The following is a 144,179-nucleotide window of genomic DNA, read 5'->3' as shown; positions in this document are numbered from 1 at the left end:
ACAGAACTGAGTCGTGCTCCACGATCCACACACAGATAAAGTTAATGGAAGGCATCAGAGTAGAAACCACTCCTACTTTACTACCAGTATTCACCATTTGCTCCTGGTGAATTAGTACCCCTTCAGTATATGAAACACAAGTGTTTGATTGTGTTTGCTATCAACATTCTTTTGCAAACTGTTCCTTGAGGCATGGTTAATGGGGCTGAATTGGCCAAAAAAGTTTGTGATTGGAGTAGAATAGACCGGTTTACTAATGATATGCATAATGACGTCAACCCCACGCGGCCCTAGTGATTGTAACTATGTCGGGCAAGCGAAATAAGCGCGGACGCGCAAGCCACATTGGTTTTGCATTCACGCGTGTATTGTCTATGATCGTTACTCGCTGCGGATAATCGATAACTTTTGTTTCCTATAATCTTGCTTTGTGATGGCGTCAGCTTCAAGTTCTAGCCAAAGTTCGAGCAAGCCATGGAAGAATTAGACAGTTAAGGAACAAGGAAAAGTAGAAATTACGCGGTGCGTAATATATGTCCCCGCCGGAAGTAGCATTTTGTAACAAAATGTGCAATATAGGTAAAAAATCAAGGTCAAAGGTCAAAGAAGTCAAAGGTCAAAATTCTGTGTAGAAGTTTTGAAGCCCTCACCTAGTGCCATCACATAAAGCAAATGGAATCGAAATTGGGTTAGAAATGGCGGAGTAGCATTTTGTAGCCAATGTACAATATAGGTCAAAAATCAAGGTCAAAGGTCAAAGAAGACAAAGGTCAAAATTCTGTGTAGAAGTTTTGAAGCCCTCACCTAGTGCTATCACATAAAGCAAACGGAATCGAAATCGGGTTAGAAATGGCAAAGGAGTAGCATTTTGTAGCAAAATGCACAATATAGGTCAAAAATCAAGGTCAAAGGTCAAAGAAGTCAAAGGTCAAAATTCTGTGTAGCAGTTATGAAGCCCTCAACTAGTGCCATCATATAAAGCAAACGGAATCGAAATCGGGTTAGAAATGGCGAAGGAGTAGCATTTTGTAGCAAAATGTACAATATAGGTCAAAGGTCAAGGTCAAAGGTCACAACTGAAATTCTGTGTAGAAGTTTTAAAGCTCCCATGTAGTGCTATCATATAAAGCAAACAGAATCAAAATTGGTTCATAAATGACAGAGAAGTAGCAAATTGAACATTTTGATCACACACGGACGCACACACGGACGGACGGACGCACGCACGCACGGATGCACGGACGGACGCACGGACACACACACGTACGGAGCCCGTTTCATAGTCCCCTGCTCGAACTCGTTCGGCGGGGACAATTAACTGAGTATTTGAGGGATAGAGGTGTGAGCACAAGCAGCTACAACAATGAGAAACTCATCAAACTTGCAACTGCCGCAGCCGATTTGGATTTGCTCATCGATCCCGGCCTCTCCCGGGGCGGACACCGGCCGGTCACTGCAGGAGAAGCTCGCTCGGGTAGGCTGCTCATTCTCCGATCCTACCAAGCTCGCTGGGTTTACATCCAACTTCAAGAGTATTCCAGATTTTGGACTCTTTGACGTGTTCAACTACCTGATCATCAATCCGGCTGACTACGACCGGAAAAAGCTAAAGGGATACAAGTCATTTGAGGACTACCGTCTTTTCGCGGATGGGAATGTTTCAAGCCTGAAGTTCAATGGCGTTTCGGACACGAGCCCTGTTTGTGTTTTTCCTGGTGAGGTTAGGCCGACGCAAAAGGACCGGACATACCTCAACAAACCAACGTACCAGACCTGGGTCGTGATGAATAAGTCAACGGGGGAAATAAATGTTACCTACTGCAAAGGTCAGGGAGGGTAGGTCTATCATTGTTTTTGTTTTTAGGTCTATCCTACGTCTAGATCTACTCTAGATCTAGTCTATCAAGGGCTAGGCCCCTAACTGTTATTGTTAATAGAAAAATGGGTCAAAATCGTCATTCTATTTCATGAAGTCTAATCAGTCTGAGTCTAACTTTAAAAAAATCCTTTGAAAATATCGATTATGAGAGATTCGTTGTCTACACCCCCCCCCAAAAAAAAAAGAACAAGTTCTGAGAGGTTTAGATTTTACAATAAATCATAATGCTTAAAATCACTGAAGTATGAAGTGAGGCGGTCATACTGTTGCATGTTCCATAGCAGCAGTGTTTTCCACCCATTTTCAGAAACTACTGAAGACAAAATTGAAATCAAAATTCACCAAAATTGAAACTATAGTCCAAATTGCGTTTGATCACAGCAGAATTATCCCTCATCTAAGGTTGGGAATTGATTTAGAGCCACACGAAATGCCAGGAGGTAAAGTCGAAGTTGATGCATCGCACACATGTACACAACATACACGTAAGTCTACATGTGGGGACATGTCGAGGACAGCTGCAGCAGCCGACGGTGCAGGCTTGTATCCTTTGTTTGCCCGAGGTTGTGGCCGTGTGCAAAATTAAAGATCTGTGCATATATTAGTAAACCAGTCTATTGACAAGATATTACTGTAGTAGGATCACCCCTGCGGGGAATATTAGCACTCCATACACCCGTTATGGAGCATTCCATACACCCCAATCCCATATAAAAGGGGTCAGTTTTTCCGACAAACTCAGTTGGTGCTGGGGTTTTTGACAGATACAGTTGATACAGATACGGTTTCCAGGGATTATTCCAGGGGTCGTTCACCAGTACCACACTGAAGTGCAGCTACCATTACGTTACAGTCATCACGGACGGTGAGTTTTCATTGTGGATGTGTGATTCCACAACATTGGCGTTACAGACAATTGTCTATTTCCGTGCTCCCCGTTGGATTTTGGGAGGTTCAGTCTGGGGATTTTTCCACCGCTCTTGCTGACTCCGCTGCCGCGAGTTTTTTGCCGACAGGCGTCGCACTCCGATTCCGCATCGATACGCGAAGGGAGGAGTAATAGCAACGGAACCCAGGTGAAAGCAGGCCTAGTGAGAGGCTAGATTGGCAGCGTTGAGGGAGCTTTGCGGTCCTAAATTCACTGTTTGTGCTGTCCGTGTAAGTTTTTGTACTTCAATCCGTTCTAATGTCCACTTCTGTTGTATTGTCTTGTTTTGTGGTGTTGTTTGTTGCCTGCGTGTGATTTTGTTAGTGAGCTTGTTCCCTGCACTAGACCTGGCCCACCTGATCTTTTCAGGGAGCCCTAAATTACGAAAAATATAAGAAGAAAAAAGAAAGGAAGTCAGAAAAATAGTCTCTGCTTTGATATTTTTTTTATTATTGTCTAGTCGCAGGACTGTTTTTCTTCCTTTGGTGTGTCTGGTATTTGGTCGACTGTGGTCTGTTGTTTGCATGATTGCGGTGTGCTTTTTGGACTAAGTTTTATTTGTACGGATTTGAGTGTGGTCTGTAGCATATGTATGATTGTTAGTGCGCTCACTGGAATACGTTTGTTGCTGTGTCTGGTTCTTATTCGTATTCTTGTGTGTGTCACTAAATTTCATTCTTGATTGGTAATTGGTCTAGTACTGTAGAAGGACTTGGTCCTGCCCGTCATGTTGTGTGCTGTATTACGTGAAGTGGTACAACGTCGCAGCTACGTTTTTGCTTGCTCTGCATGGCATCGTGATTTTTTGCGTTTCTCCTTGCAAAGTTTCGTTCCACGTGTTTTGCGCCGTTGGCTTTGGTGGATTTACTCCCCTCACCTCATTAATCCGTGTTAATCGTGTATATGTTGTGTATTGTGCTTCGCTTCACGCGATTCCGTTAGTACGCGACTGTTGCATGTGTACTCACAGATGGTCGTCTGGTCGTACCGTGCTCTGTGTGCATTAGCACTGCTCGCTATTCTACCTTTGCTTAGCGTGTGCAAGGGGATTCTCCCGCGGTGCGCTGCACGCCTGTTGGAATTGTTCGGCATTGTGTTTTTCTCTCTGCGTCTCCTCTTCGTGTTTTCTCTCCCTGTCTTTCTTCTCACGTGTTTGATTGGCCTCGCGGTTTTTGGTGTTGAACGATCGCTTTCGTTCTGTCTTACTCGCGTTTCACATTGCGGATTGCACTGGCATGCTGAGTCTTCTTTCTGCCCGTCAGTTTACTTTTTCTAATTACATTTCACTCGAGTTTCCAGTGTTTTTCCATGGAGAATTAGTGTTTCTTTGATCGAGGGAGTTTTGACCAGTGATTATTTTGTGACAGCGGAAATCTGAGCATTCTCCCAGCTTCCAGCTGGGGAATTTTTCCCTTTCCCTAAGGAGGTATGTACTAGCACATTTCCCTTTTCGCGAGGGTGCATTTCCTTCTTTTGTAAAGGAGAAGGAGGTATTGTGAGCATTTTCCTTCAGGTAAGGGGACTTTTATTGTGTATTTCGTATTGTCAGTGCCCTGTTTTTGGATGTCGGCAGCTTTTTGTGTATTGCTGCTGCCATAGTGCTGGCGTATGGGGATTCATGGGTAAGTACATTACTGTCTTATTTTTTATACTTACCGTGTTGTTGTATGCCATGGACGCAATGGCAAGGACTTTTCAAAACTTTCTTGCTCGCAAGTGGGGCGAACAAATTTGCTGACGATCACCGTAGGGCTATGCTGTTACACTGCCTTGGGCCTGAGGGGCAGCGCATCTACAATACACTCCCGCCCAGTGTTTCTCCGGGTTCGTCAGGTAGCGGAGATGCCGAAGCACGTGCATCTACTGCAAGTGCGGTCGAAACGTATGACGAGACATTGGCTCGACTTACGGCACATTTCACGCCTACCGTCAATGTAGTAGCTCAACGCTATAAATTCCGGCAGAGAGCTCAACTTCCAAATGAAACTGTGGACGAGTATGTAAGTGCTCTCAGGATACTTGCTGTACCGTGCAACTTCGGAACAATGAGGGATGAATTCATCAGAGACCAGCTGGTCGAGAAGAGCAATTCTGAGCGTGTTCGGGAGCGATTACTGACTGAACCATCACTAACTCTTTCAAATGCTTGTGTGCTTGCACGGCAAATTGAATCTGCCGTTCGCGATGCCCATGCATTGCAGTTGGACTCTACTTCTAGTGATGTTTGTGCTATGGGATTCAGGCCAAAAGCTCAACAAAAACGTCAACAAAAACACATGCAGGACAAGAAGGGCCCCTACACATACATTCTTCAGGACAATCGCATTTGGAATGCATCAAAATTAACAAAATGCCAAAACAAAGAAAATTAGTAAAGACTCGAACATTAAAGACTGAGAACTATGTTCATATATTCACCATGTGTTGCATGACAATGCGTATGGAAGTTTTGTATGTGTTGTTGCTTAAATAAACATGTTATACCTTGTGCAGAGAGTAAAGGTATTGGCACTCATTTGCAACCATTTTACAGATGACTTCTTACAATAAAAAACAAAACAAAACAAAACAAAACAAAACAAAACAAATGTGGGAAGCTCTAGGTCCAAATGTCTCTTTAATTGTTATTGGGAAACTTATGTTGTTTAAAGTCACATTTAGTTTGGTTTATGTTTGTCCATTCAGTTGACAATTTGCTTAAGTGGTTCTCTTCAGGACTCCACATGTGTGCAAATGAGGGATACCACCTTTAAAGAATATTTGAAGTATTGGCTTTAATAGATGTATGCATGTATACAGTTTCATACATTGGAAACAGAGAGAAATTAAGGATAGACATTTATGTGTAAATTATTTCCACACAGGTTTTATTGGCTTAAAAAAGAAAGTGAGATGCATACAGTCAAATTTAGCCGATAAATGTATAGATTCAAGAAATTTCATTTTAATTCAGTTCTAGGAAAGTCAAACAAAGAAATACTTATGTGATTTGTACAATATCATTATGGGAGTTAAATTAAACTTTATACGCAGGCAAGTTAAATGAGTATTAAGGTAGTGGAAAACCTATATACAAGATGATACAGGTTTGATTTTAAAGATAATACGGTATTTGGTTATAATGACAGGCATGCAAAATGTGCACCTGGTGAATTATTGTTTGGAGTTTATTATACATATTCAAACCATTATAATTACTGACAAGTTATTGGTTATAAAAGTATCAGGTACACGCTATGAAGGATATTCCTTTTAAGGAGAGGGGAAATGTTGTGGTTACTGTTTTAATACATCGTTTAAGTCTGAATCAAGACTATTTTATGTCATGAAAACGCCTGGAATAAGGCTAGGAGAGTTGCAAAATGGATCGTGATTAAACTACGTCGAACCTACGACATGCCTCCAGTTTTCCTAAATTCGTATCTCTTTCAGAAGTAGACATAACACGTGTCTTAGTAGTCCGTTCGCCTTGACGCTTTTCATTGCTCAGATACTATTTTTTTTTTTAAATTTAGTTTTTGCCTTTACCGGCTGTATACTCGTTTAGGTTATACATAGGGCTTTAATTACGTTGTTAATATTTCGGTAAGTTAAAGTGTGTGTTTGTAATACTGATAGGTTATTAGCTGTATCGTGTGGGAGGTGTTTGTGTTGTGTTCCACATACATTGTTTCAAGTAGTGCGATTTGTTTGTGTGTAGGTGCTATCAGTCTTTACAATTAAGTTAAGCGGTAATATACAGGTTTTTGTTGTTGTTGTTTTTTAAGTTAGCAGGGGCTGCCGTGGGGTTTTCCTAGGTGAGTCCTACTTTTGGCATGTGGTACTAGAGGGTATGCCTGACGTGGATGACCAGGACGTTTTCTGGATATAGCCATTCAGGGCAGCCTCCAGTCACTATTGTTTTTTATTGAGGCGTACAAACAGGGAACTATCACCCACTTGGAGCTCGTTCAATTTTTGGTAGATTTTTTATTCCAGGAATTGCAGTTTTTTTCTTCTCACCTCCCTGCGTTTCTTTTTAAGCAGTCAGGGGTGGGGTACAGTGCTGTCACTGTTAGTTTAGTAGTGTGACGGTATAGTTCTATAATAATAATAATTCTATATTGGAGTATATATTTATCGAATGTATTTAAGGGAACTACCCTCCTTAGAGAGGGAGAGTGTACAGTATGGCTACAGGTGAGGCACCGGGGAAGGTCCCCATTAACAGCTGTAGCTACACTGATTTGTTGGCAGTGGGAGCAACCCCTGCTCGGGTGCACCATCTCCTCGAATTGAGGAGGGAGTATGGGAGAGTTACTCCCGACATGGTGCAGACAGAGGGGGAGTATGGGAGTGGGGATCTGTTTGAGAGGCCAGAGTTCAGCCTACGGGTAGAGACAGGGGATAGGTCAGCGGATGCTGGATCGCCCCTTGTGATACCCGAAACACCCTCCAAATCATCTCCCATAGTCACTCACCCCTCCCGTTCAGTATTGGAAGAGGGAATTGGTCACGGTAAGCGTGATGAAACCTTTCGCACCCACTCTGAGGTGGGAGCCACAGTCATGAACCCCTCTAGCAGAGGAGATGAGGGATTTGCAAATTGAGGTTTGCCTGCATACCCGCATGACTCGTACCCTCCACCAGGGCAGGGAAGAACAGATGCAAGGGGTGGGAGAAGACAGAGAAGGAGAGATACGCCATCTAGTTATAGACCATGGAGTAATCGCAGTCGAGGTGACATGGAACCTCCTGCCTATAAGAGGCCGTGGAGTTACCACAGTGGAGGGGATGTAGACCCTTCACGGTACAATGCCCCATATAGGGGAACCAGAGCAGTGGGTGGTGCAGGAGGGATGGAACAGAGAGGGAGTACAGTAACGCTCAACAGAATGAGAGGGAAGAATACCCTCCTTTCCAACATCAGGTCGCACAGAGGCAGTATAGGGAGCATGATAGTGAATCCTACTCCTCAGGTGTGGGATGACAAAATCCTCCAAGGCACCAGAACCCACCCAAGACCATCACCTTTAATGGTATGGGTAGTTGGCGGGCATTCTACCGCAAATTTTAAGCATTTGCTGCGGATAGGAGTTGGACCCTTCTGCAGTGCTTTAACCACTTGTGCTGGTGCCTGGAAGGCAAGGCGAGCGAGTATTTCGATTCACTATTGAATAGGGAGCCTTGGCTGACCTATGTTCAGGTGATTTCGCGTCTTGCAGAACACACTGGTCAAAGTGAACCACCAGAAGCAGTGCAAGTGGAGTTCATGAGCGCAAAGCAGGATGCAGATGAATCCCTCGATGATTGGGCAGATAGGATGCGTGACCTATCTGCAAGGGCGTTTCCTGGGGTACAGGATAGGTATCTGCTTAGGCAGGTAGTACTGCGTTACTGCAAATTTCGAAAGCCAACTCTTTAAAGAGCTGTGTAAGGTGTTGACCATCCACAAAGCAAAGACCACGCCTTACCGCCCCTCTGCCAATGGCCAAGTGGAGAGATACAATCGCACCTTAATGAACGCTGTTAGGTGCTATGTAGGGAAGACCCACAATAAATGGGATGAGTTTTTATCCCAGATTACTGGGGCACTCTGAGCCACGGTGAACAGGAGTACTGGCTTTACAGCAAACAGGCTGATGCTAGGGAAGAAGGTTAATCTTCCCTCTGATTTGATGTACCCTGCACCGAGGAAGCAACCCCCTCTCGATTTAAAGGAGTATTCTACAGGTCTGGTGAATTCCATAAGCAAGGCCCAAGAAGCTGCCCATGAGACTTTGCAATCCACACAGAGGAGGATGAAGCGAGATTACGATGTGCGTTCACATCGTAGACAATTCTCTGAAGAAGACTTGGTGTACATCTTGGATAGTGCCAAGATTAAAGGGGTGTGCAAGAAATTAAGTTCTCCTTGGAAGGGACCAGCCCGCATTAGGCAACGGCTTTCCCCTGATCTCTACCGTGTGGAGTTAAGGAATATTGTCTCAACCAGACATCATGATAGGTTGAAGCCCTGTAGGGACAGGGATATCCCTGCATGGTGTAGAAAGGACAGTCACCCCAGAGAGGAGGCTCTCTATTGTATTTGTTGTGGACCAGACGATGGTGCCTTCATGACACAATGCGATTATTGTGATGAGCGGTACCATGGTTCCTGTGTGGGAGTGACTACACAGGAAGGGGTAGCCATGAACAAGTACAAGTGTCCCCCATGTCAGCAAAGAAATTAAGGTGAGTAGGATTCCATGAAGGGGGAGTATGAATTGTTCTTTCTGTTCATTAGGAACCATTGAGGTGGAAGTTGGCAATGTGGGTTATGCAATGTCTGTTTCGGGTGTACCTCCGGAGTTGGGTTTTTGGAGTAAGCCAAAAGGAGGCATTGCGGAGGGTACCACTTGCCCGTTTGCTTGTTGGAGACTGACTCTCCACACCTTCCTCCCAGTAGGGATTTACGCTACATGACCCCAGTCTACATCGGGGAGGTAGCTTCCCTGGTAGTTGAGGTATTGGGGAAGGAGATCATTGTGACTCGCCTCCTGGAGGCAACGAGGGAGAATGCCATCGAACTGTACCGAGGTTAAGCTCCATAATTAGGGTAATTCACCTCCTGGTGGTGACGAGGGGAAATGCCCTCAAATTGTATGGAGGGTAAGTCCATACGTGTTAGCGGGGTTTTATTCTATTGTTTGGGAGTGTTGTTGATCAACAAATGCCAATGCAAACCATCGCTGCAATCGGGAACTTGCTTGGGCATAACAGTCAAAATAAATATGAAGAAGCCTGTTCTATCAGCAAATGTTGGATAACTGCATGTACTATCATTGCAAGTATTATACTTGTTAAATGTGCAGACATGACCTTGGTGTGCAATTTGGTGATTGCTCATTCAGGATTGAGCTTATAGTAGTTTGCCTATTTCAGCCAGCAATTGGATGTCAATATTTGCACTACAGCTTCTGCAAAGCAGCTCTGTTCTGTATATGAGACACCAGATCTAGGTGTGTGCCAAGATGGATTTGTCATGTCCCACATCAGATTTGATCCAGGATCATGTGTTGATGTTGAAAGGGTCAACATCCAAGGAACAACAATTAATGTCAGACTCAAACCACAATCTTAACAGGGTAAGGGAGGAGTTCAGAGAAAGGTTTGATCAGGATGCCCCAATGAATAGGCAATATCAAACAATGTCTGAAGTACAGAGAGGATGACACTACCCACAACTTGAACAAGGGAAGATCAGGAAGACCAAAAATGGCTCACTCTGAAACAAACATTAATAGGTTGAGGCACAGCCTTACTAATAAACCCAGACAGAGCAGCAGACGAAATGACCTATGGCATGCCAGAGGGGAATATATTCCTTCCTTGTTTTATGTTCATCTCTGAATATACTTATCTTTTGAAATATCAGGCCAGGCCTACATCTTGAAAATTTTCAGAGCTATTTAGTATGTGACTCTCAGGCCTCGAATTAACCAACGGCCACCGATGGAGATGGCCGTCGGTGCCCCTCTCGTTGGCCGCAATGCCTTTTTTTCCTTGATCAAAGTTACGGCCAAAAAAAAATGTGCCCTTTTTCTTGTGGCTGTGGTGCCCTTTTAGAATGAAAGTTATTATTTATGACGTATAATATGCCCTTTCTCAAAGTCTACACTTTAATAAGCTTGAACAACTTTCCTGATCTCAAATATCATACCTTCAGTTCACTCGCATCCCAATATATCTGATTCAAACTCAAAGTATCTTTCCGAGATAGGAGATGACGTGTAGAAGTCTACGTACATGTACGCCCGACCGGCTTTTACCGCCCCGACTGCCTCCGCAGCGCAGCGGCCATAGAGTTACTAGCTAGGCAGCAGCGGGCCGGAGCAAGTGGTCCCAAGCCATGCTAAAAAAATGCCAGGCCTGTCAGACGGCTGCGAGCATTGCCATCTCTCTCGCTCTGCATGCATTCATGCCCGCATGCTCAAAGCAAAATGGCGCCGGAAGTGCTCCAAAGCGAGCGCGGCGTACGCGTTGAGAACGTACTGTATTACAGAACCTACATCGTATTGCGTATGGCCTACTGCCTAACATCGTCTGCTGTGGAGAGATCTTATGCGTGCGTGCGCTGCAGGAGTGTAGCAGCACGGTTGATAGCATACAGCTCTTATGGGGCATTCACATCACGTATAAACACCCAACATGCCCTTTCCAATGTGGCCTTGGTGCCCCTCTGACTGACCTAAGTGCCCTGGCCTCTTGGAAAAAGTGCCCTTTTCTAAATGGCCTTGCCCCTCCAAAATCCTATTTCGAGGCCTGGACTCTACTAGTGCTGGTACTATAGTAAATACAAATCACAAATACATCTACAAAAATTGCAAAATCTACTCCAGTAGATTATCAGCAAAGACTGGAGCCAAAAATCCTTAAACTGGGTGAAGACCTAGGTCATTGCTGGCTTTTCACCAGGTAGCAGAAATATGGATATGGGCTGGTGGATGTTGTGATTTCACAGAGAAGAAAGTCCCGTAAAACCATACACGCACATAGACTTGCTTTTATTTATCTCGTATGGAATATGTTTATCTTCTAAACTTTCATTTACATATTATATATTATCTTCCATCATATATTTCTATCTTCTAATAACATTTGTCACATAGAAATAATCTTTTTTTAATCATATACCATCTTTTAATATATTCATCATTGCACTTGTTCATCTTATCACTATTTTTGTGTTTTTGGTTTACTCTTCTGTCAAATACATTAATCTCTTCACTATATTCAAATTTTCAAAATTTTCTTCTATTAACCTACTTTAACTATCTTTGTTGTTGATTACTAATGATTTGTTCTCACATTTCTCATTTACTGCTTCCAGCTTTGACACTTCTGTAGTTGTGCATGTATGCATAGCATTTTGAGCATCGCTGTAAACTCCACAGCATACTCGGTCAAATTCTTCTTTTCATTTTCATATTTTTTAACATGACAAAGGAAACAATGGAATTTCATAATTCCTTCCATTATGCCTTCTTGTGTGTAACTTGTAATATAACATAGACACAAGAAATTTAAATACAATATTAGTTTGTTGATTATCATTTGCAAATGGGAGGATATGTTAACTTTGAATATTTAATGTAAGTTGTGTTTAACACACATGTTAAAAATTTAATGAATTATTTTTTTTTTCATATATCAAAAAGTCTCTGCAGGCATCTACATTATTTTTTATCTTAATGACTGGAAATCCCGGAAATGTAACATCAAAAATCAACAGAGATCATAAAAAAAAAAAAAATTATCATTTGCGTTTGTTACACACACTTTAAAGACTATTGGATCTACTGTATACGACTAACTGGAATTCTTTTGTTGCATTTTATGCCCCATTGCAGTTCATCTAATTCCCAAGGACCCACTGGGAGACAGCACATGATGGACAAGCGGCCTTCTTCAGGATTGCTGGGTTTCCTAGGATCTGGGGATGCATTGATTGCACCCATGTAACTCTCACAGAGCAAAGCTCAATGAGCAAGAGCATGTACTGGCATATTTGAACAGGAAGGGAAAGTATTCCATCAATACCCAGCTCATCCGTTCTGCAGACTTAAAGATCGTCAATGTGGTCGCTTGCCGGCCAGGAAGTACCCATGATGATGGGATCCTGTCAAACAGCAAAGTCTGCAGAGATTTTGGACAAGACCTCCTCCATGGAATACTCCTAGGGGATTCTGGGTACAGCTTGAAACCATGGCTCATGATACCATTTCTGACAACAAGTAATGGCACAGAGCAACGGTTCAATGAAGAAGGATCGTTGTGTATGTAATGTAAAGATTCAGGAACAACATAAGCAAGTACCAACAATGGAGATGATATAAGGAAACATTCTCTCTAATACTGTCAGCTTTGTGATTTAAGAATATCCATATAATACCTTTTCCTTAACCCCTTCTATGCAAACGAGGAAAATAGGCACAAATCTTAACTAATAAACTATATGCCTCAAGTATGCAGATCCAGCACCTAAAATAAATGAACAAGTGTTTTTCATATACTGAATCATATGCGTTTGTTACGCACACTTTGAAGACTATTGGATCTACTATACATGACCAACTGGAATTCTTTTGTTGCATTTTAAGACCCATTGCAGTTCATCAAATTCCCAAGGACCCACTGGGAGAGAGCATATGATGGACAAGCGGCCTTCTTCAGGATTGCTGGGTTTCCTAGGATCTGGGGATGCATTGATTGCACCCATGTAACTCTCACGGAGCAAAGCTCAATGAGCAAGAGCATGTATATGTGAACAGGAAGGGTAAGTATTCCATCAATACCCAGCTCATCCGCTCTGCAGACTTAAAGATCACAAATGTGGTCGCTTACTGGCCAGGAAGTACCCATGATGCTGGGATCCTGTCAAACAGCAAAGTCTGCAGAGATTTTGGACAAGACCTCCTCCATGGAATACTCCTAGGGGATTCTGGGTACAGCTTGAAACCATGGCTCATGATACCATTTACGACAACAAGTAATGACGCAGAGCAATGACGCAGAGCCAATCTGCCATTTGTGAGTAAGAGGATTGAAAGGATTAACTCTACACAGTTAATGTCTTATGTTGACAGTAATCATCTGCTTCCTACAAACCAGTCAGCATACCGCAACCTCCATTCAACAGAAACTGCCTTGCTGAAAGTGCTCAACGATCTCCTTCTTGCTGTCGACAAGGGCAATGAGGCTGCTCTTCTTCTTCTTGACTATTCGGCTGCATTTGACACGCTCGACAACACGTTGCTACTACAACGACTTAGTAATGACTACTCCATCACAGGCACTGCCATCCAATGGATCAAGACATATCTTCAAGATCGCACACAGAGGGCGATAATCAATGGGACCTGTTCACGTCCTAGTCCTATCAGCTGCGGAGTTCCGCAAGGATCCGTTGCCGGCCCCCTTCTTTTTCTCCTCTATACAGGTCCACTCACCAGAATCATCAATTGTCATCATGGAGTCAATTGTCGTCATGGAGTCAACTACGCTATGTATGCTGACGACACTCAAATTTACATAACTATGTCACCTGACGATAGGATTGCTGCTGTTAATTCACTGAGAGAATGTCTCAACGACATCAAAGCCTGGTCCACTGCCAACAGACTCCGTCTGAACGAAGACAAGTCTGAACTCATCCATTTCTCATCACAGTTTAGGAGCACAGTTCCTCTACCAGATCTAACTACTCGGGATGGGATTATTAAAGTCTCTGACTGTGTTAGAGACCTTGGCTTTACTTTGGACAAACACTTAACTCTTAAACACCATATCACTAACATTTGTAAGTCTGCATCATGGGGTATTTTCAAAATAGGGAAGATCAGGCGTCTGCTTGATCAATCATCAGCTGAGTGGCTTGTCCATGCCTTCGTCTCCTCCTATCTGGACTACTGCAACTCCCTCCTTGCCGGCCTCCCTCTTTCTCACATATCCCCTCTCCAACGTATCCAAAATTCAGCCGCTAGAGTAGTCTCCCTTAGTAGGAGACATGACCATATATCTCCTGTTCTCCGCTCACTACATTGGCTTCCAGTCCATTCCCGTATTACTTTCAAGATCCTACTTCTGACGTACAAAATTACACGTAATCTTGCACCCATATATCTTCAAAACCTAGTCTCTCTCTGCTCCTCCTCTTCTGCCAGACCCCTCCGTTCATCTTCCTCTCTCCAATTACTTCATGGCCCACGTACAAAAACCCGTTATGGTGACCGAGCCTTCTCTTCCATTGCTCCCACTCTTTGGAATAAACTCCCTCTGTATATTCAGAATGCCTCATCTGTCGAATCATTTAAAATTCTTCTTAAAACTCACCTGTTTAATCAGTTGTAATTTTTTTTTTTTTCTCCTGGAGGCGCACACAGTTATCAATTATTGTACCATTGTATCACATGTATTTTTCTTTTCTTTTCTTTTCTTTCTTCTTCTTTTGTTACTGTTAACGCTGATTTTGTTAATGTTGTGTTTTCTAATCTATTTGTATGAGTAGCAAAGTGCGCTTAGAAACGTCAGTATGAAGCGCCATATAAATGCAATTATTATTATTATTATTATTCAATGAAGAAGGATTGTTGTGTAAGTAATGTAAAGATTCAGGAACAACATAAGCAAATACCAGCAATGGAGATGATATAAGGAAACATTCTCTTTAATACTGTCAGCTATGTGATTTAAGAATATCCATATAATACCTTTTCCTTAACCCCTTCTATGCAAACGAGGCAAATAGGCTCAAATCTTAACTAATAAACTATATGCCTCAAGTATGCAGATCCAGCACCTAAATAAATGAACAAGTGTGTTTCATATACTGAATCATATGCGTTTGTTACGCACACTTTGAAGACTATTGGATCTACTATAATAGACCAACTGGAATTCTTTTGTTGCATTTTAAGTCCCATTGCAGTTCATCAAATTCCCAAGGACCCATTGGGAGACAGCACATGATGGACAAGCGGCCTTCTTCAGGATTGCTGGGTTTCCTAGGATCTGGGGATGCATTGATTGCACCCATGTAACTCTCACGGAGCAAAGCTCAATGAGCAAGAGCATGTATAGTGAACAGGAAGGGTAAATATTCCATCAATACCCAGCTCATCTGCTCTGCAGACTGAAAGATCACAAATGTGGTTGCTTACTGGCCAGGAAGTACCCATGATGCTGGGATCCTGTCAAACAGCAAAGTCTGCAGAGATTTTGGACAAGACCTCCTCCATGGAATACTCCTAGGGGATTCTGGGTACAGCTTGAAACCATGGCTCATGATACCATTTCTGACAACAAGTAATGACGCAGAGCAATGGTTCAATGAAGAAGGATCGTTGTGTAAGTAATGTACAGATTCAGGAACAACATAAGCAAGTACCAGCAATGGAGATGATATAAGGAAACATTCTCTTTAATACTGTCAGCTGTGTGATTTAAGAATATCCATATAATACCTTTTCCTTCACCCCTTCTATGCAAACGAGGACAATAGGCACAAATCTTAAATAATAAACTATATGCCTCAAGTATGTAGATCCAGCACCTAAAATAAATGAACATTAGATATTTTAGGCAATTTAAGTAGTCTAGTGAATACAACTGTTAGACAAACAGCAGGTTGTGGATTCGACCAGAACCTTGACATATGTAACACTTAGGATATCATAATGGGTTACTCACACACAGCCAATAATCAGTGTGTATTTACTGAAGATGACAAAATTTTTTTGGAGTCATTTTTTTTTTCTACATTGAACATGTGAAAGGCTTACAGTTATTGTTTGTATCCTAAATAGAGCACATTCTTGAACCCGTCTTCAAATCCTCTGACTACTTTATATGGCCCATGCAAGTGGTAGTCAATGAATTTGTACCATCCAATTTACAACATAATACTGTGTTGCTTTCCAGCCTTTAGTTTGTGCCCTGTAAGCCCGACATGAACATTTTATTGACACCATTCGTCAAGGAGGCTGAACAGTTGGAACAAGGGCTCACTTTGATTAAACCAGTTACGACCAACGTTGAAGGGTGTGCACAGTTCTGGTTGAGGTGAGGATTTAGCTTTTAACGGTTGGAATGGATGAGATATCAAAAAACAAGATGAGACAAAGAGATCCTAATAAAAGTAGTAGCCTGTCGCCTTTTATCATTATCACTCTTTTGGATATCTCAGCCATTTGAAAACCAATTTTCATCAAATAAACATTGAATCCTTCTTAAAATTACATGCTCCTTCATATTTCATAAGAGGTTTCTCATTATCTCACTTAGGAACGTTATAAACCTGAATCCCCACCTCAACCAGTACTGTACAGTCCCTTTAATACATTCAAAGGCATTCACAAGCAGCCGTTAACAACATTCTTGTTAACGGCTGCTTGTGATTCAGTAGCCAGACCTGCACTCAGAAACTGAAAATCAATTTGATGGCAAGCATGGATGTGACTGGGGCTTGCATCCAGGCAAGGTTGTAGAGAAAGGTCAATAAAGTGATCCACAGCCCAAAGATGAGGTGTACGATGAAAGTTCTGATAATCCAGTGAATGGGGTTAAAGGGCCATCATTACTTTCATTTATACCCATTCATAGTATCATCACTAGCTTGTTGCAAAACACCTGCATTGTGCTCTGTTGGGCATGACAAGGAAATTTGTATAACTTTGCTTTGATTCAAATTACCATAACAAGTTGTTGTACTCAGGGAACAAGGCTCTAGAATTTGACTAGAAGTTTAATGCTCAGTATGAAGCCACCAACAGAACTGAGTCGTGCTCCACGATCCACACACAGATTAAGTTACTGGACGGCATCAGAGTGGAAACCACTCCTACTTTACTACCAGTATTCACCATTTGTTCCTGGTGGATTACTACCCCTTCAGTATATGAAACACAAGTGTTTGATTGTGTTTGCTATCAACATTCTTTTACAAATAAATGTTTCTTGAGGTATAGTTTGTGGGGCTAAATTGGCCATAAAACAGTTTGTGATTGGGGTAGACATGCTATATGGCAAAGAACAGATCATATTAAATGATCATAGCTCCTTACTCACCATGTTGACAATGTCAGATATTAGGGACCACTATGAGCAGCCTCAGCATTTTACTTTGGAGCAAATAAAAGAAACCTCTTAAAACATTTTCATGGTACACTATGTGTTCAACAGCACATTTCAGGGTCTTTTCTCACAGCAAAGTATTCCAAAATATCTCCATGCACTCACCGATTTCCCTCCATCAGAGAGTATGTTGCCGATGTCAAGGTGCATTTTGCCCAAACATCATGAAATAATGGGGACTTTGGTGTTATTGGGAGTGTTGTTGTTGAACAAATCCCAGTGTAAACCAGTGATGCCATCAGAAACTAAGGGCATAACAGTCAAAATATGGGCCCTGTTCTACTGCAGCAAATGGTAATAAATTACTGCATGTACTATCATTACAAGTATCATACTTGTTCAATGTGCAGACTTGACTTTGGTGTGCAATTTGGTGATTGCTCATTCAGGATTGAGCCTACAGAAGTTTGCAAATTTCAGCCAGCCATTGGATGTCAATATTTGCACTAAAGCTTGACGGAGACACCAGATCTAGGTGTGTGGAAATATGGATTCGTCATGTCCCACTTCAGGCTCGATACAGTCATGTATCGATGTGGAAAGGGCCAACATACAAAGAGCAAGAAGTAATGTCAGACTCAAACCACAATCTTGACAGGGTAAGGGAAGAGTTAAGAGAAAAGTTTGATCAGGATGCCCCAATGAAACAGACAATATCAAACAATGCCTGGAAGTACAGGGAGCATGACACTACCCACAACTTGAATAAGGGAAGATCACAAAGAGCAAAACATTGATAGGGTGAGGCAGCCTCATTTATAAACCCAGACAAAGCAGCTGATGAAATGACCTATGGCATGCCAGAGGGGAATATATTCATTCCTTGTTTTATATTCATCTCTAAATAAATATCAGGCCAGGCCTACATTTTGAACAATTTCAGAGCCAGTTAGTATGTGACTCTATTAGTACTAGTACTATAGTAAATTACAAATCACAAATACATTTACAAAAATATCAAATGCTACTCCAGCAGATTATCAACATAGACTTGAGCGAAAAACATTAAACTGGGTGGAAGACCCAGGTCATTGCTGGCTTTTCACCAGGCGACAGAAAATTGGATATGGGCTGGTGGATGTTGTGCTTTCAGAGAGAAGCAAGACCCGTTCAACCATACACGCACATAGACTTGCTTATATTCATCTCTAATGAAATATGTTTATCTTCTAAACTTTCATTTACATATTATACATTACCTTCCATCATATATTTCTATCTTTTAATAATATTTGTCACTTTGAAATAATCTTTTTGCAATAATTTACCATCTTTTAATAAATTAATAATTGTGCTTGTTTATCTTATCGCTATTTTCATATTCTGGTTTGTTCATATGTCAAATATATTCATCTATCAATATCTTCAATTTTACAATATCTTCTTTTAATCAAGTCATTCATCTCTGCTGCTCATTAGTTTGCACATTTCTCATTTACTGCTTTGAGGTTTGACACTTCTGTAATTGTGCATGTATGCAAAGCATTTTGAGCATGGCTGTCATATCCATAGCACACACGGTAAAATTCCTTGTTTTCATTTTCATTTTTTTTTTAACAGCATGACAAAGGATACAATGGAATCCCATAATTCCCTCCATTATGCCATCTTGTGTGTAACTTGTAATATAACATAGACACAAGAAATTTAAATACAATATCAGTTTGTTGATTATCATTTGCAAATGGGAGGTTAAGTTAACTGTGAATAAATACAATGTAAGTTGTGTTAACACAACACGAAAAGTAAACATACACACATGTTAAAAATGTAATACATTCATTTCTTTTTAAATATTAAGAAGTCTTTACAATCATGACTGGTCATCCTGTAAATGTAACATCACAAATCAGCAGTGATCATTAAAAAACTTAAATGCATTTGATACACAGACTTTGAAGACTATTACGTCTACTGTAAAAGACTAACTGAATTCTAAATGAATTCTTTTGCTGCATTTTGTGTCCTTTTGCAGTTCATCAAATTCCCAAGGACCAATCAGGACGTAGCACATGCACAAGATGCATTCTTCAGGATTGCTGGGTTTCCTGGCATCATGGGATGAATTAACTGCACCCACGTAAACTTTCATGCATCAAAGCTCAACGAGCACAAGCATACGTAAACAGGAAAGGAAAGTATTCAATCAATACCCAGCTTATCTCTTCTACAGACTTCAAGATCACAAACGTTGTTGCACACTGGCCAGGGAGCACCCACGATGCAAGGTTGCAGTCAAACAGCACAGTCTGCAGAGATTTTGGACAAGGCCTCCTGCATGGAATTCTACTTGGGGATTCTGGCTATGGCTCAAAACCATGGCTCATGACACCATATCTGACCCCAAGTAATGATGCAAGGCAATGGTTCAATGACTAAGGATCATTGTGTACACTATTGTATGTAAAGAGTTGGGAACAATATGAACATGTAACAGCAATGGAGATGGTGTACAAACAGGAAACTTTCTCTATAATACTGTCAGCTATGAATTGCATCATGTGATCCAAGTAAATATCACTTCATCTTTACCAGTTCATAGTATCATCACTAGCTTTGTTGCCAAACACCTGCATTGGGCTTTGTTGGGCATGACGAGGAAGTTTGTTCAACTTTAGTTTGATTCAAATTATTCTAACAGGCAGTTGTACTCAGGGAATAAGGCTCTAGAATTTGACCAGAAATTACTCAGTATTAAAGGCATAATTTACCATTTGCAGATGAAACAAAAACCCAGCATTAGTGCTTCAAAATAGTTCTAAAATGTGAGTTAGGGCTAGAAACAACCAATGTAAAAATTGAAAACAATATAATCAATGGTAAGTATTGTTAAACACACAAAATGTGAACAATAGTCATAATAGAAATGTTTCCAGACTAGACCGTCTACAGTTATGGTTTAATGAGAAAAATAGTGATATCTCCTTATATTTTAGGCTTTCTTGCAACAATGTTGTATGGTAGGATGTTTTATGATGCAACTGACCTACACATATGCATCAAAAGTGATATCTTGCACATTTTCAAAATCACTGCTCCCAAAGGTAAACAGGACCTTTAAACCACCAACAGAACTGAGTCATGCCCATCGATCCACACACAGATAAAGTTACTGGAAGGCATCTGAGTGGAAATCACTCAGGACTGCTTTCTACTCACCATTTGTTCTTGGCGGATTACTACCCATTCAGAACATGAAACACAAGTGTTTGATTGTGTTTGCTATCATCATTCTTTTGCAAACTAACGTTCCTTGAGGCATCGTTGATGGGGCTCAACTGGCCATAAAAAAAGTTTGTGATTGGAGTAGAAATGCTATATGGCAACAAACATATTGTTAAATGTTCATCTCCTTAATCACCACGTTAACAATATAAAATATTGGGGACCACTATGAGCAGCCTCAGCATTTTACTTTGGAGCGAATAAAAGAAAACTCTTGAAATATTTTTGCAGTACACTATTAAGAGAAAGGTTCAATCAGGATGCCCAATGAAATAGACAATATCAAACTAGAAATGTCGCTACAGCGACTGGTTATACCCCCGCCAAACAACATTTCACAAGCTTTGGTCAAAACAACATTTCATAAGCTTTGGTCAAAAAACTGAGGAAGTAGTTAAATCCGCAAGATCTTTCCTTTATCTTCTGCCATTAATATGCCGTTACCATGGCAACGTACTTTCCGGTACTGTCGAAAAATGCGTCTTGCACATCTACAACCAAAGGCACACATCTGTACCAAGTTTCATGGAAATTGGGCAAAAACTGAGGAAGTAGTTTGCAACACAAAATTTTCCATCATTTTGGCTCATAATATGTGAGCTGTTACCATGGCAACATACTTTTTGTCACTGTCAAGAAATGTGTCATGCTGACCTATATCCTAAGACAAACATTCAATATGAATTCCATGAGAATTGGAAGAACACTGATGAAGCAGTTTTGCCATGAAGCATTTTGCCCTATATTTTACCAATAACATGCCGTTACCATGGCAACGCACTTTTTGCCACTGCGGAAATATGTGTCTTGCACATTAACATATTCAGATGAACATCTGTACCTAATTTCATAAAAATTGATCAAAAACTGTGGGAGGAGTTCGCGACGCAAGATTTGTACCCATTTTTGCCCATAATATGCCGTTACCATGGCAACGTACTTTTGGGTACTGTCAAAAAATACGTCTTGCACATCTACAACCTAAGGCACACATCTGTGCCAAGTTCTATGGGAATCAGTTGAAAACTGAGGAAGTAGTTCGCGACGCAAGATTTGCAACGGACCGACCGCCCGACCGACCGACCGCCCGCTGATTCCTATATACCCCCTTCAAACTTTGTTTGGCGGGGGTATAAAAATGTCTGGAAGTACAGAGCATGGCACTACAAACAACTTGAAAAGGGGAATATCAGGAAGACCCAAACAGCTTGCTCTGAGGCAAACATTGATAGGGTGAGGCACAGTCTCATTAATAATCCAAGACAAAGCAGCTGACAAAATGGCCTATGGCATGCCAGAGTGGAATATATTCTTTACTTGTATTTATATCTATCTCCAAATAAATAGTATATTTATAGGCCTATTTGTATGATATACCTACCCAATTCCATAAAAATCTATCTAGCTGATAAAACTTAAGGAAATTAACACAAAACCATCACTAGTCGAGTCAATCATCCTTGAAGTTGACTTCTACCCTTGTGTTTGCTTAGGAGAAGCTGTTGATGATGGCCCCTCTTACTGCAATTCCAGCTGCATCCACAAAAGACCATGACAGAGGAATTTCAGTGTTTCAACTCATACCTTCTCCTTGGTTGTAGTTGCCATGTTATTAGTTGCAGCCCATGCCATCGATCACCGTCTTGTTCACTACTAGTGAATCAGTCAAACTCTAAATATCCCAGTTCAAGATCGATCTAGTGAAACAGGTCACATGAGTTCTTCTAAGGAATGAATCAATTCTGGTGTCGAGACTGGTCTTGGGTTGGATCATGTTAGTAAAACAGGCTCCTGAACTATAAATTTGCCCAAGAGCACGTAAACATATGGTGAAGGGGTCATAATATCAAAGGGGGATACACATCCAGTAACATTTGTGCACCCAAGACATAAGATAATGTGTTTGTAGCTACTGTATAGCTTTAATAGCACCATGATATTGGTGTTGACAGGCATTGCAGTTCATTTGTATTAAGCAATCAATTATTATGCAAGCAAAAAGCATGACAGAGCGATACTTTGGGTAGGCATAATATGAGGCAGAAGAGAGAATTCCGGATGTGATATGCTAAACTCAACATTGAACCTCTAAGCAACTCAAGGGTACATCCATGGATATACCTTGGATGTAGGTATTTAAAGTTTGAAAACTTTTTAGCCTCTGAAAACTTATCTGCCTCTGAAAACACATATGCTTCTGAACACATATTTGCCTGTAACATCCTGTATCATTTTTTTGCATCTGGTATCTGACTGCCATCATTAAATGAAATCGTTCCGAGGCTGGGATGTTGCCATAATCTAGCTATTGCAGAACGGGACAGCGGCAACACACAATACTTTGATGCGAGTCCAAATGCAAATAAAGCAAATTTGGTCACAGCGTTATTACATAAGACGAGAAGCAATATAAAGTGTACATTGCAAATTAAAAGCACCACTTTAACAGTCACACACTCATCGTGCCATTCAATGGCTACATACTACAGACATGCCTGAGGCCTTGCAGTCACAGAATATTAGGATCAGCTGGTCACTTGGCGGTCATATTGGCTTGGCAGGCATCGGAAAGCTGCCCTTGCAGTGGTCAGGGAGAATCTCTTGGTAGTCTCTGTTTAGCAGCATAGACGCCCACAAAATGAACGGAGTGATGACCAGCAGGATGGCCAGACAGACAATGGACTTTGATGGACTGCTCTCACTGCCATTCCTGCGAACAAATGCACATACATGTACAAACCTTGTAGTCAGAGGTACATGTATGGTAAGCCTTACATGAGTCAGTATTGACAAGTCAAGATATCATCTCTGTCAACATGATTTAATAGTCCCACAAGGCAGAATGATGTTTATTGCCTACCATACATGTATGTGAACAAAATATGTTGCTCTGAAAATAGTGACAGACACAACAAAAAGAAATGGCTATCAATATTATGATTCAATTCTCTACAGTGTCCACTTTAATACCCATGAAGCAACATGTTGCATGTACACGTGTAGGTACACTATAATTGTGTGTGTGGTTGTGGGTGTGGGTACGTTATATATGTACAAGAGCATTGTGAATAAGAAATAAACACCCTGAAATTCACATCATTATTGTAATAATAAAATATTCATAACGCAAACATTATTTTGAACACAATTACTAACCAATATAAAGTACAGAAGAGGAATTAATGCTTTTTCATTTTATGGCATTTTTCCCTGTGCTAACACAGCAAATACTTCACATCTGTCACTCTAGTCAATGTTCACAAACCATACAAAATATGTGCATCATCTCCACTCCTGAAAAGCACATATTCTCCCACTTTTCTTTTGAAGATATTAGTGTGTATCAAGGCTTTCTGATATCAAATTTATCAGGGAATGAAAATCTGTTGTTTATAGGAAAGTGCTGCCCGACTACTTGTAGGTATGTACATGCTTGATTACTTTTTTGTGCCTCAAATGGCATGCATTTTATCTTTGGCACTGGACACTCACTTTGTCTGCATTATACACAGGGAGAGCCATGTGGTCACCAGGAACAGCCCGGCAAATTCCCTGAAAGAAAAAGAAATAAATCCATGATTTTCCACAATTTACTGCTGTGGATCATTCTACCTCATAAAACCTTGAAAGAATACAAGTCAATCTAAAAATGTAAATGTGTACCAGTATACTTGCTACAATGAAATTGCTGCAAATCCATTCACAAATCACTTACACGGGGGACTACAATGCACATTGACAACTCGAGGAAATCTTAAACATACATTAATTTTCGTGTTACAGCTAGATTAAAGGTTGGTGGTGTGTGCATTACATGTATAAACATACATCCTTTGAGCATATTCAATCATGCAAACGATCAAGCAGCTAGATGTAAGGCAACATGCAATACCAGTATTAAAACCACATAGCATGGCAGTCAAATTCAGAGATATTTGACTAATGTCTCTGCTTTCAAGTGATGTGATGCTGAATGTTGTACCTCATTTGGATGTTATACCTTTGTGGAACTTCTTTATTGCAGAAACTTTTTACACTTAAAGATAATAAAAAGTTTTGGTACCTCAAAAGTTTCCCTGAATTTCCTTGTCTTAGTTTGTGTTTCAGGTTAAAGTACCTTTCATATAACTAACACTGTGAGACTTACTCACCCCAAAGTGCTCTCTTGTCTTAGTAATCATGCAATTAACTGCGACCAGCAGCCCCATACGCATATCGTAATCGGGCTTCGCATTGTAGCATTCAGGATCATGACAGATTTAGTATCGCGGGTACATGTCAAGTTAAAATCCCAAAATTTCTTCAATTTGAAGACTACTCGGTCGAGAGGACCTTGGGAGAACTACGTACACTGAATACTACAGCCAGTGCATGAGAACACATCACATGCATGCACACAGATTTCAAATCCATGAACGGATAAGATGTTTGTGTGCGCATGCGCTGGCCGTAGTATTCAGTGTATGTAGCTCTCCCAAGGTCCTCTCGACCGAGTCACATTCAGTCATCAATTTGAACAGAAAGGGACTATTAGCAGAACCAAACGTTGTCCGAAGCCTGTTTTCAATACTTAAACTTAGTTGGTAAGTCTTCAAATTGAAGAAATTTTTGGATTTTAAATTGACTGTTACCCGCGATACTAATTCTTTCATGATCCTGAATGCTACAATGCGAAGAACCATTACGCTATGCGTATGGGGCTGCTGGTCGCTGTTAGCTATGCGTATGGGGCTGCACGGTGCTGGTCGCAGTCAGTGGTTTCGTACAATACACATACATTGTACTATAATTTTCGCCGCGGTACCACGACGGCTCTGGTACGAAACCATTATTGCATGATTACTAAGACATGAGAGCACTTTGGGGCGAGTAATTCTCACAGACAACATACTTTAACCTGAAACACAAACCAAGACAAGGAAATTCAGGGAAACTTTTGAGGTACCAAAACTTTTTGTTATCTTTAAACAATGTGTAATACCTACAATCGGAGGAATTGTGTTTTTATTAATATTTTCATGAATGTACTTTCTGCTTTTAACGAAAAATATCAAGTTTCAATAACTTTTAACTGCACACATACTGTACAGTAAATGAAGTTTTGTGTGATAAGAGCACTTGTCTCTGAATCACATGAGCTTGTATTGGTATGGGTTTATGAGTTCAAGCTAAATACAGCCTGACACAATTGCCCTTTAAGAAGGAACAGTTACTCTGTCCATACTGCTGCTCTCCACCTAGGAGTACAAATGAGTACCCGGTAGGATGAGATGTTGATGTTGGTTGATCAGCATGTGCACTCCAGTACAGCCCCGGCAAATACGGTGCAATTAACTCACTGATAAGAGGCCAAAGCTTTTGAATTCATAACGGTCATCGAGCACTGTGTGGGGGGAAGGACAAAAAAATCTTGAAAGTTCACCTCCTCGTATCTCCTGTATTTTACCACCAAATCCCTTGAAACTTCACACATATATATGTAATATGGATATATCATCCTTCAAATGATTTTTGGGCGAAGTGCTGATGTATCTTTCGAGATATGTGTGTTTTTCTGTTTGAGTCGACCGTGGGAAAGGGTTACGATTTTTTCTGGACATAAGTCTGCGCCTGCATGAATATGCATTTGATTATTTTGAAACATATTACTAGTCTGTATACACCAGACTCACTACCTGCGAAGTTTTGTGTTGGCGCAATTAGTAGCTGGGTGAAAATAAGAGCAAAAAGACAACCAAATTTAAGAGAAAATACTGGACATGCACAACTAGATCATCCTCCTGTGCATGCGTTCTCTACTGGTCAGTGCACGCTTAGCCAATCAGCGGTGTCAGGTTCGGCACAATGCGACAGGGTTCGGTTTTCGGTCCACAGGGTGCTGAGTGGGCAAGAGAGGAACCCTGCAATGTGCTTCAACTGTTTCACACAGCACAAAAACCCATACATCAGACTGCGTACTGCTTACACTATGGATTTTACGTGCGTCACAAGTGACAGTGATCTCAATTTTTTTCTGGACATATCCGTGCACCAAATGATACAGAAAAGATATTTGGAACACAGTAAGGATATACCACCATAAGCCATATACCAAAGTTTCATTTTTGGGGAATGAAGGAAAATGTGAAAAAAATAACACTTGTTTCGAGACCAAATTTTCTGTTTTGGAAGCTAAGTTTCGACATTATTTTCACAGGTTTATCCTCAATAAAACCCAAAATAACTAACATTGTGAGTTAGGGAATAGTTCCTTTTTCAATTTGCTGTATAGATTTAATCATTTGATGGCTTCTGAGGTGAGATATTGCAATTGTCCTGCAACACTTCTCCAGCGGTTTTGCATACACAAGCTGTCTACTTTATGCAAATGAGGCTTCGAGGTCATCTGCTTTTGGCGAGTTAATTGCACCGTATCGCCGTGCCCGAGTAAAGTGATGAATGGCTGGAATGCTCCCTAGGATGTAGAGAGTGAGCACTGTAAGTGCTGGTTGGAAATAATGTATCCAGTGATCAGGTAATAATAGTCTGTAAAGCCCATTCAAACTTTTAACAAGTCTGAAATGTGCTATTAAAAAACAAACAAACAAACAAACTAGCTATTATTATTACAGTCTGCGATTTTTTCTTTTCTTTTTCTTTTAATTGTGAACTAAAAAAGAACACTGCCCTATGTACACTTAGAGTTTCTATTCTAAACCATACCTCCAGTTTTCAAGATCTTCAATATACAGATAACATGGGGTCACAGATGCACTACTCCTCCCATACTGCTCATTCCAGGTTGTGTCTTTACCTGACTTCTTCACGTTCAAACCACTGCTGAGCCTGCGCTCCTGCGATGGTGCTTGTGAAGTACATGCTGAAAAGAATGTAGGCTTCTCCACATGCACAGAGTACAAGGTGAAAGGTGCTTATGTACCTCCAAATGATGTTTTCTGGAAAAGCCAATGAGAGATCAAGACCTGAATCATCATAAAACCCTGACCATCTTTTTTGTTTGTTCGCTTGTTTTAATAGTTTTTGTTTTGTTTTTTGTTGTTTTGTTGTTTTTTTTTTTTTTTTGTTCTGTTTTTTGTTTTTTGTTGAACATGTGTAGGGTAGGTATACATCTAATGATAACTCTGTGGTATTGGATGGGGTGTCTCTAAAAGATACACAAAATGCCATGGGAGAATAATTTTTTTCTTTTCTTTCTGTCAAAACTGACAAGTTTTCCGGCTCTATCACCACTTACATTACAAAGCTCATAGAGATTTGTTGTACACCAAATGACAAATACAGTGATCAAGATTAAATTTTTCCTTTTCTTTTCAGATGATTTCACTTTTTTCCTAAGCCAAGCCTAAGCCAACAGAAGCAGTACTTTGGAAAAGTTTGCAGCTGTATGTGAGCACATAGATTGGAAAGAATTATGGTAAACTACAGACCTGCAAACCTGTGTTTTGAATAATTGGTATAAGCCTCGTACTTTCAAATAAAACCTGCTTTTATAACATAGGTGTAAGCCTAGTAACTTCTTGGTAACATAAAGCCAGTTTGTAATTCCACTTTGCACATGAACAGAAAAAAAAGTCATTTGAGATAACAGGCTTGTTGCTTGTTTGTTTTTTAATTCACTGAGATAGGCATCTCTGATATAATGATTATTCAAGTAATCCATGTATAAATGGTTCAATTCCCAGCACATCCTCCTGACAACAAGCCTGGCATTTGGCAATGCTAGTGTACATTGATAGAAGAAGTTTGTTATGCATTCAATGCAAAACAATGAAATGGATGCTTGCTCCCTAAAGGCGTAAGCTGAAAGGCAATTCAATCACATGGTCTACGCAAGTTCATTCTTTGTTGACATGAATTCCGCTTATTGCTACATGGGGCAGGCTCACGCACTGTGTAGCTTTGACAAGTGCAGTGCCTACCTAACAGAGAAAAAGGAAAAGGTCATTTCATGAACTGGCTCATTATACACACAAGCATGCACCTATGATGGCACATACTGGTCTATTGTCTATGAAAAGCACTCACCTGATATACTTGGTTTGCAGCACTGCATTAAGCACAGGAATGCAGGAATTCCATATGCAAGCTGTATTGCAAAAAGAGCGGAGCATTATCAGAAATAAATTTCATTAAATAGTACAGTATCATCAAAAAGAGATTACATAAACTACCAAGAATACAGGCTGCTGATGCAGCTCATTGTAACTAATATTGGTTATTCAACATGCATTTTACAGACCTGCTCCAAAAAAGAAAGCAGTCTTGCAACATGGTCATCATTAAGGCAGCATCTACTGTAAATTAGAAAATAGACTGAATGCAATACGAACATACAATCTATATCCTAAAATTAACCTGCTTGCAGGGTGTACTATAGGCATAGTGGATGAGAGATTTCGGAGTTCAAGTGCACTACAATTCATGGCGGTGTACCAGACCGAAGTTGATCAATGCACATCGACAAAAACAAAACAAAACAAAACATGTATACATACAATTGTATTTAGAGCAGCACCCATACCTACCATCCAAATCTCCGAGTCGGGATCATTATGCTGCAATGAGAGAAAAAGCACCAGACATTAAATGTATAGATGTGTACACTGTTGATGTACACAAACGACATAGATTTCTACATGTTCACAAAGCATACTGTGACTATTAAGGAAAAACTATAAGCGTCAGCAGCAGGCATGTCTACAATATATTGCATTAATCTCCAAATACAGTAGGTCTGCAGTACATCTCGACAATGTGAGAAAACAGATCCACATGATCAGCAAGAAACTGAAATGACATGTTTGATAGTTTCATGGCACAGCCCACAAATGTGCTGAGTGGTTATGCATTCCTTCGACCCAAGTTTCATTTGAATGGCAAGTGTATCAGAGAACAATTATTTGGGTATTTAGCAAGTTTCATGAAATAACTTGTTGTGCAATGATGAGGTAAAATTATGCAGACATTTGACCTCTCATGATCATATGACTATATTCAGCAGAGAAGCCTTCACTATTTAATATAATGTTGGTGCAACTGAAAAAGCATGAGCAATTTCTCATATGGGGGAATTAGCAAAGTTGTAGCTTTCAGTCTCCACCCTTGACCTTTGATCTATGTCCAAAACATTATAGGTCTAAACTTTGATAATACATTTACAATACCAGCCCTTACATATAAGTTGCATAAGGATACTTCCTCCCATTTCAGAAAGATGGAGAAATATACATGTAGAAAAGTTGACCATTATTGACCTTTCTCCTTTGACCCCACGGCCCAAAACTTTTCCTAGAAAAAATTCTAGGGAATCAAATCTTTAAATCTGGTTTTGTGGAAATACCTTCCAGCACTGCAGAGATACAAGGGAAAAGTGAAATTTTTTCATTTTACCTTAGTAACCAAAAAATATCGATGACATTTCAATTGATTTTTTTGAGTGCATGTCTCCATGAGGCACAGCTCACAGCTTCACCTTCAGCCACTCATACTACAGAGGGGTAAACTGGCACCTCGTCTACAACCACCCTGTCCACTGTCCACCTAGTCTAATGCCATCTCGTCTAAACTCACTTCGTCTACTACCAACTCGTCTACCAACCATTTTGTCTAAATGCCAATTAGTCTAATTGTCATTTCGTCTACTAACCATTTTATCTAATGACCAATAAAACTAAGTCACATTTCGTCTAACACCCATTATGTCTATTGACCATTTCGTCTATTAATCATTAGGTCTATGAATAAAATAGTCTACAGCTCATTTGTCTAATAGCCAATTGGTCTACAACCACCTTGTCTAATACTCAATTAGTCTAATAACCAGTCAGTCTACTCCCAACTGGTCTACTGCCAACTCGTCTACTGCCAACTCGTCTACTCCCAACTCGTCTACTCCCAACTGGTCTACACCCAACTGGTCTACACCCAACTCGTCTACTCCCAACTGGTCTACACCCAACTGGTCTACACCCAACTCGTCTACTCCTAACTGGTCTACACCCAACTGGTCTACACCCAACTCGTCTACTGCCAATTCGTCTACTGCCAACTCGTCTACTGCCAACTAGTCTACTCCCAACTGGTCTACTACTAGTTATAGTTTTTTTTTTTGTTATTTAAGTATACTTCATCCAGTTTCTTTTTTCCCAGTGAAATAGGTTGAACTCTCTTGGTGCCCCATTTGGTTTTAATTTTTATGTTCTAATTATGACAATTTTTTAAGGAAAAAAGATAATGTCACAGTGTGAAAAACTTGCTGTGTTATTTTTGTGGTGGATGTGTAATTTATATCAGAAGCAATCATGCAGCATTTATATGTCCAAACTTCAACACTCCATCCATTCAACTTTGATACACAATCATAAGTATGGTGAAAATGAAAAGGAACACATTAGAAGTACATTATCAGTATTCTTTATTCTGTCTGCCACATACTGATGTATGTAAACGGTTAAATGCACAAAAAAAGGTTGAAACATATACACAAAAAATATGATTCATGTACAATATATAGCTACTACTAAGATGAATAATTTACTTGCCTGCAATGTACTCAATACACGTTTCGCGAGGAACCCTAAATAAGCTCAGAGGTGCCCCGCCACCCAGTATTCAAATCTGTTCAGCATATCTTTGAAAATTGATCAAAATTAAGTTCACAATAACATTTGTAAACACATGATTTAAATGCATTAAAACTTGATATTCAAGGAAACAGTAAAATGTGACTAGCGCCATTCCATGTGGAATCTGGATTCAATTTTTGTTTACAATGCTTTGGAGTATCCATCCTTAGTCGTGAGAGATGCATATTGAGGTCATCGTCATGTTTCAAAATCATTTTCTTCAAACACAAGGGTGTGATAATGGCTCTACATTATGTTTATCCTGTTGGTAACATTTTGTGGAATTGCGCCCTAATGTAACATCGAGAATAGTACTAACATAACGGTTTGTTTTACCTAGGCTACCTATTTTCAAATTGACCCAAAATAATGTGATTATGGAAATGGCTCAATGTATCTCGAAGGCGGGGTTGCACTGAAAACAGCTTGGGCTTTTGAAGGTAATTACATAAGCAACATTAATACATGTATCATGATTTTTCTTCTGGAACTTACCTGTCAACAACGGATATTTTATGCATGTATTGCAAAAATAAACGAACACACATTATGACATGGAAATAAATTGCACAAAAAAGTACAAGCAAATATGAAAAAAAAAATTATAATAACATGACAACTTTACACTGCTGAGTGATGACATACATACATGTAGTAACTGAGATGGATATATTTTTGTTCTGGTACATAGAATGACTCCTATATATAAAACACTTTGTTCTCTGTGTATTATCACCTTTGGCGTAGAGCGGAATTGCACAAATATAATAAGTAAAATATCCCTTTAAAGATGAATGTATGTGCTGTATTCAAATACATTTGGTAGATTGCTTTGCCATTTAAAACAAAGCTCATAATGTGACATATGCACATATGTAACATTGGCATGAAATACAAAGAAACAGTAATTATTTTAAGCCTATCAGTTTAAGCGATACATTTGCCTCCAGGTTAGAATGGCCTACATAATTTGTTAGTTCAATACCTTGTGTCGCTGAACATTCCTGAGTGAAGGTAGGATAGACAAAATAAATTCTTATGGCTAATGGTTGCTATGCTGCAGTGAATCTAATTTCCAATAGGGCTTATAACAATGCATCATTCGTACGAATCTGTCTTTTGAATTCAATACATGTACTTCATACGACATAAAACTACACATGGTAGTAAATGTTATATCGATGGCCAAAGAATGTTCAAAGTAATTCTGTTACGTATGACTGGCAATTTGTTTGTGATGGAGGATTGTAACTGAGCTAGTTTATCATTATTTAGTCATTTTACGGCCAGAATGTAGACTGGATAGTCATGTCTCACCATTGATTAGTATGTCTTTATATTCAGCATGTGCGGAATAATTAACAACTAGAATAGTCTAATACTGATTTTTGTGCTAATCAAGGGCAGGGTTTAATATGAATAGTTCATGACAGTGAGACGGACTGGACACTAGACAAAGTGGTATATTCATTATTAGCATGACCAGATGGAAATGATCAGTTTGGGTAAATTGTTGAGAGTAAAACTATATCAGTTGCGAGTACACCAATTGGGTATAGACAATAGACCAATTGGGAGTAGACGAGTTGGGAGTAGACCAATTGGGAGTAGACGAGTAGGGAGTAGACCAATTTGGAGTAGACCAGTTGGGAGTAGACCAATTGGGAGTAGACGAGTTGGGAGTAGACCAGTTGGGAGTAGACCAGTTGGGAGTAGACCAATTGGGAGAAGACGAGTTGGGAGTATAGACCAGATGGGTATAGACCATATTGGGTATAGACAAACTAAGGGTTGGATGATATGATAACTAGACAAAGTGAATGTAGACGAAATGACTTGTAGACGAGGTGGGAGTAGACTAACTAGTAGTAGACAAAATAGATATTAGACGACATAGCAAATAGACATTGTGAGTGTAGACGATTTGGCTATTAGATCAATTTTTTAGCAGACGAAATGCTCCTTAGACGAGTTGGGTATTAGACAGTACGGGTAGTGGGCAAAGTGACTATTAGACAATATGGGTACTGGACAAAACAAGTTGTAGACCAAATGGGTATTAGACGAATCGGTAATAGACGATTTGCCAGTAGACCAATTGGAAAATAGACATAGTGGCTGTAGACGAGGTCACTATACAGAGAGGGGGGGGGGGAGGGAACTTTTTAAAATAATTTACAAAAATACTCCAGCCAACCTATTAAATGCTAACCATACATAGATTTTGTTCTAGGGCTAGGGGGTCCATAGAAGGTTGCATGTGCAAACATTCATGTGTGGATTTAGACCGTCTACCATGGTTTCGTTGTCCACAAAATTGAATGCTATGTTGATCGCAGGACAGGCAGACAACCCAAAAACATACTGTTTTTTACTGATGTCTTTATCATGCCCAACGGTTAGGCCTACGCCGCCTAGGCCTAACCGCAACAGCAACCCCAACGACTGGTTACAGTACTGTACACGTGCCCCACAACAGGGTTAGCCTAATGATGTTTCATGGTGGAGGCTTTTAAGAAGAACAAAAATACCTGTAACATTAGACCGAGTCTACTGCTGTAGATCTAACATTAGATTCTACATGTTTTAAGTGGATATTTTCGCACGACTAATTTTTTGTGCTCGGCCGTGTAAGACTTTCGCATGTTTTTAATTCCGCAGAATCAAGACATCAGTAACGTTAGTAGCTGTAGCTAGTTCTACTGGAACATTTGGCATGCAAAAATATTTGTGTGCTTTTATTTTCGCGCTAGTTTCTTCTTCTTCTTCTTCTTCTTCTTCTTCTTTCAATAAAGTACAGGCCACCTTGTGGTGTATCAGCGTACTGGTGTGGTGCTAGGTGCAGTCATGCATGATGATGTACAGTGCATTTCAAAACGTTTGCTCATGTCATGAAGACACATAACCAGTGCTAGTTTGTAGTTAAAATGTGCTGCTAAGAACTGCTCCTGTCATCTAGCGGAGCTGGAGATGTTTCACCTCTTCCTTGAACATTAAAGGAGAGGTGCAATTGATGCAATGATGGCTTGGTCTGGTAGTTTCTGGTTGCGCGAAATGTGCACAAATTTCAACACCGCGACAATTTCCACTTTACAGTAGAATCTAGTCCAGTCAGTGTGTTTATGAACCTAAACTTGGCTAGAGTTCCACATTTTGTTTAAATTTGGCAAATTTGGCAAATTTAGGCCTAGAGACTAACCGCAGCAGCGACCCCATACGGACAAATACGTGTTACAGCGCCCCGCGACGGGGTTAATTTAGGCCTAGCATCTATGCCGAATTAGGGTTTGGGGTTTCCAAAAGTCGTCAACAAAGCTCATTTTCTTCCAAATAAAAAATCGACGTCGACGAAATGGGACCATTCAGACCATTGCTTGGCTTCTTGTCAGACTCACTCAAAGTTCAAGCCACAGTTGCACAGGCTTCCTTTACTGTCGCGTCTAATTGCGTCGTCTGGTCGGGTTAGTTACGTTGTTACCTGTAAAAATCTGAACTTGGTTAGGCGTTACATAGTCTAGGTGTAGATCTAGGTTCTATTTATACTGGTTATAGCTTCTAACACAATTTCTCACACGTGGGCACGTCCATACAGATGCGGTACTTCTCACTCAGTCAGCAGGTCAGCGGCTCGGTCGAACTTACCTGGACAAACGATGCTAGGCCAAAGAAAACGGCCATAAGAAGATTTCCCAGCCGCCAAAGATTAGGTACGACAAAATGAGAATTCATTGCAATTCTCTAACCGTTAAAAGTGCACACAGAAGCCCTTACGTTGACCTAAATGGGACAATGAAGTAGATCGGGATTGCCTATAAACAACACAGCCGACTGTAATCTCTGCACTGTATACTGCACATACACACGATCCAGATCACGATCCGATATCGCAAAACATGCACAACACTGCATGCACATACACTCAGCTGGTTTGACCAAAGTTTTCCAGGGGACAACTTTGTAACACTCGAGAGGGCGCTTCAGTTTTTGTTTTTGTTTTGTTTTGTTTTGTGACAGGACGCGATCGAAAACCCAGGATGATTTTAGAAGCAAACAAAGTGCATTGTTTTGCGATATGATCCGGTTTCGAAATGGCGGATGCATTCAAAACTAAAAAGATCATTACTAGCATACATTACTTGTGAATTCGACAAGAGCAAATCACATCTATAGGAGCAATAATAATTGAGCAAGGTACACACCATCCGCAGACTCGATGCCATCGACTCGACATGATTCCATAACACCTGCACCGTCCACTACCTTCCGTCGATGACCGTTCACATTCAAGAAACATTAAAAACGGAGTAAAATCTTTATGTGGGGAACACTGACACACACACAAAATACTAGTATGCTGACGCCCAAATCATCATTCATGGAGAATTTCCCTTCTCTTCTGGGAGAGATCATTTTATAGCAGTCTTGACAGCGAGGTTCATATTATACAATATTATGTTGGTAGAGTGCTAAAACCTTTTTCTTTTGAGACCTACGCTACATGTAGGGCCTACTGTTTGAACAATGTTTAGGGTACATTTGAAGAGTTTTATTGCAAAATGAGCTATGCGCCATTTTTAAACAGTTCAATGTAAGTTCATCATCAGGTAGAGCAAAATTAAACCTTTCCAGGTAATACCTCTCTTGTAACATAAGACTAGAAAGTTATATGATTAAAAATTCTTTATTTTTCTTATTATTTTCTTTGTTTTCAGCAGCTTCAATCACAGATATCTCAACTTAACAAGAATGGATTTAGCTCGTTTTGCGATAAAACTCTTCATTAGTACTATGCTATGGTGACTTTTATAATATGCTATTTTGACCTCCTTATCCAGAGGGTGAGTGTCTTGGATTTGGTTGCTGTTTCTCCGGACAATGCGGATATGATTATGTTGATTTGATTTGTCGATTTTTCTGTAACTTGTTGATAATTTATTGCCCCGTGATACTGAGCTGAATGCGAGTCTTTATAACATGCATATTGGCCTTATTCTGTTTCTAAGTGTATGTGAATAATCTCCCTGCAAAATGTATTCAGTCTGGCACTATATTTTTTTTTTTCAGATGACACAAAATTACATACATTAATGTTTGTGCTCATCAAAACGGGATAAGCCAGCCAGGAACTATACGATTTGAGAAGCTGCAAGAGACTTAGAGGCACTTGAATCTTGCATGGGCTGATTAATGCAGCTCCGTTTTCACCCTGGCGAATGTGTCATAATGAAGATTGGTCGGTCATTGTATCAGGATCGACTCCCGGCATATCATGCATGCAGAAAGAGTCTGAGTGACACAGTCGCCTGATGAAACTGCAAAGGTAGAGAGAGATTTGGGTGTTTTACCTATTTGGCGTTCATTGATCACATTTCACAAGCTGTTGCGAAGTTAATCAAACAGGAAATATCCATAGAAAGTCGTTTGTAATGGATGAGAACAGACATAATAATTAGATTAATTATGTTAGACTCTTGTTTAAAGGCATTGTGAGACCTATCTTGGAATACTGTCAGTCTGTATACTATGGTCATCCCCATATTAGGTGAGCAAAAGAGACTTGAAAGTGTTCTAAGAAGGACCACTGAAATGACTCCACATGAATTATTATTTTGTCCTCTCCTCTAATAGACGCCTATATGTCACATATCCTTGTACCACCTCTCAATTACAGGCGAAAAAGAGGGGACATGATTGACTTGTGCAAGCACTTGCATGGTCAATATTAAACTGAGTTTGACGTGTATCGTAACAGTCATGGGAGAATTAACTTATAGTGTAACAGTTCATTCCATGAATGTGGAAACGGTATAGGCTGGATTGGTCGTGAGGAATAGGCCCTACTGTTTTTGTTGCAGAGTGGTATACAATGTGAAATTCTCTTCCAGAAGATGTGGTGTCAGCATGATTCTGTAATCCCCTTTAAGAATACGCTTTATGAGCACTGGGAGGATGTTGCATTGCACTGTGCACTTCCGTTATAAAGAACACGGTCATAACGAAATTCCAGTTACAACGAAATTGAATTTAGGCCGCAATATTATCGGCTCTATGCAGGGGCGGCGCAGCCGTGGGGGCCCAGGCCCCCACACTTTTTGTGCACCATACAAAGGAATACATAAGGTGCCATCACTTTGCCCCCACACTTTTTTCAACCCGGAAGTACGTAAGAGGCACTACAATGGGAGGGGAGAGAATGAGCTGAGGACCTTTTTTTTTTTTTTTTTTTTTTTTTTTTTGCTTGTTAGCTCATGAAACCCGGAAGTGGCCCCCCACACTTTTGAAAACAGTGCGCCGGCCCTGCTATGTCTTTTATTGTTTATTTGTTCGGTTACAACGAAATTCCAATATTATAACAAAAGAAAACTGATGCCCGTCCCGAGGACTCGTTTTAACGGGCGTCCACGGTAATTACGTCTCCAACAGATTACGCCCACCCCCCCCCCCCCTGCCTCGTCATGCATGCTTCGTAATTTCAGGATAATTATCACTCTGACATATCAGTCACTTTATTGGAATGAGAGCAGCAGATGATTGTTCTTGATTGAAGAACATGCCCTGTCCTATAACACCATCGTTCCGGGAAGAAAAAAGCAGTCTATATCCTTTTCTGTTTCATATACCGAACAAAATTAAATGGAATCTAACTTGGTCGATCGTGATCACACACCAAGTAGTTCACACTCCGGTTCACACATCCATGTATAATCGTGCATGCGCTGGCACCATGGACGTTTCCATAGCGATAGCATGCATACTTTAGCACTTCACCTGGCGCCAATGGAAGCCACGCAAGCGTTTACTGACTTTATTATTAGTCCATATAATTAATATCCTTTCTCATACATCCAAAAGAAGAAAAAAAAATGATAAGATTATACTTATCCGATTCTATGATGTCATGTTGCAAATTAATGATTTTAATGCTTGCTATATACGCGTTACGTATACAGCGACGGGAGAATTCACAAGCTACAAAGATTGAGAACAAAATTGTTGTTTGCAACGGCCGGGCCGTTTGCATGATCGCGATCGGATCGCAACAAGGGTCACCTCTCACGCTATGAAAGCCAAGCGTTAGCCATGCAATTGCAATATACGTCCCCGTCCACATCACGTTATAGGCCTACGTACCAAAAAGAGTGCAGTTATGTAAATTAATTGTATCATAATAGAGACCGTGTGGCACTATAAAAGGGGCAGTTTGGGTACTTTAAGGGTGCGGCGCAGGCAGTTGTTGAAGTTTGCCCGCGATTTCAACCAATACGAATCGATAATTAATCATAAGATGTTGATATCAATAAGGATATGACATGATGTGGACCACTGTCGAATGAGGTGTATCAGCCAGTCAAGAACAGTGAAGTGTTGACGGGTATGTTATTATATTTTCAAGTGTATTCGGTGATAAAGGGTGAGGAACAATGATTTCATATCCTGTTACAGTTTGGAACTTAGTGAAGAAAAAAAAAATGATCACTTTATATACACATAACAAACAAAATGTCTGTGTACATAGCATGGGATTTCAGACTCAATTCATCAATCTGTTTTAGATCCTTGTTCGTCTAAAGACGCGCCATAAGCTGTCACCCTCCCTCACCCCTCATCCGCTCACTCGATCTATCTTTCTCCGGACCTGGTCTATCCTTTTCAGAATCTCCTTTCTTATTACATCATATCTAACTCTAAGTCTGACAAGTTAAGTCTCCTGGTCTTGGCGTATTTTCCCTAGCTCCGCTTTGTTTTCTGTCGTATACACTCTGCTCCCTTCATCCTACGCTGAGCTGTATTGCACCTGAGGGCTAGTTTGTATGTTTTTGTCATTAGTTCCAACATTTCACTCATTTGAGGGGTTTCGCGGAGAAAGCATCCCGTGTTATCCGGCCATTGTCTGTGCCAAAGAAAACCCGCGCAATCATATACTTTGCCAGTAAATGGACGACGGGGGTATTTATCCTACTCCACATCCAGAACGCGTATCACTGTGATGCACTGATGCTTGTCCGCAAACTGAAGAACAGGTTTAATCATAATGAATTATGATCGAAATGCCACTAAAGCGACACTCAACATTGTCTATTAAGGTAAAATAATTGACAAAGTACTCCTGTATTATAGTTTTGAGTCAAGATCGAGATTTTCCAAACTGCTAATTGAACGCTCTTGTTTTTGTGGGTTGTTGTTGTTTTTTACCAGAACACGAAACTTAAATTATAGATCCACTCTTCAGGGTGAAGTGGTTTACACGACAAATCAATGATGTCTTCCAAAACTTGGTCAAACTCTCTCACCGTATACATAGTCATAATATATCATCATGACACAAACACATACACACATTCACTCGGGCTCTCTCTTCTCGCCGATCTCGCCCCCCCCCCCCCCCCATCACCACCTCCCCTTTTCTCTTGCTCTCGTCTCGCCATTGGCTATATATTGAAAATCTAGTTTACGTTGAGCACACACGATGCTCTCCCCCGACAAGGAGAAATCCCACACTAAGCTGAGACGACTCAAGCCGAAAAGGGACTGCACCATTTCATTTACCCCTGTCACTCTTCAAAGGGTATCATGTCTGTGTGAGATTACGCCACTTTGCAAGGAACTGAGAGAAGGATAGAAGAAAAAAGATTGCCTTTGTTGCTTGCCAAGATGTCATAATATGGAGCGACGATTCTCCAGTTTTCTGACTTGACCTGATTTTCAGCTGTCACATCTGTTTAATCAGATACATGATGGAACAAACCTTTCTCCCTGACCAAGTTTGAAGGAACGGTTGGAGGCACCTTGACAGTCGTAAGTAACATATTAATTTTATCAGTTGTTGTTATTCGTATTGCAGAAACATCGTCGTGCCAGTTTGATTGTGTATCACAAATGAACACTGCAAAAGGTCGTTAAAACGTGCAGCAATATAGATATGCATACGGGAAACACATTAAACAGTATTTTGCACTTAACACTTCTCGAGGAAGAAGTGTTACCGTCGTATGGTATGTCTTCATCATGTGCATTGCCATAAATGACTCGACAAGAAATATCGTATTCAAGAAGACAAACACAAACAGATGAACATTTACAGTCATAGATCACCAAGGAAAGCAAGAAGGACATCATGCTCTGACGATGTTGTCATGATATCTGGAATATTGCAACTTACTCGGAAGAGAGATTAACCATGTCATAAATCACATTAGAAATTGAGAGAGAAGAGAGTTCAAGGATCAACTCGTTTACAAATACGATCTACCACTTTGCCCAGTCGAAGTTATAGCACCAAATCTTATCTAGAAGAGGGAGGTGTTAGAGAAAGAGAAAAAACAGAATCTCTCCTTTGTACTCAATCTCCGTGCAAGATGAGATGCTTATGCGCTCTACAATCGCAGATGCTAATCAATTGCTTTGACAAAAGAGAGTACTTCTTTAACTATGCATCACTTCTAAATCACAACAATCTATACTTAGGAGAGCAGCTGGTAGAGCAGTTCGCTGTCCCTTTCAATAATTTCGGCATCAATTATTTAGTGCACAAAAATAGTACACGCCATCAAAAATAAATGAAAATATAGTGGGTTTTTTTTTTTTTAAGGGATGGTATAGTTTTGGTTGAGATGGGGCTTCAAGTTTCCAAATTTTTTGTGACATAATAAGAAACTACTACACTCTTAAAAAGAAAAGGGTAAATCATCGTTTTAAAATGGGCGAGGAATGACAGCGTTTTAAAAATGTTGTATTCACCCCTTTTGCTGTAGACTGAAAATTGTAATCTTATGTGGATTTGCCCCTCCTCATGCTCTTATCTCTTATTAGATTACTTTTTAATCCAACGAATTTAGAGTGTAGCTGTTGGACTGAGCTGGATAAAAGGGTGAATACAACATTTTAAAAACGCTGTCACTCCTCGCCCCTTTTGAAAGTTGATTTACCCTTTTCTTTTTAAGAGTGTACTGAAATATAAAAGAACATGCATTTCTAGAAGGAATTCAAAGCTTATTTGATGAATATTGGTTTTGAATATATCCAACAAAAAAAAAACCAAAGTTTTGAGATATCGCAGCCATTTCAAAACCATGCAATTTCCCGTTTTTCCCGTTTTATTTACTTATTTTTTTTTCAATTCTGAAGCATGAAGGAAAATTACCACCAAGTTTCATACTGGATTTCAACATTATGAACCTTTCCTCTGAAATACAATTTATGCAGATTACTGAAATTGCCAACAATCTCTTTAGTCTCCATATCCAAACTCTACGAAAGAGCGACTTGGAGCATGGATGGAACATCAAAATCAGTGGTTAAGCATGGAATTGTCATGCTGTAGAACCCTGGTATAAATCTGCACAAATTGCAAAGAGATTCCACTCCTTCTGTAACAAAATATGATGGTAAGTAGAAGTAGTAAGTAGAAGTGAATAACTGATCCGATGTTCAAGTTCAAATCATTTGAAATACATTTAGTGGTAAAAACAAACAAACAAAACATCTTGGTACAGAAACCCCCATAACGCTGTACACGCTCTTGTTGAAGCTTTGTCAATCATGCGTCAATTGCATGGTGGGGAAAAAATATATGTCACTGTCATGCGTGAATATAACAAAAAAAAAAATTAAATGATGATACTGTATTATAGATTTGTTATATGACAGCCGTACCAACAAATCCAGTGCTGCTCCCAGTGCCTTCGAGAAAGTTATAGGCAATGTGCGGAGTCTATGGAGATATCTGAATCTCGTATGAGAAAAGGGTTAATAATCACAATAAAAATATCGTTCTCGGCGGGTGAGAAAGAAAGAATGTTTAAGAATATTTTATACTCGACAGCTTTGGTTTTAAATCCATGTATCAATGATCTGTATATTGAAATGAACCAAGCACACAAATAATTATAAATTAAGAATTCGATGTTGTATGATTGCTTTGCCGTAAATGAAATAACTAAAGAAAGAATAACCTGCTAACTGCAATCACACGAGCCAGTTCGTACATACACCGTCATTATTTTTTTTTTTTTGAGGGGGGGGGGGGGGGGGGCTCCCCTATACTGAGTAGCAATGCAAGCCGTACTTGTTTGACGATGACGATGATGTGATGATGATTTGGTGATAAAGATGATGGCTAAAATCGTCTCTGTCATCATTATATAGTTGTACGTAACTGATACACGACATTTTGGTGGTACAATGTAGTAGTAATGTCTTTTTGACAAGAATATATTTGGATGTGAAGCCTGCACATCACTGTAACTAAGAAGGATGTTTCCCGCAGACACCATCCCTCTATGGAGCCACCTGCTGTATGCCTCAAGATGTTGTGAACTCGCCATCTATTGACATCTTTATAGCAAATATCAAAGATGTCACCTTCAAGTGTAGTAACTGGGGTAGAACAGAAGGATTCTACCTTGTACAAACTTTTTTAAAAACTGTGTATAGCCTACATAGGCCCTATACTTCTATAAAGTTTACGTGCACTTCTTTATGCATCATGCATAAAGAAGTATTAGAGCCAGTTGGGTCAATAACCTTTTAGTCTAAAGACCAACTGGTCAAAAGTAACCATTAAAATGGACATGCACTTCGTCGAATGTTCACATGGGCTACAAGGACAAACGGATTCTCATGTCTGTTACACGTGAAATTCTACCATAAAATGCACACGAATTTGATTTGATTTGATTTGATTTGATTTGATTTGATTTGATTTGATTTGATTTGATTTGATTTGATTTGATTTGATTTGATTTGATTTTGATTTGATTTGATTTGCTCTGATTTGATTTGATTTGATTTGATTTGATTTGATTTGATTTGATTTATTGGTTCCTGCATTATGTCATTGCTCATGCAGATACATACACGTCATGACTATAAACATTATTGGTGCCATACAAAATATACATAAACATTGTTAACAAAGTAAGTTTTTTCATTGCCTTTAGGATATACCTGTATATACGTATAGCTTTCTTTAGTAGAAGCAATACACTGTCAATGTGACTTTTTGCAGTTGCTCAAACAATGTTACAATATGATTAGAAGTTCTGAACAATACAGGAAGAAGAATAATATGTATACATGTGATATACCCAACTTTCATTTTGAATTTGAGGCACCATGACCATGCAAAATAGGTTTGGTTATGCCTTCCTGTGGCAAGAGTAGGCCTATACACCACAAAATACCGATACATGTGCACACAACATAAACTGTTCTTTCGGGACGTGCATGCTTTTCACTCGGGTGAGTATTTGCCCGCGAAAAGCTTGCCTCCTCCAATGGAGAATCCAACCTGATTTACACCTTCCCGCAAAGAGCGTGGAATCCCAGGTAAGGCCGTGACAAACACGTGTGAAAAGTCGTGCAGTATTACTTCCCCCATATATTCAGTCCATGGTGTAGGAACTTCAACGCAACAACGTATAAGGTTGATTTACTGACAAAATAAAAGGTGGGCAGATAAGGGTATGTCTTCAAATCTATCACACCATAATAGACACAATTAAAATGTAGTCGTGATCTCCTTTCCGTTCTTATTATTCAATGCACTCACAATTTTAGGTTCGGCCATCACCTAAAGTGGGTGGTACATAACAGTAAACCGCTTGTAGTCCTTTATATAAGGATATACGTTTAACTACCCCCCCCCCCTCCAAAAAAAAAAAAGATCTTAAGTGTTTGCTGCTATGCTGGGTCGAGATAGATTATAATATAAAAGATATAGATAAAATATAAATATCGATATAGTGGATATATATTATAATGTGTGGATATTAGTATACTTGATGTAGTCAATGTGAATATATATATATATATATATATATATATAAGAGAGAGAGAGAGAGAGAACGATAAATTGAATCGAATTGAACTGAACTGAATTACAACAAATCGTCGCATGACCAAGTCAAAAATTTTGTGTATAAAAACATGTTTTAACGAGCAGAGAGGCGTAAATATGGATTCATTATAGAGCTTAAATCCGTAAGCAAAGCTGCCCTTTTTTAAAGTGATAATAAGATAACTGCAGCGAGAATCCTCATGATGCTCTGACAAAAAAAAAACAAAAAACAAAAACGGAAATACAATTAATATCGACGGCATAACTATACTCCAAACTAAGGAAACATTTTGAAAGTCATTATAGTGACGGAAACACACAGCCAAACAATTTGAATGACTGCCATTTTACCTGGCTTCCATTTATTAGAGGAAATCGTTTAGAAACAAACCAACAAACAAACAAGTTTTGTCTATGGCCAAGATTATGTCCTCCTTTTGTGATAATAAATGGTGATTTACTTATTCTCGAGCATCATCATGCTTTGTGACAATGTATTGTGTCTGTCACGTATGATAAAGAATGAAGTTTTCGAAAAAAAAAAATACCCAACAAACAAAGAGAGACGTTCACATTCTGGACAAGGCATAATGATGAGGAACTGATATCGACAAGTGGTGATGTATTGGACTTGAAGAAGGTATGTAAACAGGCTATTCATTTCCGAGAAGTATAATAGGTCTACCGATGAGATGGATTTATAGAGAATTGCACGCAGGCCACTAAAAACGTAAACCAATTAGGGCGGCGGAAGATAAATGAAAAACCAACCAAACAAACAAGCAACTCTTTTAAGACCTATATACACTTATATAATGAATGAATAAATGCAGGATGTAATGCATGAAGAAATAAAGATATACAATACATACAAACAAGAAAGCTATAAATGTGCCATACCACTTAATGTTGGTAATTCATTTTGATTAGGCCCTATATGGGGTTCTTTTTCTTGATTTGCAAACCCCAACAAAAGTACGTTCCACATGCCTTTGACGTATAGACAACGCTCATTTTTAACTTCAATAAGCATACATAAATCTTATCGAAGTCCTTGCTCAGCAGCAAAATTTTGTAATGCAGTTGACGACATTTTAAAGGGACTGTACAGTACTGGTTGAGGTGGGGATTCATGTATTGAACATTCCTAAGTGAGATAATGAGAAACCTCTTATGAAATATGAAAGAGCATGTAATTTTAAGAAGGATTCAACGTTTATTTAATGAAAATTGGTTTTCAAATGGCTGAGATATCCAAAAAAAGTGATAACAATAAAAGGCCATAGGCCACGCCTTTTATTGGGATCTCTTTGTTTCACCTTGTTTTTGGATATCTCAGCCATTTCAAAACCGATTTTCATCAAATTAACTTTTGATACCCCTTAGAATTGCATGTTCTTTGACATCTCATAGAGTGGTTTCTGAATATCTCGCAAAACGTTAACAGCTAAATCCTCACCTCGACCAGAACTGTACACACCCTTTAAGACATTAAATTGAGTTCTCGATTTTGCATGGATAGCTGATCTGATCATCGATGAAACTTTTATGTCGTAATGACACAACTGGAATGGTAGAGACGAAGAGAAGAAGTCAAATTGTTTTCACTCTTTTCCTGAAGCCATCAATACTGGATGCACGTCACTGCTGCTACCCTAAAAGATGCCCCACATTAGAAATGAAGGCGGATTCTTTTACAGTGTCACAAAATAATAATGCTAAACCTGAGGCTGAGATTATTGACTATTTTCGGACTATTCCCTCGTGGCGACACTCCCATTGATGCATTTTCCTTTCACTAAAAAGCCGTTCCAATCTTTGAACAGACCGCCTTTATACGGTGGTATACTATAAATGAGCCCATTATGACCCATCTTTCGGCATACAATTCTCCCCCGAGTAGCTATAACATCCGTACCCGTATGGCCATTCTCTGTTTACTTTTTTTTTTCAATTATAGAATGTCTCACGACAATTGTCGATTCCAATAGATACAATAAGTTGAAAGTTGTTTGTACACTTAATTGTATTAATCTAATCATCGATGTGTAGAAAGACTTGACTCACCCACAGCATGCTGCAACACAGACAATGATCACTGTTGAAGTGATACCATAATTATGTACGTTTATTTGATGGAGAGGGTGCATGGCATTAATAGAAGAATATAAAAATTCTAAAACTGTGCATGGTTCTCAGCTTAGGTGGGTAATTGTAATGCAAATACCTGTGATTTGATCAAAAATGTAAATGTCAAAACCATTGTCGTTTCGAAGTGGCTAATCTCATCACATGATTATACATACATGTTATTATTTTATTCAAAAAAATCATATTTACATGAAATACATTGACTTGTAAAGAATGGTCTAAATGACAGTGAATCACAATAGAAAGATAGAAAGGAAAAAGCTAATCTCCAATAAGGCAGATCTCATTCAAGCGTTTCCTTTGCCGCCGAGAGAAAATCTCTGACATCACAGTACGCAGTGTCGTCTTTAGTTTGGCGACTCCTTTGGGAGGAGGGGTGGAGGAGTTTAAAATGCAATTTTTAAGCCGTTGTTTGCTTTCAGTTAGTGTGTGAAAAAGGATTTCGAGTGGTCTCCTATAATGCACACAGTAAACGGATGGACAAAACTGACCTTTCTTGAGAGAGTGAGAGAAAAATAGGAAGGATTTGAGTGGTTGCTGATTGAGGGATAACCAGCGCTCAGAGTTATGAATGAGAAGCCCGAGTCAAGACTAAATCTGGTCTTTGTTTATAGATCCAGTAGTAGTGGGGATGTTCACAGGACACTTGAAAACATCGATTTAAGTCCATATTCCCGAGTCGGTTTCAAGTTATCGAACTAGATCCATTCTCTGCACCTGCATACCGCAAGCATCATTGGATCCATTCTCACAGACCTAATACAAACATTTGCGATTCCGTTTACAAGTTGGGTTCACTCTTACACGAGCTCCCGACACCTATATTCCCGACTTTTGTACATCTCTATTTTCGCTCAACTTTTCCCCTAAATTCTAAGTAAATCCCCTCCCCCCCCCCCCCAAAAAAAAAAAAAAAATGATAACGTTTTGTCAGGTCTCTATAATCTACGCTGTTCCCTAACGTATCGTTTTGTGAGAATCCAATTCTCCTCCCTTACATTTCCATTCTTACTCAACTTGACAAGCAAGTATATCACTTGTACATCGAGGGACACAATAACCGCTCATTTTGAAGATGCTATATCCTCCCAACACCTAATCGGTTTATTTTAACAATTTGATTTTAATGTTTGTATAATACCATATACATATTTTTGCAAGTTCTCATTGCCAAATCATAATCATTGTGGTGAACATGATGGTGATGCACTGATGATTATTATAATGATTACCTTAATGATAGCAAAAATCTTAATTGATGATGATTAGTAAAGAAATAATAATCATTATTATCATAACTTTTAACAGTTTTAATAATATCCTCAATTAATCAGTTAATCCAGTTGGTGAATATCTTTGTGTGTTGTAATTTCAGTTACGAATATTGACATCATGATATTTCTTGCCCAACCCTGAAGTTTTGGAGTTGTCACTCAAGTTATAGTACCAATGTTATCAGTTCAGTTCATTTCAGTTCAGTTTATTTCTGCATTCAGTTTCCATTACAATGTATAACAAAATTTGACGATATGTCATAAATCATATGAATTGTTCCAACGCGTTAATACAGATTGTATGCGATCGTATAAAGTAAACGTATAGGGGAAAAATACTTGTATACAACAGTGTCAAAGTGAATGTAAATTGAACGATAAGAAACAGTTCAAATTGGGTGTACCAGAATATGTACATATACAATATCATATAAAATTGAAAATGCAGGGCACATCTTCATAAGCAGAGCTTTACAGGAAGATGGCTCAATCATGTACCAGGGTTATATGCATTACTGAAATATTAGAGCGCTAGATAGGGACCCCAAAGAGAGTTATTATACAATACTTGTTAGTAACAACCCGGCCCTTAATATATTATTATACTTGCTCATCCCTGAGGTGCATGATTGTAAGCCCAGCCAAAATCAGTGCCACATTCTAACCCCTGTCAGCTTACACGTTAGCGTCTCATTTGACGACTGGCAATGATCAAAAGAAGACTTGATTTGGTTTTTTCTTCTTTTTTTAGTGTAGCTAAAAACAACTTTATTGACTTGGTAACATCAGATTTTGTTGGCCTTAAGAACCTATGCCTATTATTTGGCCACGTTGAGCTGTTCCTAGTATACCCAGATTGTGGCGTGAAGCCGGTATATACACTTGTTACAATCCTTACTTGATCCGACGGTCTTTTACTCTCGAGTGGCTTGAAGAAGAGCTTTCATGACACGTGCATAAAAAGTGAACGCACTGGGGCTGACACGGAGATGTCGGAAAGAGCCATTGGAAGAAAAGGAAGACAAAAATAAATATTAACATGAAAAGGTTTTTGATACCCTAGGATGTATACCAAATAGTTATCCGCCATTTTGTTGAATTGTATTATTTGCAATATAATTTTATCATATCTATATTCATATTTGAGACAGAGAGAAAGGGAGTGTTTGTGTGTGCGTGAGTGTGCATGATTAACCAATTTCCGCGGGCAAGCGTGAAACTACAACTTCTGTTGCGAAAAAAAAAAATGTGCAAATTGATGGAAATGCATAATCATTGGGCAGATGTTGGGGGGGGGGAAAGATCATGCCAGATTTATCAGCGTGAAAGAAATAATCTACATGTAGATGATAACACGAACTACTTAACAACTATAAATGAACACTTAAAAAGTGGCAAGAAAATGTTAACAAAATGCTATTGATGATTGACCTCCAAAGATTGCAAGTCATTCATAAATCTGGTTGCCATGTCAACCCAGCATGCATACATAATGTAGTAGGGAAAGGCGCTGAACATTTTGATTTTTGCCCTTTGCGAGAAGAGAACTTTGAGTTACACATTATTTTGTATAACTTTTTATATGACAAAACCTAGGGCTTTCAAGTTTCCGATTTTTATGTCTCAAATATTAACATATTAATATATATTATGCAGTTTACTCTAGAAAATAGGAACGTTGTTGAAAGCTTCCGAGTGGCATGAAAGCACTGGATGCTCGTATACCTATCACTTTAATTCGTTTCTAACCGGGCTATCGCTCACAACTGGAGCAAATATATCTTTTATTTGTCAGCGAAAACTATTGGTTGATGGAAATTTTCATATTGAGCAAGGAAATTAGCACATACACATGTATTTCAATGTGACAGCAAACACGCAACATCACTAAGGCTTCTCAACTTAATCATACTACATCCATTTACCAGCCAACACTCAGTAAACCCAAAGAGCATTATGATGTGCGTTTGTCATCGCGAGTATTAAGATTTCACTTTCTACCATGGCTCGTGCCGTATCCAACCACTCTCTCGGCAAACAAGCGAACACCGGAACCTAATCCCTCGCAGCATCATACCTCATGTATGTATAGCCCAGCTAATCTTTTGCATCATAGTGATAGGGAAAACAGTGAGTCAATTTACGCCATACAATCTGCGGGAAAGTGTGAAGAGATTCGAGTTCGCTTTTCATCTAGCTTAAGCTGTGATAAGTCTTTAAGAAAAAAACACAAGCGAAAAAAAAAAGCATAAAACGACAACGAGCTGGTAATTTCGAATAAAGAGAAACGAAAGCAGGATTTATGAAGAGCATGACATGACATGTGTGGGTGCAGATTCTCGAAAACTCGATGACAAAAGCAAAGACTTCGAAACTGCCAGAGTGGTGTTTAAAAAGCAAATCAGGCAGCGTCTGTAGGTATGATGATAAGGATGATTGTATACCTTTACTAGCTGTTAAAGATAAAAGAACGTTTTATCCTGAAATGCAGTAGCTTTATGCAAGCGGTGCTTTTGGGAACTAGGCGCCAGATGAAAGACTCTATGCTATACTCCAATGATTTGCAATACAGAAAATGTCACCGTCATCATTCTTGTTATTGTTGACGATGTCATCGTCCTACTTCTCAGTTCTAATTTCACCTGCTGCTCTTCCTCCTATTTTGTACAGGGAATTATTGAACATTTTCTTCCAAGCCCGAAAATCATGTTGGAGTGATGAAATGAAACGTGGCTGGAAATGCCATCTGTTGTAACCGACGTATACGTTTTTCATGACGAAAAGATAAAAGGGACGGGAAGGGGTGCCGACAAACTACCATCATGAGTTCTCCAATGGTTATCTATCATTACATTTAGCTGTTGTTCCTCCTGAACGTATGTTTTGTTTAGTTGTCATGGCATTTCGTCTGGTTTCTCGCTGCGGAGCATGGGTATTATAATACATAGCAGATCGCGGAGATATAAGTGTCGGCCGGAGGGAACATTTCTTACGAATGTCAAAATATCCAGTCCCTGCCGGGGCCAGAAAATCGATGTTCATTTTCTTCACAGCTTGCAGTCCCTTGTAAAACTCGCTTAAAAACGCTGATCGATAATGGCGCGGATCAATTCTGAAATAATACAAAGGAATCCTGATTGTACCGCGGGTTGCGAGTGTGGTCCACGTCTGAGGTATTACAATGCGCGCCAGTGTATGTCAAGAAAAAGAAGAGAAAGGCGAGATGATCGCTGCGTGGGACTGTGTCACTTTAACAGGATTAGAAGACGGACGCGTTCAGACTGTCAGTTCTTTATGTTTGCTTCAGATTTAACCAGGACTATACATTGATTGTTGGCGATATTACAGTTATAATAATAACAATAACAATAATAATAATAATGATCATAGTAATAGTAATAATAATAATAATAATAATAATAATAATAATAATAATAATAATAATAATAATAATAATAATGATAATAATAATAATGATAATAATAATAATAATAATAATGATAATGATAATGATAATAATAATAATAATAATAATAATAATAATAATAATAATAATGATAATGATAATAATAACAATAATGAAAATAATGATAATAACAACCATAATAATGATGATGATGATAATGATGATCAGGGGCGAATCCAGGAATTCCGTAAAGGAGAGGTGCCTTTACAAAATTGAAGGAGGTGCCTCCCCCATTTTTTTCTTTTTATTTCTTTTGTTTTAACAAAAATAAAGAAGGAGCGCGCGCCTGGTGCGTCTCCTCTGAATCCGCCACTGATGATAATGATAACGAAGATGTCCTCACCCACATCCCATTGACCTGTGCTTTTGCATTCTCTCCTTTTTGTGTGTGAAATCAATAAAATAAGTTGTATCCTTTGTATCAAATTGCCATAATGCTTGTAATGCTGTTTTCGAGGGCACCGTCGCTCACAAAACAATGCGCAAAATTATCTGCATATTTCCATCTATCCAGCGCGCCCATTTTTTTCGTACAGGATCGTCAAGTCCTCGTCGTCTCTTTCACTGACGGGAAAAGTAGTCTCGACTCTTGAGGCCGTGGAACAAAAAGCGAATCATAAGATAGCTTCTCTGTGGTACAAAACAAACTGGAAACAGTTCTTCACTTAAGTCTGCCGGCCGGGATGCTCGTTTGTGTGAACACGCCCAGATTGACAATCAGTAGAAAAGGATTGGTGTACGTCTATTAATAGTCGTATCGAAGAGACAAATAATACGAATGGTGTGCGCATACGTCGCATTATATCTTTATTGCGGTCGTAGATCCCTTGGAGACCTCGTCTCCAAATTTTGAGCCTGAATTTTGCAAGCTTGACATTGAACGAGGAGGCGCACATCCTTCGAAATATTTCAGCAAACATAAGTAGAAACAAAGGTAAGCACGAACAGGTGAAGGAGTTGACGTGTATCGTCTGGTTATCGCGGTGTGGCGATATAAAAGGTCCGTTGTTGTTACAGACTTCAACTCTTGTAGTTTATGAAGAGAACTGTAGTGTTGTAAATTGCGAAACATCACAGGTTTGTGCATGCGATGTTCCTGCAGATTTTTTAAGCTATGGTTCACTGTCTTCAAGTCTATATACAAGGTTACTTTTTTAAAGGTGATCCATCCGTATTTACGAGCTAGGTTTCGAGAACGAGAAACTCTATATTACTGGGAATGGCAAGACGTGAAAAGAGCAGTTAGAGCTGGGGGAAAATAATTATTAATGCTGCCCTTATTGCGCGTTGAATACACCCCACCCCTCTCCCCCGCCCCCGTAAAAATCATCATTATGAATGTAAGTTAATAGCAGTGCTGTTTGAATCATTATCTATTTGAATCATTTGAACTATTTAAATCATTTGTTGTGGTGGCAACGATAATTAAAATCGTCATAAAATTGGATGTACATGTTGGTGGGCCGAGACGTGACGGCATATAAGCGCCAACTGCAGCGAGACGCCACGAGCGACAACTCGACCTGAAGTCTGTGTTGGATCATATTCATGAGAACGGGCCTTTGATTGCAGCATGCATACATTTTATTCAGATACTCTAAAATGAGGAGAAATAGAATCCAGTGATTTTAGATACCAAACATCAATAATGATTTCGAACATAATGGTGATGATGACATAGTAGGCCTGTTATGATGATACAATGAAACATATCTGTGATCGTTTCGATTATTAATGTCGTTATGATACTTTAAGTAACCAAGATTTACAACTGGGTGATGATGACCAGAGTTTATTAACTGGGAATTCCGGACCGGTTGAAAGTTACAAGGAAGGAGTACAATTTTCCCTGAGCACAATAATGACAATTTTATCAAAATCGCATGAAAAATAACGAAGTTATGAAACTGTGAAGTTTCCCTATTAATGTTTCATGGAACCGTTCTTGAACAGTCAATACGAATATGCAAGTTATGAACTGATGATGTCACCCTCACAACTTGCTTTATAATTTGTACATAAAATATAGTCTTAAAAAATTCAAGTTTTTGTTCAAACGCAATAACCCCAGTCATAAATTCTAATTTTATTATATCTTACTGATGATTATTCTAAAGTCTTTTTTTTTTTTGTACACAGTCATTGAAAATTCTTGAGGGCATGATATAATAACATATCTCACTCATTTACGTATTCATATCAACTCTTCAAGAACTGTTATTCAAAATTTAGCGAATCGTAGAAATTTCATAACTTCTTTACTTTTAATCCAATTTGACCAAATTTTTCCCTGTATTCGACTTGACGGTGCATGAAAGAAATCCCGACATAAGAAAAAAAAAATAGCGCCATCTTTCGCTGAAGATTATATATCTATACATAAACAAACAGAGTAGCTCTGGTTCTGGATTATTCTGTTTTGTCCAGTATTAGAGAATAGCTTTCGAAAAGTCTCACAACGTGCTCATTACTACATGAGGACTGGTGAGGGATGTTGCAACTAGAACACCTGATAACAATCCAATCAGATTTATTTCACGCAATTAGAGCTTCCTGAAATATCGTTCACATGCAATTTACATTTTTTAAGAAGACATTATACATTTCCACTGTAGCAATAGGAATTAGGTTTGTCGTACTTTCAAGAGATGATTCAATGGTTAGAGAGCATGAGGGGGTTATTTTAATTTGTGATAATTCTGTAGAGGTTAATTTTCCTGTGGTGCAGGTATTGTTGCAATTTGATAACTCTATCGAAAGACAAATCTACAACCTCGTTTTTTCACCCTTCTGTTTTGCTATACATTTAAAGCACAACACATCCAAAATTCAAAGTAAGCAAAAAAAGGGGTAAAATTACAATATAGTTCACGAGTGCCTTGTGCGATCTTTCTTTCAATCAATAGTATCAATAATGGAATCTCTGAAAGGTTTGCTTCGCAGTTCTTTCTGAAAAAGATATTTCAGAAACGGTCATGGTAGATGTCGAGAAAATAGTGCCACTATGCCAGAAAGATATAGTATAAAATCTAAACAAAAGTAGTAAAGAGCTATGTGGTAGCGTCTGCGTTAGTATCAATGTTCGGATTATGTGTTCGCAGCATGCTATTGGAACACAAGGAAATTATTATGAGTCACTAGCTGGACACTTACGATATCATTCTGAGTAAACTGATGAAATATCTTTATTTGGCTTTGGTCTTGTTTTCCAAAATTTGTTTTGTTTTTTATTTTGTCCAAGGACCAGTCCTAAGTTTTGATCAATGACATTGAGTAGTACACTGAGAAATAAAAAAACGGATATAAGAAAAAATGCGTATATTCATCGTATCGCAGAGACTACTTGAATGATTCTAAAATATTAAGCCACATCGCAAGTTTTATGTAATGATTGAAAATGATAAATCACTATCTGCATGTAGATCTTTTTATAAGCAACTATCAAATTATGCATGTTTGCTTTCATGGGATTGTTTTTGCTCTAATATAAGTGAAAGGAATGGTGATTTAGATTTTAGCATTCCATTGCGCGTCTCCTCCGGTTATGCTGTAAGTGGACGTAGAGAGCGCTCACCAATGTTAGCCGCATGGTGTCGGTCGTGTTCGGACCATAGAGGCCTCACGCTCCTTTTCCGGGCTCCCATATAAACCTGTGTTAAATGCAGCATATTCCATGAATCATAAAAAATCAATCGAATCGTAGATTTTTTTTAAATTGAAGTAGATGAAGGGAAATTTTCTCTGCTTTCAAGCAAACAACATATTTTGGGATGTTGTCCAGCTCTAAAAAAAGTTAAGAGCCTCTATACGAGACTAGTCATCCAGTCACTCTCAAAAATGATAAAAATAGCAAATTACCTCATACATCAATAAAAAATCATTAAAAATACAAAAACCCTGATTCATTCAACTTCTTCATAACCTGCAGAAGCTCCTGTCCTCAAGCAATGTCAAACACTACCAAAAGTGGCAATTTTCCACTTGACTGATTTTAAATGATTTTTTTGGTAAAAAATAACATTACCTCATCTTTGTACTGCCTTCCCGGTAGGCAATGCGCGAGTTGAATTAGGAGCGTGAGGCCTATAGCTCTATTATACGATATGTAAATACAGCTCTATGGTTCGGACCCACTGTACAGCGACTGCAGCAACGATCAATTCATGGCACTTTCCAAAATAATAGTACATTACAGAGCCCAGAGTCAAAACTGATAAAATTTTAAGAAGTTTTAAGATCACCGAAGCCAAGGTTTTCTTGATAGTTCTATCTGATTCTTATTTTGTGTGTACATCTATTTATTTTTCCCTTCCTTCCTGCTTTTTGTTTAACTGATTAACTTTTATTATATGTCATTACTAAGTTTCATATATAATATACTTTTATGTATTCATTTATATATTTATAATTGCATTACATATTAGGGATATACGGAGTCATTGATATTTTGTTTTGCAAATTAATTTATGTCTAGGTTATGATGAAAGGCAGACGTAGATAATGTGTGGACAGTAAATTTGAACATAATGTTCAATGTGCCCCTTTTAATTCTCTTATCATAAGAAGACAATGTCATCCTCAATATCAGCGCGATCACAAGTCAAAACCATTTAGTTGTTTACAAAGAGCACTGGAAAGATCTTTTAATCATAATCTCCACTCATAAAGGCTGCGGACGACCAAACCTGAAACGAGGATTCGCATATACATTGATTAGAGTCGACAGTGGAACCAGGGACAAAGAAACAATCATTATCATTAATGAATACAACGTTGGCTATTATGAAGGATTTATTTGATTCTAATTTTCATATTGTTTCATTTTTTGAAATGTAGATCATAACGAAATACTGAGTATGAATCAAAGTTCATAAAAACGCGTCGTAAAATAAAGAGAGCGTGGAACTGACTGATTTCTGAATAAGGTAGAGGAACCAGTGAAAAGAGAGCATTGCTCAGCAACGAAATAAAAACAAAGCAAAAACATTATCCGTTAAAGTTACTATAGGAGCAACATGGCAAAAACACTTTCAGATTGAGGAGAAGGACTTTTAAGAAAATTCTTGCGTGACGCACCTCCCCCCCCCCCCCCCCCAAAAAAAAAAAAAAAAAAAGAAAGAAAAGAAAAAGAAGAGAAATGCAAAAAAAAAAAAAAACCTAAAATTTTCGTTCGGAAAATTTCCACTTGTTGAAGACGGATACAATATTCCTTTTTGGTATTCTGCTATATATAGAGTATGACAGTACAAAACCGTTCAAGCGAGCGATTGCTTGATACCGGGGGACTGCAGCAGGTACTTGTCCCATTCTTTTCTTTTCTTTTCTTTTCTTTTCTTTTCTTTCCTAGTAATTTATTGGGGTTTTCGTAGAGTATTCCCTTCTTGTGGGTCATTGAATAAGCTCTTGGATAAGCCGTACTCTAACGCTGAGGGTTCAAGAACCCGAGCCGTCAAATCCACTTTAATGAGTGGATTTTCTCAGCACGAAATCACAACAAACGCCTATATACATATTGAGAATGAGAAGTAATGCCTTAGCGTTGAGGATCACTGTATAAAGGGGACCAATACAGGTATCACACTTCTTCAAAAGCCTTTCACAATACCTCTGCCAATACCTTAACATAATAATGTGTTCCAAAACTGACCACATTTAAAGGGGATGACTTTAACTGATCAGTGGGAATGCTGGGGGATGATTGTTCCAATCCTTGTGGGATTCATTTAAGAGTACATTATGTATCTATTGTTGTGTAAAAATTATTTGCTTCAGAATGGTCTCATATTCAAGTAATGTGAAGTTCAATGTTTCCAGGTTAGCATGCCTGTATAATACAGTGACGGGGCGATCGTTAACGATCGCCTCGTCACTGTACAGGCATGCACATTACTTGAATATGAGACCATTTTGAAGCAAATGATTTTCACACAACAATAGATATATAATGTACTCTTAAATGAATCCCGCGAGGATTGGAACAATCATCCCCCAGCATTCCCACTGATCAGCTACTAGCCATCCCCTTTTTAACATGACGAAAATACTGTAGACAACTTTAGAAGACACCAAAGATCTATACAATGAACAAAATGAATAGAATATTGCTGAAGCATGACTTGGATTTGTAAAAGTTGATTAACTTCAATCTGTTTGGCAATACGTTTTTAGAAGATTGAAGTTCCTGTTTCACATTGATTCTAATCAATTAATTTCTGACTTCTTGCGATTTAATAACTTCCGCAAGTTCCGCAATCTAATTTTCCCCAATGCAAGATAAATGCAGTGAAACAAAGCTTATATTATTGATGAGCAATATTCGTAAAAGGATGAAAAGAATTTCCGTAATATACATGACCTCGAGTTAAACCGTGCATAGATTACTGCCCGAGCAAGGTCGAAAAGCTGTGTTCATGTCCCGGGACAATACGTCATACAACTGTGCTGGTAGGGGACTTTTGCTATTGGCCTGTGCTATTGGCAGCCGATCGCTTACCAATAATTTAATGTGGGTTGAATCCGCCGGGAATGTGAAAGCTTCATGACCACCAGTCGTTTGATGCTGAGTGTGTGTGATGAAATGTTATATGCCATTTCAAAAGAGAACACGTATTTTTTGTTCGTTTTCTAAAAATCGTACTTATTTAAATTCTTGTTACGTCATCATCATTATTACAACTTTGCATTTTTTCATTGACAGTTTGAATTCGTAAAATCTTGTCAGCTTGCACGACCCGTCCCGATTATCAAACAAACTGAATTCTATGATAAAACAAACATACAAACAAACAAGCAAACAAACACACGAATCAATCAAAAATGGTTCATTACAGCGTATAGAAGCGTACGTATTTGTATACGCCGGAACAATTCTGTTTACATAAAATCACTGTCATGAGCATTCACCTTGTTTTGTTTCCAAGAACAAAAAAAAAAAAAAAAAAAAAAAAATCAAACGAAGTAATTATGTCATCTTCTGTGTCTCGGCACTCTACAGGATAGTGGATTATCATAGAAAGCTGCATTCATTTAGACTTCAAACGTCTCATTTTTTTTTTTTTTTTTTTTTTGTTCACCGGAAAAGTGAAGTCAGAAATTAGGGGTTATCGAAATATTTTCATTATATTTCTTTTCCTTATTACCTCAATGTACAAAAAACTTATATTGAATGTTAACGCCAGAGATACCGATAAATTGATTGATCACGGAAAGAACTTCTTTTCCTTATTGTAACGAAAAAACAAACAAACGAGTATGTAGAACTATGCGATCAGTTTTCATCATTGAAACTCAACATCTTTGCCATTCAGTTTTAAAAAGTTTGGTTTGTACATTGCTTTCTCACTTTTCGCGTGACATTTTCTTCAATAGAAAACACATAACACATACACATACACATTATACACACACCCACACCAATACACATTATACACACACATGTTTACAGACACACCCCTCAAGCGCCTCAACATAATATGTTTGATATACAGCAAGAGGTTATTTCCTTGTGGTAAGAATCGGAATTTTATATACAATATATTCTGAATAATTTGGTTTTATATATGCAAGGTAGTGTTTTTGTGATTGCATTTGTTGTATAGTAAAAGACGGTTTTGTTACGTTTTGTGTAGGCCTATGCATGTTCCTCGAGTACAAATGGAGCAATTCAGTAATGAACAAACAAATCATAATACGCTTGAATACACACACGTTAAATGCACACACGTTAAATGCACACACATAAATAACCGCATACACATTATTCACACGTGATGTTTAAAGACACACTCTTTAAGCACCTCAGCAGCTATTCGAAATGCACCAAGAGGCATTTTACTCGTAGCAAAGTATCGGAATTACATTTTATGCATTTTACCGTGTATGTATAAAGAATTGCAATTTTATGTTTATATCTGCAGTGCAGTTTTGTTATATTTATATGTATGCATCACGTCTTTTATGTACAATTGTGAGCAATTCAGCAATCCAAATTGCTGCGAGTCACGATTTCAATAAACCATGAATAATAATAATAATAATAATAGTCACTAGCAATGTCAGAAGTTGTTTGCAATTGATAAATCCAAAATTATCAAAATGGCACTATGATAGTGAGATAAACCTCAAAATTCAGTGTTTCTGATCTCTTGTTGTTTCCATTAGGTTACTGGGATCTACTGAGTATATAGATGTCACTGCACTTTTCTGCCAACCAAGCCGCCCGTGTGAAAGAATCCATGGCGCGTAACGAGTGATAGATTCTACAAGTATAAAATCGAGTTCCTCTGTCCACCATGACATCAGTTCATCAAGTTCTGCTTCCCGGGGAGGCAGACAGTGGAGACGCCCCCATTGAAGTGCTCAGTAGTGGCGACACGTACCGGTCTTTGACAAACACACCGTCTGCTACAAGCCGTCAAGAGAGCGCAGCAACAATGCCTCAACCGCAGCGCAGCGTTGACGAGCGGCAATTCACTGACGTGAGTCAGACAGACGCGAACGAGCGTGGCTTGCACAGTGCGGGAACCGCCTCACCAGCGAGCCAAAAACACCCTGTCGAATACGTTGCCAGTTCAGCCCCTGCTGCCGAACAAGATCTCGAGAAAGGTGGCGACCCGATCGGCGACAACATGAATCGCAAAGTTGCAGGGAGGACGGAAGAAAGGGTTCCGACGGAGTCGAAGGAATACCAAGCTGCAAAGAACGGAGGAACGAAATGGACAGACGATAAGGCTGTTATATTGACTGATAACAAGGAATGGAGAACTGAGCGCACGGGACTCGGCCAGGGTGTAAAGGCCTTGGCAAAGTTGCTCGGGTGCTTTCTGTGCGGAATGATCTTCGGCATTGCCGCAGAAAAGGGAAGGGGTAAGACATTTATTAGCTGTAAGCCAACGAACAATTATTTCTGTCCGGTGAACGAATGATTTCTTGTCTTGTCATAATAATGACAATAAGTTTGAAAACGTGTGACCAATTCAGTTCAATTCAATTCAATTCAATTCAATTCAATTCAATCAGTCAATATGGTTTATTGTGCAAATATCCAGCAGCTAGCTCGAAGGCAGGTATCCGATTGCTTTACATCAGACTCATAAATGAAATTAGAATAGCACTGATAATATAAGCCTACATAAAAAATAAAGTACGTGATATTACACATCAGACCTGAGCATCAATAATGGGATAGGTGAGGGTATTGCTTAACAGGAAATGAGATTTGTACGTTTAGGATTGAGTATGGTAAGAAGGAGAAGAACCGGCAAGAAAGTAAAAATGTAGAAGTGGGGAAATAAATTCAATGCCCAAAAGCATGAAAACTAAAGGTGAACGATACGATATCGACACAACATCAAGCTGAAATACATGTAAGTTATCATACCATGTCCGTAAATCATTAAAAAGGAAGAAGATAGGAACGGGAAATAAATTCAATTAGTGGGAAACGGGAGGAGACGGTATTGTGATATGACATTGCGGAGAAAAACCAGATTATTGCCTGTTGAATCATGCAAAATTCAATAGCATTCAATACGTCAAAAACAACCAAGATAAGGGAAAACAATTATGTGTTCTTACATTTAAAAAGGTAATTCCAACGGCAAATGAGAGGGGAAAAATAAGCCGAATGAGATGACACAATATAATATGACAGATGAATTACGGACAAACGGATACCGAATCATATTGAACTAAAAAATAATTAAAAAAAAGAATGCCTCACATTAATTATCATATCATTTTCTTACAAATGTCTTCGGCAATCTGTATAATGTTAAACAAAAAAATTATTAATATTTAGTAGCAGTTATCCTAATTGAAGAGGAGGAATGCGCACAAAACTGAGGAAACTCCTTTTTTTTTCTCCTCCAAATGCAGCTCTGGGGAAATTGATATCGAATTGAAATTAATCAGTATCAGACTCCCACACAACCCTGATATGTCATTTCAGCCAACTGACCAGGATCTGAAACGTCAGGTGACTCTCTAGCAAAGTTCAACGGTACTTTTCGCACCAGCTATGATGAAGCTGAAATATGATCCAACGTAGAAATGTAAATGATGTTGCTGCATATACGGACAATAAGTTCAATTCTACACAGTACTCCGGATCTTAGTTCCGGATCTCGCTAAGGACAACGTGCTGATATGTCCGCATGTTTGTATACCCTACACTCAGACACACGGAGACACACACACATACACACACACAACATACATACACACATACATACATACATACATACATACATACATACATAATGTATCATTACAGATAGGGAGGGGAAGGAGAAGGAGAAACAGAAAAAAATAGTGGTATAATAGGTTCCAAATAATTCTGTAGCTACTTGGCTCATAAGGCTAATTGCTTCACGTAATGAACACCTAATACTACTTTTGACCGGGCGGGGGGGGGGGGGGGGTGGGGGATAAGAAAATGACCTGACTAGTCTATTACATAAAGATAATACTGTATAAGCTCTATAAATATTTGTCAGTACAAAGTCTGATGCTGGTTTGTTTCAAGATGCGATATATAAATGTATGGCAAATATTACCCACGAACAATGTCCTCTTCATAATAATAAGTGGAGATTAAAATGATTTATCTAGAATTGACATTGATTTTGTTTTGTTAAAATTTTTTGATTCTCTCTTCAGTTATAACAAAGATGTAGAGAGGGTATAATATTTTGTCTTATATCGCATCCACAGCGAATCTCGAAAACGTAAGATATTTACTGTTACAAGAATGTAAATAGAAGCTGTAGAATTACGTGTATGTGGAGACCATGACAGTGACAATATTGTTAGTCATAGGGTTGCTTGCCTTTGCTCCGTTGCTCCGAATGGCTTGGACTCAGCAAACATCGTAAAAACAAAACAGAGTCTGAACAAACGTACTCAGCTATCAAAGCACAGACTCTCATTGCTATTCAAATCAAAGTAAAAAGTAATAAGTAAATAGATTTTCTGTACATTTTATAGATTACAAAAGATGGTTAGTGAATGGTCGTTTCAATATAGCGTACCAAGAGACACAAGTATTATTTAGCGCATTCATTATCATATTGCGATTTATTAAGCTGTCATCAAATCATAATATACTAAATGCTAGAGATCGTACATCTATCAATATATCTGTCTTATCTACGTATAAATATATGTATATATGTACATAATATGTATAAATATATAAATATATCATTTATATACATATATCATATATACATCCGTACGTATATACGTACACAAATACTTACATAGGGCCTACGATGGGGGGGGGGGGGGGGACAGGGAGCCAGTGATCAAATGCTGTCGTGTCCTTTTCCATTAGTTCACACCTGAATGTGTGATAGCAAGGTTCACAAAAGAGTGTTATACAGGTATCCTCTGCTGTGTCAATAATGACACTGTCGTAACCGCGAATCCGACGCTTTTGTTATAAAAATATGTTTAATTTGAGTCACATTTAGCATCACTCACCCTCAGGTGTTGTGGCCGTCCCTATAGCTTATGTTTTACAACCCAAAGTGCTATTGTGTTACGTTCTTTTGTCATGGATTCCAATTGCAGAAGTTTAAGCCACATGTACTATATGTGCCAGCACACTCAACTGCGCTTGCACAGTTTGGCTGCCTGCTGGCCATGGGGTGAGATAGGGTTTGTGTAATATCATATGGGTCATTTATCATTAACCTTATACCTCTCTATTTTGTTCACACTGCCTCCTGCAAACGTGAGATTTAGCAGTTTTCTACATCGACCTCAGCGAGTATGATTATGTTAAAAGATTGAAATATCCCCTTACACCGAATCATCACAATGATTTATTCCATATTCTCAGACATAATAGCTATTATTATGATTCACATCTAACTTGGCTTGAATGAGAACTCTTGCACTCGAGCTGACAAGATTGCATTATGTTCGCAAGGTAAACAGAAACTATTGTTTATCAATTCAATTTAATTCAATCTTAACTTCCATCAAACGATAAGTAGGATCTAATGCATATAATACAAAGCATAAATTTGACAACTCGTATTGTTGAGCACTTTGAAAAAAATACAAGTCACGAAATATAATACAAAATATATAAGTATATATAATCAGTTTACGGATAAATATATCATTATGACTGTGGAAATAATAATAATAACAATAATAATAATAATAATAATAATAATAATAATAATAATAATAATAATAATATTATTATTATTATTATTATTATTATTATTATTAACATTATTATTATTGTTAGCATCCTTACTATTTTGAATAATTATTGCTGTTGCCATGATCATAACCTAAACAGCAACTTGCTGATATGCTGGAAGAGGATTTAAACCAATGTTTTAAATGTCGGCAGCATACAACGTTATTCTTACTTGAATGGATATTATAGACTTGTTGGAGATGAAGATTGATTTTTTTACTTTTTTCGAGATAGCAAGAATCCACTTATGAAATGTTACAGATAGAGTATACGATTCTAAGAAGAATTTTGATGAAAATCGGTTTTGAAATGGCAGACATATCCACAAAAAAAGTAAAACAAAGCGATCCTAATAATAACGTGGGTCCCACCTTTTATTAGTATCACCTTGTTTTGGATAACTCAACCATTTCAAAATCAATTTTCATTAAGTAAACGTTGAAATCGTTTTGGAATTACATGCTCTTTCATATTTCATAAGAGGTTTCTCAATATCTCACCCCAAAAAGGTAAGAAAACTCAAACCAGGTCTCAACCAAAACTATACCATCCCTCTAACCCCACATTAAAAAACAGACAAACAAACTACAAACAAACAAACAAACTACTGGAATCAATTCTGTGCAGTCGCGTGTGTTGTGAAACAGCTACTTTTTGCCCGGAAATTCAATTCCAGTATAGCCTACTCCCTGTTGTTCCTAAGGCAAATGTTTGATTACACACATAAGAATGATGCAGACAGAGCTGTATTTAAACCAGGACAAAGCAGACGTGAGGGTATAATACCTGACCGCGCGTCAAAGGGCTTGTCCAATGTAAATCCTCCTGTCTATGGCTTCGATAGAGAACTATTGAGGTCAGTTATAAACATGAACTGCTTACTATCTTCAGCGCCGCCTGACTCACGTTATGAGGTTTGTAAAAAAAAAAAAAAAAAAAAAAAAAAAAATACCCACCACCAACAACAAACAAAACAAAACAAGACAAGACAACAAAACATCAACAACAACAACAACAACAACAACAACAACAACAACAACAACAACAACAACAACAACAACACATCGTTTGTTACTTCATGATAATGTAGCTGGCACACGTGGATTCCGGGACATATAGATATGCATTGAAAGAAAAGTTGCGATCTTCTTCAGGGGAAATAATCCACTTTACACAAGCGTATGGAGATAAACGTTTGATAAAGTGACTTGTGAAGTTACACACACACACACACACACACACACACAAAATCGAATGCGATACAGCTGATTTACACCCAGTTTGAACACAGGGCAAATGAAACAATAATAACCAAAAAAAAAAAAAAACACCAACAACAAGGAAACGGAACAGTTTAGAAAACACCGGGAGTAAACAGCACAAAACAACCGTCCGACAATGAACACTGGAAAAGAAATAGAAACATACAACAACAAAAAAACAAAACAAAGAATGACAATGAGTGCTTCATAAGGCGTGCCAACAGGAATAACCATCGCTGTGCATCATTGTGCCCATGCGTCCATTTCATTTCTTGATTTCAGAGCACCTTGATTAATATGCTGTTTTTTGTAAAGAATCTGTTTTCGACATTTAAGGAGTCTAGAATTCACTTCCTGATGCTTTTCGATGAATTTTGCCAACCTATACTTGTACTTTCAGGCTAAAGATAGATGCTGATTATTACAAAAACATCCGATGATAGGTCCACTGTAATGATTCGTAACCTCGTGTGCGGTTGTATATTGTGGAAATTGCCTCTGTTGCCGTGTCGCAAATGTCAATGCCCTGTCATGGGATTGGTTATCAATAGAATATTAGTATTTCTTTCTGAAAATACTTTCTCTCTCTCTCTCTCTGCGGAAAACCAGATTCAAGGTGAAGCGGGGAGAGTGATCCAAAAAAAAAGAAAAAAAAAAAGACATAGGCCTCCTCGATCATTATTATGCGGCAAGTGACCTCCTTCGTCCCACGCTGTAAGAATGAACTTTATGGTACTAAATTCATTAATACTCTTCCTAAATTTGCTATACCTATTCCAAAGCTTGTAGTACCAACGTAATACAATTACTGAACTGTTGCAGTGTCCTGTTTAGATAACCTAATGAAATAAAACAAAATGGAAGTGCCCTATCATTCAATTATACTGAAAGTGGATTGGAGAATGTGTGCCAATAAGATGAGGATTTTTAAGAAATGAGTGCTATATCTAACTGCCCTTTTTTCTGTAAAAAAACTTGATGAACTTTGCGATGCATTTGGGTCTATCGAATACCCGGATGACACGCTGTTGATGGCAACAGCATAATAGCAGAAATATTGCAAGCATTCAAGCGAAGGATATATCATATCATATTATGATTAACAGCAAGGGATATACGCGAGGGGACAAAAGGTGAAAACGTGTGGAAAGCATGTCTGATGGCGCCGCGTGACGCCACGCTTTGCTTTCACGAGTAGCCAGGCACTGAAAGGACGCCAATATTATTGTTCCCCCCTCCCTCAATACCCATATAGTCCATGAGCCAAGACCCGAAAAATGGGTTGTTGGTACCATCTGAGGTGGCACAACCTTTTTGATGTCAGTTTGTTTGTCGGGCATAGATATGCTTATCAAGCTATGATAGCATTTCCAAATGAGTAGCTTAGTCATAATAAATGATTTTTTAACCGATTTGGTCTCGTTGTTATATCCCTATACTTCTGAATCGAAACTAATCGCAATACAAAACGAGCACTGTCTTCTGTATGTTCCATAGAGCTGTAAAATGCAGCTCTATGGTATGTCCACAGGTGTTCTGTTGTAAACGCGGTGCGCTTAGTCTCTGAGCCAAGACCCGAAAAATGGGTTGTTGGTACCATCTGAGGTGGCACAACCTTTTTGATGTCAGTTTGTTTGTCGGGCATAGATATGCTTATCAAGCTATGATAGCATTTCCAAATGAGTAGCTTAGTCATAATAAATGATTTTTTAACCAATTTGGTCTCGTTTTTATATCTCTATACTTCTGAATCGAAACTAACCGCTATAGAAAGGAGAGCACTATCTTCCGTATGTCCACAGGTGTTCTGTTGTAAACGCGGTGCGCTTAGTCTTTATTCAAGGCAGCGAAGGTAATATCCAAAGGGTTATGATGTCGACAGCTGTCACCCGGTGCGCTTAGTCTTTATCTAGACCAATGCACCGTTATCATATCTAAAGTTCCTCATAAAAGGGATTATCTATACTGTTTTTATACTACCCTATCAACAAATACATCAGTTTTAAACAAAAATCACTCTGTTTATTTACAATATTATTCATTATAATGTATCGTAGTGTACCGGTACATTGTTTTTGCATCATCTTATATTGTTGGATGGAAATAAAGCGACATTGACGTGGTATTAGCGATTTCACCGTAGCGTTTTCGCCAGAAAAATAAATGATAAATAATTGAAAAATACGGTAAAATTCACGAGGAATTGCTTTTATGCTGTTGTTGTTTTTAGATAAAAGGATATACACTGTATCATACGTTTTGGATATTGCCTTCGCCGTCTAGAATAAAGAGTAAGCGCTGTGGACATCATAACCTTTGGATATTCCCTTCGCTGCCTTGAATAAAGACTAAGCGCACCGCGTTTACAACAGAACACCTGTGGACATACCATAGAGCTGCATTTTACAGCTCTATGGAACATACAGAAGACAGTGCTCGTTTTGTATTGCGATTAGTTTCGATTCAGAAGTATAGGGATATAACAACGAGACCAAATCGGTTAAAAATTCATTTATTATGACTAAGCTACTCATTTGGAAATGCTATCATAGCTTGATAAGCATATCTATGCCCGACAAACAAAATGACACCAAAAAGGTTTTGCCACCTCAGATGGTACCAATATCTGGCCTGGCCCATGGACTAATAGACCAAGCACAGCAGTACGCTGCATTGAGCGAACAAGTAGGATGAACGGTTGAAAAGAAATTCTGCAAAATAACATGTATTCATTGTGACAGTGCGAGATAATATTAAAATTTGACCGTACAGTAGTTTTACATTCATTTCACTCAACATGCATGCATTGTATCACGCACACACGCATATTGTTCCGCCTGTCATTCCTGTTTATGGCTTTGCAATGCTGACTACGCCATTGAAACGCTTGTCTGTCCCTCTCTTGAATATACTAAATGAGAACAAATGAAACTATTTCTTTCTTTGTAAATCAACAAGATCTTCGTGATTGTGTCCATCATGTTGTTAACTCTTTTGATCACATCTTAAACAGTCCTATGATTTATGGCGCATTTACAGTTAAAAGCAACGGATGAATTGGAACATCTACATTTTTAATTTCAGATTTTTTTCACAGCTCGGTGCAAGCCGAAAAGGAAGCGCTTTGTCCCATCCCAGCTTAACGACATGAGAATTACTACCTATAATCTTGTAAACGCTATACTTGTAGTTAATCTAATGTTAGCTCTATATTCGGGTGCTGTTCGTTATTCCGAAGGTTCGATATTCCGAAGGTTCGTTATTCCGAAGGTTCGTTAATCCAAAACACGCAAATTCCCTATACCTAGAGGTTCGTTAATCCGAAAATGAAAAAGGGTTCGTCAATCCGAACATTTGTGGCGTTATTCCGAAGGTTCGTTATTCCGAAGATTTGTTCATCCGAAAATGAAATTCAGAAAAACGAACTTTCGGAATAAGTAATCTTCGGACTGAAGAGCCTTCGGAATAACGAACCTTCGGAATAACGAGCTGTAACCCTATATTCGAGCACCATAGAAAGTAATAATTAAAAAAAAAAAAAAGATGCATAGATGAGATTTTACGGGGGGGGGGTTATCTTATGGATTCACTAAGGCAGACAAAGTGGATGTGCAAAATTGATGATATAGGATCCTCACATACCTTTAGTGATAAAGCTGTACTGGAGATGATCAATGAACTGCTACACAGGCTTCTAACTAGCATAGTATACAAATAGTGAAAGATAGAGACGCTCTATTCAACGAAGATGACGTCTTGCTGGTCGTATCAATGAAACTAATGATGCCATTTCGTCTTGAATTATATACATGCTATTATTTGCTTCTTTGGAGATAGTTGCCCTTTAAAGATTTCCACCCGGGGTTTAACTCGGTATCAGTATGTTTACAGGCTGTTTAAACGGCCATTGGTCGATATTGTTCAGAAGAAGTGAAGAAGAAGAGGAAGTTATTAACAAAAGATATTGAAAAATATGAATAAAGTGCAGCACACATTTTTTAGAAATGATACTCTCAATTGAACATTGCATTTCGATCATGCGTTGAAAAGCTGCATGTGATTATGTTCAGATGAATATGTGCTTAGTTTCACTCACAGGTTTTCTTCCTTTCAAAAGACGCCCCAAAAATGTTTTTAAGTTCGTGTTGTTGTGGAGTTTTGAAAGATACAAAATCAATGAAAGCGGCATCTTTGTACACAGATTTGTCTTTCGCTTCGTCAAATGCAAGAAGACTGTGTCATCAGGTCGTTTTTAGGGCGTGTTTGTTTTATATTTTAACTATATAGAAATGTCGCTAAGGCGACTGGTATGCCTCCGCCATAATGCACGATTCTCCTAATAGGTCTATAGTACATGTAGACAATGTGTGATTACATTTTCACAAAATTGGCAAAACATTAAAATGACAAGTTTGTCACAATAATGTGTTGAATGTTCACCTTCCTTGACCTAGGTTTAATTGGATGAATAGGAGAGCATGCCGTGTATTTGGGAATTTATGGACTTTAACTTGACTTTGACCCATTCATAAGTTTATGCACTGAGTAATTTTCAAGGTATGGAGAAAAAGTGCAATTTCTATAATGAAAAGTTCATTGTTACCATTTTCATCTGGCCTTTGACCCTAAAATTCATAGGATAATCACTGTCAGGCACAACATGCATAATTACGTAGTAAGTTTCAAGATAACTTGAGCCACTTCTGAGATATGGAGGAAAAAGTTAGTTCAGCACTTTCCCTTGATCTTTGACCTTTTGACCTTTGAGGCAAACAAAAAAAAAAGAAGAAAAAAGAAAGCTTCCAGAGAATCTCTATTAGGTTATACATGCATACACCAAGTGTAAAAAAAAAGATAATCCTGCTGGCAAGGCATTAATATGAGGGAAATAGTAAAATTTTGAAGTGTTGCCCTTGACCTTTGACCCCTGACCTTTGACCCATGAACCCTAAATTCTCTAGATATTCACTGCCAGTCAGTACATGTATATTTACTATGTTCCATGAAGATACCTTGAACAATTTCCAAGATACAGAGAAAAAAGTTAAGTTTTAATATTTTACTTAAACTTTTGACCTTTGACCTTTGACCTCATGACCCCAAACTTTCACCAAAGAATCTTAATTGGGTAATACATGTATACACTAAGTTTCAAGAAAGTATCTTCAGGCATTGCATCTAGATATGGTGGAAATAGTGAAATTTTATGTATTTGACCTTGACCTTTTGACCTTTGACCTTGAGCATGTGCACCCAAAAGTTGATAGGCACAACTTCACCCCCTAATACACATACATGCCAAGTTTCATTAGGATACCTCAAAAGGTTTTTTAGTTACTAGTACGCTGTCCACAAAATTCATTACGGACGGAAGGACGGACGGAAGGACGGACGGACGGACGGACAACCCGAAAACATAATGCCTCCGGCACCACTTCGTGGCGGAGGCATAAAAGGGGGCGGTCGGGTGACGAGGAAATACACAAAACAATTTTTGCACCGTCACTGTTGCAATTCCTGTTCCAAAGCGACGGTTTCACGGTATGTGATCCCGGGAAGGCGAGGGTCGATCGTGGTAAAGCCATGGGATGTTTTGTGACGTGTTCAACCGTCCAGAAATAAAATTGATCACGTCAAACGTCTCCCGTTGGGGGGAGGGGAGGGGGAGGGGGAGAGGAAGAGGGGCTGTATATCGAACACTCAGAGCAGGAATAGTGATGATGAGAATAGCTACATACTTAATATGCATGCGTATAGGAACATTAACTATTTTTAACTAAATGCTACAGTGTGCGACTTTTTTTTTTCCCCTTGTTGGCATAATTTGTTGATGTTACCATGAACTGACGCAATAGACCACGCGCGCGGTAAACCTCATTTTTTAGTAAATCGCGTATAAAGTTTCAAGTATTGAAATGCGTATTTGGGTACGTTAATTGAGCAATCAATCGCTGAAAGCACATTTTTGGAATCTACAGAACCTATGTTGTTAAATGTTATATGTTTTAATGAGCAATCATGATCAATGCTGTCACACTCGGATTCCAAATTAAAGTGACACTTTGTGGTAGCTGCCCGGGATCGGAAATAATAATTTAAGTTTTCACAAACAGACTCATTACTTTGGAATCCGAGTGTGACAACACTGATTATGAATGCTTATTAAACATAATATTATCATTCAACAGCATAGCTTATGTAGATTTCAAAAATGTGCTTTTCAACGAATTATTACTAAATTAACGTAGTCAAATATGCATTCCAAAGTACTTCAAACTTTAAACGCGATTTACTCAAAATGAGGTTTACCGCTCGCACGGCCTATTGTGTCAGTTCGTGATAACATCGACGATACACTCTACCATTAGTTATGACCTTGCTGCTTTTGCACTTTTGTCCCCATTAATACCAATTCTACTCATTTTATGTTATAACTATGAAATACGTGTACAATTGTAGATTCATCCTCTCTTTCTCTCTCTCTCTTCACATCACAATAGATGTTGATGCGAATCAGCGTGCTTGTAATTTGTTGTCTGCTTGGATTTTTCATACAAGTGAAATAGAAAAATTGAAAACCATTCAAGGTCTTAAAACGGGCATTCAAGACACCTCGCGGAAGAGATTTTCAGCCAAGTTGTTCAAATTGATTTATTTCATTTCCAACAAGAAAGCCAGGAAAATGCACCTTCACAATGGCGATACACAGTGCCACAAAGGCCACACGCCTGACGCAGTTAAAAAAAAAATGCACCGATAGTTTCTAGCAATAGTTCTATTGTGATAAGTATGACAATAATGTCATACATGATTTATACTCCCGGCATTGTTGGAAGATCAGCGGTTTTCAACAAAGGTATGAGCTCATCTACGTTATGGAGCTCTATGGGCATAGGCACGGCACGTCTGTCTAAAGCCTGTGTCATGTTGGAGCAAGTTCTCATGTAGATACCGATATAAGTGTAGTAATTCCAACATGTCCAATAAGCAGCACTATTTACAGAGAGCTCAAGTGAATGTTGTGAGGCAAAAAAAAAAAAAAAAAAATGATGGGATACAAACACATGGCAATCTTGGTGGAGTGTTTTGGAATGTACAGTAAAGTGGTAGTCCTCTGTTACTTAACTTGGGATGCTGAATATGTTGATCATGGGGCAGATATTAAATGTGCAAGATTTGATCAAACGTTTTTATATCATGTTATTGAAACAAACGGTGATGAGATACACGTACAGTGTACTACTAAATTACCGAGTAGGCGTCTTGTCTAGCGAAAGAAGTGAAACAGACTGCAGCGATTCACAATGCTATTCGGTGTTATTATTACACCCAAAGAGAATATAATGACGTTGGTTTCCGTTTCGTTTGGTGGCACCCAAGCATCTTTAATAATCCTGCACGGATCCTCCAACTGCAACACTAGTCAAAAGATTGGAGTGTTATACTTAGCGAAAACTGATTCTCCGAACATCTGAGACTCAAAACGCTGTAAGAGTATAGCAAAGTGTATTGTCATAGCTATTCATCGCCATGGAAACTGGTTCTAAACAACCTCACCTGGCTCGAGTGTTTATGAGCGCACCTGGTTCCAATTCATGCCGAAAACATTAATCATTAAATACGAATGAATCTGAAAAGAATAATAACAACAACAGCAACAACAACAGCAGCAAAGCCACACACATACAAACCCCCACATAAATAGGCCTATATATACATATTTTGTAGATATTCATCTTTTGGTACAGCAAACTTGCCGATTTTGAGATCATTATCAGCGCACTGTGCATAAATGACATTTCAAAGTTCAAATTTATTTTTGATTTCCATCAAATAAACAGAAAAAAATATATACAGTACATAAGCAGAATATGTTTGTAATAATTGCAAAAACGTAAATTAACAAAATACATGTTCTGCATTTTCGTACGCTGAAAGTCTAGAAAGGTAATCACGGTTCTCTCTATTTACCCCCTAGACGATGTTTTCACAAAAGATGAAAGGGGAGAGTTAGAATGTGCCAGATTTTCTTTCAGTCTTGACTTGAGTGGTCAGAAGTCTTTCCCTGAGAGGTATCTTCATACATTCAAAATCCCCTCTGATGGGGTGGACTCATTATAGTCACTTACGGGATATGGTCTCTGACAAAAGGCGGCATCTAACTGTATTGCGGATTTTCTGGATTCTCACTGTATAAATGGCTTTATAAATTGGAGTGGTTGCACATTCATCCGATGGCACGTCAACAGTGGAGACTTCCCATTACAGGTCCATTATACCTGAACAGAAAGGATCTCACCTCTCGTGCTGGCCACAATATTCTTGTCCCATACTCAAGCGTTTCGTCAGTTTCCGGAAATGTTTTTCATGTTTTTTGTGTCGCATTTACCTCGTCAAGCACAGAGAATTGAAAGTGATAAGTTAACGAATACCTGTCACTCGGTACTAGACTTTGATGGACATGAGTGTCGTCTGTCAGTGACCGGATGTATTCTTTTTTATTTTCACTTTGTTAGTCCTGAATGGTGTCACGCTGGGAAAGGAGAGAATCTTCATAGTCGTTAACTCATAATGACTATCCTGTAGCTAACCCTCAATTCTTACATAATGATAAGAAACTGATTTTGGCCACCGAATTTCCAACGTGACAGAGCCCACTTGACTGAGATTTACCGTTTGTGTATAGTATTAACAGATCTGCACTTGCTCTCCTGATATCTTACAGGGTGTGTAGTTGCCTTCTATCTTTGGTATAATCAGTAAGTTCTGTCGTCTTATACTCATGACTTGGTGATAATGATAACCACATTCTGGCAGTCTTCTAGGGTATAACCTCTAACCTGTTTCCACTTGCTCTACCAGATAGCCACGCCTATATTTTTACCCTATCAAGAGTTGCCAGGCATTCATTAGAATTTTACACACCTGGGTCGAGAGGGACATAGTGTGTTAAAACGTCTTGTTCAAGGAAGTAGGCACTTGACGGGATTCGAACTCACGACCGTCGATTGAAAGTCATGAGTCTTGTGTATCCACTATTATATGCAGCAGTGCCCCCACTCACGATTGTCAGTACGTTGATTGGCAGGTTATTGCGTTATGGATTTAAATCGATCTGCTCATGTTGTCTAATTGACTCTTACCACAAGCCTTTGAGTGCAGATTATCATGGCTAGATTCAATCAGACCCAGTCGTTCCTTTGCCAAGCCGGATGGAAGCTTGGTCCGACACTCTCTACAGGGATGTCAAAGTCAAATTCCACCTAAGTCTGGCCAACTGTGAAAAAATTCAGCGTTATAGACTATATTCCAACATTGTACTTAAATAATATCATCCTCCTTCGCCCATTTCTACGTCGTCCATCGTAATATCACTAATGGCAGTTGTAATTAAATCGATGACGGAATGTTATTCATGATATGTAGTTATTTTTCTGTATCTGTATAAATGCTATTTGATAAGCATTTCTGTTGTTTGATTATTCTGTGTAAAGGCTGTGATATAGTTTATACCAGGGAGGTTCTTCCACCTCCCTGTTTATACTATGGAGAGCGTAATACCAAATACTTATTTTCATTATTATTATAAATGTGAGTCAACATTGTTGGATCAGCATCTGACACTTCCACAATTAAAGCGCAAATGCATGCACTCGTGTTCGAGTTGACCTGAATAGACAGAGTGAAATCAAAACCAACATCACCAACAAACAAAGATAAGGATGTTATGTAATTCAAAAGTGACATGTTTTACGAATCAGCGTTCTCCCTCACAATCACATTCAAGTCAATTCATAGAGATGATGATGTCAGCAAGTTTACCAACAAACAAAATCTTTGACAACTTAATTTTGTTACTGATTTGAAAAAAAAAATCCATTATTCAGCAATGGCAGCCTTTTCGCAGGAGGGATTATTAGCCTTGTATTGTTGACTCGCCTGATATCATTGCATTTAGTTTTGTAGCAATATGTTTTTACTTTTTCATGTTTTTGCATCGCAATACGATAATTTTAATTATGTTTTTTGGTCCACTGATATGTATTGTATTTGGTTTTCTTGTGAAATATGAGAAAAATTTCAATTGAATTCAATTAATTCAATTATTAAAAAGAAAGTGTAAACTATGTGTGAGGCAGTTATCAAGTGGAGGCATATCACCTCAGGAAATATTTACATATTATGCCATCATGACCGATATCATAGTTAATGTGTGTAGTAAGCGCGAGAAACTTGAAAATTAGAACGAACATTCGCAGGAGGGATTGCACGTCGCATGGTAATTATATCCTTAGCATAGTATTGCCTTCATGACGCTAGAAATTATGATAAACTCGAATCGTTCGTTGCCCTGTTGTATGCCAGAGGATGTCGAATGCCACACTTAATTTCGCGGAACAGAGAATATCAGATTTTAATTAATGGTGCCCACTGTACATCCAAGCAGCTGGCGCGCAGTTTCGCAGCTTGATATGTGTGTAGATATCAGTGTGAGCAGAATGTATGCGGAGTCGAGATACATGACGGACATGATTTTATTCACATACATTCTTGAAATACTAGTACTTTTCCGTGCTGCACAAATTAGACGATGTATAGATAACATGCGCGTACGATATTTAGAAAACTACACATTTCCTTTGATTACGCACTAGAAAATAAACAAATAAACAAACCAAAAAAAACCACACACAAATGGAAACTCGTAACTCAGAACGTAGTTGCACGTACGTTTTTCGACGATGTTTTCTTTGCCAAGTTATCAGCCTCTTTAAACTCACTGTCGTACGTGCCATGCTGCTGTTTTGTTGCCCACGTCTTGTCAGGCGGCGTATAGTGTATAGGCGATCCCCTTCAGTCTCAAAATCTAATCGGCTACAAATGTTTTAATGATAACATTGTGAGTCAAGGTTTAAGAAACGGAGAAACGTATGAAGATAATGACATAGACAAGGAAGATTGTTTTCTTCCGTTAGTCTAGGCCTGTCCGATATTTTATCTGTGATAACACGGACAGTAAACTTCTGTCTTTTGTTGTTTTTCTTTAAAGAGCTGTGTGCCTTCCAGAAAGTAACAAAAACAAACACAAACACAAAACAACATTGCACACGCTTTCAAACAAATAAACAAACAAACAAACACACACACACACTCACTCAAATTCGACAGGATGCCTAATTTAGGTTGTCGAGGCCAATTATAGCGAAATGCCGATCGCACAACCTCTGCGCACTTGAACGTGCTAACTTCCTATAATGAAGGGACTGGCTAGCGACTTCATCGTCTGAGGTTCGCTGCGTTCATTAACTTTGTGCGCGGGGTGGCATCGTTACCTTCAGAGAAATGATTTGAATTTCCTACACAACTTGGAAACCAGGAAAAACGTATGATATTGATATTTCCTCTGCCGGCGGGCTCTATTACGTCCCGCTGACGAGGTGTATCGAGGCCTGCCACGCGGACAAAGAGCCCCGATCGTATGGCATGAAGCACTCACAAAGTTGCGATGTCACACGCCGAGTCGTGCAGTAGAGAGCCTCGTATGGTGTTTGATTCACGACCAATATTCCCGATGCATAAGAGCAATTTTGTTTATTCTAACTCATGCAGTACCTCATGGTCTTCATCTAAGTCTATGAAGGCATTTTGATAAAAAGAATATCTGTAAATCCGTGGCTTGAAACGATGTGAGATGAATACTCTTTTCTTATGGCAGATTTAATGATATAAAAGCTGAAAGTCTCTGCATACTTAATGTGCACAGTCTCTCCATCAGTGGGTATGGATGAACAATGATTAACATCCCTTGTTCCCTAAAAATTCAGAGTCAGACCCCACGTCCTGACTTTTAGGTGTAAGTATTCTTTAGGTCTACACTTCTTCAGAAAAAAAAAGGGACCAATGATAAAAGGTGTCGCAATCTGCAATGGGATCAATATGAACATGAAGATGAAGAATGTCTTTTAAACAAGAAAGAAAAAGTCACCTCCTGAGACATCTCTGTTCTAAATTGGAGGGAGGGTCGATGTTTGGGGTGTGATGTATTGTTACAAGACATCGTTTTACTTTTGTTGCTGTTTGAGGTTTGTCCAGTGGAGATCGAAAGAGTGTTAATATAAGGAAGGTAAAAATAGTAACGACCGAACACAAACAATGATATTAGGAGTTCATGGAAAGTGAGGTTGATATTAATCTGAATAAGAACCGGAAGTTGTTCAGACGCGTAATGAATAATTGAACGAAGCTTGTTCCTCTGAAAGATTATGATACAGAAATCATTTTTTTTTTCATCAAACAACTTCCGACAACTGCGGTAAAATTTCAGTGCTGGCCATACAGTCACTGACAAGATTCTTGATAATATCCGCTCGCCTAAGCGTGACACTATAACTAACCATAACACTGATTGCTCGTGACGCCGTATGGAATTTCTCGAAATAGATCTGCTAGAATTGTCCTTTGTCAAATGAAACTCTACACCAGATTCGAATTAACCCTATAAAGAGAGGGAGGGATGGCAGAGAGTATCATCAAGCCTACAGAATAGTGAAAAAAAAAGAACAAACATGTTTTTCACAGTCACAGTCACATATTGTGCAAAGTGAATTAAACTTGAATTAAGCCATTCTGGCGTCGCCAACTGTACAACCGATCTTCCATGTGGTGAGTATACATACATGAAGACACATCAAAATAAAGAACCTTTGAAAGAAACCGAGTTAATAAAAATTCGTCAGAGGCTTGGAAGGCGATGACATTGTGATATCCTCATCCAGTTTTCATAAAAAAAAAAAATAAATATTGAGTAATGTATTTTAACCGATTTCACTGCTTGAGAAGAACGAACGTGGAAATCTAGAAATTGCATAACTTTTCAGACTGATGTTGTTGCACAGCACTGGTCAGCTTGAACATGTAGAAACATCAGTCTCTTATGTCACCAACAAACAGACAGCCAGGTGATGTGGGGATTGACAGACAAACGGATAAACTGACATTGGATCCTACCCGCTCTAAACCACACCAAACGGAAAGGGGTCTGTTGTTAGTACTCCCATATAGCACACGGAGTACTATCAATCATTGTCAAATAGGTCACGGTACGAAAAGCGAAAAGTGCTGGTCCAGTTCACCTCGGTGTGCAATCATCCTTCGTGCATCACGCATCTTATGCTGTCATCTAAATTTTTGATACCGCCCCCGATACACGTGATTGAAGCACGGCGATGACAATGACGGCAACACGCAACAAGGGACAGAGAATGTCCAGCTCTTCCAAGTCCCTCCCCTCTCAAAACAAAACAAAACAAAACAAAACAAAACAAAGCTTACCTTTCCGATCGATTAACACAGGACTGTTGCAAAACCACCTGAACGTTCTGCCGAATGTAATCATTATTTCTAAAAACTTTTCTGTTGAGTTAATTATGTTTTTGTCGTCTGCGAAAGAAACGTTTAAGATTTTATTTTGGCAAAACTGTTACTTTTTTTTTGATATGACGCAAAATATGTTTCAGTGTAAAAGCAACCATATTGTTATGTTTCAGTGTAAAAGCAACAAAGTACATTATATTTCTATTGTTCAACAACTCGACACTCAACTTTTTATCCATTAAGGTTTTTAGTACACAATTTTAAGCACTTTTCGTATATGGATTTCAGTTCGTTTTTTCTAATATATGTAGCTGAAAGATTACTGCATAAAAAGGCAGGATCCTGCCTGCAACTATTTCATTTTCTGTCTCGATGACCGTAACTATATCATGAGCAAACTGTTTTTACATATGTTATATATTATAGGTTTTCCCGGCCAATTTCGCACTTTTTTCAGTCCAATTCCTAATTGCTGCATTCAATTTAGCACAATTTAGCCTAGATGGCATAATCGGTATTTCAATTTTATAATCTTTTCATTCAAATTCATTTTGGAGCTTTCAAATTACCTTTAACATCATTCGAATTAGCACTTTTTCAGTTCAAATTCGTAAAACAAGCACCATTTTGCAAATCGTTCATTCAATTTAGCAGGATATAGTCACGTGATCGCGTATACGCTGTGCTCGTTCATTCGAATTCATTCTTGGGCATCCAATTTCGCATTTACTGCAGTCAATTTAGCAGACACGTTTATGATTTTTTTTTTCGTTTTCATTCATCATAGGTATTGTTTGCAAGCATCATAGCATTTCATATTTTCGTATTCATTCTTTATACTGATATCACCCTCGCAACAGTACTTTCAAAATAGATGTATGTGTTTATAATGTTCGATAGCATTATTGCATTCACAGATACATTAATCTTAAGTTTGTTTTGACATTAGTTGGGAGAAGGAAGTTTCAATTTACATCGTGATTATTTCTATCATCTGCATGTTTCATTATTTTCATTTTGGTGGGTGCTATATTGCATTAATCATCATTAGGAACAAAGTTCTTAGATCAGCTCTAGCCATCAATTATTTGTCAAGGTTAATACCCTCAAATGCTTCTATGATTCTTTCCCTGTCTTCTTGAGAGATACTTCTGTATCTAACTCGTGCTGCCATGACTGGACATAAGAAAGTGAAGTGAATCTATGGTACTGGTGCATGTATAGTTCTGACGAAGAGGGGTGTTACAGAACAACAAACTTGGATGAAATAAAAATTCACATTTAAATACCTATAAATCACAGTTCTCACCTTTTCAAAATAGAAATAACATTACGCCAATTTGAATGAACATGTTTGGAATTTGACTGCCCATACGCGAAATTGAATGACTGAAATACCATTTTCCGCCAGTGCTGTCGAATTTGAATGACTGAAGAGCACGTGCCAATTTGAATGCCCGTTTTACAAATTCGAAAGGCACATGTGCGAATTTCATTGATCGAAATGCTAAATTGAACGAACAAGTTGCAATTTTGAATGACAGAATGTGCAGTGACGAGGATTTTCGCTAAATTGAATGAACCTTTTATCAAATGGACTGACAAAAGTGCGATATTGGCCGGGAAAACTTATATATCTCTTTCATTTTCCCTGAGTTATTAACTCTTTCTATGCCAGGGTCTTTTGGCGGTGCGTATACAACGCTATGGGATTTTCTGTACCTACATGGACACTCAAAGTACACAAAGAGTACAAGTAAATACAGATAGCCAACATGCCGTAACCAAGGACCCATTTTTATTATGCTAATACCGTCACCATGGGAGAGAAGTATATATTTGTCTGTTCTATATTTCGTGTTTACACTGGTCCGCTTACACTGCTGAAACTGTCACGTTGTGGCGATCCTTAAATTCATGCTAATGTGTGCCCCCTTTCCTTCTACCTCTTAACCCATTCAGGACCGGCTGATTTTGATACAACACGCATTTCCCACAGACACATGCCCGAGTATATTCTGGACGAGTCTTCAGTGGGTTAAGAAGCGACGGGGGGGGGGGGGGGGCGACAACTCTTTAACAAACCAGGAGATAAACAAAGTTAGCCAATGTTGCGAAGTTACATATATAAGGACGCAGTGCGTGGACACTTTGCACTCTGAAGACAGAAAGTTGTAAACCAGAAAGAGCAGAAAAGTGCTCTGACATACCCCTTACGTTCCGTATCAAGCGTTAATGTATGCGCACTATCAATGTTAATTAATATACAGCGAACTAGAACTACAGCATTGCTTTTCAAAGTTCTACGCCAACGTATACGGCTTCCGAGAAGAAGCCGTACATTTTGTGCGCCCTTATACCAAAGTATTCAATCGATTGTGGTAATCTGGACTTGATGTGGGTGGGTTATTACCGGATGTATCACTACCACTAGACCAATACTAATCATGGTCAGTCGGATGTCCGGTTTGAAATGGTAATCGCGGCCCTCAAAACTCGTCTGATATCGAGAGTTTAACTTATCGAATTACGTCATGACAGTACCATGATTACAGTGGTGAGGCATTGTGTAAACCCCATTTTACTTACTTATATCATTATTACTCGAGCTGATAAAACCTCATGAATACATATTTTCTCGTTTCTGATGTCCAGTCCGAAATACTTTAGTCTGCTCCGTATTTGACCGCGTCTTTGAATTCAGGGATCGTTCCGTCTTCCGACTAGCCACGAGATAAAAAAATAATAGAGAAGGGATAATCGCATTATCGCACGTTCAATAACTTTACAGTCCTAGGCGCCAGTAGAGCCTACGGTGTGCGGTAACATGCAAAACGTCCTTATTGAAATCCTATTAAGAACCTTTATGACAAGTGACTTCTAGGAGATCCTATCAAACGGAACCACCTTCATAGCCGCATGGGTCGGTGAGGCTGAAAGGTGACTCAAGCTTCTTTGGGCAGTTCGTTGCTACATTCACTCAAGCACGAACCCAAACTTTTCTTCTTGGGTGATCACGCGACAGTGTCTATAGATCGAGGTTGCTTTGCTGTATCATGTAGCTTGCTTCACGGAACTTTTGATCGGTCCTGTACCTTCACCAAATGTTCAGAAATGACGATGATGACAATGAGATTCATATTCAGGTGTGAGTTTCCTTCAATTTGTCTCCCTCTACAAATTAAATTTGTTAAGATCGCAACTGCTGATCTGCAAATTAACAAACATGTCGGGAAAAAAAAAAGAACCAGTGGGACTCAATCCTGTCATCTACTGCTTTCCGGGCAGCGACACTACCACCAGGCTGTCCCTGGTTGCCGGCAGTGACACGATGAATATGGAACAACTTAATCCAAGCTCCAAAATTCCGACGTTGTTATGCTAAGTAGTCCAAAGCGGACAAGGCATAAAATGAAAGAAAGATATTCGCTGCCGTAGCAGTAGATGACAGGTTCGAGTCCCACTGGTTCCTTTTTACCCGACATGTTTGTTCATTTACAGATCAGCAGTTGCGATCTTAATTTGTAGAGGGAGACAAATTGAAGAAACTCACACCTGAACTTTCATCCCTCTGAATAATATCTTTCTTTCATGTGATTGATATTGTTTTTCTAGAGCAACATTTTTCACCACATTGAATGATCTTAAGTTGTAATCAAATCTTAGCTTTTGTTTTTTGAAAATCAGTGCAGTAAATACGCAGTATTGATTTGATTATAAGCAATAATTCCATCAAATCAAAAATGTAAAAATTTAAACTTTGGTTTGGGTATACGATGTTTAAGAATACATCGTATTGCGTCAGTGACAAGCGATAAAGAATTTTTTGAAGAAATGTGACCTAAATGTGGGGCACAAAATATCATTTCGACAGTACAGAACAAAGTGCCGTACAATAATTGGATTTTGGAAGAAAATTGACATCCTATGAAGACAGACCCGTGCATCGCATTGTCATATAGCATAATCATGCCTGTATGAAACTAACATACTAAAATGTCTCCGCAATGTTTTTTTTTGTATTAAATGTATATATTTTATGTATGTATGGTATAAAACTCATGTTAAGTTATTTCATGATTTATATTCTTCATTTATGCACCTCTATCTTTAAGTATGTCCGAAAACAAATTTTATGTATATTTTATACATGACAATAAATTATCTTGAATCTTGAATCTTGAATCTTGAATCTTGAATCTTGAATGACCAAAAAAAAAAAAACAACCCCAAAACAAGACAAAACAAAACAAAACAACAACAACAACAACAACAAATGTAGGAGTCACAGTCTCTAACCTACAAATATTACGAGCGATATCAAACGGAATTGATGATAAGAATGATGCGACTGACAGCAGAAGAGAAGGAGAAAATGGAGTGAAGGCTCGAGAAGAGAAGGGGAGAGGGGGCGAGAAGGGGGACCGTGTATCACTTCAGTCAATTTTCATTACAACATTATTTGTTACCCCAAGGTTCCACAATTATGTTCTCTTTTCAATTTTACTTTGTTTTGGTTATGTAACCTTATTCTCTGTTACCAATGAAAGTGAAATGTTTATGTTCTTTTCGAAAAATGAAATAAAGTTTGAATTGAATTGAATTGAATTGAATTGAATTGAAAGTGTGTCGCTAGAGTAGTGATTGGATATGATGTGAAAGAAAAAGCTATAAAGCGCCGGCGGAATTACCAAGTGTTTGGTTAAACACCGGAATTACCAAGTGTTTGGTTAAACACCATTGCGATATTCAACCCTCTGCGTTCCACATTAATTCCCTGTCCAAAAGTATGTAGGTGAAATTTGTGCAGATTTAAAGTCAATATCAATTTTTGTTAATGCTTGAGTCGCATGAAATTCTTGTTGGAGTTGGATAACATTTGCATGAAGAATGATATTTCCGTTTCAACTATATTTGAGTTTCCCCTTTTTCTCTTTTCTCCCTCTTTACCGTCACACAGTGTTCGAGACGGCAACGATACGGGGCCAATTCATCTACCAGCGATTCATCATGATGAAGATGTTCCTGTCTGCCGCGGGGACAAGCTGCCTCTGCCTGGCCCTACTCTCCATCATACCGGCGACCAGACACAAGTTTGAGGCGGCGCGCACGGCCTACGTCAGCTGCCTGACGCAGAAGGGCGTTATTACAGTAATCATTGGAGGCGCTATTCTCGGGGCCGGCATGGCTATATCCGGATCGGTATGTCAAGCTCATCTTTTGTCCTACCACGTGGCACAAAATTGTACAAATACTCATTTTCATTCTTATATTCGTGACATAGTGACACTGAAAAAAAAAATGAAGAAGAGGAAGATGAAGAAGAAAACACGCTCAGGGAGAAACCCCCAAATTACCACCTAAATAAATAACCCATGGCATGTTGACGGCCATTTTTATATTTGTCATTTCCTGTGCCCACATTATTTAAGTATGTGGCTTCGTCCAGATTTAGGTTTATGCACGACAAAGTAGGTACATACTGCCCACTGAAAAGTGAAAGTTAAATTTTTGGTAGGAAAGTTTGCAAAGTATTTTGTTGTTATTGTTGTTGTTGTGGTCGTCGTCGTCGTCGTCGTTGTTGTTGTTCTTGTTGTTGTTGTTGTCGTCGTCGTTGTTGACTCTAACAGTAGAGGTCATCTTGGATTGATCAGCAGTCCTTGTATACTATGGCTTCACTAGAACCTTATCTTAATATAGGATGAAATCCTCAAAAATAAAATGCATGGTTTTTATCAAATTAACAAGTACTGAAAGCACTGAAAAGAAAAAGGAAGAACACGTAGCTTATCATACAGTAACTTGAATGATTGTTGTTGACTATTGTGTTCCTTTGCCGAGAGCAAAACGGGACAATACAAACGCCGATCCGATAAGTTGTCAATAAAATATCTCTTTTCGCTATGCAGTGTCCTGGCATGGTACTGGTACAGATCGGGGCGTGGCTTTCAAATGGCGGGGGAGGTGAGTGACAAGCAGTAGCCAGCCAATCGAATCACGTCTTCGCAAAGGGAGGCAGGTCGAGACGATATATATGTTTTAATTAGATTTGTGTTAATTGCACAAGATTGTCATGTGTTTGTAAATAATGTTCTCAAAATATTGTGATCTCAAATAATGTATGTAGGGTCTCTAACAAAAAAAAAAAGTGTTTGTTTCCACTGACAGAGCCACTCTGAAGCGAAACCAATGAATAAATAAATGAATGAATAAATGCATAAATGAATGAATGAATGAATGAATGAATGAATGAATGAATGAATGAATGAATGAATAAATAAATAAATAAATAGATAAATGAAAACATAAATACATGTAATTGTTTACTTCATGCATAGTATCACACTTATGGAATCATCCTATATAGAGTAATCTAGCATGCATTATTCAGTTTCTGGTTAATTCATTTTGAATTTTCAAATAAATAAATTAATTAATTAAAAAAAAACATAAATACACGTAATCATTTACCTCGTGCATAGTATTACGCTGGATTCATCTTGTATAGAGTAATCTAGCATGCACTATTGAGTTTCTGGTTAATTCATTTTAGGTTTGTACATTTTGAAGACACTTCCGTTGTAATTCAATTGTGGAGATCCATTTGTGTAGCGCTAATGCACGGGACATAATTATATTTTCCATTATGCTATCTGGGAAAAGTTAAGCAATGTCAGAATGACCTAATTTCCGTCATGCGCGCATCAAATTAACATACGATTTTCTCATTCGTTTTCATCTGAAAGGTGATTAATTCTTAATGAGATTTCTCTATATTTGTTGAGAAAGGAGGACAGGATGCATTATCTTTCGATGGTTTCGACAATCATACAAACAAAGATTACATTCCATCATTATTACGCCGTTCAAATTACCGCGTGGGATTGAATGGATTCGTGGAAGAACAAAAATGCTTATGTATAAAATAGAATGAATGGATATTAACCATAATGTGCATTACATCTTTGCTGCTATGTTTCTTATCCTCTTGTGCTAGTCTTACAATGCACAAGCGAATCATTCTTATTCCAAAGCACTAATCTTATATTATTGATTCATTCTAATGAATTGCAGCAATGATGTAAACTGATAAAACGTCTGTATTTTGATAGAAATAAAGCTTGTAAGTTTTTCATATTCACATCCACTATATATGCTTGAATTGCAACAGTGTTTGTTGTATACTGGGTTCCAAAATCTCTTCGTTTTTCTTTTGAGTTGAAAGTGCTCGGTCAATAGTGTTAAGTCTTGGGTATTATACTCTTAGTTTGTATGTCTGTTTTTCTTTTCAAACTGAGTAGGTCTGACTAGGCGAGTGTTTCGACCAGAAGTTTGTAACACTGACACGGCAGGATTTTGTTTAAAGTGGTCCTTCTGTGCATGCATGGGTTTCAATGGAGATCTCAAAACCATAAATCTGTCCTACTCGTTCTCCCTAAACATTCTGATAATCGCTCTGGTGATCGTTGTTAGCCAGTCAAGAATCCTGATCACCACGTTAATTCCAAATTCAAATATCAACTTCAAATTTCAAATTCCAATTCCAATTTCAAATATCAAATTCAAATGTCAAAATTTCGAATTTCAAATTCAAATTTCAAACTCAAATCAAATCTTATGTCCAATATCACATTTTGCATATCATTTATCACACTAACAACAACAACAACAAAATAATGCAACACAAAATATTAATTTCAAATCACATTTTCATTATGTTTATTTGACGTAGCCGTCACATTCCTGGGCTGCATCGTGGCTGTCTTTGTCTACGCTCTCCTGGAACCATGTATGACGAGACTTATGGCCCCAGCGAAACCTTACGACAAATATTTGTAAGTATAATCTTGGATTTGTCAGAACAGAGTGTCTTTATCAACTTTCCATGCATGTTTGTCCTCATTCATTTATGCTATGCATTCGTGCACACACAGTGAATGGCACTGATGCATGGATACCTCTTTATTACCTGTCACAGTCCACTTGCAATTGCTGTATTTTGTGGGCACGAAACATTATTCGTTTTATTATTTTTTCACAATGTATCTTGTCATGCAATATTGAGGACTGATCAAGGGAGTTATTCACATTTGTAAATTTTGACAATTGTGCTGAATATTACATATAATTCAGATATAATTTCTCGAAAGTTTTAAAGAAATGCTGTCTCGAAATGTTTTGAACAAAATATTGCTTCATTATCATAATAGTTATAGTTCACTAGGACATAAACATTACAGGGATTGAATACTGTTGAATAAAATACCTTCTGTGCCCTGCTTGAAAGGACAAAATAAAACAAAATGTTAACTCTCAGTCACACATCAAATCAGTGAGTCAGTTTAGATGCCAGTCAGACGATTAGATTGAGACTTGCCTGCGTTTTGATTTCCCCACCAGTGGTCATAAGCAGTGGCGTATCTAGGGGGGGGGGGGGGGGCAAGGGGGGCACGTGCCCCGGGCGCCACTCCTTGGGGGCGCAAAAAAAACGAAAAAAAAAACGAAGAAGAAGAAGAAAAAAAAAGGAAAAAAAACGAAGAAGAAGAAAAAAAAAAGAAAAGGAGAAGAAGAAGGGGAAAAAAAAAAAACTCGCCCGGAAGGGGGAAGGGAGAATGGTGGGGGGGGGGGGGGGGAGGGGAAGAAAACCAAATCAAGATAAAAACAAAATGTGATGATGACGCGGACAAAATGAGAATGTTTATTGTGTTCACACAAAAATTCCATGTTCTGTGAGCTGAAATACAAAAATTTTTGGCTCGCTCGCCAAAATTTATATAAAAAAGAAGGTAAGAACAAAACGTGATGATGACAAAATGACAGTGTCTATTGTGTTCACACATGTCATTTCATATTTAGCAGGCAAAATGTTTCACGGAGCAGCGGCTGCAATTTCTTTCGTTCTGAAGCGATCGCCAATTGGATCAAAAGAAGGCGCCAACGGTTTCGAACATAAGGGGGGGGGGGGCGCAAAAAACCCCGAATCAAACAAGATAACAGCTAAACGTAATGATGACGCGGAAATATACAAATTTCGGCTCACTCGCTCGTACTAATTTAGAGTATTTTTCAAGTCCTCAGTTTGTTGGTATAAATCGTTATCTATAAGGCCGTCATTATATCTTGATTAGAATTGTACGATTTAATAAGCACAAAATGAAAAGAGTTTCATAATTTGTAAGCTGAAATACAAAAATTTTCGGCTCGCTCGCTGCGCTCGCTCGCCAAAATTTGTATATAAAAAAAGAGAAGAAGATAAGAACAAAACGTGACGATGACGCGGACAAAATGATAATGTCTATTGTGTTCACTCATGTCATTTTATATTTAGCAGGAAAAATGTTACACGGAGCAGCGACTGCAATTTCATTCGTTCTGAAGCGATCGCCGATTGGATCAAAAGAGGACGCCAACGGTTTCGAACGGGGGGGGGGGGGGGGCGGCGCAAAAAAAAATAAAAAAGATAAGAAAAAAACGTAATGATGACGCAGAAATATACAAATTTCGGCTCACTCGTTCATACTAATTTAGAGTATTTTTTCAAGCCCTCAGTTTGTTGGTATAAATCGTTATCTATAAGGTCGTCACTATAATTGTGAGATTTAATGAGCAAAAAATGAAAAGAATTCCATGTTTTGTAAGCTGAAATACAAACATTTTCGGCTCGCTCGCTGCGCTCGCTCGCCAAAATTTATATAAGAAAAGATAAGAACAATACGTGATGATGACGAGGACATATACAAATTTCAGCTCACTAATTTTGAATATCTTTTAAAGTCCTCAGTTTTATTGGTATAAATCGTTATCTATAAGGCCGTCACTATATCTTGATTAGAATTGTAAGATTTGGTAAGCAAAAAATGACAAGAATTCCATGTTTTGTAAGCTGAAATACAAAAATTTTCGGCTCGCTCGCTGCGCTCGCTCGCCAAAATCTATCAAAATTCATTACATTTAAATCACCCTCAAAAGATCCCTTTTTAAGTGCTTGAAAAGGCATCATGTGGACTTTATTTAAAGTCCCTACCGGGATGGTGTTGGGGTTGAACACTTTTTCAGAAATTAGGGGCGCAATTTTTGTACTTGCCCCGGGCGCCGTTTTCCCTAGATACGCCACTGGTCATAAGGGACTGATACAATATTACTGCAATGAACCTACACCTAATGTCCGTCTCTCTTTTGCCAAACAAAACATATAACAAAACAAAACATAACAAACAAACACACACACACACACACACACACACACACAAACAAACATATTGAAGTCATGGATTCACCCATTTCGAAGTAAATTTCATAGTAGTTACAAGTGTCTTCATCATGAAGGAAATAATTATTGAAGGAATTAGCAAGTAACATACGTTTCTGTTTTGTACCCGATGCAGAGCGGACTCCTTCGTTGACAAATGGAAGGTGCACTTCGCGTTCCTTGCTGCTACTATGGGCGTGTTAATGGGCCTGGTAGTCGTCACCATAGAAATTCTCAAACCATGGACCACAGACCTTGCCGTAAGTACAGAAGTCTGATCGGGGTCACCCACGAGTCATATAACCCACAAGTTCGACACTAGGCAAATAAGGCCCATGAGTTAGATACCATAGGTAGCCTAAAAACGGCTCACGAGTTCGACACTACAACACGGGACTTAATGTGTCTGTCTCGTGGGCCTTGTTTGCTTAGTGTCGAACTCGTGGGCTGTATGACTCCTGGGCTGTATGACTCATGGGCTATATGACTTGTGGGGTCTATGACCATGATGGGTGTCGGTCTCGTGACGTGTACCCGTCTGATTTTCTGATCTATCAAAATCAGCCTACCGGTGACTTTGTAATTGACTTGGCTTCCTAAACTTCCTGGAACATTTTGTATTAGCTTTTTTCTAATCATTATCATTCATTTTAATCAATGTGATCATTCAGCGTCAAGATGACAACAAGTGTACATGTCTTCATTAGCGACACGAACGATACGACGACGCTAAATAAGCCAACAATAGTGTTCTGCACAATGAGCGAGACAGCTGCTTCCATTTTTCAACCCGGGAGGCTGCGTCGTCTTTTCGTTCGTGTCGCATATCTAAAATCCGATGTTTATGAAGCTCTGCAAATTAGCGAAAAAATAATTCATGAAAGCGAAGGAGATATTAAATACAACGTATTCGGGTTTTTTTTTTCCACACAGAATCCCAATGTCAAAGGATCGTGGTTCTTCGAGAATTTAGCGTGGCCACCTTACGTGTCGGGTATGTCATCCCCTTATTCTTGGTTTTTACTGTGTGTGTGTTTTGTTGGTTGTTGTTGTTGTTGTTGTTTGCATGTTCCACAATTACGTCATCATAAGACGCCAGGCCGAGTGCAGTGTACTGTATTACATTAAAAAAAAAGTATATGCTTATGAAGACATTTCAGTACGTGCAGTATTGGAAGACTGCATCTTTCTTGGCTTAGGAAAATTGATATTCAGAGATTTGCGTAATTCTGTAATATTTGTGACATTTTATTCGTCTTCTCATTATACCGATAGTATTGCTAGTAATCATAGTGATGTTAAGATAATGTTGAACTGTAAGAGGAAGAATAATACATAAATATAGAAATATTAGTACTATATTACTAATCAATATTACCGTTATCATTATCACATCATTATCATCATCGTATTTATTATTCTGATCGTCAGTACCATAATCATTGCTTCCATTATGACCAGGGAGGTGGAAAGAGACTCCTCCCTGTTATGACTATACCTGGTATTGTTGTTTAGCTATAACAGTAACTTTCTTTGTTTCGTCATACAGGAATTATGATCGGCAGTCTTCAGATCCCACTAATCCTACTAATGAGTGATACTATTGGGGGTAGCAGCAGCTTCTGCACGCTGTGCGCACAGGTGCTCGTCACAAGGAGAATGGAAGAGTGGTTGCCCTACCTAGCCCGGTTCAAGCGAGGCTCGGAAAACTGGTGGCAGGTATGTAAATAGCTTCGATTATTGCAGTGAACAGTACTAACGCTTGCTATACGGGATCGAGCGTTTGATTCTTACGAGAAATCTCGAGTTCGGGTCCAGCCCTGGAGGACAAGATGTATTCACGATCTAATTTCCCTTCCTGAATGAAACCGGCTGTGAATTCTGGTCTAGCGTTTTTGATGAGAGTCCAGACCAAACGTCAGACCCGGGATGTATAACGTTTAATCAATATTATTGTCATCATTATTGCTTTGGTTATCACCATCATAACTATCATTATTAATATGATTCGTATCATTATCATCAGTGTTATTATGTTATTCTTATTTTCATTATCATCATTACTATCATCATTATCATCATTAGCGTTATCACTGTCGCTGTCATTGTGATTAACATTCACCAGAAATTGATGATTGATAGTCGTAATTATTATGCGGCACTGTGTTGGTAATTTTGGAACTGATATTCCGCAGTTTGCCATGGAAATGAAATTACCTCCGAAAATCTTAACCAGAGTAAAGATAGTAAAACAGAATAAAAACAGATTTCCGAAAATGTTCGTGCAAAGGGTTAAATACTCATAACAATGCTTCTCAAGTTTTATTGTCAGTAAACATGAAGTTAAGTAAACCTATATAGACCTATATTTTCTTTTACTTTTTTTCCCCAGGTGTCGTATGTGCTTGGAGCAGTCGTCGGTGCGTGTGTGTCTGCCGCAGCGTCGCGCAGCCTCGGTAGCGTACCGGGAGTGAGTCTAGCTTCCTCATTCATCGGCGGATTTCTGCTCATTTTTGGATCGAGGCTTGCCAGTGGCTGCACGAGGTAAGTACACCTGGGCCCTGTTTCATAAATCTTGTTATCAATAACAAGTTACGATAGTTGTTATAAGCTACTGAAATCCTTGCATCTGACTGGCTGAGAGCAAATTTGTCACAGAAATGTGGCAGTTCTTACTGATAACAAGTTTTGTAAAACGGGACCCTTAACAGTCGCATATAAAATCCCTCCTCTTATCAATAGTGGTGTCATCGCATTCTTTTATCGTATTTATCTGACGCTATTTCAAGCTTCAATCTCCATTTTTCATTTTCATTTTTTTTTTCAACAGAACATGCTAAGTAATGATCGAAATTTAACATGCTTTTGAATAATACACAGGAAGCAATAATATATACATGTATATTCATGTTTGTGATCAATACAAGAAGAGACCCATACAGAAGCACATACAAGAAGAAATATATTCAGACATACGCTCTTTCATCATTACGTTTGGACTCATAATCGCGAAATTTTCTTTGATTCATATTCCTCTCACATCACTTTCGTCACAATTTGGAAGAGTTCTTTAAATTGCCATTGGTTGTCCGATGTTGTTTTCGTTTGTTTGTTTTACTAGATGTGCTTATGTAAATAATCGAAGAGAAATATAAATGCGCACATTAATTGCACCTATTGGCTGATGCGTGCTGCGTGATATATTCCTACCCGTTTAATGTATGGAAGGACAGTTTTCTATATCTGGGTCATATTTTCCATTTGTGGTGAAATTCTGCGCACAGTCATCTTTTCGGAAAAAATTATGATGTTCTTTGATAGTGCTATACTTACGTTTTGATTGTTGCTATGTATGCCTATAGAACAATTCGAGAATCAGCTAGGAATTTAAACGCTGCTCTCTCCCCCATTCGCACACACACTGACCCCCTGCACACATAAAAACCTACAGCACGCACAGAACAAAGATGAAAATGATAATCTCGGTATAATCCTGTGCATCTCTCTCCCTCCCTCTCTCCCCCGGTGTATGCCATCGGTCCAGTGGTCACGGTCTGTCCGGCATGGCAGTCCTATCGGTTCTCTCATTCCTCGCCGTTGCCGCCATGTTCGCTGGTGGTACCGCCATCGGTTTCATCTTCTGGGCCGTCTGCAACTCTAGCGTCCTGGACTACTACACTTTCTAGGCCCGGAGGCCCCCGCCGCTTCGGACGAGAGACTTGTTTACCACGTACGTCCACAGGCCGAGCGAAGACTGGCCGAAGGAGTGGTTACAAAGAAAGTGGCTTAGCCCTGCAGAATGGTGTGTGAACAAAACATTGGCTGACATCACCAATGTTGCTGGAAGAACGGTAAATTCTACGAGAAATAATCGCGCAGATCCACACCCACTATATGCCCAGATGGTTTGACTCCTGACAGACACAGTGGATTTGTGTAGATCATGCTTGTATAATGGCAGTGAAACAAGAGGAGTCAGTTGGGCACCTACATCTTTTCATACCAGCATCATTCAACGCACCCACCCCCCGCCCGAAGAAAAAACAAAAGGTGCAACAAAAAGCAGGGGCGTATGTTGCTTCCTATCACAGTGGTTCGGGCATATATATTTTCCTTTGGAGGGAATGTGGTATCACGTGATTGTACATCATGTAATGGCTGATGATTTTTGTGTAATTATGACTTTCCTGCACTGTATGATAAAAACCAATGTAATATCATTCACCCAGTACGCATTTCGGTGTTCATGGCTTAGTCAAGAAAGTGGCACTATCATCTGCCTCATTGGGAATATTATTCACCATTAATTACTCGTATAGCATTATCCGACCGAATCAATTTCCCCACAGCATTACGTAGTTTCATTTCATCCAAACACGATCTTCACTCTTGTATTTGAGTTCACGTAAATGAACAATGTAAAATCAGACAGAAAGGTAGAAGTTTTACAGGAGTTTGTAGTGCATTGTATCACAAGTTTCATGAATCCGTGATATATTCAAAAGTACATTATGCAACAAGTCCATGAAGTGATGATGATCACTGCCTTACAAGTTCCCACCTGACTGGCACTCAAATCTCTAGATTTCCTTCTTTGATATGAAATTAAGACAACAACTTGTAACTATAATCATCAAGTCACTACAGAATTGTAATAACTTTGCCATGGCTTGGGTTTGTGGCTGATGAATCCGTGACCTAATGCAATTTACAGACGTACAGGATTTGTTTCTATTCAGTTACCAACCAATGGGAAGAATGTAAAAATGATCTGACATATGACAATTTGATGACATTGTTTAAAAGAAAAGTCTGAAATTTTGTAACACTATAACTTTTTGTGTTTTGCTTTTGAGTCCCTCATTTGAATGAAATTCAAAATGATGGGAGCACTATAGCTTAGAGGACACACCCCCTGACTTGACTTTCAATGGGAGGTCCCGAGTTCAAATCCCGTCAAGTGCCTTGGACAAGATGTTTTTACCCACCGAGACCCTCTAAAAATGGTTACCTGACAACGCTAGGGTAATAATAATGGCAGGGCCCTCTGGTAGAGCAGTGGCAACACTGAAGAGGCTACCCTGGATAAAGAAGACCACCTTATTATTGCCATGTAGAATTATTCATTCTACCTTTCTGTGTTTCTCTTTGCTTTATGTAATAAATTCAACTTGAATGCAAAATGGTGTTTCACTGTAGATTCAGTTACCATGGTAACAGAGGATTCAGGTATCAAAGGGATAAGTGACATACACAGTAATATGACAAAGCACAGGACAAAAGTTTGCAAAGTATATCCAAGTCTATGAATTCTTGACAAAATATTCCTTGGATTAATGTTCATTAGCAGATACATGTATGTACATTTCATGATGTTCTGACATGATCTTGATACAGCTACAAGGACCTGTATCATAATTTATTATGCCGTGTGTCATTTCTACCATTAATTAACAAATCATTATGCAATGTTATCTTTGTTTGTAAAAAATATGTTTCTAAATTATATATCAGTGTGTATATATTGGAGTGCAAATACAATAAAGAGTATAAGTAATTCTAATTTCAAACTTGTATATCCATGCTGTTTCTCCTTTCTGTATCTCTTGCTTTAATCTCTGTCCTATAACAAGACATTTCTCAAGTCAAATATACAATGGCAAAAAATGTGACGTAACAATGTTTTTTTTCTCACTGTACTAATATAGAAATTCAAAATTTGAAATAAGAAAACTTAGAGTCAGCCTATTCTACATGATGGTTGCTTAAAGCTGCATCACTTTCTCATCTACTCTTCATACTCTCACAAACCATGCAATCCATGGCCAACCCCAGATTTGACACATAATAAGACTGTACAACTCAATTGTTGAGCATGTTACATTTATTATCATGCTAACATACACAAGTATGCTACAATTATATGTTACAACAGCACATAAGTAGCATTTTTCTTGCCACTGACATGGTAAATCTAAAACAGATCCGACAAATATAGATACAATACCTAACTACCTACAGGAAGGGGGAAAAAATTGCTGGAGTTTGCCAAGACCATTCTCATGGCATAACCCAGTCCCTGTATGCAAATTAGGGATCCTGACAGAAATATCTTCTAACAAGAGTCTCTCAGACTGATTTCTGGACACAGATATACAGGTACACTAGGAAGCTTTCTGATCCGGACACCCCACTACACCACCTCGGGGAACAAGGTTTGGTGGTATGGTGTGTGTGTGTTCAAGAGAACTCCATACTTGCCTGCCATAACAGTGACGGGCCAAAAAACTTTCCTACATCTTCAGCTTTATAGTCCAAAGTATATTTGGGTCATATGTATGTGTTTCATATTTACAACTTAACTCTTGTTAGAGAGGTTTTACTCACATAAGATGCTTTGCAAATAAAATATCTATTCATGATACTTCCTTGGTAACATTGTTTGGACAGTTGCTACCAGGTAGTTTGTTTTAGCTCAATTTTCTGGGAAAAGGGTTTTTGGTGTCTAGGAATTATGAGTACACTTCAGTTTTTTTGATGTGACAAGATGAGCATACACCATTTCTGACTCGCCCAACCATGCACTCTCATATTGACTTGAAAATGGTTGTATGGATTCCATAGTACCATTCTGATAAGGCAATACAGACGTTCAAAATCGTGAGTGAGCAATTTGCTGTGACAATTTACCAGAAATGCACTCGTACACCATGTCACACAGTATCATAAACATGGACCTCTGGCTTTTAACAATTTGTGGGTACACATGCTACAATGTGTTGACACACAATGCACATTAACACAAATGGGAAGATAATTAAAATCTGCAGCAAACTGGCAAACTGGCAGACTTAAAAAAAAAAAAAAAAACATGAAGAAATGCCAGTGCATAGCAAAATAAGGAAATGAAATGTTTTTCTTGAATCCTTGGGAGTATCATTACCATCATATGTCAGGGTGCATATCTTTATATTCAGTCTCATCCCCCTTCACACAGATGTACTGTGGCCAGTTATTTGAAATAGCATCTGGGAGAGGCTGAACTGTTTTTTCCCCCAGTTATATGGTCTGGTTTAGTCAAAAGAGCAACACAAGGCAATACAGAAAGAAATCCTTGTTTTTGTGGTAATTGTTAAAAACAAAGTACTTGAGCATGATGAATGATGACAGCTTGTCATTTTGTAGGTGTTCACACACGTGAGAAGTCAATGTGACCGCTACTTGGCAGGCCTGTCACTAGCAAACAACGTATTGAATCCCTTTCAAACAGGGTTTCCCTTCCTCAGAAACCATACAAAATGTCCTTGTGCCATGGGCTTCCCTCGGACTAAATTTAAACAACTTTTGCATGCAATGCAAATGCATGTTGACCTGTGTTGATCTATAATATCCTGATCATCACTTATATGAGCAGATGAATATCTAAATATGAACAACATATCTTACAATAATTTTTCTGCTATGTTTCTTCAGATTACTTGGATCTGCCCAAAGGGAAGCTTGTAAACCAAGATTCTGTCTATGACATCATCTGGCCAGCACTGCTAAATTACTCATATGATCAACAACAGACATTAGAATGCACCTTGCCCTTAACTGAGCAATAACTTCTTGCTTGCTTCCACATTACGAATACAACTAACAAATTATATTGCATTTGCTGGCATATTAAAGTAATCTGAAGGGAAATAGCGAAAAAAAAAAATGTATATCGCATGGATTAAGATTTTGATTTGGCCTCGTAAGTGTCTATTCAGAGTATTATAAATCAACACAAGTCAACACACATTGCATAGATCCTTTAGAGACCCAGTAGTGTGGGGATTCATGGGTGGCCTGATTCATTTTGCTGCAAACTGGGTACATTCGAAAACCACGAATAGCACACATCAGTGAATAATACCGTGATGTGCGTTGACATGTACGCTCACTGGTAACGGCCGACTTCAGTCGAGATCATTCGATGGGTGCGTACTTACACAGAGATCAGCGTTCAAGCTATACACAGTTCATTGCGGGGATTCTCAAATATATCTGAACCAGGCCAGCCTTCCCACTCCATGGTATCTCCACGCTACCTGGGCCCTGTGTCATAAAGCTGTTGGTAAAGTTACGAACAACTTACGAGCGACTGGTGATCAGTTCTGATGTGCTATACTTAACGGAATTTCCATAATTCAGCACAAGAACTGATCACCAGTCGCTCCTGATTCGTAACTTTATGAACAACTTTATGAAACACCCCCCAGGTGATTAAATCTAAATGCTACAGGAGGGCGAAGACAGCAAGTCAGTGAGCGAACTGGTGCTGCATCTCCTCCTTGTTGATGAGGTGAGTGGTCTTGTTGACGAGGTGCATCAGGTCGTTCAGATTGTTGGACCACGAGTTGAGGATGTCGTTGGGGTCCCGGTGCGGCATGAAGTCGACAATGCCAGCCAGCCGGTCCACCTTGGCATAGATGGTCTTCTTCTCCACCAGCTTGGACAGGAATGCTTCTGCTTCCTACACACACACACAGATCGAAAGAAGGACAAATGATTAGACAAAACCACATGAGACAATTCAGACTGTGTTATCAGTATCTTGCACAAACATTACAAGCCTGTGATAAAAAGACTGAAGTCATGTTACAGGTATGGACCTCTCAATGGAACAAGATCTCTGAAGTCGTATTTCACAAAATAAACTTGAATGCTATTGGAAAACTTCTTTCAAAGAATTTACACACATATCAAGCATCCAAGGGTGGATGCATTAGTAGCTGAAATACTGCAGTAAATGACTAAACTTCTTTTTTTTTCAAAACTGGTCTCACATTCAAGAATGCTATTCTAAATTCCAATTTCAATTCAAACAAATGACTTGATTGACCTGTTGCGCCATGTTTCCAAGTTCAATGAAAATCTTGTGTGTGTGTGTCCCCCCCCCCCTAATTTATTAAATAAACAAGCCTACAGACAAATTGACAACTTGAGAACACTATGTATATCAAAACCTTGGGAGTGGTTGCAGACAAACAATAATTTAAAAGTAGCAGGATGTCTGAAAAAAAAAGAATAGGCCTTGAAGCTGAGGATGAATAAGTGAATTGCATGGAGAGCGAAAGTGAGTTGAATCCACACTCTGTGTCTTCTGCAATACACCTAGCCTCTTACTGACGCCATGAATGTTGAGAAGAATGGTACACTAAAAAACAGAGCTGGCAGAGGGTCTGCCAAACTTACATCTTCGGACAGCTCCAGGAGTTCCCCCATCCTCTTGGTGGTGATGCGGGTGTAATACTTGGCCATCACTCGGATGTTCTACACAGTCACAGACAGAATGATCAGAATGATTGTCAATCATTTGGAGAAGAGCCAAGCATTTGTTCATATATATATATATATATATATTTTTTTTTTTTTTTCATTTGCTCCATATTTCAAATTGCAATTCCACAAAACGTTCAGGTTGGCCTGCGTAACTTGAGTAAAATCAGATGTACAAAATGGTAAAGGCTTCATCTAAATCAGTACTTAACTATTGAAGTTATGGATGTTTTATGGAAACAGTGATATTAGTCGCAAATGCATACATATGTAATCTTCACAAAGGACATGTACTGTAAAACTAGAAATGCACGCGAAGGTTCTTGTCTACATCATTATTATACATTGAATACCAATGGCAATTCACAAAAATTTCAAGCTGTGAAAAGGCCATCAGCTCCAACTTGCAAAAATTTCATGCCGTGAAAGTATCTTGCTTTACAGTGTTCTTTTTCCAAAATGAACTCAGTAAGAAAGAAATCTGTTCTTTGCACTAAATTATAGTATGTTTGCAGAAATCTAGCAACATTGACTTTTAAGGGAGAGGTGTTGTAGCTGCTAAATATTACCCCAAACCACAATTTCTATGAACAAACGACAGAGTTGTGACATGGAAGACATTTACTACTGTAAAAACATGCTATATGGCAGCTCTGTTATAATCACAAACAACTGTTAACAAGTTAGAAAGATGTCAGGACTCGACTTCCAGACGACTCACATGTTCCACCACCCTGTTCCTCAGGTCACTCCAGCGCTGCTTGCCCTGCTCAGAGTCTGAGAAGACGTCCGTCGGGGGGCTGGTGGCTGAACCCTGCTTCAGCTCGGTCTCGTAGATGGCACAAACCTGCTGCCACCTCATCAGCTCCGGGGTAGTGAAACATTTCAGCAGGTCCCTGTATGGGTCAGAAAGAGAAAATGGTAAAACATCAAAGATATTGTAAACAGACACTGCGTAAATATTAAAAAAAAAGTGCAAAGGAACCTTGTCATAGAGAGGTCAGATACAAAAGTGTTGATATACGGTGGTCAGCTACAAGATTCAAACTCTTGTGAATCCAGATTGGGGTGAGGAACTCAAAAGCTTTATTACTGTACAACACAGTCTTCAGTGATGATTATCAATTACATGCATAAGCATTACCAATCACCTCTAATTGTCTTATCAATAGTCTTTAAAGGTATCACAACAATGGTGCAGGGTATCATCAGTCAAGATGAAGAAGAGTATTCTTACTATGCACAGTAATCACAATAAAATAAGAAATCAATTGCAGAAGAATACTATTCGTGCAAAATAGGAGTAAGAAACAAGGAAAAGAGCTATTGAAAACGAGTTATACTGAATTGATAACAAAAGTGATTTTAGCATCAAAACTTATTGGCAATAATGGCATTATGGCATCCTGCATATAAGCCACTGGCAAACATTTTTATCATTACTATTTGAGGGACTGTATGTCATTTGATGGAAGCATGCTAAAATAAAATTGTTATCTTGGCTGCTTGCATCATTCACTCATGGTGTACTCCTCACTCACTTTTATAGATGAAATAAGACCAATCTCCACATATTGGTATTTTCTGCATGCTTTTTTTTTTTTTTTCATGAAAGACCTATGCATTCTCCATACCTTTGGGTAGATACTTATCACAACTACTTCAAACCTAGAAAAGCTCAAAGGTCAAATGTTAAATGCTGAGATCACTGCTCACCTGTACTTTGGTATATCCTCCAGCTTTTTCTCCTGACTGACCCTGTGTATGAGGTCGGACTGTTCATTGTCAAACGGTGCGAGGATCAGGTACAGAATGGCGTGCTTCAGAGCCTGCATGGACAAAGTGATAATATCATCATATCAGGAGATTGACTGTATTTTGAAAAAAAAAAAACCCACAAAAACATGGAATTTAACCGTTTTTGTGCCAATGAGTCAAATGTACACAAATTTCACACACAAACCTACAAACCTATGGACGGGAGATTAAAGGGATGGTACAGTATTGGTGGAGATGAGAATTGGGCTTTTAACTTTTTGTGTGATACCGAAAAAACACTTATGATATAGTACAGAGCATACCATTTTAAGAGGAATTCAAAGTTTATTTGATGAAAATCGGGTTTGGAATGACTGAAACATCCAAAAACAAAGTAAAACAAAGCGATTGTTATAAAGTGTGGGACCCACACTATATCTTGGAATCACTCTGTTTTGGATATCTCTGCCATTTCAAAACCAATTTTCATCAAATAAACGTTGAATTCCACATGGAATTACATGTTCTTTCATATTTCATAAGAAGTTTCTCATTATCTCACCAAAAAATGTTAGAAAGCTGAAATTAGGTCTCAACCAAAACTATACGATCCCTTTAATCTGGTATGCTAAGTGTCAAGCAGATGAAAACAAGAGTATCACAAACTCTCTGCTGCTCTCAGTGGCACAGAAAGGCTTGAGGAGTGGTGTCATACCATTTGGGCATACTTGGTGCAATTTTGAATATTTAGTTGCAACAGCACTCAAAATATATTGTGTACTCATGCAATGTTTCAAAACATTAATATGACTTGAAATCATTTTGAAATCTAGAAAAACAACAACTCCAGATTACAAATTCACAACATTTTAAAATGAATGCTTGTAAAAAGATTAACAGAAACTAAGCAACATATAAGCACGGCCATAGTTCTAGAAGGAGCATGGGAAAATATTTCCATTCGGTACTTGTAATTTTTGCTTACAATGGTATGAGTTGAAGATAGATCTTCATGATTTTAAAAAAAAAAAAAAGAAAAATCTGTTCCACTGAAAAATGAGTTCAATTCTTTTTTTCGAAAATACATGATGTCCATTCCAAATTTAAACTTACAAGATAACGTGCAAAAGCCAACCACTGAAGGGTTTCTTAGAAAGACTCTTTTGATTGTTCTTAAATGTGGCAGTCCTACCTAAACCTTATTCATTTTATCTTTGTACTACCAGTGAGAAAATGTCAGAGTTGTGCCTATACTAATAACATAAACCCATATAAACATATTTGTTCGAACTAGACTAATATCCTGTCATTTAGCCCACAAAATGCATGGCATTGGGTAAGAAATATTTGACAGACACTTCTCCATGGGACACTGTTTACATTGCATATCATACCTCTTTCCACTTTGTCTCGTCATTCTGAATAATGGTGGTGTCGTAGATTGCTCTGTAATGCTTGCAGATGCCCAGGTAAGCTCCTTCGTGTTGGTCCAGCTCTATCATCAGCTTGTAGAATTTCAGCTTTTGTGCCTGAAAATTTAAAGGTCAGAATTATATAAGTGAGCATGACTGAAAACTACATGGGTTCGTTACCATGCAACACATATGTATCCCAAAGCCCCATAGTATGAAATCTTGGATGTATAAGATACTGTATGTGGCATTTATTTCGCAGGTCTTTATTTTCACAAATTTTGCCAGCTGGGTGCTATTCGCAAAAATATGAATGCGACAGGCATGCATACACTTCTCCATTCATTACTGTACTAAACGATCCCACATTTAACCACTAGCAAAAGTGTCAGGAAGTCTAGATTCTTGAAAAATTAGACTTGATGAATATAAGGTGCATACATTGAATAACTGAGGCATTACTTGTCTGAGATCAAAAATTCAGAACACTGAGAGGCCCTGTCATCAAATATGATAAGTGGCTTGACTGTCTGGCAGTACACAATAAAAGCACATTTGACTGAAATCAGGTAAGAAATGAGACTGGTAGGAGTGCACACAAGACATGTGGCAAAGTTGCCTATAAAGGCTGGAACATAGGGGGCAGCATTACTAAAATTGATAAGGACACAACTCACATCAAGATTAAATGAAATCTACCAATAAATTACCAAGTTTAAGTGTGCATTCATATAATTATTAATACATTTATCTTTTTCATATGTTCATCTGGTCAGGGAGACCAAGTAAACTCATGTGGCTTTGTCATCCGGAGGATACAACTGGCAGTTTTCTGAATATAAATTTTTGTAATTCAATATATAAAGCAAATACAGGATAATGTTGCTGCGACACCAATGACCCATTGTATCACAGCTCTTTTAAACTTTATGAATAATGATCACTATTTAATATCTGTTGTAAAATATAGTCGTACTGTCACAAATGGCATCTCAAATGACCCCAGAGAAGCACAGGAATTCATGTGACAATACCTGGACCTCCTCGTCCGTAGAGTCAAAGAACTTGGTGCTGACTTTCTTGCTGATGATCTGGGTGCGGATGTAGTCCTTCTTGGCCAGACAGAGGCGCATTTGCTCCAGGATGAAGTCGACTTTCTCTTTCCTTTCCATGGAGCCAAATGTTTCCACCTAATGGTAGATGAAAATCGCAAAAGGGTTTCAAGTTTTACATCAACAATCCTTGCATTTTGAAGAGATGACTGCTCACTGAATTTTTGTCAGTGTGCAAAGTCATTTCTGTGTGCACATGATATGTCCATGTGTCATTTTACCACCAGGATGGTCTGTACTGAATGGCAATCTGTAGCGGACTGACATTATTATGTAACATTAGCATGACTCTGTAAATCAATATATTTCTTATCTAGATTATTTTACGTGATGCATGCGTAACAGACCTCTCGGCGAAATTACATGACTATGCTTCATAAAACACTATACACTGATTGTAACTTTCAGTACTTACAGTGATTGTTATGGAGGCTGCAATGATTTTATGTAGCAAATCTTTACACAAAGTATATTTTGCAGCCTTTACATTTTTGCAAATTACTCGAGTCAACTAATACTTGCAAATTTAACACCTTGCAAAAATATTTCCTGCCATAATGCATATACCCTGTACAATCATATCAAAGGTGGGAAATTGATAATTTTTCTCTTGCATAGTGATACATTATTTCTTCCTCTGTCAATGTGGTTTTTGATCAAGAATTCTCCCACTCACAAACTTGTCAAACACGCCCCAATTGAAAAATGTATGGCGCATACAGAAATCAATTGTAAATCTCTCTGAGCAAGGCCATGAAGCAAGATGCGGATGAAACTCTGATTGTAAGATACCGTAGCAATTCTACGACTGAAAATAATCCATAAGCTAGAAGACAAGAACAGAGGGAAGTGCAACTGACTGTCTCCTTCATGCTCCGGTGGAATTACCTGTAGTTCCTGGAGAATGTTAGCAGCCTCTGTGATGTCTCCCTGTCCCTCCTTTATCTTGGCCAGTGTCATGGTCAGCCGCGCTCGTTCAATCTCTACGTAAATCTAATGTGACACAGAGAACAGAAGTAGGGTTGAACAAGATTGAGTAATGCATTCCTGTAACACTGACAATATGCATGCTGCACAAACAAGCCATGACATGTGATATGAGACAAGCAGTGGCAATTTCCTTATATCTCATAAGGAAGAGAAGTGATTACAGCTCACACTTGTCTAAATTTAGCTGCTGTTTCATTCAATTTGGAAAATCCGAAATGGCCGAGGCAAAGATACAACCTAACCATTCATAATGGACGCATTTCACAGTGACCATCTGCAGCACTGAATAGGACTGCATGGTAGGCTATGTATAGCATTTGACTAATACGAAAGAAACAAACAAAAAAATAAATTTACTGCGTTACTACACTGTACATAAAAATATGAATGTGGAATTTGGTAAGTAGTGAACAAACTTCTGCACTTCTTACCTTTCCAGCCGTGACCATTCGCAGAGTATCAATTAATTTGAGTTTGGTCTCCATATCCGGTGTCTGTTCAACATAAGTACATGCTTCTTGCACCATCTTCACTACAGCCTGAGGAAAAACAACACAGATATTTAAATCATCCTTATAAGTAAATGATGAACCAGGATAAACAAAAAGACCCTCCCCTCAAAAAAAAAAAAAAAAAAAAGAAAAAGAGAGAGAGAGAGAGATGAGAAAATAAGAACACAACACCCTACACTCGTACAACATACAGTATGTTAGACTCAGTAAAAGAAACATGTCCTATTCATAAACATGAACAATGTCTCTGCAGTATTGGGTGAGACTCTCATTGCCACACACAATCTATTCAGAATAGTCAACTCAAATAGTGTTGATTTTTTTTTTTACTGTAAAGATCTCATGGTGAGAGAATTCTTAAAACTCCTAACCCTCTCTGCTCAAACATTAGATTGGTTCTCTGAAGTCTAATATGTCTTGTTCTCAACATTCTATCAATCATTACATTCTGAGAAGTCATACATGTACAAGTGTACATCCTTTTAAAGATGACAAGCTCATACACTGGTTTATTTTGGTAAAAGGCTATTAAAGAGGATTTCATGAACCTGTTTCAGCTGACTTCTTCGCTTGGACAAGAGGATGATGTGTTCATTGAGCGTCTCCCAACTGCGGGCCTCAAAGCAGAGTTTGACGATGGCTACAAGGATCCTTGCTGTGGAGTGCATGTCAGCAGCTGTCCTCGTCTGCTTCTCAAGGGAGAGAAGACCTTCCAAGGCTTCTGTTAGCTTGTCTTCCTAAATGCCACGCCACAAAAAATCAGAATGATGACAGCTGTCGTAACATCATTTCAGAGTTGCATTTGGATATGTTAACACTTACACTTTTATTTAGCAATCTATATATGACTTCATTAAATACATAATGATTGCATATATCACAATCATTCATTTCAATGTACATGTACAGTGTGCAAATGTACTGTATATAAAACAGGCAAATAAAAATGTAACTAATTTCAGTCATTCATTTGAAAACAAACTTACACTTGTACGATAGCTCATAATATGAGTCATTTCTAAAGAATGAAATCAGTAGTCCAGCTCCTCCCCATCATCGACCACACCCCATTCATACAGTACAGGGTGCTACATAAGCACTTGCCCCGATTGCCCGGGGCAAGTAAAAAATCAAATTTGGGCAAGTGTTTTTTAACAGTGAGAACAAATGCTTGCCCAAATTGGGTAAGCCAAAAATGTTGAAGCCACCTTTTTTTCCCTTATTCCCCCCAACAAACCCACAGTCAACCATACAGAAGCCTAAAGATAATGGCTGTTTAGTGGTGCAACAAACTTTATATTTCATTTCAGCAATGTTCCTACATTCACCCAGTTACGTGAAGAAGCTCCAATGCAATGCAACCGCAACACTTGATTAGACAGAGTTTGTTACGCCATGATGTGTTTAAGTGTGCAAATTAATGTTTGCTGTTTATTCACATGATTGTTTTTTTATCAAGCCCTTGACTTAAACATGATTTTCTCTATTATTTCCTTATATTTTGGACTGTATTTTCAGGCAAGTAAAATCAGTATTTGGGCAAGTGCTTTGCAGCAAATTTGAAAATCTGCTTGCCCAACCGGGCAAGTGTTAAAATAAAGTTATGTAGCACCCTGACAGTAGACACAGATTACTGAGATACACCTTCCACTTCTTGTTTTCTGACAATTCAGCATGATTTAATAATTTCCACAAGGAAACATACTAGAAAAATATAATCATTATACATTGTTTTGATGCATGTCATACTCCTTAATTCATTTTTTTATTTAAAACCACTTTCAAAGTGATTTGTATTCATTCGAAATACAAAGCAGTGCTCTAATTTTCTGTTTATGTCATATCATGTGTGGTACTGGTATACGGCATACCTCGAACTTTTTAAACGTCAAAGGCACAGATGAGAATACAGCAGAACACTTCTGTCAAAAAGTTAAATTGACTGGTGAAGTGCATTCATATCACTAAAAATAATCTATCAAAAGTTTAATTACATTGTACAGCATTGCAATTTGGCAAATTCTGGTCTACTAAAATAACGCTGTTAATTACATCATTGTATGTAAATTGTCAAATCTACGCTTCATTCATGTGTACATGGTTTTCTGCAGGAAATTATGGAAATAAATCAGGTTACTCTGGAAAATTCCTACCCATTTATCTGGAATGCCTACCCAATTATCTGGTTAATATGTAACACACATCAGGAACTGTTTTTCACTTTTTAAGTCAATTAGACTATGTGGAGTACCCAATTAAGTAGAGAGTATTCATGGTATTGTACCTACAAAGTGATTAGTTTGACAAGTTCGAGTACCCATCTGCACCTACTCTACCAGTGTGGGGAATAGTAATTTGGAATATATGCACAAGATCAGGTTAGTGCTGATTTTATTTTTCTCTTTATGAATATTTGTAAAATGATGTAAGACTTCAGTTTCATGGGGCCGATATGTGAGTGGAAAGGTGAGAGCCGCAGAAACGAGCACAGCAAATTTTGAGTCGGATCAGGCCGATAGGTGTAACGTTGTTAACACTCAACACGACAACATATGGAAGCAGGAGCCCGTCAAAAACATGGATATACGTCGCGTAGCAATTCGAATTACTACGCGACGTAAATAATTACGTCGCGTCGTAATTCGAATTACTACGCGACGTAATTATTTACGTCGCATAGTAATTCGAATTGCTACGTGACGTAATTCCGAATTACTGCTCAACGACACGACATAAAATGAATTAGTGTCGTGTTGTAATTCCCAGTGCTACACAACGTAAATAATTACGTCGCGTAGTAATTCCAATTACGACGCGACGCAAATAATTACGTTGTGTTGTAAATAATTACAACACGACGTAATTCCGAATTACTGCTCAACGACTAACGCAGCGAATTAACGTAGCGACGTTAATTCAACCAATGGGATCGTTTGTAATAGCGGGTGAAAAACCCAGGAGTGGAGCGCATGCAATCCGCTCACTGCGTGCTGGTGAAAACCGAAGCTGGCTATACTGCAGGGAGGTGGAAGTTCCTTTCCACCTCCCTGCTATACAGCGAGCCATATGCATTTTGTTGACAATACAATCCTATGAAATGTTTAAAACCTAAATCATAGGGCCTACATTGTATCAGAAAATATGTATTCAAAGCATATCTGCTAACCAAATACTGACAAACATGCTGTAGGAAATGAGTGTCTAGCCCTTTGGCACGTGCACCGTGATGCATCACTGAGCAAATAACGAAAGATTTCATTGGTTAATTTAACATCGCTACGTTAATTCGCTGCGTTAGTCGTTGAGCAGTAATTCGGAATTACGTCGCGTTGTAATTATTTACAACACAACGTAATTATTTGCGTCGCGTCGTAATTGGAATTACTACGCGACGTAATTATTTACATTGTGTAGCATTAGGAATTGCAACACGACACTAATTCATTTAATGTCGTGACGTTAAGTCGTTGAGCAGTAATTTGGAATTACGTCGCGTAGCAAATTCGAATTACTACGCGACATAGATAATTACGTCGCGTAGTAATTCGAATTACGACGTGTAGTAATTCGAATAACGACACGACGTAATTATTAACGTCGTGTAGCAATTCAAATTACTACGCGACGTATATCCATGTTTTTGACGGGCTCCTGCTTCCATAACAACAACAGTCCTGCATGGAGCGAACCCGCGCTTGCCCTTGCGTCTGTGCTTCGGTGGATCTCTGCACATCTCATGAGCACGGCCGAGGTGCTCAATATGACTGAGAGAGGAAGGATCCTCATGTCATGAGCAGGGCAGGGCTGAGGTGACGTGACGCACGGGCTGTTCGTCTTTTCACTTTGAGTTTGACTTGCTATTTTGCCATGGTTGCATTTATTGGTGTTTATAATTTAATAGTACGATCTAGTGTTCTATAGATCTAGCATGCGATCTAGATCTGTAGATGGTTTACTTATGGAGAGTAAAAAGGAACATCTACGGCTCCACCAGCTCCAGACCACCGCATACCACATCATGCAGAAAAAACAAGATTTATTTGCACACGACATGTGACACACACACAAAAAAAGCACACACACACACACACACACAAACATAAAGCATATGGGACTACAGTTACTCTAACGTGACTTGCAATTGTTCTGTGCAGCGAAAAAGAAAAGGCATTGAAATGCACACCTTTCGGCGGAATTAAGAACGAAAAACACGATCAAATAAATAACTCCTTACCTTTGCCAACTGCTCAAATTCCGGGAGCCGTTTATCGACGGTCTCCGAGTAATCCACTTCCATTTTCTGAATTCTGCCATCATCAGCCATGATTGTGAACCTTTCAGCGCAACCTATCATCAACCACAAATACGGTCGGCGGAGTCAGCCCAAGTCATCAGTACTGTGTGATAAATATACCGTACGTACGTACAGGGGGTATGTCTGAAAATTATCACATTCTCAAAGTGGTGGTGCACAAAACTGTTGCCAATTTGAACGGAATAGAACTCGACCATCTAGGTCTAGTACAGGTCACAAGTCACATTTCTTAATTGATTTTTTAAAATCATAAATGTGTTTTGATGATATTTGCCACTACATCATAAGAGAAATTGCACATTGAAGGGTTGTAAAGCTTCTCAAAGGGACACCTTGAAAATGATGCACACTGGAGTTTTTCAAAAATAAATCTTGCAGTGTTGGTGTATAGTTCTACATGATGAATATAATATATAATGTTCATGCAGTTATCCTTGCATAAGGGGGTATTATCATCACCTTATTGTCACAAAAGTACTGTAAAAGACTTTGATTTATCAGATTCATTCATTGTATTTTGAAAAGGGTTCGTTAATACGAACATTTGTGGCGTTATTCCGAAGGTTCGTTATTCCGAAGATTTGTTCATCCAAAAATGAAATTCGCGAAAATGAACCTTCGGATAAGGAATCTTCAGACTGAAGAGCCTTCGGAATAACGAACCTTCGGAATAACGAGCTGTACCCCATTCAAAGTTGTGTGCATGATGACTACCGGTACTTTATTACCGTATTCAAGAATTCAACCACTTTGTACTAAGATCTTCTTCTTCTTCTTCTGGTTAAGTCTGCCTCCTTCAATAGCCTGAAGATTCTTGCAGACTGGTGCTATTTACATTATAATACAATTTATTTACAGATATTTACAAGCACATAGAAAAATTTGACGAAAACAACTAGCCACTGTGATCAACCGTTAGACGGTTTCGAAATGATCCCACAGATGGCGCAGAAACAATGTCTGACGACAGGGAATTCCAGTTCCTTACAGTTCTTGGGAAGAACGAATGGCGATGCGATTCAGTTCTCGAATACGGTACCTGATAGGAGTGTGGTTGCGAGGCTCTCGTTAACTGAGTAGCCTGTTTGATAATATAGTCCTGTGCTGAAAGAGGAGTAAGATTATTGTGTATTTTGTACATCATAATTAACCTGTCATTTTCTCTGCGCTGTTCCAGAGTGGTCCAATCAAGTTCTTGTAGCATTTTGGTGACACTTGAGGTGTTATGGTAGCGATTTAAAGTGAATCGCGCAGCTCTTCTCTGGACCATTTCCACTTGGTGGATTAGCTTCTTGGTGGATGGGTCCCAAACTGTAGAAGCATACTCAACAATTGGTCGAACCAACGTTTTGTAAGCTGTGGCTTTAACATCAGAAGATTTTATGCGAAGATTGCGTTTGAGAAATGCAAGCACGTTATTGGCTTTATTGACAGTATTATTGATGTGTTGGGTCCACTTCAAATCAGAAGTAATGGTTACACCTAATTACTTCACGGATTCAACAGATTCAAGAGGGGCGTTATTTAGATGATACACGTGTTGCACCTTACTTCTTTTCCTGGATATTGTCAAAACCTTGCACTTATCTGTGTTCAAATCCATCATCCATTTTTTCGCCCAGTCACCAATTTTGTTTAGGTCCTCTTGAAGATTTTGCGTATGATGTTGATTGTCGATGGTCATGTAAGAAATTGCATCATCGGCAAAAAGGCGAACCTTTGACGCGAGACCAAAGGTTCGCCTATAGTACGTAGATCTATAGTACGTACAAGAACAATAAGAAAACAAAGTGTAGTTAAGCAGAGTTAGAGAGAGAGAGAGAGAGAGAGAGAGAGGGAGGGGCCGGGAGGAGGGGGAGGAGAGGGGGGATTTGACAGAATAGATCAACATAAACCAGCAAAGCTTGTATGGGATGAATACTTAATTTCCATTGATTTGCGTGCATTACTTGCATACTCTATATAGGGCTCACACAGGTACCGTCCCCATAGAGACGTGTGTTAAAATTCAAAATTCAAAAAATTCTGTAAACTAGCTAGGAGAAATGAGGTGTTTCATCTTCACTAACCTGAAAAAGTGAGATATACCTTTTCATCCATCAAATTTCCAAGGGGGGTTCTTCAGCTCAATGTCCAAGGGTTTGCAAAGCCAGACTATGAGTTCTTTTTACTCAAAAAATCACATATTTTCTGTGCATGCACCCAATGAAATATAGTCCCTTCAAATTCCATGAGATGATAGCTTTCATCTTCCAACCAAGTGCAGTTTGTAGAGGAATTCATACTCAATATCTGCAGCTATTCAGTTTTTTTGCCAAACTGCATTTCTGAATATTAATCAATTTTTGTTCTTCATCTATTTTAGTATCTTTAGTATAATTTTGTGAAGCGTTCAGGGACATTCCATTATATTTACAGGTGTGAGCCCTATGTACTTAAGTAAGTTATAAGCTATTAAGTTATAAGCTGCTGTAAGTAATGGTTGCTAAACCACAAACCATTAGGCCGTGGGCGGCGCATCGCTTGCATGTGTAGAAAAACAATTACTGTACCAAGGTACATCATGTAGCATAGAATATATTATGACCGAAATATCAGTTTGTATTTATTGCTGTGGATATAAATGTATGTTCTGCATAGACTTTATCTGGCTCCACTGAATCCCTCTCTATATAAAAGTAATTAAAACAAATTAATGTTACATATACCTGGGTATATAAAAGTCCTCTGTATACAGATGGATTTGTTGTTTTTCTGTCTAGGTTTCTTCAGAGTCACAGAATTACTTTTTTTTTCTTCCTTTTTTTCCTTTTTTTTTGGGGGGGGGGAGGGGTGGTGTTGGGTGGGGGAAGGTCAATCATTTGCTCCTCAGCCTGCTGCCCCACCCTAAAAACAATTCCCTGGCACCTGGGGGCCCCGTTTCATAAAAGATGTTTGGATGGCAACTCTTGCTGGAATGGCAACTTCCAATAGCAACAGCCAATCAGGAAGCTGGATTCTCATTGTTACCATGACAATTGACATTCTAGCAAGAGTTGATGATCATATCAACTTTTTATGAAATGGGGCCCTGATGTACCTCGGCACACCTTGGTAAAGTTGTAATACACTTCAGTTGACCCATATTATTGTTTGTAAACTCTTCTGTTACACTATACAGTAATGAAGAGAGAAAATGCACAGAGGTTTGCCTGAGCATAAATTATGCTGATTTTATTGAGCATTAGTAAGTGTTCACATTGTCGAACAACTTACGTAAGCCCTGTACTGGTTCTAGGGAGTTCTAATCATAGTTGTTGTTGAATGTCACTGTAGAAAATGCATTCAACATGATTTCTCTGTTTCTTTCACATATCCTACAAAACAAGGCAAGTATTAACGTTCATTTCAAAATTGACTGCATGCGTATCACTATTAAAGTTAGCTAGCCCTACAAGTGAAGACATAATCTTTATGTTGGAAGAACTGATTCAAATGACAAGGTATTAGGCATTTATGTAGCTACATGTGAACATGGCATAAAAATGTAGGTAGCATACATTTACAAAAGTTCATATAAACACATACTGATATTTTGATATTCATCTGTGAGTATGCAATTCATAATTAGAAGTTATGCCAAAAAAGCTTATGTTCTAGTTAAATGGGAATGAAATACATGCTGTATATAAAAAAATTATGTCAACTAAGTGAAGGCAGCAATATTACAAGAGCATATCACTGTTGTTTGAGGAATATGGGGCACTTTGTCCAAAAGTTATACATCTTTAAAGTTTCACACACACAAAAAAAAAACCACACATTTATAGATACATACACGCACACATACACATTCTTTCTTTCTTTCTTTTTTGGCAGGACACATTGCTTTCAGGAACTAGGTAAACCATGCATGAACTGTATAGGGAGGCTTCATATCTCGTAGGAAAACAGGGAAGTTCAGCTTAACTTTATAGTTCACTGTATGTTGCTCAATACAGTTTTGGATTTGATATACTAGGATATGTCAAGCTAGTTATAAGTGCAAATGTTGATGGTTACTGATACATTAATCAGACACCTTAACCAGATAAAATGAGACTAAACTATTTGAAGGAATGATTACAAGTGTCACAGACTAACAGATTATGGCACACCAGCAAACATTTACATAGATACATGTATTTAGTTATTAAAAAAAAAAAAGCATGTCAATTAAATGACATCAATGAGTACCGTACATGATAAACCCTAACTTACCTTGGGGGGGGGGGGCCATAATGGCCCTCCCCCTCGATGAATTCCGCGACCATTCCAGCGTGCAAAATTTTTTGACCGCGCCGTTCGCTGACTTTTTAATTTCAAGTCTCGCGCAACTTTTGAGACCAAATTTGTCGCGCCCGGGCATACCGTTCCGGGCGCGACATAGCCCAGGTAAGTTAGGGTTAAGTGCACCTCCTTTACATTAGATGACTGCTTGGAAATATTGTGTCAAATGTTATATTCAACTTCATTACATTGCACAACAATGTATTATCAAACCGAAAACTCATACCCACTGGAACGTCATAAAATCAGCTGCATATTATATTTGTCACTGAAGGATACAATCCTTTTTTGTCCACAAAATTTGTTGAAGTCATGATTAATGAAGCATTATCTACAGGTAAATTATGCAACACACTTTGTTCATTCTTTGTGATAGAGATGTCAACATTTTACTTCATATCTCTAATGTTCATTGATCTATTCATTTATTTTGCAGATTGCTATCCTGTCTTTCCAAGAGTCATTTATTATGTCCGCATCTCCCCACCTCTTGAAGCAGCATCTACGTAGGCCCACCGCACACTATACAACTCACAACTAAACAACTGACAGACTTTGGATCTGAAATAAACAAACATGTTTATTCTGAGGTTATTGTGATTTATTTCGGATCCAAAGCCTGTCAGTCGTAAGGTCGTGAGTCGTACAGTGTGCAGTGGGCTTAAGATGATACAGTGACAACTGACTCAGTGGTAACCTGTCTATAATGGCCACCTGCTTTGTGCAATTAACTGCTACTAACTCTCTTTAAGAGAAAATGTACAATAAGGAGATAACACACAACAGCAGTCACATGTTGATCGTGGCTACAGGACATCCGATTTAGCTCCCAAGGGAAATATTCTACCGGTGTGCAGCGGCCACAAACTGGCAGTCGAGCCTTGTCTTTCTGTAAACTGAGCAGTGATATATACATCCCAATGTTTCAGCCACAGCTTCTGCATCTCATATAGCTGCCCACTTGAGGGCCCAACACCATTACTAACTATTTAGAAACTATGAACCATACCCTGTTTCTAGCATTCATGTATGTCTGAAATATGACAATACAAAATGTCTTTCGACCTTTTACAGAGACATGACAATTTGTTTAATTACGACATTACATATACATGTGACAGTTACTACACAAGTTATTGATAAGCTCATTTGGCCACAAAACTGCTTATAATGGTCACTTGTCTATAAGGCCACATTTCATCTCCCTTGACAAGCTCCTATACGCATATAGTGATGGTTTATAGAAATTTCAATACATGATTGTGGTATATGCTTTGTGCGCCCCACACTTGTACCAACCATTCTTGTTATATACCTCTTGAAACACATTATCGCAAAATACACATGCATGAAAATGCACTGTGCAAAAAGAACCCGTAGCATAATGTATCCACCAAAAAAAAAAAAAAAAAGTGGTTTCTCCTTCCAGTGGAACAATATCCTGGACAAAAAATACGAACTGCTCAGGTATAGTTTCCCGGACTTAAAAAAAAAAAATGGTGCTTTGTGACATCAGCTTCACCATGTAATCATCCATGATTTGATGCAAAACTTGCATTTTGAAAGTGTCTAGGCACACCATTACATCATTAGCTTTATCAATGCCTATTGTACACAGTCTAAAAGAATATGAATGGGAGATATCAGATTACAACAGTATGTCAAGCTTTGATAGCCAACTCATGTGACCCTATTAATATATAACATAAGTAGTTAACGCAAGTAAAATAATATGAGGTTTTGCACGTACTAAAACATGTACAGAAACATGTATAGAAATGACTGATTTCAAACTGATAAATATCTGCATCAGTAACAAATGTGAGAACTTACAAATCATCTATGGTTTTCACTACTACCCACCACACACTCTGAGCCTTGGAATAGCAGAGGGTAAATGTGATAACAATGAAAATCTTCAGCTGACAAAAATTAAACAAAATTGTCTTAGAATATATTAAAGGAACATTGAGGATGTTATGATCATTATGTACACTCTCATACACACAAAAAAAAATAAGGCATAAATGTCATTGCACTTGTTCTATGGAGAAAATCTTGCACAAAAGCAGAATCTGATTAATTTCTAGGAGCCACATATAAAAGCAGTAACAAAACGAAATGCTACTTTGCTGCGATAATAGGTTTGAATATTATATACTTTACGTCAGTCTATGGCACATGATATGGTCAACTAGGTTTGTTACAGCATCCTCACAAAGAATTGGCCACATTCGCCAACTGGGCAATCTTGTCCTTGTTCTTCTGGATGTAGAGTTGTGTGTCGTACATCATTTTGAGCAGCATGTGGTCTCTCGTCTCGTCCATGGAGATGTCTGCGCTCAGCGGGGGGCTGAGGCGGAAGAAGGGTGCTCCTATGGAGTGACACCATGCCCTTGCTCGGTCCACAGACCGCATCCGAGAATCACACACCTTGGGACAACAAAAGACATGAGGCAAATCAAAACACTACTGTACGAGCTGAAATTTTCGCGTACAGATATTTTCGCGTGTTGTTAATTTCGCAGTTGCGAGGGTCTAACTGAACTTACTTATTTTCGCGTGTTGTTATTTTCGCGATTCAAAGGTGATTCGCGAAATTCACGAAAATAAAACCACTGCGAAAATTTCAGCTCATACAGTCTCTACATACTGTTGATTCAAGACTTGTTCATTTGATGGGGCCTGATAACCAGAAAATGTGCTTTTTCTGTTTAAAGTGTCTATATAAATGCTGCATATATGAGGATAAAGTATTTTCATGTAGCTTTTCAAGCATTTGTTTATCGGTGAAATGTCACACAACTCAAGTTCCCTTTCCAGTTTTGTGATTTATGATAATTTTGGAGGTGCATTTCAGGTATTTGTTTATGAAGATATTCTGTGTATTGGTGGATAAGTACACACACACACACAAAAAAAAAAAAAAAAAAACTCTTCATACAAAACTGAAGTCCCATTACATTGTACTCACAAAACTTAATTTAGACCACTCGCTGGGTTAAAAGGAAGAATATGCATTTAATACAAAACTGTCACTAAAAAGAAACAAACCACAAACTGAAAAAGGATGCTGCTGATCAGTCCAGAGACAACACTATCTAACTTTCAATATTTGATGAATCCTAGATGGATCTCGCCTCCAGCAGAGCCAGGGCCCTACTCACCTGTTCCACCATGATGTCCACTAGGTTGGCCCCGCCCGCCAGGGATTTGGCCGCCCCAATCAGGTCCACAGCACTGTTTGGTCTCACGATCTCCACATGAGAGATGGGTTTCAGGGGAACAAGTCCAGTGCCCAGGGACACCACCAGTCCTACCTGGCGTGCCTCCTCACCCTAGAAGGCACAAAATGGATCAAAAGAAAATTTGGGGATGTGCATTTTTATTACCCCATTACAGAATAGGAAGAGAACTTATTCACACCTGTTAAAGTGGATATTTTTGCGTGAGTAATTTTTCACACTCGGCCGAGTAAGATGAATTTTGTGTGTTTTTAATACTGAGGAATCAAGACATTACATGGTGGTACACATAGCAAGCAAAAATATGAGCGTGCTTTTATTTTTGCACTAGTTTATGGCTGCGCGAAATGGACAAAAATTTACCTTTTACAGTACTCATTTTCATAAATGCTATGACTTTCTACGATTTTGTCTGCACAGTGCTTGGATCCATGACCTTTCATAGTTAATAGTATATCATGGCTAGAAAGAAATCAAACAGATTTCTTCTATTCACAAAACCAAGTCAGTACACATTTTTTGAAAAGCAGTTTAAGATCCATTTTTGATGTATGTCAAGTATTGATGATGGTGGGTATTTTTTTTCCCCCATTTGTAGATAATGGTCATAATTTGCAACCCTTATTTAGTTGATACCTGCCACTAAACTTTGCTTTGAGAGGTTGTCCAGAGTCAAAACAGAATGTATCCATCATTATTTCAAACTAAAATACAGGATCACCGCCAGTTTCTTTGATTTTCTGAGGGTTGATAGTGTCCTCAGTTGTCTAAAGTTACCCCTTCAGACAGAAAATCTCAGTATGATTATGAATCAATCATTGTTACATGCTTGTTTAGTCATCCACAGGCTCCTCAAAGGCCAGTTAAGGCCCATTTGGTGCATGAGGACTTTAAAATGCACAGAAGAATGCCTTTAGATATCAAATACAACCAGTAAATACAAACACACCTGTGATTTTTTGTACATGTAGAATTCCTGGATTTCAGTAAGTGCATCTAGTGTTGGATTATTTGAAATCAGACCGCCATCTAGAAAACGTCCCATTGGTCGGAAGTACGTAGGAGCAGCTCCACTGGAACGTGCAGCACGCCATGCGAGTTGTTCTAAATGATGATGGAAAACAAATCATTACATTATTGTGTTATTACATTGTGGTCCTTGCTAGACAACTGGCATTTCAAAAATAAGCACATGTGGCTCCTAATGGACAGCTGCATTTGCTCCACAAGTTTACACTATAAACAAAATTAAAAGAAACAGAAACTGATGGCATTTTACATTGAGGCAAGTCAGCTGGCAAGTGGGATTATAGAGCCTAATGAACCCCTACTAAGCTAGTCACTCAGGGGAGCATCTAGGAGATTCATTGGGGAATCAAATGCAGAACAACTGGGTAGAATTGTTTAATGTAAAGAGGGCAGCACAGGGAATTAACAAAGACCACAAAAAAGTCAATTTTCCAATGGATCGTCTGATCTCTTTTCCAAACTTTTGCTGAGTGTTTCACTAAATCTGTCTATTCAATGAATAGATATGTTCATTTTCACCATGAGAGCCTTTGGCTTTGGTGATTTGTATTTTACAGATCACAGTCAAAACAATGATTGAAATGATGAGTGGGTATGTCCCATTTTCAATCAACACTAGTTTTAGAACAAAAAAAAATTGATGGATGGTGATGACATATCACCATGGCAACAAGCTGGTCTTTACCTGAGGATTTGAGTACAGGCTGGAAGGGAGGTTGGTTGGCTGCTATCCACGCTGAGGACGTTTCCGGTGCTTCATAGTTCCGGAAGAGATGAAGAGCTGGTGGGCTTCTGTCTCCAAGAGTTCCAGAAACCATTATTCTGGTGGAGACAAGAGAAGAGATTGTACAAGTATTGTCAGTTTACGACACAACTCAGGAAAACATTAGATATGTTTAACCAAGGAGGTTCTAGAGAATGGAGTCACAACCGTCTTATTTCCTTTGCTAGATGTTCGAAGCCGCCGCTCAAAAATATTTGAAGCATGTGCAAAACAGGATCTGCCGCGCAGATAGGAAGACGATTGACTCGTGTCTCATTGCATAATCACTAGCCACTTTCAAAGGATGATATTTTTTTGTGATGGTAATTACTTTTCGCTATCCCTTCTTATAAAAGGTAGGTGGTACAGACATAAGGATGCGCGAATAGAAATTGAGAAAAAATGCTGAAATGAAGATGAAAATTACTCGACTAGGCATATGCGGGCACTAATCTGATATATCTATCAATAAAGAATTATACTTGAAGATTATTCCATATTAGTTTCATTTGTGGAAACTAATATGAACAACAATTACTTGGTTTCAAAAGCGATTTACATAGGAACTTGGATGCAGGGCGTCAAACGGATGTTATAGTCATGGATTTTTCAAAAGCTTTTGACTAGGTTGGACATGAGCGGCTTTTACGTAAACTGGACTACTACAGTATCAGGGGGAAAAATCTGAAATGGATTCAAAGTTTTCTCAATGGAAGAAGTCAGAGGGTCGTTTTGGATGGTATTAAATCTTCTTCAGTAGCGGTAGGATCTGGAGTGCCTCAGGGGTCGGTTCTTGGGCCTTGCCTCTTTCTACTTTACATCAATGACTTGCCTGATGGTCTCGCGTCAAAGGTTCGCCTTTTTGTCGATGATGCAATTTCTTACATGACCATCGACAATCAACATCATGCGCAAAAGCTTCAAGAGGACCTAAACAAAATTGGTGACTGGGCGAAAAAATGGATGATGGATTTGAACACAGATAAGTGCAAGGTTTTGACAATATCCAGGAAAAGAAGTAAGGTGCAACACGTGTATCATCTAAATAACGCCCCTCTTGAATCTGTTGAATCCGTAAAGTACTTGGGTGTAACCATCACTTCTGATTTGAAGTGGACCCAACACATCAACAATACTGTCAATAAAGCCAATAACGTGCTTGCATTTCTAAAACGCAATCTTCGCATAAAATCTTCTGATGTTAAAGCCACAGCTTACAAAACGTTGGTTCGACCAATTGTTGAGTATGCTTCCACAGTTTGGGACCCATCTACCAAGAACCTAATCCACCAAGTGGAAATGGTCCAGAGAAGAGCTGCGCGATTCACTTTAAATTGCTACCATAACACCTCGAGTGTCACCAAAATGCTACAAGAACTTAATTGGACCACTCTGGAACAGCACAGAGAAAATGACAGGCTAATTATGATGTACAAAATACACAATAATCTCACTCCTCTTTCAGCATAGGACTATATTATCAAACAGGCTACTCAGTTAATGAGAGCCTCGCAACCACACTCCTATCAGGTACATATTCAAGAACTGAATCGCATCGCCATTCGTTCTTCCCAAGAACTGTAAGGAACTGGAATTCCCTGTCGTCAGAAATTGTTTCAGCGCCATCTGTGGGATCATTTCGAAACCGTCTAACGGTTGATCACAGTGGCTAGTTTTTTCGTCAAATTTTCTATGTGCTTGTAAATATCTGTAAATAAATTGTATTATAATGTAAATAGCACCAGTCTGCAAGAATCTTCAGTCTATTGAAGGAGGCAGACTTAATCAGAAGAAGAAGAAGAAGAAGAAGCGGAAAAGTGATAAAACCAGCTTTCCAGGATGGTACAGTTTTAAACATTTTCACATGATACAGCTCAGATTTACACTTTTGCGCAAATTTCTGGACGGAAATGTCTTTTGTTTTACATGCTTTATCATTAATTGAAATTTCATTTCATTTAATAAATAGATAAGCAAAATATGACCAAAATTATGATAACATTCAAAATTAATCTTCAGAATGCTGAGCAAGATGGCAGCAAGGAACATCGATCATCAAAGGCACAAGTGCACCTATGGAATTCCTTTGTACATCAATAGAAATCTGACAACTGTTTGAATAATCACAGCCAGTTGGAACTCCAATGTATAAAACCTCCTTGGTCTAACAAAAATGATGCTAACCAGAAACAATGACATTTTAGCACTGCCATTAATTGTATCAATTGTACCAATTGGCAGAGCTTATTATTTCCTCTTCTTCCATGTTTTGCCGTGAGATGTCGAAGACTTTTAAGGTGAGTGTACCAAGATTAACCCATGAGGAGATATTTGTTTTATCTCTGAATTCATATTCATGGATTGCAGGTTATATTTCAGAACATGTTATAATACACGCATGCTCATCTCAGGCATATTTACACAAATGACACCAGACGACATGAGGTTTCACTTCTCACTTGCATTTTACCAACTAATAATACCAATGACACAACCAATTTATGATATTTTAAATCAGAGAAAAAAAAAAACCAACAACTTTTGCATACACAAGTACTTTCAGCAGTATCTGGGTTTTAAAAAAGTACATAAGTGCTAACCAAACAACAGTTAACCAGTTCAATGTCAATGGGGATATCACTTCTATTGTCAATATACTAGTTTTTTTGTTAATATGCTGTATGTCAAAGTTTTGGCACATTTCATCTTGCCTTGTTTCCCTTTCTCTCTCTCATATCTATTTTCCTTCACTTCTTTATTTTCCTTCTTTCACTGTGCGTAGAGACATCGATTTTTCTCTTTTTTGTGTGATATGTGCCATACAAATATGTGGGTTTTTTTTAATCATCATTATCATTTTTTAGATATCGAATCATTGACACTTCAACATATATACCTTGGATACTTGAACTTGTCGATAGGCGTGTCAGCCCCAAATGCATCCCGCAGGAACTGTTCCAGTTTCTCTGAATTGTACGGCCTCCCACCTACGAAAACCTCATCCTTTAGTCCCATGTACAGCTTCCTGCATTCTTCCACAGAGTAACCTAGGAGGAACAAACATGCAAATCCAGACAAATAAAGTTTGCGATGTAGCAAAATTCATACGCCTCTGCAAGAAGCTTAATTACTAGCTGTTCAAAAGTGCTAATTGCATTGATATGACCTACTGTGCTTTAATAAGTGACTCCTATTGTTTGCCACCCAAACAAACACACCAACAGACCCTTGGCTAAATCTTGCTGCTATCCAGTCAGAAGTATGCATGGTTCTTACCCTGAGACAGCGCTATGGCCAAGATCCCTCCGGTGCTAGTTCCAACAATCCAGTCAAACATTTCGGTGATTTTTCTCCCAGATGCCTTCTCGATGGCAGCCAGAAGCTGCGTCAAAATGAGCCCCTTAATCCCGCCTCCGTCGAGACAGAGCACCGTATCCTTCGAACGATGACAGGACAGGTCTGGCAAGCCATCAGTTTCCATAGCAACGCTATCTGGAGCATCAACACCACTAGGTAGTGGCCGTCTTTGGGTCGGGACGGATGAGCATGTTTCATTGACGCACTCTGTCAGGTATTTGTCGTAAACTGCATTCAAGAAAGATTGATACGGGAAAGCATTACTTATAGAAGTGATTGTTGCAACAGTGTGGAATGTTTAATTTAAGAGCATTTCAGAGTACAAACTTCATCTACTGCAAAGGTGGAAATTTTCACGGTGTTAAAATTTTCGTCCATTTTGCGCAACCTGAAACTAGTGCAAAAATAAAAGCACTCCAATATTTTTGCTTGCCATATGTTCCAGTATTTGGTGTCTTGATTTCATGGAATCAATTACATGCAAAAATCATCTTATCCCGCCCAGCACGAAAAATTACTCACATGAAAATATCCACTTTTACAGTAGTTTGAACGTTGAGAGGTTAACAAAAGAAGTTCACTGAATACCAGTATAATTCCATATGAGACATATCATGTTGATATATGATATTGGTAGCCTTTCTTCAAGGATTTTTCTCAAAGAAATCTTTAGTACAATGAAACCCCTTTATAACGAGGTCCATGGGACCAGCGATATTACCTCGTTATAACCGGTACCTTGTTATAACCGTACGCATCAAAAACAAAGAAAAACATAAGCACGACGTCATAATATACCAACAATGAAAGTTAAGAACATCCTTTGCGTTGTTATTACACAATTATGGATCATTATTATCGAGAGAATAAAGGGAAATTATTTGTGAATTAGGCAAAAAAGTCGGGGTTGAAATAGGTTAATTCTTTATTTTTCTTCCGAAAATCTCTTCGCATAATAGTGAACGTTATGTTCTTGAGAAGTATAGGCCTATATTATATTAAAATCACATTGTATAAAATGCGTTGTTTACCGTAACTTGCAAAGTATTTTTACGCTGTTGGTGTCAAGCGGGAATGCGATAATTTCATGAATCATTTCGGCTGTATTCTTATACAATGTATGATCGTTGCGCCCGAAAGGATTAAAATGCGTTGTTTATTTTCTTCCGAAAATCTCTTCGCGTTTTGTACATCCGTTCTTGAAAAATAAGCGACAGGATTGAATTTAGAAGGTTGTGATCCTTTTTACGCAGATCTGTTCCTCATAGACCATTCTGAAAGAAAGAAAATCTTCATTGTGAAATGCGTTGTTAAAATTGTGATAATGAACAAACCCAGATCTATTTAAATAGTTAAATGCGTTTGTTTCTTTTTCTGAACACCGGCTAAGTAGCTTAACATGCGTTATTCAACTATTTTTAAGCTACTGTCAACCGGCGAGATCGCGATGATTTCAGAGTAACATTTGTGGGTCGTTTAGCGTAACTTGCAGGGTATTTTTACGCTGTTGGTGCTCAGCGGGAATGCGATGATTTCATGAATTATTTCGGCTGTAATCTTATATAGTGTATGTTCGTTGCGCCCGAAGGGATAAAAGATGTGTTGTTCATTTTCTTCCGAAAATCTCTTCGCGTTTTGTACATCCGTGCTTGAAAAATTAACGACAGGATTGAATTTAGAAGGTTGTGATCCTTTTCACGCAAATCTGTTACTCGTAGACCATTTTGAAAGAAAGATTGTTTAATCTTCATTGTGAAATGCGTTGTTAAAATTGTGATAATGAACAAACCCAGATCTATTCAAATTGTTAAATGCGTTTGTTTCTTCTTCTGAACACCGATTAAGTAGCTAAACATGCGTTATTCAACTATTTTTACGCTATAATGTCATCCGGCGAGATCGTGATGATTTCAGAGTAACATTCGTGCGTCGTTTACCGTAACTTGCGAGGTTATTTTACGCTGTTGGTGCCCAGTGGGAATACGATGATTTTATGAATCATTTCGGCTGTAATCTCATACAATGTATTATCGTTGCGCCAGAAAGGATTAAAAATGCGTTCTTTATCATCTGCCGAAAATCCCTTCGCATTGTATACCATCCGTTCTTTAAAAAATTGCGACAGGATTGCGTCATTCAACTATTTTTACGCTACTGTCACCAGGCAAGATCGCGATTTCATTAATTATTTTGGCTATAATCATACACTCGTATTTGCTAACCAGCAAAAGAACTGAAGTCGGGAGTACCAATGTAAAGGATATAATGTTGAGTTGAACACGCATTCAAATTTCCATATTTGCCAAGAGTGTCGCTACATGAAAAGTTTTTGAGTTCGTTATCTTTTTTCCCTTGTTGCGCTGTGGTCTGACCTATAACATTACGCACGCGTGTGATCTCGCGAAAAAGAAAATCGAGTGATGTTTAATAATTTAGTAGGAACATCGAATGGTATTAATGTGTTGTTGTTTGTTTGTTTGTTTGTTTGTTTTTTTTTTTGCGTGGTTTAGAAGAAAACATGGAAGGAACCGTTCTCTGCAAAACGTGAAAACGTGAATTCGATTTTCAATGTTTCATTTGTCTCGTGTTTGAAAAGCGGCAAGTCAAGAAATGGTACCTCGTTATATCCGATCAAATTTCTTATGTTTTTCTGTATCATGATGCGCCGAAAAAGTCCTCGTTATAACCGGAATCTCGTTATAACCGAACTCGTTATAACCGATTCGTTCTGCCATAGGTTTACACGCAAAGGAAAACGGGACCGACGCGATCACCTCGTTTTAAGCGGTTCCTCGTTATAACCGAACTCGTTATAACGGGGTTTCACTGTATATGATATGAGTAACTGTCACGTGAATAGAAACATAGGTTTTGTAACAAACTGGCAAAGTGAGCCGTAAATGTTGATCTTATAATACAGGGAGATAGCAATCTGCAAGAAGGTAACTTTTAATGAAGGCAGACTAATCTCTGCAATGGATTGGTGAAGACTGGATTTCAACTGGGAATAAAACAGAATTCTTAAATCATTTGACATGCAGTCCTGTTGACACTTCAAAACAGCCATTCATGTTTTTTTTCTGCAAGCGACCAAAGATATCATCCTAATTTTTTTTTTCTCTGGGATAGCAACTGACATAGTGCAAAATGAAACATAAACATCCTCTGTTCTGGAGTATGAAAAAGATCACTTGTGTCTATATTGTGAGCAAAATCCTGTGATTTGCAATTAGATTTTATGTAGCTAATTCAAAGAAAAGATGGTGGACAACCCCTTTCCCCTCCTCCCCCCCCCCCCCCCAATAATGAAATACGCCTCCTCATGCGTGGTTAGATTTCAAGGTCAATGTATAAGAAACTCACTGATATGTTCATCCTTTATATGCCAATGCACACAGCTGTAACTTTTCAAGCTATTTTCAAAGGCAAATTGTGACCTCTAAAACAGCAAATGAACACAGCAACCCCAAAACTGTAGATGTAATTAAAGCCACCAGTCAAGCCTGCTCAGAGTCAACAATAACACAGTCCTCTGGAAGTCAGCTGTGATGTAGTGGCAATTACGAGAATTGGGCAATTCCTTTTCATTATTTTTTTTTTGCATCTTTGTTGATCAACTGAAAAGTGTGCCAACAGTTGTGCCAAGTGGCAAAAAAGAACAGTGAAAGTTTAAACAGTATCAATGGATCACGTCTCACCCTTTGCTCCGGCATCAATCTGGTCAACATCATTCTTCGGGGCCATGCCGTTATATTGACCGCCATGCTTGCATCCCCCTTGGCAGCCCTTGGTGCCTGGTTTGCAACGCTCCGCTCCAAACTCGTGAAGAGTATATATCACCTCTGAGTTGATACCTGCAAAACAAAACACAAACAAATAAACAAAAACAGGAAATACACACAGCTATTAAAAAACAACTAGCATGACACATAATGCTAGATAATGTCATTCTTTAAAGGACAAGTTCACCTTCATAAACATAAGGATTGAGAGAATGCAGCAATATTGGTAGAACACATCAGTGAAAGTTTGAGGAAAATTGGACAATCGATGCAAAAGTTATGAATTTTTAAAATGTTTGTGTTGGAACCGCTGGATGAGGAGACTACTAAGGCTTGTGATGTCATATGAGTACAACAGTATAAAGAAAATGTAAAGAAAATTCAACATATTTTCACTTTTTTCGCATAATAAAAGAGCACTTGACTTGCCTCTTTCTAAAGGCAATGGGAATAATATTACCCATATGTCAGTAACGAGTCAAGGGAATGTGTACTTTTTTCAAAAGATGAAATTTTGTGAAATTCTCTTCATATTTTCCTTATATTGTTGTACCCATTTGATATCATACACTGCAGTAGTCTTCTCATCCAGCGGTGACTGCACAAAAACTTCAAAAATTCATAACTTTTGAACGGATAGTTCGATTTTCCTCAAACTTTCAATGATGTGTTCTACTAATACTGCTACATTCTCTCAATCCTTATGTTAATGAAGGTGAACTTGTCCTTTAATATGAAAGCAAACTTGGAACTAGAAATGTCGCTATGGCAACTAGTATGCTTTCACAATAGCGCATGATTTTCCCAATAGGTCTAGAGAACATCTTGTCAATGTGAAACAGTGATTTCACGATTGACAAATAAACACTACCTGGAAAAATACCAATTTTCATGAGAATACTTTGAGTCATTTTCAAAATATGGACAAAACCAGTGACATTTAAATATTTTCTATTGACTTTTGACCCAATGACCCAAAATTTTTCCTGAATACTCATTGTGCAGTAACAAACATATAAACCAAGTTCAATCAAGCGTATACACCGAGCCATTTCAATGGTACATTAAGCTGCATGGAGAAAACATTGTAATTTCATGGAGGGATGGACAACCCAAAAACATGATGCCTCCTATAGGCAGAAAAATATAGCATATTGGGGTAAAGCTATTATTTGTCATATGAATACATTTCTATTCAGTTTTCAAAGAGGACTGGGGGTGGGGAAGGTTTCCCCCCAAAATGAGGCAATTACACATTTAAAAAAAATAAATAAAAATCTTGCAAAATTACCTGAGAAATACATTAAATCAAGGCCACACACATAAACCAATAAAGTTGTTTGTTTGCTTGTTTTAAATACCTACTATAATGGTGCATAACATCCAAGTAAAGCTTTTATTTGTCATATAAATACATTTCTATTTGGATTTAAAGGGATTGGGGGTGGAAAGGTTTCCCCCCTGAAATGAGGTGATAGAACATAAACAAAAAACAAACAAACATACAAATGAAAAAATCTTGTGAAATTGCCCGAGCAATACATTTAAATCTAGGTCAAACCACAAACCAATAAAGTTGTTCATTTGTGCGTGAGTGTTTTGAACACGTACTGCAATAGTGCATAGCAGCTCACTAAACAATTATTTTCAGAAGGCCAATGAATGGCTCATTATCGATCATTTTTCAGTGGGTCATAATTCATAGTCTTTGTTCTATCCATTTTATCAGGCATGGGTATAGTTTGGGTGATTCAGAAATTTACAAAACAACATTGGTAGAACTTTTTTTTTCTCTCATGACAATCAGAGGCTGAAATCATATGACATGCCTGCAAGAAACAGGAAGTACCATTAGACCATACTCATTGGAGAAAACTATTATTTGTCATATAAATATATTTCTATTCAGCTTTGAAATAGATCTGGGGGCGGGAGGTCTTCCCCCGAGATGAGGTTTCAGTACATTAAACAATAATCTTGTGAAATGACCTGAGCAATACATTTAAATCAAGGTCACACAAACAAATCAATAAAGACGTTTACTTATATGTTAGTGTTTATCCTTTTTATTACACATGGGTATAATTTTTGTTGATTCAGAAGTTTACAAAACAACATTGGTAGAACTTTATTTTTATCTCATTATATTCAGAAGATGAAATCATTCGTGACTACCCAGCTCAAAACCCACAAAAAATTAGGTCAAAATTTATTCATACTTTTATGCATAGTTATAAAATAGTGAGCTCTAAGCTTAAAAGTTATGTATAACTTGTTAAAACTGGACCATCCCAACCCACTCGTGTTTCAACCAAGAGAGAGTTAGAAGGTGCAGTTTCATATGAAAAGTAAAAAGAGGATTTAAAGATCTTTAAATTCAATTCAAATGAATCATGATGAATGATTCAAGATGAATGAAAACGTATTCTACTTCCAAGTAAAAGCAGCACCTGTCTGGAAAAATAAAAGAGGAAAAAAAAAAAAATATATATATATAGTCCAGAAAAAAGAAAAATTGCTAACACCTCAATTTTAGTTTGTCCTATCAAGCTGTCAAAGTTTGACTGTAGCCTAGGTAGAGAAATGATTACTCTCCCAGGTAAGACAAATTTTACAGATTTGATTCAGTCAACCCAAATGACCAGTACACAGAATGGTAATCTGTAACTTTTTTTAACCTCAATTTTAGTTTGTCCTATCAAGCTGTCAAAGTTTGACTGTAGCCTAGGTAGAGAAATGATTACTCTCCCAGGTAAGACAAATTTTACAGATTTGATTCAGTCAACCCAAATGACCAGTACACAGAATGGTAATCTGTAACTTTTTGTGAGTTTTGAGCTGAACGGTCCCATTTGACATGCCTTCAAGAAACCTAACGGACCATTAGACCTTACCCATCATTCCTCCAATGGTGTTGAGTATGTCTGTTGCAGCCCAGTGCCTGGGGGATTCACCCTTGTGATTCACAACATTGACATCAGCGCCGAACGAGAGCAGCAGATGAAGGACTTGGAGATCTTTATTCTAAAAAGAAATTACAAAGAAAATTCCATAGCTCTGCCTCTGACTGATAATACTGAGTAGCTCCTTTCAATTTGAACCCCACCCCACTCTCTATTTGTCTATCTATCTATCTATCTATCTATCCATCTATCTATCCATCTATCTGTCTATCAACCTATGTATGTATGTATGTATGTATGTATGTATGTATGTATGTATGCATCTATCTATCTATCTATCTCTTGCTATGTTCTAGCAACTAGTGTCTTTGAGACAGGTAATTTACCTGTCATGTTAGTTAGAGTATTTTGAGCTACATTGTCAATGTGACAACCTAAGACAACAATTCCAGCAATACCTTTCAAGTCATTTTGGTATCCATTTTATGACTCCTTGGGATGCAAATAATGACACTTAAAAGAGGAAATTTACCTGGAAAAGTAGTTTGTGTAAATAGAATCAGAATAATTACAGAAATAAGACAATAAAAGTTTGGGCAACTTCTGCTGAAAACTGAGAAAGTTTAGTTGTTGGTTTTTGTTTGAAGATGTGATCAATCAAAGACAAATTGGCAATTCTCTGATGTCACATGAGCGCTCAACCCCTATTTACTCTGTAATACAAAGAAGAAATTTTCATATTCCCATCAAGTAAATTTCCATTCCTACATGCACCCTTGTAATAAAATCACTGTAAATGCAAAAAGTATACTCCATCATCAATGATGAAAACAAGAGAGACTTTGTGGAATTTCATGCACAGTGCAAATGAACAGTGAGCTCACATGCTACTTTACAGACATGCCAATCTGTGCTTGACTGATCAGTTTCAAAAATGCCACAAGTCATCAGAATTTAGCACAAATGTTCACTGTTATGTTCCTCTCCATTTTCTGCTTCTATTCAATCATGCTAATTCTTAGGGTTGACTTTCCATTTAACCCGTTGAGGACGGTTTGATTTTGCTACAACACGCATTTCCCACAGACACTTGCCCGAGTATACTCAGGACTCGTCCTCAACGGGTTAAGATGTGAGTTTGGAATTCAAGGATATCAACTAGAACTAGAAATGTCGCTATGGCGACTGGTATGCCTCCGCCACAATGCATGATTCTCCTAATAGGTCTAAATAGTACATGTGGACATTGTGTGATTACATTTTCACAATATTGGCAAAATATTAAAATGACAAGTTTGTCACAAATGTGTTGAATGTTCACCTTCCTTGACCTAGGTTTAATTGGATGAATAGGAGAGCATGTATTTGGGGATTTAAGGACTTTAACTTGACTTCGACCCATTCATACGTTTATGCATTGAGTAATTTTCAAGGTATGGAGAAAAAGTGCAATTTCTGTATTGAATAGTAAATTGTTACCATTTTCATCTGGCCTGTGACCTTAAAATTCATAAGATAATCACTGTCAGGCAGAACATGCATAAATATGTAGTAAGTTTCAAGATAACTTGAGCCACTTCCGAGATATGGAGGAAAAAGTTAGTTCAGCACTTTCACTTGATCTTTGACCTTTTGACCTTTGAGGCAAAAAAAAAAAGAAAAAAAAAAAAACTTTCCAGAGAATCTCTAATAGGTTAAACATGCATACACCAAATGTTAAAAAAAAATAATAATCCTGCTGGCATTGCATAAACATGAGGGAAATAGTAAAATTTTGAAGTGTTGCCCTTGACCTTTGACCCCTGACCTTTGACCACATGAACCCTAAATTCTCTAGATAATCACTGCCAGCCAGTACATGTATATAATACTATGCTCCATGAAGATACCTTGAAGAATTTCCAAGGTACAGAGAAAAAAGTGAAGTTTTACTATTTTTACTTGACCTTTTGACCTTTGACCTCATGACCCCAAACTTTCACCAGAGAATCTTAATTGGGTAATACATGTATACACTAAGTTTCAAGAAAATATCTTCAGGCATTGCATAGATATGGTGGAAATAGTGAAATTTTATGTATTTGACCTTGATCTTTTGACCTTTGACCTTGAGCATGTGCACCCAAAAGTTGATAGGCACAACTTCACCCCCAAATACACATACATGCCAAGTTTCATCAGGATACCTCAAAAGGTTTTGATAATTATGCTGTCCACAAAATTCATTAAGGACGGACGGAAGGACGGACGGACAACCCGAAAACATAATGCCTCCGGCACCACTTCGTGGCGGAGGCATAATAAAAACTGTGATGTTACCTTGACAGCATGGTGAAGAGGCATGTTGCCATTGCTGTCCGGAATGTTGGGGTCAGCCCCGCTGGTAACCAACATGAGGGCGCACATTGGTCGGTTGCGCTTGATCATGATGTTAAGGGCGGTGTCTTTGGTCTTGCTCATGGCGTTGATGTCATGGTCTTGCTCCAGGACCAGCTTGATGAAGTCTGAACTCTTGGCCCAGTGCAGCGGAGTGCCACCATGTTTGGAGCAGGGCACCTTACCATGGTGACGATGGTTGTCAAGTATTGCTTGTGCAGTGCTGCAAAAGAGTTTGGTACCAAAGCACTCTCTGAAATCAATCTCTCTTTAATCAAGTTTACACAAGAATAACTTACATGTGATGTATACATGACAATACAGGGATAAAGATAAGAAGACTTAAGTTTAGCAAGAATATCAACTCTGAAGACAATTTCTCCCTTTCAACATTCACTGTTTAACACTCTCATGGTTACTGCAAGGTCTGAAATTCCCTATAAGAAAATACATTAAAAGAAAATTCTGTGACATGTAGTCATTCTAGACTCTCTTCAATGCACTGATTACATGTCATGAATCAAGAAGTGAACACAAACTATTTCATATTCACATTCATTACAAAGCAGTACCCGCTGCATGCTATAAGGATTAGAACCAACACTTGCTGTCGGGCGAAAGCTCGGTGGTCTAGTGGAGATGACGCCTGTCCGGTGATCAGGAGGTCGTAGGTTCGAATCCTGCTCGAGTATGTACGCCCATGATTTTTTTTTTTATCATGGCTACTACTAAAACACTGATCAATTCAGTGCTTATTTACGTCGATGTAGGGCAATTTGTCAATCAGTTGCAATGAAAACATCTCGACGGAAGAATTTCATGAATTTGAAGAACACAAACTACCTACGATGAATTAATCATATGTCAAGCACATAAGCCTGAACAATGAATAAAAAACAGGCAAACACAGGAACTCACTATGACAACATAAACCTAAAAAAAGATATTGGCAAAGATATATTGGGGAAAAAGACTTACTCCAAGTGGCTCTGTTTCAGGGCGTAATGAATGGGGTAGCCAACTTTATCGGTCATGTCCACTGCGGCCCCAGCTTTGACCATGCCGACTGCAACATCAAACCTCGCCAGCTGGCAGGCAAGAAGCAGGGCTGTTTGTCCAGACTGGTTGGGCCTGTCCAGCAGGTCTTTCCTCTTAGGCAGAATCTGAATCGATAGCACGGATGAATGAAGCTTTTCATGGAGTTTCGAGGAGTTGGAAGTTGGCTAAGTGAGCTTTCTCTCTTGACTTTTATTGCAAGAAATGACATCACTTTTACCTCCATTATAACATCACCATATCTTGATAAGCGGGCACTTAAAGCTATTAACTTTTCCACTTGAAAGAAAAGTGAAGTGAAAGATACAAAAAGGTAGTCCACAACAGTCAGCTGCTAACTGTAACATTAAAGGAATTGCATGATTGCCTTGAACACAATGGTGCAAGTCGACAGAAAAAGATGAAGAATGGCATCACTGAACTTACCTCCATTATAACATTACCATATCTTGGTAAGCGGGCAACGTAATGGTACACATTCTCTCCTTTGCTATCCACGATGTCTATTGAGGCTTCACATTTTAGCAGCTGCTCTACACTCTCTTTAGAACCGCACTCAATGGCCTGAAGGAGAGGGGTCTTTCCTCCCACACATTTCTGGCTGTTGATGTGTCTGCAGCATAAAATATTACATGGAAAACAAGGATCACACACATACCCACAATTTGATTAGAAAAGTTCAAGGGAATGTGAGTAAATCTTAGATAAGATATGTGAAGCTCTTGTACAAGTGAACGGTGTCCACAATACTCCTCTGTTCTAGAATGTAATGAAATACAAAATCTGGGGGGGGGGGGGGTGAAATTGTTATGAAATGTGGCATTACAAACATTACATGTCTTCCTATCCTAGAGCCATTTCTAAGGAACTCTTCCTTGGATACATGGCTACATTATTAGTTCAACTTCTACTTTGTGTTTAATTTTGTTTCAGGGTGTCATGTGCCTTGCAAGTACACATAACCATCTATGCACATTCTGTAATGTCCAATACCAACAGCAAGGGGGACTGCTGTAGCACAGCTCAAGCTGTTGTGAACATGATCCAAGATGTAGAAAGTCTACCAGTAAGTATCACGCTGTCTTCAAGGTTTTGGAAGATTGAGGTTGATCTTAGTCAATGATTCAGGTCAAATTATTCATTTATTTTTCACTGATTAAGAAAAAAAAATATGAAAGTGCAAGTGCAGCTCTCTGCTTTATCCCAGTGTACAGCGAGTGACTGCTTTTCAGCTACCATGTCCCATAGAGTACCAAAGTGAAGATGTCACAGTCTTTTGTGTTAGCCTAGTGATGGTTCTACACAAGAGCTCCTTGCACAAGGCTTCAGGCGACGGACTGGAACTGGGTACGTTTATTGTTAGCAACCGTTGAGTCCACAGACTCGTTGGCTGTGTGGGGATGTGTAGAACTAGTTTCCATGGTGATGAATAGCTATGACGTCACATTTCGGTACTCTATTCAATGCTGTCTAGCTCCTTTTCCAGCTCAGGCACACAGTCTTTCCTTTCCTATACAAGGAAATGCAGATTGCACAAATGTAAAGTGCAACTAAATCATCTCCAGTTAAAATATAAAATTTTAGCCCATAGGGGCATAGCATTGTAAAGCGGCCAGGAACTGAGGGCCATTCTTTCTGTGTGCTGCCATACTTATCACTACGCCGACCACAGTTCCATGACCAGGAATATTGATCTGTCATGATTTCTCCATTTTTAAATGACACTTCCTCCATTGAATGTCTTGTTTCCCATTCAGGTTTTCCAAGTCCATATACATATCCACTTATTTTCATTTGACATACATGTTGTGTATAAATCTGCATGGCTCGCACTGCATGAATGTATGTATACAGGCTATTTAGATAATCATGATATTCCTATTGTGTTAGTTAATCATCAATTGTTCATCCAAAGTAATTCAAGTACATTTTTTTTTAAATTAGACATCAGATTAAACTCTGATTTCAAGTACACTTATAGAATCAACTTCAATCCCTTGGATTTAAGTGCAATAGAATAACATGACTTTGAATTCAGTATTCTGCTATAAAGGATATAACCAAGTATGTTAATAATAATAAAACTAGTGACATTGTGTATACTTGCGTAGATCCTAACAGTTAAATACATCAATTCCCTGTACATTCTCACAACACATAAAGCCTTGAACAAGAATGTCATCGATGTTTAAGACCATAGATCTTTATAGGTAATTTTGTTTTCTGGGTAATACGTAAAATGTATGCAGACCTGTTGAATGTGTTTTGCACATCCAAATATTCGGGGGGGGGGGGGGGGGACACATGTCACAGAAGCAATCAGAGGTATCAAGGCAGAGGGATTCAAGCAACCCCAGAATGATCCTGGCACCTGGGCCAGAGAGACACCCACAATTCTCTTTCTGCCTGGACACAACACCAGTTCCAGCAGGTTCATCACTAGTACAAGCCTTTGATGCACTTTTGAAGTATTTCTTTGTCTTTGGTGTCCACTACCCTGAAAAATACTTCTAGTTAGATAGTTTGCATGCTTGCTAAGTTGGGAAAGTAAACTCTGAATGAATTTGCAAAACAAATATCCACATGCGCATAATTGAGAGAAGAAAAAAAGACTTATACACTGTTTCCATGTCCTTCATCATTATTTGCACTTAGTATGCCTAAGGCACGAGGGCAGATGCATTTGTAGCAACCTGCATACTTCTTGTCATATTTTTAACCTGTTGAAGATGAATCCCGAGAATACTTGGACAGGTGTCTATGGGAAATGCGTGTTATAGCAAAATCAGTCTGTCCTCAATGGGTTAATGTATCAGACAACCCTCTGATGAGACAGTTTGTAAAATGCCGCCTTATTGGAAGAAATACATTTCAATCTTTTATGATTTTTTTTTTTCACATGGATAGGTGTAAGGCCAGGGTAGTTGCAAGGAATTGTTGACTTGTGCTGTTTTCAGAGCATTTGTGTATGTTCATTACTAACTAATGTTTAATGCTGGTGACTTTAATAGTCATAATCATGTCTTAACCCATTGAAGACGGAACGATTTTCCCATTACACATTTCCCATTTACCCCACCCCGAGAATACTGGGGACTAGTCTTCAACAGGTTAATTTGTCTTACGTGTAATAAAGTCTAATAATGAAAGCAAAATATCATTCAGAGGGGTGAAGGTTCAGGTGTGAGTTTCTTCAATTTGTCTCCCTCTACAAATGAAATTTGTTAAGATCACAATTGCTGATCTGAAAGGGAATAGCAGATTGGCAGTTGCGATCTTAACAAATTTCATTTGTAGAGGGAGACATAGCGAAGAAACTCACACCTAAAATCTGATAATATTTTACATTTGATTAAAATCACCTGGAAATTGCAATATAAGTGAATTTGAGTTCTTCCTTTTTTGCATTTGCACTTGACTGTACAAGTAATCAAATACAAATTATAATAACTGTAAGCCTGAATTAGCTCTTATACTTGTATCATCATTGTTAAGTAGTCCTCTTTTGATTGGAAAAGGGAGTACTTAGTAAATATTGATCCTGAAAGATTAATTTGATTGTTTTATTGATACTACAAAGTATGACTAGGAATCCAAATGGATTTAGAAATAAAGGAGCATCAGACTTTATTTCAATCCAACTGAACTTTACATATTGTATATTAATCCTTCAGTGGATTTAAAGGGTGTGTACAGTTCTGGTCGAGGTGAGGATTTAGCTTTTAACGTTTTGCGAGATATTCAGAAACCACTCTATGAGATGTCAAAGAGCATGCAGTTCTAAGGGGTATCAAAAGTTTATTCAATGAGAATCGGTTTTGAAATGGCTGAGATATCCCAAAACAAGGTGAAACAAAGAGATCCTAATAAAGTTGTGGCATGTCGCCTTTTATTATTAGCACTTTTGGGGATATCTCAGCCATTTGAAAACCAATTTTCATCAAATAAACATTGAATCCTTCTTAAAATTACATGCTTTTTCATATTTCATAAAAGGCTTTTCATTATCTCACTTCGGAATGTTCAAAACATGAATCCCCATCTCAACCAGTACTGTACAGTCCCTTTAACCCATTGAAGAGTAGTCCCAAGTATACTCGGGCAGGTGTCTACGGGAAATGCACCATGTTACAGCAAAATTAGTTCATCTTCAATGGGTTTACAAGTGAATGTTCTATTAGGTGGAAAAGAAATCTTTTCAATCCCTTCAGGAGTGAAAAATAAACTGAAAAGATTCAAGAAGCAAATTTAAAAGACCTTGACCTTTTTGAATCTATCGTTCTTAGTCCAACAAAAGATTTATTCTAAAACATGATTGGCTGGTCACTAACCACAGCCGAGGACAGATTTATTTCATGGACATCTAATTCAGAGTGTAACATCATATAGGGCATTTGTACAATTTGTTTTGTTCATCTGCTTGGTTTTGGTTGTGCTTGCTCCCTAAAATAAACCACCAGAAGTTTGCCAATCATCTAGCTCTCCTTTAAATATTGGGAAGGCATTAGTAGCAATTTAAGGGAAGCATTTATAATTTTCCCTTAAAAAAGCTCAACACAGGTAGAAAGCCACCATTTTATTGTCTTGATTTGTGGATATTCCCGTAACATTCAAAGAAAATCAATAACAGATCAAACTCACTTTAATATTTCGGGTCCCATGAAGGCATCATTGAGCTTGGCAAGAACTGCCAAATGTGCTGGTGAGAAGTCATTTGAGTTGCGTGATAAATCGCTGAGCTTCTGCAGAGTGGCGATGTCGTGAAGTCGAGGTGTGATGTTGAAGAATGGCTGGAGGTACTGATGGAGCACGATGAACCTGGCAAGGGCATCATCTTCACTCGTTAACCGGAATAAGCTGGAAATAGACACAAACACGCTGCCATAAATTTTACAAGTGGTTTTACAAGTACATTTATTTGCTCTGTGTGAATGAGGTAACTCCTGAATCTCAAATCTTGACATGATGAATTCGTCCCACATCCGCGCCTAAAATTCAAGATGATGGAGAGTTTGAAGAAGTCATAACTGGTGGGTATACTTCTACTTCTACTTCTACGAAGATACTCAGCAGGATCCATAAGTCAGGATGTAGTGCTAGAGAATTGGGTATAGTCTCTCCAAATCAGAAATGACAGTTTCCTGAACTCATAATCTGTTGCAGAAATAAACCTGATTTTAATAAGTATTAACAGCACTGAACAATAAATCTTATGAACTTCTTGATCCATATTCCTTTAAAAATAAGATGTGTGAGTGTTGGGAATAAGATTTTATGGTGAAAAGGGAGTTCATTGAAATTAACTGAACAGCTCATGACTTTTTTACCTTTACCACGATTAGTTTTTTGCCAGCATTTTTTTTTTTTTTTTTTAAGATGGGTTTTGATGGCATTGTTAACCCCTTGAATATGAGCTGATTTAGCAATGACACAGGATTCCCATAGACACCTGCCCGAGTATACTCGGGACTAGTCTTCAATGGGTAACTAAGGGAAAGGTCTGTGGCGGTAAAAGGAACAGGTGTTTTATGTTTACAGCGATGTGGATCCATGGTTTTCTGAAAAGATGTATGCACAGTTCTGCAGGATTGGTGACCCTATGAAAATGCCATATCTCTTGTTTTGTAACCTTTGGGTTTAAGACAAGAAATGCCTGGTTATAACAATGGCAATGCACCTCACCTGTGAACCTCTGTGGTTTCTACCGGTGGGTGTAGCACACATTCAAAGATTTTGCTCTTTTCATCACGGTAGACCCTCATCAAGTCTGCGTGCGCAATGACTGCCATGGCTGCATACTTCTGGGGCTTTTCCCTGCGCACAGTCCACATGTAGGACTCCGTGTGTGGAATGCTGCTCATGACAGAGTTGAAGACCAGACTCATCGCTGAGTCCGCAGAAAAGGGATTCTTGAAAGCCATGGTGATAGTCAACGTTGATGAAGGCTTATGTTGGAGCTGAAGTAAAGGCAAGTAAGAGATTGGAACACTGAAAATAATCAAGTGACCTATCTTAAATGTCATCAGATGAGAGGGAGGTAGATACGACAATGCAGATCTGTATCTATAAACTCAGTAGCTCAGTTGCTCCCAAATGAAACACCTAAACCATGTTATGTAAACAGACCATCTGTCTTCATTTCTATTCTACATGTAATATTATCACTCAGTATCACTAGCTACATGCAGCCGCTGTCGTTTCACGACAGCGGCTGCACCTCTATTCCTTCGCAGACGTTGTCATTTTTCAGTGTGGTTGTGTGACTCCTTCATGAATATCTTTATTAATCGTGGAAAACTAAAATACAAGGAATTATCGTAATCTATGATAATCATTCAATAATCGGTATGCGATTTTTTGTTTAATTACGTCAAAAACTCACCGAAATCTGTGGCTGAAATCAGGTCTGTAAACGTCCTTATTGCTTCACTCCTCATCTGCCTGTTATTTGAATGGCATTCACTCTCGTGAGTCGTATACTACAACGTAGGTAGTCGGAGAGGTACCTCTAGCTCTCCGACTACCTACGTTGTACGATGTAGTATACGAGAGTGAATGCCATTCAAATAACACACAGATGAGGAGTGAAGCAATAACGACGTTTACAGACCTGATTTCAGCCACAGATTTCGGTGAGTTTTTGGCGTAATTAAACAAAAAATCGCATACCGATTATTGAATGATTATCATAGATTACGATAATTCCTTGTATTTTAGTTTTCCACGATTAATAAAGATATTCATGAAGGAGTCGCACAACCAGTGAACCACACTGAAAAATGACAACGTCTGCGAGGAATAGAGGTGCAGCCGCCGTCGCTTCGCGACAGCGGCTGCGTGTAGTTATCAGTATCACATGAATGATATAATATTATTGATGTCTAAATATCTCTAATCCAAATGAACACACGTGAAAGCTAAGGAGCGCCCCGGGATTACACGTCACATGTATACACCAAATCCATGCCAGAGCTTCACAACACAGAGTTAATGATGAGTTATGGCATGCCGTGAAGTACACTCTCATCTCCCACCTGTGTGTGCTGATCTGTGGTTGAGTGTATGAAATCCTCACAGTGCACTCACGCACGATGCGTGGATTAGCCGTCGACGACCGGACTCCAACGGGCCCTGCTCGGAGAGCACTGGAGAAGCGGCCGATGCAGTCCTTGGGACGTAGGTCCTTATCTGGGAGGTTAGTTGTGCTGAGCAGCAAAGTCGCGACGACAACCTCTTCGCTACCTGCGAACGCTGTCTTTCAGAGAGGATGACAATCAACATGTAACTGCGAGATATGCCACTTGTCTTACTCCTGACCCATTTGGTAGAGGAACTTGCAGTGTAAAAATCACTGACGTCGACAATGTTTACTCAAGAGATCATCACCGGTGCACCACCACCTGACCGACCGCTGCAAAAGTCACTGTACTTTCATACCACTTGAATTCATGAATTGTGTCATAGAGGGCGCGCTCTGGCTCGTGAGCAGCGCAGCGGCTGCTAGAGCTACGTTACTAGTAAATCACTGCCAGTTAGAGGCCAAGGCAATGCTGCTGCTGCTGATGATGATGATGGTGTTGTGTTGATGGTGATGATGTTGATGGTGTTGATGGTGTTGATGGTGATAATGGTAATGATGGTGATGGTGATGGTGATGATGGTGATGATGGTGACAGGTGTTGATGGTGATTGGTGATGATGGTGGCACCCTACAGAACCTTCGGAACTACAGAAGTTACGCTGAAGACCCCCACCCCCCTTTTTTTTTTCTTTTTTTTTTTGGCTTGTCAGCTGACGAAACCCGGAAGTGGCACCAGAAATCTGAAGTGGGCCCCCACTTTTGAAAACGTGGCTCCGACCATGGGTGATGATGATGATGATGGTGGTGGTGGTGGTGGTGGTGATGGTAGTCAGGTCCAGTGGCGTATCTAGGGGGGGGTAAGGGGGGCACGTGCCCCGGGCGCCACTCCTTGGGGGCGCAAAAAAAACGAAGAAGAAGAAGAAAAAAAAGAAAAAAAAAACGAAGAAGAAAAAAAAAAAAGAAAAGAAGAAAAAGAAGGAAAAAAAACTCGCCCGGTAAGGGGGGGGGGGGGGAGGGAGATTGGTGGGGGGCGGGGGGGGGGGGCAGAAAACCAAATCAAACAAGATAAAAACAAAACATGAAGATGACACGGACAAAATAACAATGTTTATTGTGTTCACACAAAAATTCCATGTTCTGTGAGCTGAAATACAAAAATTTTCGGCTCGCTCGCTGCGCTCGCTCGCCAAAATGTCTATAAAAAGGAAGGTAAGAACAAAACGTGATAATGACAAAATGACAGTGTCTATTGTGTTCGCACATGTCATTTTATATTTAGCGGGCAAAATGTTTCACGGAGCAGCGGCTGCAATTTCATTCGTTCTGAAGCGATCGCCAATTGGATCAAAAGAAGGCGCCAACGATTTCGAACATACGGGCGGGGGGGGGGGGTGCGCAAAACCCCCCGAATCAAACAAGATAATAACAAAACGCAATGATGACGCGGAAATATACAAATTTCGGCTCACTCGCTCGTACTAATTTAGAGTATTTTTTCAAGTCCTCAGTTTGTTGGTATAAATCGTTATCTATAAGGCCGTCACTATATCTCGATTAGAATTGTAAGATTTAATAAGCAAAAAATGACAAGAGTTTCATGATTTGTAAGCTGAAATACTAAAATTTTCGGCTCGCTCGCTGCGCTCGCTCGCCAAAATTTGTATAAAAAAAGAGAAAAAAAGAGAAGAACAAAACGTGACGATGACGCGAACAAAATGATAATGTCTATTGTGTTCACTCATGTCATTTTATATTTAGCAGGAAAAATGTTACACGGAGCAGCGACTGCAATTTCATTCGTTCTGAAGCGATCGCCGATTGGATCAAAAGAGGACGCCAACGGTTTCGAACATACGGGAGAGGGGGCGCAAAAAAAAAATAAAAAAGATAAGAAAAAAACGTAATGATGACGCAGAAATATACAAATTTCGGCTCACTTGCTCGTACTAACTTAGAGTATTTTTTCAAGTCCTCAGTTTGTTGGTATAAATCGATATCTATAAGGTCGTCACTATAATTGTGAGATTTAATAAGCAAAAAATGACAAGAATTCCATGTTTTGTAAGCTGAAATACAAAAATTTTCGGCTCGCTCGCCAAAATTTATATATATAAAAAAGATAAGAATATACGTGATGATGACAAGGACATATACAAATTTCAGCTCACTCGCGCGCACTAATCTAGAGTATTTTTTAAGTCCTCAGTTTTTTGGTATAAATCGTTATCTATAAGGCCGTCACTATATCTTGATTAGAATTGTAAGATTTGGTAAGCAAAAAATGACAAGAATTCCATGTTTTGTAAGCTGAAATACAAAAATTTTCGGCTCGCTCGCTGCGCTCGCTCACCAAAATCTATCAAAATTCATTACATTTAAATCACCCTCAAAAGATCCCTTTTAAGTGCTTGAAAAAGCATTATGTGGACTTTGTTTAAAGTCCCTTACGGGATGGGGTTGGGGTTGAACACTTTTTCAGAAATTAGGGGCGCAATTTTCGTGCTTGCCCCGGGCGCCGTTTTCCCTAGATACGCCACTGGTCAGGTCATGATCATGATGGTCATTATGGTCATGATGGTCATGATGATGATGATGACAATAAGCTGCTTCCGTAGCAAAAATATTAAAAGAGATCAATGTTCCCTATGCGCTTTACAATAAACCATTTACATATTATCACAACCTATTTGTCAGATTACATTCGAAATTCTGATTTATACGTGCTTGCCATTCACAGAGGCTCGATGCAGCGCAACCAGCATTGATATAACATCAAACAGGCAAAATGGTAAAACGCACAAATTAAGAGCAATGGACATGGTAGTTTGTTTTTGTTTTTTTTTTTTTTTTTTTTTTTACAGTACAATGTAGGCCTGCTGTTTTGAGGAATCCGTCATTTTGAAAAGATTAAAAAGATACATAAACCGTTTGATAGTCATGGGCAGTTTGTTAATGCAGTGGAATGCACGACTGCACATGTTTGTTGGTACCTGGTTGGTGGTGTTGGGTTGTTTTTGTTGGTTTTTTTTTTTTTTGGGGGGGGGGTCTGGTATACAGGCTGCTTAGACACGTTTTAGAACACATTTTTCCAAATCATATTGTAAAATCATAAAAGTGGCAAAATTGTTTCTTTTCAGCCTAGCTAAGTGATCTGTCCAGAAAATTACTCGGCTACTCTTTACGTTAAAATAAATCAAACTAGATATTTATAGGCCTATACTTGTTTATCAGATTTCATAAAACCAGCTGATTGCTCTGGGCAATTCTCTTGTCTGCATTGCAGTAACTGTGAATATGGTAAGATACGAAAACAGAAAAACTGACCAGAAATGAATATTTTAGTGGAAAATTGAGCAAAGAAAATGGGATTCCATCGGGATTCGAACCCGAGACCTCCGGATGCTAGCCCGGTGCTCTACCGACTGAGCTATAATAATTCATAATGCCCTAGTTCAGTGTTCATCCCAGAAACCCCGGCTAGATTCTCAATGTTCGAATGGTCAGAAGCTATAGCAGTGTGTTTGTATGTGACACACACGTACACACTTAACCTGACATAAACCCGAAGGATAATCAACTTGGGGATAAATGCGAGGGATCACGGCAGTGATGCAGCTTATTGAGTATGTAACAAACGAAAACAGAAAAAAAAAACTGTTTTTCTCGAGCAATGAGAATTTAGGGTTTCTGGGACGAGCACTGAAGTAGGGCTTTCTATTTTGAAAAATTTTAGGGGTATATTTCACTTTGGATCCAGAGGTGAAAGAAAAATTGAATTATAAAGAAATACTTAGTAAAATAAAGAAATTATTGATATGGTGGAAGCAACGAGACTTGACGTTAGTTGGTAAAATTCAGTTATTGAAGACTTTTATTTATTCTAAGTTAATTATATGTGGGGTCTCTTACCCCTTTGCCAGAATGGGTATATAATGAATTGGAATTGGTTGTTTGGGAATTTATTTGGCAAGGGAAACCAACAATTAAAAAAAAACTGTGTTGGTATTAAATTATGAACACGGGGGAGTAAAATTTATGCATTTTCCATCATTGATAAACGCTTAAAGAGTAATGTGGGTTAAAAGGTTATTTTATGGTAAACAAGAAATGAAATGGAAACAATATTTTCAGTTTGTTACTAAACATATTGGAGGTAAATTTATATTTTGCTGTAATTATTTTATTTATCTTTGTCTATACCGGAATTTTACAGGGATCTGTTGAAAACATGAGTGAAAACAAGGGATTTCAGGGGTAATTATAATCAAATATAGGAAGGAAGTATTGTTTAATAATGAAATGATTCGTATTGAGGTAAAATGCAGTTTTGATGAAGATTTGTTTTTGAAAAATTGCTTTAGATTGGAACATATAATGGATAGGAGTGGTAAATTATTTTCTGTTGAATATTTTTATAATAAAAGATTTAATTATTTAAACATTTTGAGTATTCAGAAGATATATGAAGCGCTTCCAATTGGTTGGAAAAGGAACACAGAGGTAGAGAAGGATACAAGTGTTGATGAAATGATTTTTATAAGAAATGGGAGGGAAATTCCTTTGGAAAAGATTACCTCTAAAGACATATATGTTGAATTAGTGAAGAAAGTAAGTGATGATTCTTTGGTGATAGAAAAAATGAGAAATTTATATCTTTGTGATTTTTCTAATAAAGATATAAAATGTATTTTTAGTAGGATAAGAAGTAGCACTTTCAGTTCTGTTTTGAGGGATTTTCAATATAGATTATTGCATGGAATAGTGTACACAAATCATCAATTATTTCAGTTTAAGTTCGTAAATGATAATTTATGTTCTTTTTGTCATAAAGAGGAAGAGACGTATAAACTTTATTATATTTTATACATGTGAATTTGCTGGGAAAGTTTGGGGAAAATGTAGTACTTTTTTTGAATATGTTAATTTGCAACAGTTGAGTTGGGAAGAGATTTTTTTTTGGTATAGAGCTACCTGATAAAGGAAAAGCTCAGTTAGTTAACCATGTTATAATTTTGGTGAAGAAATTGCTTTTTTTAGGAAGGAAAAATAAGACACCCCAACGGAATATTTCATTAAAAGGTCTATAGAGCAGGATATGTTAGAAGAAGAAAAGTTAGCAGTTATACGTAATACGTTGCCAATACATTTACAAAAATGGGAAAACTGGAAAAAAAAAATTTGAGAATTTGTTTTACGTTTATTTAAGGATGGGGTCTGCTGCACATCCACCAGGAAATGCCTTTTTGGAAGGGGGAGGGGGGATGGGGGTGGGGTAGTAAGAGGGAGAATGGACGGGGCTTTAGAGTGGTCAGGGGTTGCGAGGGAGGGGGTTGTTTTTGGGGTTTTTTTTTTTTGCTTTGTTTGTTTGTTTGTTTTTTTTTACAATAAACTTCAATCAATGGATATTGATATTTTAGGTTGGATTGAATGAAAGCTGAAAAGAAATTATTTTTAGTAGGTGATTTAGTTAATAGAATTTATAATGAAATGAAAGAATAAAAATGGTTAAGAGAATGAGGGATTAATAGTGTAAAACTAGAAAAGAAGTGATGTCTATATATGGATTGTGTATATGGATTGTGAAAAAAAAATGTATCAGAGTGTAAAGTTTTGGTATAAATTTTGTATTTATTGATGTAAAGGATTATGAAATTAGTCCAGAGAATTTTGTATAAATTTTTTCTGTATGTTATGTTTCCCATTGATGAAGAATAAAATATTCTTTAAAACAAAACAAAAAAAATCGTAATCTTTACACTCTGATGCATTTTTCACCAGACATGAAACACAATCCATATACATACCTCTTTTTTACTATTTTTTCACTTCTAACCCCACATTCTCTTTTTGATTTTATTCTTTCATTACATTACGAATTGTATCATCTAAATCACTAACCCCAAAAAGAATTTTCTTTTCAACATTCATTCTAACCAACTTTGTATATTAATATCCATTGATTGAAGTTTATTCCTGTAACAAAAACAAAACAAAAACAAACAAACAAAAACAAAAAGACCACCCTTAATCCCGTCCATTCTCCCCCTTACTCCCCTACCCCATTCCCCACGCTTCCTTGATCGATTGATCCTCCACAGTCCCTTTTTAAAATGTTTTCTATAACATACTCCTCATGTATATACATTTACCAGTCCATAGTTTTCTTCGCTGCTTCTGATTGTTCTTCCCCCTTCTTCATCTGGGAACACCAGCATCAATATCATCATCATCATCGATCTCAACATAGCTCCATATCTTTTTCAGCTTTTAAAATCTTGATTTTTCCCCTTTTCTTCTTTCCTTTTTTTTTTTTTCTTTAAGGGGAGAAAAAAAAACACCGAGGATTATCATACACGAATATTGAACTTGTCATATTTGTCAGCCTTGCCGTTTTGAGTACTCCTAGCTTCAGCATCATCTTCCTGCATGAAAGTGCTGGGTACCCTGAACATGACCCTGTCGTCTGCTTCCCTATGTACCTCGCTCAGCCTCTCCGCTCGCTCGGCCTCTCGGATCTCGATCCCCTGGCCTGGCTGGCTGCGCTGATGCATGCTATGGCCATACTATGGGCCATAACGGACCACCACGCACACGCCACGGCGCGCGGCCGACCAGCGCAGCATTCGTAGACTCCTTGCTCCAGCTAGCTGACGCCTGAGATCGAGATAATCAGCGATGATTGGAGGGTTGCTGATCGTATACCAACAATCTACGAGAGCTTTTTGTCT

General features: G+C 38.5%; 4 protein-coding genes across 4 annotated transcripts; 1 reads left to right on the top strand and 3 right to left on the bottom strand.

Annotated features, from left to right (window-relative positions):
• Window positions 1–23,228: 23,228 nt before the first annotated feature.
• Window positions 23,229–35,038, bottom strand: LOC140232122 (transmembrane protein 220-like). Its single transcript, XM_072312269.1, has 6 exons — window positions 34,952–35,038; window positions 29,210–29,239; window positions 28,710–28,770; window positions 27,478–27,619; window positions 24,177–24,236; window positions 23,229–23,394 (listed from the first exon to the last, which is right to left on the bottom strand). Exons 1-6 carry the CDS (start codon window positions 35,036–35,038, stop codon window positions 23,229–23,231), a joined length of 546 nt encoding a protein of 181 aa, XP_072168370.1.
• A 24,291-nt stretch (window positions 35,039–59,329) lies between these two features.
• On the top strand, window positions 59,330–91,829 carry LOC140232120 (thiosulfate transporter TsuA-like). The gene is made up of 9 exons (XM_072312268.1): window positions 59,330–59,903; window positions 82,855–83,096; window positions 83,804–83,858; window positions 85,627–85,729; window positions 88,280–88,403; window positions 89,077–89,137; window positions 89,693–89,862; window positions 90,536–90,687; window positions 91,688–91,829. The coding sequence occupies exons 1-9, from the start codon at window positions 59,330–59,332 to the stop codon at window positions 91,827–91,829; spliced, it is 1,623 nt and encodes a 540-aa protein (XP_072168369.1).
• Window positions 91,830–93,991: 2,162 nt separating this feature from the next.
• Window positions 93,992–107,605, bottom strand: LOC140231429 (26S proteasome non-ATPase regulatory subunit 12-like). The gene is made up of 10 exons (XM_072311552.1): window positions 107,471–107,605; window positions 103,785–103,973; window positions 103,156–103,263; window positions 102,623–102,727; window positions 101,657–101,812; window positions 100,605–100,739; window positions 99,169–99,281; window positions 98,174–98,348; window positions 97,369–97,446; window positions 93,992–96,646 (listed from the first exon to the last, which is right to left on the bottom strand). The coding sequence occupies exons 1-10, from the start codon at window positions 107,588–107,590 to the stop codon at window positions 96,434–96,436; spliced, it is 1,392 nt and encodes a 463-aa protein (XP_072167653.1). The 5' UTR covers window positions 107,591–107,605; the 3' UTR covers window positions 93,992–96,433.
• A 6,298-nt stretch (window positions 107,606–113,903) lies between these two features.
• Window positions 113,904–136,291, bottom strand: LOC140232012 (85/88 kDa calcium-independent phospholipase A2-like). Its single transcript, XM_072312163.1, has 13 exons — window positions 136,053–136,291; window positions 135,012–135,227; window positions 130,797–130,983; window positions 130,293–130,477; window positions 129,258–129,537; window positions 126,930–127,059; window positions 123,952–124,107; window positions 120,173–120,481; window positions 119,793–119,943; window positions 116,819–116,955; window positions 116,054–116,208; window positions 115,027–115,197; window positions 113,904–114,292 (listed from the first exon to the last, which is right to left on the bottom strand). Exons 1-13 carry the CDS (start codon window positions 136,289–136,291, stop codon window positions 114,074–114,076), a joined length of 2,535 nt encoding a protein of 844 aa, XP_072168264.1. The 3' UTR covers window positions 113,904–114,073.
• Window positions 136,292–144,179: the final 7,888 nt, after the last annotated feature.

This window comes from Diadema setosum, chromosome 8 (genome assembly GCF_964275005.1).
Source record: "Diadema setosum chromosome 8, eeDiaSeto1, whole genome shotgun sequence".
NCBI classification, from domain to species: domain Eukaryota; kingdom Metazoa; phylum Echinodermata; class Echinoidea; order Diadematoida; family Diadematidae; genus Diadema; species Diadema setosum.
This window is presented reverse-complemented; position numbering and strand designations above follow the sequence as displayed.

Bases quoted from the DNA above. Each gene is read 5' to 3' on its own strand.
- LOC140232012 (XM_072312163.1), bottom strand. From the start codon at position 136,291: ATGGCTTTCAAGAATCCCTTTTCTGCGGACTCAGCGATGAGTCTGGTC. The intron at 120,482-123,951 runs GTGAGACGTGAT...TCTTGAATGCAG, and splicing joins GATTGATGCCGGAGCAAAGG to TTTACGACAAATACCTGACA. The intron at 116,209-116,818 runs GTAAAGACCAGC...ATCATCATTTAG, and splicing joins GCCTGTACTCAAATCCTCAG to AACAACTCGCATGGCGTGCT.
- LOC140232122 (XM_072312269.1), bottom strand. From the start codon at position 35,038: ATGAATTCTCATTTTGTCGTACCTAATCTTTGGCGGCTGGGAAATCTT. The intron at 27,620-28,709 runs GTGAGTGCTTTT...TGGCTTTTCCAG, and splicing joins CTGCAAACCAAGTATATCAG to AAAACATCATTTGGAGGTAC. The intron at 24,237-27,477 runs GTAAAGACACAA...TTTTTCTTTCAG, and splicing joins TTTGAACGTGAAGAAGTCAG to GGAATTTGCCGGGCTGTTCC.
- LOC140232120 (XM_072312268.1), top strand. From the start codon at position 59,330: ATGACATCAGTTCATCAAGTTCTGCTTCCCGGGGAGGCAGACAGTGGA. The intron at 83,097-83,803 runs GTATGTCAAGCT...TTCGCTATGCAG, and splicing joins GCATGGCTATATCCGGATCG to TGTCCTGGCATGGTACTGGT. The intron at 90,688-91,687 runs GTAAGTACACCT...CCATCGGTCCAG, and splicing joins CTTGCCAGTGGCTGCACGAG to TGGTCACGGTCTGTCCGGCA.
- LOC140231429 (XM_072311552.1), bottom strand. From the start codon at position 107,590: ATGATAGGTTGCGCTGAAAGGTTCACAATCATGGCTGATGATGGCAGA. The intron at 102,728-103,155 runs GTAAGAAGTGCA...GTGTCACATTAG, and splicing joins GAATGGTCACGGCTGGAAAG to ATTTACGTAGAGATTGAACG. The intron at 101,813-102,622 runs GTAATTCCACCG...ATCTACCATTAG, and splicing joins ACATTCTCCAGGAACTACAG to GTGGAAACATTTGGCTCCAT.